We start from the raw sequence: 144,179 nt of genomic DNA, 5'->3' as shown, positions 1-144,179 counted from the left end.
GACTTTACAGAGCCAGTTATCACTTGCAGGAATTTCTTAAATAAATGGAATTCATTTGCTTTATGCAGCATTTCAGAACTTTACAAGTCAGAGTATTTCTTCACAAGAGACTGTTGACTGAACTTTGGGAGTTAAAGCTTAGGTAGCAGTTCACTTATGGACGGCTCTCCCCTGTTCAAAACAGACTTCTTAGATGTCGAAAGCAACGGGGAGAGAGGTGTCAAGTGAATTCCAACCAGAAATGTAATGACTTTGACAAAACTATTAAAAGCTTCCACTGTTCACCAAAACTGATTTGAAAAGTGGCTTGCACTTGAAATTCACTACAGTCACACATTTGTTAATTCTGAGAACTACCATCCCTGGATACAACACAAGAAGTTAAAATTACTTCCTTTGTATTCATCACATGTAATGCATACATCAGGACATTCTAGGCTGTTTAAAACCACAGAATATATTTGTGTTCTGCAGGAATTATTTCAGATCATGCATAGAAGTATTCAAAAGTTGCATGTCAGACTTAACTTCTTGTGCTTACATTGGTGCCAAACTGAAGATTACCATGAGAAAAATAATTTTTTAAACAGACCTTCTTGTAAACTGAGGTTTTAAAATTTTCAGTCCTCAGCAGCTTACAAAAAGAATTCCATTTCTGTTAACTGATGAAGTGGGGAAAGAACTGAATATCGTAATAAAAACTTCACTATATTGGCCCAATGTTGTAAAAGCAAGCCACGGATGTTAACAGCAGTGTCCTATTTTTCATGCAAGTTGTGTGAGATATAAAATTTGAGCAACACCATAGTAAACATTTTTACTTTATACAAAAAAAGTGAATCTGCTTGAAAAGTACATGCAAGTGCACTGGCTAGAGTTTAAATAAATTTAAATTCATAAAAATTTAAATGTTTACTTTTTAAAGGCCAGTATAATCAATATTTATCTGTATGAATTATAATCAGAAGTAACTCATCAACATAATTTCCAACCCACAATTCCCTAATTTTAGGATTGTCCTCAAAAAAAAAAAAAAAAAAGAAAGAAAAAGGAAAGTAAAAAGCTACTTACAGCACAGTAAAATTTCCTCAAAAGTAACTGTAATCTCTGGTATAAATATTCCAATCCCACGGACTGTCTTTCATACTGTCATACATTCCAACATTTGCAAGAAGTTGTGGGGATCCCCTTCTCCCTGGCCAATTTAATCTGTTTTTAAAAGAAACACTTATTATCCCATAACAGTTTTGAAATCTGTTTTTATTTTTCTGTTCTGCCAGAACAAATTTACTGTCGGATGGTCCAGGGGCTTGGTCCCAGGGGGGAGGAAGGGGAAGGTGTTCTTGTACCTGATTATAATCCCCAATGTTTATACACAAGCTCCAGTGCACATTAATAACTTTGCACCCAACTTTTCAGTAGGCTGTTATTGTTCGCAAGCTCCAGGCTAATTCTTCCTACATGATACTCCGTTCAATGAAGTTTGAAGTTTTGTCTGCAGTTTTAACATTTGGGGGAAAAAAAAGGGGACACACATACGTAGTAATACGGTAGACATCTCTACTGTGCTATAAAATTGATACCTCCATCTGTCATAGTGCATGCAATATATTCATGAAAGAAAATACTCGGTGCTCTCTTCTCTTCACAGTATTTAAACTTCTATTGTAAAGCAGCTTAAAACTATGCCACAAGACTACACCGTCCATCTTAACCACAGGCAACCTGTTTAGCAAGTCAGGCACTGGAACTTTAATGTTTTTTTTCCCCCACATTCAAGTGAGACTGTCACAGAAACAGTAGACTTGGTCTGCTTTAATTTGCACCAGAAGATGGTAAGGAAACATTTAGAGCCATATATTATGTGGATTAAATACAACTTATTTTGCAAAATACAGCATATTTTTTTCTGTTTGCAAATCAAACCAACTGTCTTTACATGAGCAGATTTACACAGTTGCCGTACACAGATAAGAGTTCATAAATAAAAATTCTACTCCGTATACCATGCCTAGCAATTTTCAAGTCAAGGTAACCTCCGATGCATATAAATAGTGTGGCTGGTACAGTCTTCACCAAAGATGCGTCTCACGAATCTCTGCAATGATCTGACTGGCTCGCTGAAGGGCCTGCGCACGTAAAGACAGAAAGGCCAGAGTTATTGAGTTTTTCTGAAGAGATTTCTCAGAGATGACAGCAGCAGTATAGTAAATGTGATGTTAAAAAGGAAGCTAAGGCTAATAATTTTAATTATGAGTGTTAACAACCTGCAATGACATTGATTGACAACCCTGAACCCTTCCATCTGCAAATGATTATGCAAGTAGAAAATACTACAAAGCAAAAGGTAATAGTAAAACTTAGCATAGGTGTCATTAAATCATTTCTCTAGAGACATTAATTAATTGAAAACTGAACTCCCGGTTAGAAGCAAAAAGACCTCACTGTCATAATTTTGAGCAACTTTTACATACTCAGTGTTCCAAATAACACCTATGATTGTCTTAATATTTTGTATTTATAAAGAAATTCTCAAGGGAGGCAAACTTTTTCACCACAGTTTTAATGCTTTAAATCTTCCTCAAAATAAAAGGGAAACTGCACCTATTTTATATCACTTTTAGCATTCTGATGCTAAACTGAACTGCTGAACACGAAGTTAAACAAAAGCAAATCACTAAAACTAAATGTATAATTGAAAATAACACCAGATTACAACTTCTGCTTTACGCCTGAAATATAGTTTAGGTCACTTCTTCCCAACTAGTCAATATACATAATCCTTTCTGGTCACATATTGCTTTAAATTCCTCTAGCAGAGAAAAGTAATACACTGGCATACTCTTAAAAACCAGCAAAACAAAACAAAAAGGCAAGTCTTCAAAAAATCTCACATTTATATGGTTTCAATTTCATTAATTACTCCCATGAGTTCCTGATCTTTTTAATACCTTTAGCATGTCAGCTGCCTCTTTTCTGCGCTGTGCCATGTCCTCAGATTCCGTCAGAAGGTCATCCAACAACAAGGATTTATACAGCTGGCCCACCAGCTCACTCTGAAGAGTGTCTTTCACGTGGTTCACCAGAAAATGCATCACCGCCTTTGGCACACTGCAAGCACATTAAGATTGTTTCTTCAAAAAGAATTACTCAAAATCAGGTCTGTTCTAGATTGAAGAACGCACAGTGAGAGCAAGTGGCTACACACAAACTTGGCTCAAACTACCAGGAATTTACCACTACCATAAATATCATAAGTATCTTGTGCAATTTAGGAGCTGTTGAATTTCTCCCAAATAGGATAGCTGCATTGTAAAGAACATGATTATATATAATGTAAAGAAATAAGAATAAATTACTTTGTTCACTAGAGATCAGTCTGAGTCTCCACTGTGTTAGGCATGGCAAAAAGCTAAGTATTTTGACCTTAGAATCAATCTTACAGTGTGTATGAGAAAGGAAAGAGGCAAAGAAAGAATTCATATATCCGATCTTAACTCAGTGGATGAACTGAAAACAGGATCACTGTTCAAACACTGGGACATAGTATCTCTGGTATCAGAGAGCAGAATGTGAAGGCAATTTAAAACCACAAAGTATAAGTGTGAAAAATACACTCATCTGGAATGCAGGCAGACAGCAACCAGTGAGAATCAAGAACAATCCATCAGAAAGACACTACAGAATCTGTAGAGCAATATTTTTCAGCTCTATGTCAGGCTAAAGCACCTGAAAGAAACCGGTGTCTTAGCTCTGATTTCCAGGGCACTAAGCTTCTTGAAATTCCAGGTACTGAATGTAGCTGAAGCTGGTTTTCTTTGGGACTTAGGATATGTGTAGCAGTACTCTTCTGAAAAAGCGTGTGGAAAAAAACCAAACCATACGAGTGCACCTCAGGTTATTTCATCAGAGTGACAGTAATCAACAACAAAATCACTGATCATTGTTCCCAACTGGGAAATGAAACCTTTCAGTTTAGACAAGCTTGTTGCTGCAATTCTTAGCAGTGGTATTTTGCAACTAGAGTGGGCTGGGAGTTGATGTGTAATCCACCATTACTCATTAAGTACTGACAACATCGCTCTCCTCACATGCCCACAGCCCTAAATAGAAATAATTTTTATGGGCAGATCAAGAGTTTTTGTTCTTTCTCAGTGTGCTGAGAATTGCATTGCATTGCAAGGTCTACCAAAAGAAGAGCTTAAGAAAGCAGCCTGGAATACTCAGGAATCCTAGTCACCTGGCTAAGAGTAAAAGCAGCCCAAAATTCAGGATCAAAGCTGTGTGGGTACAGATACCATCCAAACCACCCAAGTAAGAGACTGAATTAGTTCTGCAAGTATTATACAGCGTGGACATAAGTACCATCTTTCCTAAAAATATTTCTGAATTAGGCGAAGATGTCCAAACACAAATTTATAATGTTTGAGATAGCATTTTTTTTTTCATTATGTATGCGTATTTACTGCAAAAAATGTGAATGGTTTATTTAGAGTATGCCAGAAGGTAACACTACTAGTACTAACACTGCAGTAAAATTAAGGTAAACAAAGCAATTCCTTGCCGTGAAATACTAAAAATTATACCGAGGAGAATATTAGTTCACTAGATAGAATAAAACTTATATGACTTCACTAATCTGTTCTAAACTCTGGTTTCCAGACTCCTGTATTTCCCATATATATATATTAATATTTATAAATATATATAAAAAGTTAAGTCTTTCCACACAGACTTAAACAAAGAGAAGCTTTACATCATTCTTCATTTTAAAAAGTATGCCAGTTTTAAAACAAGGCTTTAAAGGCATTTTCCACAGTTGCATACTGCAAAAATACCACTTCTACAATCTTTGGATCCTTATAGTTAAGTATTAGAAAACTTAGGCACAGTAGTTCCTATTTGATCTCCCTCTCTGAAATAAGAGGATGGCAAAGCTGAGTTCCATCAGGGCTACACAGCACCCAGAGTTCATCCCAGTTATGTGCTGCAAATCATCCATCTGAATTGTACTATACTCTGGAAAAGCAGGCATCTCCTAAATAATTAATTAAACCTTTAATTTTACTTAACACAGAACTCAAACCATTTGTGAAAACAAGTGCTTCTTCAGGCTTCTTAATTCTGTGAAAGGGTAAGTTTTACTGCTGCTGTCCCTTCTAAAGGAAAAAAAACATGTTTTCTCTTTGGTTACAAACATAAGAACATGATAAAGCAACAAGATTATATATGTGACTCCTGAGATATCACAACATTTGTATGGCTTAACATTTCTGGAAAGTTTTGCTTTACCTGTCCTGAATGTTCTTCCTGACAATAAGGAAGTAAGATTTAATAAGTCGTTCAATCACTTCACAATCTCGTTGCTCACGGGCAGAAAGCTTGCGAGCGACAGGTACAGGCTATGTAAAAAGATAAAAAACTCATTTTACCAATTCTGCTCATTTGCCTAGGTAAATAAAACTCAAATAGTGCAATCTACAATAAACTATTGCTCTGATAGTTTGATAGGTGTAACCTGTGTTGCCACAGATTTCTAATTCTTCATAAATAAATGTCAAAATCCAGATCTGCAAAACAAAAGTCAGAAGGCACCACTACTAATTTTTTTTATAAGCTCACTAAAGGAACAAAGCTCTCCACAATACTTAAAGGATCTTAATCTATTTTTACCATAAGTGGCTTTTATTTTTAATGATTCTTTTCCTGTAATATTAAAATGCCAACTTCAGCAAAAAAGCAGGCATTTGAGTTATCAGCTGAGATTTGTTTCTGTAGAAAGAGCGATCTAGATGAGAAGTCTATTTGCACAAGAATTTGTGAAAGGAAGCCAGTTATCTCAAATCATAGGCTGAAACTGGAAGGGGGCAGAAATGAAGGACTGGGCAAGCAAGGAAGGAGAAGAAGAGACTGAGAAGAGCTCCCTGTCCCTGTAGTGGTAATTATTTACAAAGATATGAACTACAAAGAGGAAGTATTTGTCCTTCATGACTCACCACATCTAATAGGTTTACAGCATGTCCTTTTTGAGGACTAGCAGGTAGGGCTGCAGCTGGCTTGGATTTTTCCTCTGCTGATACCTCTTCCACTTTGGAGGGTTTCAGCATTCCTCTCCAGTTGCCCGTTCCAGGCTCCTGAGGCATATCTCCCGCTCCAGGAGCAGCCTGCACAAACAGCACAACGGAGAAACATGGGAGAGTTAGGACGTGGGCACTGCAAAGCAGTGTCTGATCGAATCTTCTATTGCTGAGCTATAGGTAAGACTCACGATTAATGTGATTTTCATATGTATATTGCCACCATTCTATTATTCACATTCCCCAACTTTGTCCTCCATTTGCTGATTACAGCCGACACAAAGTAGCAGTAAAACAAAAGCTTTTACAATTCAGATTCTTGCTAATAATGGTATGAAAATGCCTCATAGATAATCTTCCCAGCATTTTAAGGGTCTACAAATCACTTCCGAAATATGGAATGGGCTTCCTACGTCATTTGGCTTTTACCACTTTTACCATACAACCTTGGAGCAACACAACCTATACTATCAGGATCACTCTGAAAGTACATTTTGAAGATCACCACAGTTCTTGGAAGACTTGAATTTAAATTATTTGGTATTTTATTTGAAAATAAATAGAAGTTTCTTACAATAACAGCTAAAATATATGCACATTTATGTTTCCAGGTACCAAAGCTATGAATGTATTTGTGCTGCCAAACTTCAACACACAGATGGCATTTCTTTGCACTAAATGAAAATAAATAAATAATTAAATAGACAGACAGATAAATAAATAAATAAATAAATATCCACCCTCTGGAAATGAAGATCAGAGTTTCTGGGGAGTTCCAGACAAAGAATGACTCACTCATCCCCTGAGGAAAGGACATAATACCCAACATTGGGAATCACTGGACAGAAGAAATATTAGTAGATGGTATCCACCACATGTCAAATTAGTATTAAAAAAAGACTGTTTATTTTGATGTGGAACAGTGGTAATTTTCATTTTGTACCTTTCCATAAGCCTAGTATCTGCTCTATTTACTACTATGCTTTAAAATCTATTGCTGTTTGAACTACTACAACTTGTCTTGCTTCAGATATAGGAAAATAAGCTAAATTCATCTATTTATCTATTGTGTTTAAAATTGAACCACCACAGGCTGATCTTGAGTGTAAAAAAGAGTGAGAAACAAAGCACAACAAACAGAATATCAATAGTTGCATACCAGGAGGAAATCCAGCTAAACTGTGCACATCAGAAATTTTATTACAATTGCACAACTGTTCAGAGGTGCTGTAAAAAAATACACGATAAGAATCCAAATCAACCTCTACTAATAAGAGAGAGCTATTGATGAGGAAAGCTCCATTACATTATTTCTAATTGCAACACAGCTATTCAAAATGGAAAAACTCCCTATGCCGCTCTCATTCAGTATTGCTGTGGAGCTTGCTCCATCCCCAAAGTAGCTTCAGAAACCAAGCTACATTCTTTCACAAGAAACGGTGTTAAGTATGTGTCACCTCATAAAGGGTTTTGTGGGAAATACAAATTAAGCCAAATTGGGCAGCTTCCTTCAACTTCTTAAATCGCAACAGTATCCAAGCAGGAGCTCTTGATTTCTTACTAGATGTCTGCATTGTGTAGAACCTCTAAAACTGTGATGAAAATAGTTAAAATTCTACTGCTGACTAGATTTTGACTTTAACTACTTTGTTCAGGACAGAAATGGCAGCTTTGCACTAGAAGCTGAATGTGCATATGCAGTGAAGCAGAAAGCCTGAGTCCTCTTGGTACTCCTAATACACAAACTTGTGACTGCCCATCTTTTATGACTCCAAGTGAAAGCAATTAGCAAAGAAAAAGTCTTTACATTAATGAGCTGTTATTTTAACATGAGAGACAGCACACCTAATGCATAAAAAACAACCACCGCAGAACACATTTCACAAATATAAGTAAACCAGGGACTGAATGATTACGTGGAACAACAAAAAGGAGGTTCAGTTTGAACAAAGCCTATAAAGATTCCCTGCGGGAAGCAGGAAACTCACATTTTTAGCTTATCTTCTGTCCTCCTTCTTTAACTGTCAACACATTAAGAACATGCAGTTTAACAACCATGCTGAACACTTTTGATTACAATACTGTTGCACCAAACAATCTATTGACTACAGTCTGAGGGAAATTATGCTGCATACTTGCACAATATATTACAACCAAGAGTTGAAACAGAAAGCAGTGACTTTGCCCCCTACTGACACAACTTTACCTGCCACTGCAGATATCAAAATCAGTAATGCTAGGTAATCTACACTCTGTAGGGCATAACGTGTCAGTGACAGAGCACTAAATACAAACTGCTTTCCGTACTATCTGCGGTGCACCACAACAGAGATGTGCATGCAGTGCTTACACAGGAAAAAAAAAATAATGAAGACAGACCTTGCCATCAGCCTCAGCAGAAGCAGCAGTAACAGCCTCCTGGGAAGCAGGTGGCAATGCACCTGGAGCTTTAGTAGACTAAGGAAGGTGAAAAATGCAGGGAGGGAAAAAAAAAAAATTCAACTGAAGACCACAAAATCTACACTTTTACCTACTAGCATCTTTCAAAATCCCGAAAAGAAGATATTTTGAATCAAAGCAGTGATATAAGCAGAAAAAAAAAAACAAACAAAAAAACATCTCCAAGACAGTTAAGAGATTTTGGGCTTATCTGGCTGAAATTTCATTTCAGCTCCTATAGTGATGATATAAATATGAAGGCAATAAAAAGAAGGATCAAAGAGCACTGAAAGCAATCTCTAGATAGCTACCTAAAATTCCCAGTTCACCATCAGGTGACTTCTACTGATTAAAGGCAGTAATATTAGATCCATTCTGGGACTTTGTCTTACTTTTTAAGCTAACAAACTTACTGAACTGATTTCTATCAGCTGTAGTAACTCCTGCTACAACCTGTGAGGAGCTTAAAATATGTTCAGTATATTTGGATTCTAAATACTTCTCATAATATTAAATACCTAACTGTCTAAAATTCCAGCTGATTGTCAGACCATTCATTTCTACCACGAGGCAATGTTTTCCATGACACTTGGTTCTTCCACTCATGAACTTAATTGTCATTGAACTAATCCCAAAACCTGGTAAAAATACACGAGCTCCAGAGACAGAATGCATAATGGCATTATGGTGATCAACTGAAAACATCACCTCCACCATCTTCTCCCAAAGAAAGCAAGACTGCAATAAACTGCAGCTTTAAGAGTAACTTAAAAAAACAACAACCAACCACCCAGTCACTATGCTGGCACTCTGAATATTTTAAATCACTTGTTTATCTTTTGAAATCAGTGTGTCTCAGCCATATATTTATGTATGCAAGTTATGACTACATCTTCAACACCTGCAGGCATTTTAAGCCTTACCTCAGATGACATTCAAGTAATAAGTGTAATATTAATGTAAATTTATAGGCAAGTCTTCAGAAATCCCAGATTTAAAATCTGCTAAAAAATGCATCTTTGGAAGAAGAAAATAACATTCCACTTCTGTCTTATGAAACTGAAAGAAAAATGTCAATACCCAAGACACTTACTAGGGCAACATATCAAAGTTTCCAATACTCAGATTGGATCAAAGTAGAATACATTAAACTTAAAATTAATAAATAAAATTCAACATTTACTTACCTTGTCTCGTGGCACAGCAGAAGGCAATTCCCGGGCTAGCCTGTTACGCCTTTGTTCCTTGAAAAACAATCCAGCAAGACCTCAATTATGTATTACTCTGTGTAAACACATCTGCAAGATTCATCTTTTACAGATGACTTTCATTTTAGAGACAACACTAGTAAGTTGATCTCATCCAGAGTCATTTATTCATATTATGATCCTATGAAAGCCTCAATTATTTGGATAAAACTGCTCTCATTACCTGGTCAAATGTAAATTCTCCATATAAAAACTTCTGCAAAACATTTTTCAACACATTCCATAATCAAAGCTAGATCCTTTAAAAACCAAGATTAAAGATACACAGGTTAGCTTAGCACAGATACCCTACAGCCCTCATTAACCTTTAAATCTTCAACGTAATCTAAAAGGATTTGATCCTGCAGCCAGCAGGTTTAACTATGATTAGCCCAAAAGAAAGAAGGAGGCAGAATTCACTTTATAACAAAATAATTTGAAGCAATCAGGACAAAGGTCTGATTTTTCTTGATATTAAGAACTGATTGTCCACTGAATAAGGATAAGATGTTTTACGTGCTTTGCTTCTTCAAAAATTTCAATGTCCTGTTCAGGAAAATGTTGGAAAAGAACTAGTTTAAGTAACACACAGTAACACAATAATCTCATACGTTCAACTTCACAAAGTCCTAATTTTTGTACTCATGAGAGTTTGCATACACATTGTTTCTGAACTAGATTCAAGAGCAGTCTACCAAGGCAAATTAAATTGCATATCCAGTCAATAGAAAATTCTGTACAGAAGAAAGTAAATGCTTAGAACTAAAGAACTAAACTGATAACATAAGCATCTCAATAAAGAACACTGCTATGAAAGAATGTGTTGGATAAGCAGGGGAACACAAGATTAATAACGAGCTCTTAGATGGATGAAGTACTACAACAAAATCAGATTGCAAGAAAGAACTGAGCAGACCAGTTGTAGAACAACTGCTTCTATAGAATGATGATGGCAACAAGTATTATCAATCAAATCTGGGCTTAAAAAAAAAAAAAAAACAGACTACTGAAATTGGAAAAGGCTTATGGAAGACTGATGGAGAAAATTGTCTTAGGGAAGCGTGGTAACACTGATATTCACGAACAATGCCAAAAGGAAACAGAAATTAGAACCTAAATAGAGAAAACAATACTTGTACTATCCTTTGATGAATACGAGGAACATTATAGCTATTGATTCATACTGTCAGAGACAAAATGCAGTTACTTCAACATGAAAGAGCATTTCACAACTATTTTAAGTTTTTCTTCTATAAATTTCATCTAATAGAAAATACTCAATTAGGTACCCATTTTACTTTCCAGACAGAAATACAGACAGAATTGTTTTCAGTGAAATACCAACCACTGTTCCCGAATTTAATATGGAATATAAATCTAACAAATCAACAGATCACAAGAGAATACACCATATTTGTAATATATCACATTTTTATACTTCAAAATGTAGAAGTGTGTTTCAGTGAAAGCAACTGAAGCATTTGTTCTTTTACCAATCACTTAGGCTCCCACTTAAGGGAGTCAAAAGACTTTTTTAACATAATGTATTTTCTTACCTCTATGTTGTTATTCATTAAACCACAGGCATCAGCAAAGTCTGGATGCTTGGTATTGATATAAGCTAACTCAATAGCCACTAGATTATGAACCTGCAACGCAATGTCATTCATAGTTCAAAAATTCAGTGAGCAAATCTAATACTAGCGACAAGCAATGACCTACAATGCTAGAAAGCACAAGCTCACTGTCCACAGCAAAAGACTATTCTTACTGCCCCAAAGACATTGAAGTTCAAATCCAGAAGGCAAGAAGGGAATTCATTCATTGCAATACATGCAGACCTTAAGCCATTTTAGATGTTACAACGTTTGAACCAGTAAGAGATGGGTCACTATTGGGGACAGTGAGCATACAGAACAATTTTTGCTTTTCACATCAAACATATGCAAACATATGTTTCCTCCCCAATAAGCAGACTAAAGCAGACTTTTGCATTAAAACATATTTACTCAAAGCTAGAAGTTGAATTTTTAGTTCTCAGTAAAGGGCATTACATGCAAAATCAACATTTGGCATTGATTTTATCTGCAAAACACAGAGCAAGGACTATAATTTAATTTTCATCATTGCATCCCGAACTCTACAGTAAATGCACAGTTTCTGTTACAAGGGAGGGAAATATATCTGAAAGACTAGGAGATATTAAATTGAAACACGTAAGCTGAAGAAGGCTCCCCCCATCCCTTTGCTCCTTTGTTTTTTATCTATCTACTAGTGTATAAGTTTCAAACCACCTAGATATTAAGTATCTAGCTACTTAACAAATACAAGTTAAGATTCCTTTAATAATTTGGGTCCCTGTCATTACAGATAAAACAGAAGCATCAAGAAAGAATCCAGAAAACACACACTTTTTCCAACAAAATTATAGTAGATGGGAAATTACCATTTCATTTGTGACAGGAAGTCTTCTACGCAGAAGACAAGTTACTACTTCAACTATGGCATCATGCAATTTAGGAAATCTCAATAACTCCTAAAAACAAAACAAAAAATTACTGATGAGACTTCCAGAATCTTTTAGGGAAGTGAAGGACAAAAAAAAGCCCAATAGTTACAACTATAACTCTGAAACATGCTTTCTTACCTGTGTACTGTAATTACTACAATGCTGGATAATCCTCTGCATTTCTTCATGAACCAGCTCCACACAGCGCAAGCTGGGCTCTTCTAAACGTTTGATTTGCCTTTTTACCAGCAATTCAAATGAAACTTCAGGAACAAACAAGGCAGGACGGGGACCCTAGTACAAAAGGAGGGGAAAAGCTGCTGAACTGTGTATTAAAACAATAAGCATTTTTGAGAAGTAGCATCTGACGAAGCCCAGAATAAATCAGGTCACAGTGCTCCCACCCAAAAGAACACTCAGAATAGGTCTTGGGGGTAAAATAAGTTACAAGAATATTTAAATATAAAATCTATAAAACAAAGTTATTACTTGTAAGACAAACTCTGTGATAAATAACAATTAACCAGTATCTTTATAGAATCTTGATGATTTAACCTACTAATGTCACTCTATGCTTACAACTATGAACAATTTTTTCGCATTTTTTGATCCAAGTTTAAATTAAATCTATTATAAGGCAAAGCCATTATCTTCCTAACTTTCGAGAGAAAAGTTACCACCATTTCTTTGACAGTCCTGGCTGTAGAGGTCTTACTGCAAAGTAGATGGGTTTGCTGTTCAGTATAATCATAACACAGTGGCAATGATTTATAGTGTTTGAGATAATTTCATTTATGACCATACAGACCAATGCTTAGCTATACATAACACATTTTTTTACGCTAAATATCTTTTTTTTTAATTAAATGACCTGGAGAGCACTTACTGACTGTGCAGAAACCTGAGTGTCTGTACACACCCAACAGAACACAGTACAAAAGCAGACTGATGTGTTTGACATCCAAAGTCAAGCTCCAAGGAGTGAACATTCTACATACTGCAAAATTTAAAAGTGAACTTACTCTGTTAATTCTTAGCAATACCAGCTCCCATATTGACAAGAAACCAAGTCTGTCATGTAAACACTGAACCACTGAAGAGCTGCGTCCCTCAGATAGAATTGAAATATCTGAAAGTGGCCCAGCCCATACATTTCAGTCTGAGTCTTCATAACTAAAGTTAAGTGTTTAATGTGAAATAAATGCAGAGGCAATCTTCCATCACCATTTCTGTAATACCTAATAGCTTCAGCATAGGGTTGCCAAAGCTGGGCCTGAGCTTTAGTTCAGCCTGTAAATAACAGTAATGAGATGTAAGCATTTACCTTAAACTCATTCAATTTAAGATAACGGTTGCAAATTTGGATATTGTTATTTTTCCACTTAAACTACCAAAAGCAGGATTCAGCCTCTTCATATTAATTCATTCAGATGAGATCATTAATCCATGGCACTCAATGAGCAAAAATTATTGACACTTTATCTTTAAATCAAATATATAGCAACTATACTTAGAAATAGTGGAGAACACTCACAGTAGCATTTCTAATGGCAGTCAGAATGTCAATTGTGTTAAGGCCACCCAGTGGGTCAACAGATTCTAAAGTTCTTCCAAAGGTCTCATGAAAAATGTAACAGATTCTGGCTCCACCGCATCTGAAAGAATAAAATAACAACTGAAGTAGCAAACAAGAAAAAAGCTCTCATTGTAAATATTTCTTAAAGTTGCTTGGATTCAAACATTTCTGAGTATGTTACACTCCAGTGTAGTACTATGGCCAGTGAAAGCCAGCAAGAGCCACTGGGTCGATCTAACTGCTCAGTCAATATTCTAGAAAAACATTTGGTACTTACAGTTCGGAAGTCTCTATGTATTTTGCTGTTCCTTCAATCGTGTTACAATATTCTGTGGCAAATTTGGTTATAAGCTGCAATAAAGTAGCACTTTTATCCTCAACAGGTTCCCCATAGCTGTTCAGGAGAGATTGGTACTGAGCAGCTAAAACATTGATTCTGGTTTTCAGTTCTGGCAAGCAATCCCTGATATGATGCATCAGTAGTCTAAAAACAGAAAACAGTCCCTCATTAGAAGGGAGGAAAAGTTTCAGCTTTATCATATCCATCAAAACAGACAGACAGTAATCAGCAAAGTAAAACATTTACTCTGGAAAATTACAGTAAATGCAGAAACTGAAGTTGGAACCAGAGTCTTCCTTAATGTATCACTGTACAGTGCCAATAGAGAAAGGAAGGATAAAAGTAATGTTTACACATATTTCTAACACACAAATGTATATCTTAAAGTATCTTTAAAACCATACATTTTATTTTACATAATATGTGATACCTGTTCAGTGTTCTAGCAAGATACTTGGTTCCGTTTCGATTGGCTAGGGAAGGATACTTCTTTTGAAGAAAACCATACTCATCACGAATGGAATCAGCTACACTCTTCTTATTATTAATATCCAACTGACTCCTGAAGTTAAAAAGCAGAGTTACACACTATTAAAAAGATGCAAAGTAAAAACAATTTACACTCCTCCTTCTCTAGATAGGACATCTGACTGGTTTTTGCTTTACACACATAACTCATCTTGCTTACACAATAAAGGGTTTTACTTGTACCATGCAACATAGTCAACAAATCAGTGTGGGCAGCAGAGGTACACAGACTAAGCAACACTTTTATCAAAACTACATGAGATTTGACCTACCTAATGCAAAAAAATTGAGCGAACAGTACTATAGCCATATGCAGTTATCACTAATATATGCAAGATCTGTACTGGATCAGTACTAATGGGAGCAGCTTGACCAGGAGCATCCCTCAGGCTAAAAAACAACAGTGGGAAGAAGTGACACTACAGCTCTTTTAAATAATTGTTCTTACTCCTTTCTAAATTAGCAGTTGGTTGAGTGGAAGAACAGACAGGCTTTTGAAAAGTGAGCAACAATCTTCTTGCTTGCTTATTCAAAAGTTTATTTCAACATCAAGTAACCTTATTCTTAAAACCATATTCATAGTTTAAAAAGACAAAAGCATTACTTCATATTAACACAGTTTTAAAAATAGCTTCAATGTGCTCACAGACCTGTTCACTACTCCAATGATGCCAAGTTTGACTGGAATCACTCTTCCCATAAGCACATCCATAGCATCAGTGCCAGCATCCATGAGATCCAGCTTTGTGATAACAGCAAGGGTTCTCCGACCTACCAAAAGGAAAACACACATGGATGTTTTGTCTTGATCAGGGTAGCTAAAACTCATCCTTCACATCCTCAGACAGTGCATGAAGTATAATGCTGCAAACCAGCAAAGACGAGCACAAGACCATGTGGTATCAGTCCATCTAGAGCCCCTTATTAACAGGATTATAAGAAAGCATTTGGCAGGTAGTGCTCCCCACAAAGATTTGGTTAAAAAAAAAGGTTTAGGCACCATGCACTTTGAAGTTATAGTCATTACTGATTACAACAAAGATTTTTACACACTACACAAGGTTGAAGGCCTTACTAAGCACTTATGGAGAAGACTAAGGCAGGCAATTCACAAGTGTGAGTGGACTGAACATATTTCTAGCATATATGTAGGACCAGATATAATGGTAAACTGTTTAGAACTGTATTTGAAATACCACTGCCCATTGGAGAAGCTGCTAAAAGAGGCAACGGACTCACTCCGAGTATAGTGGATCAAATACACAGCTGAAAGCCCCAAAGGACTGAACAGCTTGAAATCCATCCACTGAAGAAGCTTTAGGGGATTTAACTTCGTTAACTAAACATATTTGTATTGAATATGTGACTCAATGTTTTCTGAATTAAAATTAAGCTTATCAGATGCTGTGGAGGAAAAAGTAACCTGAATTCATTAAGTAGGTAAATATTGCACATCTAAACAGGTAGGCTAACACACACAGGATTTGTCTGGGACCACAGTATCTCCTGGGCTCTTGGGTCTGAAAAATACACAGCAATAACTTTTCTTTAAAATGTAACAACACTTTTTGAGCCTAAAAATAAGTATTTCAAGTTCTCATTACATACCATTATTCCTACAGAACCAGCAGCATGAGCTGCCTTTCCAGACCTTTAAGCTTTAGAATTTTGAGAAGTGATCCAAAAGTCACAGCTGATCATTTTTACAGAGGTACATTAAAAGGAAAGGGTCTGCTGCCTTGAACCAGGACAATTTGACTGAGAAGACTGCCAGAAGGGGCTCTCCCTCAAGGTTACATGGCTGTAGAACCATAAAGGCTTAGGCAGACAGGGCAAAGTAGAATACAGAGTTTGAAAACAATCAAGAAATGTTATACTTTATGAGAAAAAAAAAAATTGAGGGTACAGCATACCAACACACTTTAGCCTAATTTCAGTATACCTGTTTGCCAAGTATACTCTTCCATATTCTTTCAAATCACACAGTATCATTTATTAGTCAATAGCACTTCCCACAAACAAGCAGCAGGCACCCAGTAGTTTCAGATCGGTTTCAAAGTCAGTACGTAAATATAAAATTAAAATAATCTTTTAAAATATAATTCAAATCAGTTTTGTCACATAAATGCAGGCCACCAAAATGGATACTGACAGTAAATATTAATTTTATTCTTACTAAAAACCACTAAGTTAACAGCCAGTCAGTCAATTACTAGTTGTAGGATGGCATATTTTCACTAGTAAAAGAAACTACATTGGACAATAAAGCATGAACTCATCCTAACAGACCACTGTAAACTACTAAAATTCTCAAAACCGCCAACATTCTGTAATGCTGTTTTGCTGCTCAGGAAGCACAAGTGGCTCCTATGACTACTAAAATAGTTCTTTGGCCTGTTTGTAAGTCAGAAATCTATTGGATATGAATTCATCACAGCATTCTCTGAGTTGCAGAGACTGCAGCAGGAAGTCTTAAGCAAATATAATAATTGTATTTTCTAGGAAATGCAATGACTTTTTTTTTTTACTTTTTGCTCAAACAACTTTAGTTTTATCTTAGGATTTAATTTTAAAAAGAAGCTGGACGACAGGATCTAGTCTTTCCTGCTGCTTACCATCTGGATCCACCTCCCGTGCAATTTTAAGCGCTTCTGAAGTGGCCATATCTGTGTTAGCAGCTGTGACTGCCAAAATAATTGAATTTGGGTTGCTGATGAATTGAAGGATTAGCTCTCTTATTTGAAGTTCAATGTCCTTAGGCTGATCACCAACAGGCACCTAGAGAAAAAACAACAAAAAACTGTTCGAAATTGTGTAACCATGCTTGTATGAGACCACTCATTGAAAGTTCACACCCTATACCACAGTATAAGATAAAAGTTTTCCAGCCCTCTACTTTCCCCTTCACAAACAAACAGGAAAGGAAAGGAAAGGAAGATCTTGAAAGATACAAAAATAAAAAACACTCTTATAGAAATAAGAATCAACTATTTGATACTGCTGTCAAGATGACTTAGTATCCAAAAACCACCTGCACAACTGGCAGAATGGGGTATGTATGTGTGCCCAGGCAGGGAAATAAGTCATCTTGTCATCTTTGTGCCACAGAAAATGATTTGGTATGAATCCTGAACAAACAGGACCTGAACATTTCTTCTAGTGTATCCTCTTTTTAAATAACTTCTTACACAAAATATGCAGAGTAACTTCCAGAGAAACAATGTGGAAAACATTTTCAAATTTGTCAACTGCCCATCTCTCTGTAGGTACAACTTTGAAACTCCGTGTGCTCTTTTCTACTCAGAAGAACCTGCAGCCTGCATGCTTCAGATCCCTCAGTCGTATATACACAGAGGAAGAACTTAAGCAAATCTACCTCTTACAACAGCAAAGAGCACCAGAAACCCAAATCTTACACCAGAAGATGGTGACATCTCAAATTTATATAACCAACTACCTAACCGGAGGAAAGCTGTTTATCTAAAAATACAGAATAATGCCAAAGAATTAACATACACACCTTGTTTCAAAATACACTGTTCACAGTGAGTCAGGAGAGATACATTCTGCATCTTACCTTTGTCATTCCAGGTAAATCCACAAGAGTCAGATTTACGACATTAGATGAAAAGATCTTAAGGTGAATAGGTTCAGGACTGATCCCCTAGAAATATATTAATAATAAAAATTAATCACTGTACTGGATTATTTAAGTGTACCCTTTAGAAAGCCAGAAACTGTATTTTCACATAAGAAAAACTCTTCTTCCATCATACACCTTGTAACTATGTGGTGAGGACAAAAAGCCAGCCACATCTGCCAACAAATCCTTTGGCTTTGGAAGCAGCCCTGTTCTCCTCCTCAATATAATCCATAAAAGCTTTTCTACTTCAGTGATTACAGAGATATGTAAGAATAGAACACTCAATTTTATAGTTACACATAAAGCCATGTATGTGGAAAAAATGGAAGCAAGTTTAACCTGAAGGTTATTTTCTGCACCATTATTACAGAAACTTTGAAGTAAAGTAACAGTAATTCTCCGCAGTGTCTTTTAGCTGAAATCATTTATCTCATGAACACTGTGAAAAAATCCCAAGATAGCAAGCAGCATTACTGTGTTCTTCATTAGAATAGTTCAATGCTTTTCACTTCTAGCTGCCAAAAGTGTTCAAGAGAGGTTTAAGCAACAAGAGAATCTATAGTAAGACAAAGATGGACAGTGCAACAGTTACCTTATTATTTCCTGAAATCCTTTCTGTTTCATTTTCTATCTCCTGACGAATCTCATCAAAATCTGTATAGATCTGAAGTACGGAAGAAAAAAAATGTTTAAAAATCAAAGAGAGCATCCACTTACCTAATTGCAAAACAATGCTTTCTTCTCCAAGAGAAGGTTAGCCCTTAAGCTAGTGCCACAATCATCAGTGCTAAAAATTACAGAAGTTGGAATCCTGGTATTTAATCTGTTGATTAATACCGTGAGATTACAGTTATTAGCACTTACTACCCCATCGATGTCAGACAAGGCGTAGAACAGCGTTTACCTAAAGTGAATTTCAAACACTTAATTCTATTTTCTGAAAAAAAATACCAATCCTTTGAAGTTAATAAACATGTAGCCTGAACCTCTTCTCATTTTGAAGAGGATGAGCAAGGACAGAGTTTCATTTCAAAATTTTTCCACTATTGTCTGAACTATCCTCCAATCGAAAATAAGCTAGTACAGACCTAACCTTGCCCAGGTTCCTGCTGCCTTCCTCTCTACATTACATTCCATTTCTAGCACTGCCTAGAAGGTGAAAAAATCAGTTTAAAGTGACAAACACTGTTCAAGGCCAGCCTGGACAGGGCTTTGAGCAACCAGATGTAGTGGAAGGTATCCCTGCCTATGGCAGGGGGGTTGGCACTAGACGACCTTTCATGCCCCTTCTAACTCAAACCATTCTATGAGTCTATGAAAGAATTCATCCACCAACAAAAAGCTGACTTTCTTCAAGCAAGGAATTAAGTTTTGACTCTCTTACTGAAGTTCTAGTTCATCTCAGTTTCTGCTTCTCCCCCCATGATGTGCATTAGGCTCTTCCTTCCTTTTCATAGCTTTCTAATAAATGTCTGAAGTAGCAAGTTCTTCACCGGCCTGAAACAACTTGTGATTATATACTTCCTTGTTTTTGCAATACCCATTCTAATTTCCCAATGTTCAAAAAAGAAAAATCAACAAAATAACACAAAAAAGATCAAGACAAATAACTTGGCAGAATCAATGACCCACACAGCAGTCAGCCATTGATAAACTTTCTGTCTTGAGTTTAAAAGAATGTTTTCAGAAGTTTGGTACTCATAAAAAACAAACTAGAAAATCCTCAATACTCTGGCATATAGTACAGGAGGTAGAATAATCTCCTTTTTGGGAAAGTCAACAGAAGAGATATAGAATTAAGTATAGATACGATAGCATATTTATGATGCTGCTACTCCATTATCTGAGTAAACATACCTTATTTTTCGTGTGAAGAAATTTACCCCACTCTTCAGCATCTATCTCTGAAAACAAATAATTGATACATGAGGAAAAGGAAGCAGATGTTTCAATGATGTTTTTCTGAGAGCATGTTTGTTGAAAGCTACGTGGGTTTCTTTTTTCAAGCAGCAAGAGAAAAATTAGTCTGCTTTCCACAGTTAGATGTTAAATAGCTCAGTACAAATATGCTGATAATTCTGCTTATTTAAACACTGCATCTCATTACTCTTTTTAAGCTGTCTCTCTTACACAAGGTCCACCTTCCTAATTGTGACAAAGCCAATCAGCTATCCTACCATTTCTCAGAAATGGTCTAGTCCACTAAATATTGGCTTGCAACAGAAAACAAAAGAATTATTAGCAATAGCTTTTAAAAAAACTAAGAAAAAATTACCAGCTTTTAGCATCTTTTCTTTTACCATGCAAGTGAGATCAAATTACCGCTGAAAGAAAAAGTTAGAAAAACCTGTAGAACCCAAACCAAGCAAACTGAAAATACATAAGAATTCTGCATAACAATGACATCTTAGGAGAAAATGTCTCTTCCCAAATCTGTCAAGGACCAAACATCTTAACTCCTGTCAGTCACCACTGACATCCGGATTTACTTGGGGACTATTCAAGCACAGTCCCAGAAAAACAGCAAAAGAGGTTTTATCAACTCCTGCTTGGTTGCGCAGGGAGCAGTTTGAGTCATACTGTGAGATACTGACACTTCCACAATGGGGTTTTCCAGGTATTAGTGATAACTTCAATTTTTTTGTTGGTGGTGGTTATTTCCACTCTGCTCCTTGATACAGCAATCTGCTCTAGAAGATTGCCTACAAGAAATCTGGCCATTTGGTAAACACACTGCTTACCTACAATGAAGTCATCTTTCAAAACATTTTTTCCACTCCAGTTGAATTTCAAGACACTGATCAATAGAGATTTTTTTAGAGGATTTGGGAATTAAAAGTGCAGGAAATTCTATGAAGCAGCAATGGCACAGAAGAAAAGCAAAAATCATCTCATTCTAATGCAACAAGGTCAGAAAACTAAAAATCAACCAGATCACAAGAACTCAGCAAAATAATCTATCACCACAGTAGCCAAAGTGCAAAAATAAAAGTGTAATCAACAACAAAGTGGCATGAAATGTATGTGGTTTAGTGTATGTAAGCATGCACTTTATGCATAGGGAGTAAAAGCAAGTGGATAACGGCAACCTTTAGAAAGGTGTCTTGGATTTTTCCATGTAGCAGGGTCTGCAGTTAAAGAGAAACAGCATTGAATGATGTTTAAAATTTTTAATCATATTTAATAAAGCATTTTATTAATTTTCAGTACCAGGCTGTATTACAAAGATCACAAATGCATGCAGACAGATGTGCACGCTGTTCTACTACTGATGAGAACATGTAACATATTAACAATATGCACAGAAATAAGATCTTAACTAACACTGACAAATGATTCATAATAATCAGATATTCTATATGACAAAGTTTACTTGATGATGACATTATTATTGCTGTTCATCTAATGCCAACAGCTCACAATATTTTTATCTGAGCACAGAAAACAGCACCATTAGGTTCTGTAAAGCTGAACTTCTTTGGTGAAATATGTTTCTCATCATTTATTCATGGCAAGAATGTGGGAGTACAGAAACGTTTTTAATGTCACTGGAAGTAATATTACTGTATGGGAAAAAAAAATCTGAATTTTTGCATCAATCTTTCTACTGCTCAATTAAAAAAACAATTATGGCAGTTCTGAGACAGATTTTAGAAGAGACAACATTAGCTATCACACTTCTCAACTTTTTAATTTTCCGAAAACATTTATGAAAATCCCATTACAAAATAAAAAAACACTTTTTATTGAAGAGTTGATGAGTTTACGACTCTGTATTTGTCTTGCATGTGATGCCAGTGGAGCACCACAGAAGCGCAAGAACCAAACCAAACTGGTGAAGACATTTTTGGCACATGCCTGTTTGGCACAAAATACAAGTAGCACAGCAACTGTCAGTTCATCGGTTCGGAAAGCCTAGTAGATCTGGGGAGTTATTTCCATGTCTTGCTCAGATGGGTAAGTTAAAGGTTTATCATCAATAGAAATACGCTGATTTACACAGACTGGATCCATTAAGAAAATAAAATTAAAAAACAAACTACTTTTATCAGTACTGTTCTGCAGGCACATGAGCTATGAAGAAACCATTGTTAGGAGGAAGCTTTTGCTTGTCTTGGTTGGTAAACAGGTAAAATTACATACCAGTCTCCAAAATAAGTGCAAAATGAAAGGGCTTATTAATTGCAGGTTATTAAACAGGCTTAGTCTATTTCCAGTTCAGAGAAAATAAAGCAAAATGCACATACAAGAAACAACTATGGTTATGTTCAAGACTGTATTGATCATCCTCGCTTAAAAATTGCATCTAAGAAACTGAAGACAGGCATAAAGCCAGGAAGAAAAAGATACAGCAAGAAATGCCACCACTACATTTGAATTATATGGATCAAGCACTCTCCTGTAATGTCCCTCCTAGGGAGATGACGTTCACCTAGGACACACTCTTTTAGTCTTAAATTACTGGTTTTGTGGTGGCACACGAATTTGCAGCTGGGTATCAGGCTTAGTTATTGGTATAAATAAATGTTTTGGTTTATTATAATCTATTAACATTTAAAAATACATATAAAAATATGCATTCTAGTCAGAGGCAATTTAACTAGTTAACATCTGCAGATCAAAGGAGACTGAACATTTTTGAAGTTCTAACAAGCCATAAGTTTTCTTTCCTATATACAACACAAAATTGAAGCCACGATAAATGACTTAGGCTTAACCTCAGCCTTGATGCAACCAAAAAAAAAAAAAAAAGAAGAGAAGAAAAAAAAGTTAAAGAATAAATGCAGTTTCCTAAGGTGTACAGAAAAACTCCACTGGTCCAAGTATAAGCTTTTAGAATTTTAATTTTATACAGTGGGGAAACTCTTGCCCCATTCTTCTGAGGAAGTCTGTCCTGATATCCATTTAATATTTGAGAAAAACTTCCCAACAGTTTAAAGTAAATGCAAGGGAGTTTGTAGGAAAGGAGGAAGGACTTGCATTACTCCAAATGCAAGGATGCTTGAGGCAAGGAAAAATACCTTAATTAGTCCACATTCAACAACTTGATGTTCTGGTTTATATGTAGAACATTTTATCACTAGTTTCACTGGTAAATCTGTCTTCCCTGGTTATGTCGCTTCCTGGAAGCTTTTTGGGCAAAACTTTTAAGGTGAATTAATCACCCAATTACACACAAGATTGAATGCTAGATACAACTGTGCAGAAATGATACTTTGGTCATTATAAAATTAAGTATTACAGATTATATGAACTTACTAAAACAGCAGCTATTAAGAACAAACAGATCTTACCTTTCAAAACAAAAATCTCCTGAATAAAACAACAACCTCTTTGTTTTTCTAGCTTTTCATATCTTGGAGTGAGACTGGAAAACTTTAATTAATATACTGGAAAAACTAGACATGATTATAGCATCTTTCTCAGGACTGTCCTCACCAAATTGTTACCTGTTACCTCCTGTACTGCAATGTTCCTCTCAGAAGCTCAAACACAGTACAATGCTACCTGACTTCAGTTATTCATGTATCTCTTCTCCCTCCCTAAAGCAGTAGAAATGTTCTTCACACACAATAAGAGCATCAAGAAGCTGCTCAGAGTCATAAAAGTCTCATGACCACAGAGGATTTCTTGCAGCATGGCAATGAGAACTTCCCAAACACTAAAAAGGACAAAAATCAGAAAAGCATGAATAATCTTAGCTATTTGCCTAGCTTTTCAGTTCCTTTATCTTCAGAAGTCTTGGACCCAGCAGACTTCCATCTGAACTCTCTTATTCCCCCCCATAACCTCATCCTTTCCTCTATCTCTAAATAAAAATGAAAATCAACTTGTGAAAAAAACACGTGCACATCTTCCAAACCCTTCTGTATGTTGTACTATATTTTCCATCCTTGACAGTAACTAACAGTAAGCTCTTTTGAGTGAAAGCTCTTTCTCTGGCGCTTCGACAAAGCTAAATACAATGAATAAGACCACAGTTCGAGAGCTAGAGGTAAGAGATTCGCATTTGAAGTAGAGAGCTAAAAGCTGACAAAACAGTGTTGATTTAGCAAGCAACAGATCTTTATTAATTATTCCTGTGTAATATATCAATTTATCTGTTCAGAATGTTAACAATGTTCAGCTTCCTACCTTGGACAAAAAAAGAACCTATCAACATTTGCTAATTGACCATTCATACATTCCATTCTTTTTTCCATTTCCTAACAAAAGGATAAGCTACTAGAATAGGTCCTAGCTACAAATCCAATTTAATAATTCATGAGACCAGGCCCAGCTCTCCCATAAACACTGCTTCTCTTGCAATTTGATAAGAGAACATCACATGCGTGGTATCACCACAAACACACCCTATGTGCTGAATCACTAGAGGCTAACCATAAACAGCAAAAGCATAATTAGACAAAACCACACACATCCCTGTAGAATATATGTATCAGTCTGAAATATGTTATAAAAACACGGCGCTTCGTATTTAAACTGAAAATTCAGCTCTCTGCTGTTTTACTACTATCTTCATTTATTGCCACGACCACCATACAAGGGTATCACATAGCTCATCAGTGACTGTGGAACAGCAGAGATACCTTAGGTGTTAGGATGGATAAAGGTGAGAAATCACAAAACAAAGAGGCAGTTGCATAAAAGTATCTGTGCACAGAGTCCATTAGCAGCACATTCAGAAAGCAGCATGCTGAGACTGATACTCTCTTGTCTAATATTCAATTTGTAAAGAAGAAACCCCTCATCTGGAGAAAATCCTTTTCTGCAAGACTATGGATAAATTTCCTTCTGGGAAATCCCAAACACATGTTCAACCCTACCTTAACATCCACCTCATAACAAAAATATGACCTGTAGCAGTATAGTGACTTATTACAATGTCAGACAGCACAGCCAGGATAAGAGGTTGCCATATTTTTTCTTTCCAAGCTACCTAATCCCATCTTCTCTGATGCAGCATCACAGTCTGTACATATGCTAAACCAGGTCAGTGACAAAATCATTTAGATCACAACTTGCCTGAATTCTGGAGGGAGAAGAGAGACTCTTCAAATACAACTCTAAGTCATAAAGGTTTGTCTGTTCTTATCAAACAAGCCCATGTCTCTCTCAAAAGAACACCAAGAAAAGATTATAACATACATTTTACATATTGATTTTTTTTCCCCCAAAGATCTAACTGGGCCTCATAAATATTAATTTAGCCCAACATTATGAAATTTAGCCCATTGTGAAATATTATCATTACCCCACTTAAAATTTAAAATCTGAATCTCCAGATCAAATGCAACCTACAACAGAAAGGTTCTGCTTTGACTCAGGATAATTACAAAATCTTTTATACCTGTGCAGTTGCAGAGCAGAACAAAATCATATTTTATCCTATGACTCAAAATCATAGCATTCCGAAAAGTACTCAAAACTATACACTGCACAACGCAAGTAACATAAAACCACATTTAAAGAGATCAAACATGCCATTTCTAAAAGGCTGCCCAGAGACTCTCTGAACTCTCTACCCCTGGAGGTTTCAAGACCCAACTGGATGAAGCCCTGAGCAACCTGGTCTTTAGTTCAGAGTTGGCCATTTTTTTGAGGAGGAGGTTGAACTAGAAACCACCATTTCCAACCTGAATGGTCCTACAATCTCTCACAATCCAGCACACCGTGGATTGCATGCTGAAAGCTCTTAATTGTTATGAACCTGAATTGAGTTATCTGCTTGCAGCAATAATGAGAATTGGAGCTTAAGCCTTTTAAACTGCACGTTACTAGTAACTGTTCTTCAGAAACCAAAGGCTATAAATATTACAAATGTCGTAAAGAACTTCTGATACCTTGACTTAGTATTGCTATAAATAAATTCTAAAAACAATGAACACAATGAGAATTAATAGTTATAGCCCCAAGTTTATCACATAATCAAAAGCCTGTGTACTTTTTACTGTCTACATCAAAAAGCTAAGATTTATCTTACGATCAGAGGGTGGATATGCTCTCCTGCTGCTCTTTCATAAGATCAAGAGCACTAGTTAGTAAAGAATGAGCATTTAAACTCCCAAGGGACAACTGAGATTATTTTCTGCATCTGCTGAAGGATCACGTAGAAACGCTACAGAAAACACAAGCTCCAAACCAGACAGCTTCAGAATATCTAAAGTGTTGTTCATGATGCTTTTGGAATCTCTCAGTGCAGCCCAGTAAGGTAGCACCTATAAGCTACAGAACGTGCTCATTAAATTTTGTTTGTACCTCCTAGAAGTTTGTCTTCACTTCCTCTTCTTCCACTCTATCCAGAACTATCTATTTCCTAACCTCCTAAAAAGTCACGTACTCATCCTCCCAAGGTAAAACCTTACTCATAGAGCAAAAGAGAAGGGGAAGAAAAACAAACACACACAAAAACACATGTTCTCTACACTCTAGACAATCATAACTGTAACTGAAATGCTGTCTTTGGCCTGCTCTTCTCAAAAGTGTTTCTTTCCTAAGAAGAAACAGGAGAGCTTAAAACATTGAAGATATTTTGAATATCCAAAAGATTTTGACTTTGTGACATTTGCTAAATGGACAAAACAGATGTGACAACAGCTGCATTTTCTTCCAAGTAAATTTTAAAAAGCACACTCTAGCTTTAAGGTTACAACAACTGATTTTTCAGTCAAATGAACAATAAAGATTAAAAGGCTTTTTCCTACTAGGCAAAACACACTCTTGGATCACACTTACCATTTTCATCTCCAGCTGTTTTCCGACCATCCTCTGGGGAAACATGCACCAGCTGCAGAATAAGGGGTCTCCGGGTGACAACTCCAGTACCTCGTGGGAGCAGATCCCTCCCCACAAGACTTTCCAACACAGAACTCTTTCCACTGCTCTGAAAATTAGAATACAGCTACATTATTTTCTTAAACATCAAAATGCTGTAAATATTTTAGTTTTAGCTTGCTTTCATCACTCATGCAAACAGTGCTCTATTCTGCCCTCTGCTATACAGTGCCTGAAGGAGCATCTGATAAGACTCAGTGCTTTTAACACAGCAGTATTATACTGCATAGGCACTAAAGGACACAAGTCTGCTATAAACCAGTAATAGTCTGAACCTGCCTGATGTACTTAAAAGCCATGGAACACTTGAAAGCCATGTAGATAGATGTATTTTCTATCTTAAGGCTAAATTAAACACGATAGGTTTCAGAAAAATTAATATCCTATTTAATATTTTCTAATATTAATATTCTTAATAGTAATCTCCCCAGAAACAGTTTTGGAAAGAAAAAAAAAATTCTTTCTTTATAATGCTCAGAAGGAAATTCTATGTCTTCTACTGTGTCATTTTCTAATGTCTTGCAGTAACACTTCAACCTGCAGACTAAGGAATTTAACCTGCTGTTAGTATTCACATGTAATCATGTGAATACTAACAGGAGCATTGTACAAAAAGATATTAACTATGTAAACTTGAGTACATTTAGCTATTACAGTCTAATATTCTTTTCAGTTTGTTTTCTTTTGGTATAACATATCAGCTTCCTAAGTGCAGACATTGTTTTATACTCTAAAGGCTGTGAAATTACAAATTTGCTTTGAGAACCTACATTTAAAATGTTTTGCTGTAGCACTTGCGTATAAAATGCAGAATTGGTCTACGTGGTCCAATAAGCAGCTGTGAACACATGGGTTTTCAGAGTGATTCAAGACTACTATCATGTTAAAACTAACAATAAACAATAGACACAGATATGTCAGCATAATATTTTGAAAGACTGATCTATAAGATTTTGTCTTTTTAATAGAACTATATTAAACTCTTTCAGTTTTCTGCATCTGGAAAGTCAACATGGGCACGGTATGGGCATGGGCCACTCTGACAATCATTGCTGTCAGCTAGGAAATGTTTCTATATTAATGCTACTACCAAATAGTCCTCTTAAAATAAAAACCAAACAAAACAACAAAAAATAAACCAACCAACAAAAAAAAACACAGATGTTTCTGAAAGCAAGAATGTGCATTACTGCTATACAACCTCAATTCAGCTTACCAGTTCTGAAAGAACAGATTTGAGACTTCAAGTAAATCATAAAACAAGTCCTTAACTTGGCATGACATGAAATAAAAGCAGTGCTGAATACCTTTTAAATATCATACATTTAATGACATCTTGGCTGATTTTTCTAAAAATGAAAAATAGAGAACAAGCAACACAGCACCATCAGACAGCACGTTTCTACTAGTGCAGTAAGTCAAGACGGGAACATACTACATGAGAGCATTAGAACCTATTAAAATATGACGTATGCAGAAGCACAAAAAAAAATGTTGAAATACAAGGTCAAACCCCTAGAAAGCTTGAACAACAACAAATGATATCTTTCTTTTAACAGTTTACTGTATAACTATGGTATATGGCACAGAAAAATGCTGTTTTATCAACAATATCATTTGTCTCAATAGGTACATAACAAAACAATGCACGGTGCCTATTTTTCAAAGTAAATCTAATTAAATTTGACAGCAGTGAGGTAAACTGTCTAGTAAGAGTAGGGAGAAGGACAGGGTCACAGGAAACAAATAAAACCTTATTAAGATTTTTTTGCTTCAGAAGACTCCCCTAGAAAGCCATTAATAATTTTCTTCTTCAACTGACCTTCTCCAACTTTGGGCACCTTCCATGCAAGGAGTTTATGACAGGACATTGGGCACTGAAATCTTACCAAAGAGTAACTGAAGAACAATCTCACCAATGCACAAAATAGCTCTGGAAGCCTCCCTGAGAGAGCTCCTATTGTAGCATACTGTAGAACTGATATTACAGAAAGTGAAAAAAACAAATTTCAGAGCAACAAACCACAAACTATTTCTTAACCAACTTCATAATGTAAAACAAGTGGAATGCCTGCTCAGAAAGATGAGACATGCTAAAAGTTAATCAGCTGCATTGGAGCGGGGGAAGAAAAAAAATTGACGACAAAAAAAGAAACACCAGGGTTCCATTTCTTAAAAACATCTTGAACACCTTTTGAGCAAGATTTCTCACACATGGGTAGAATGATCACTCAGTCTCAAAGGGCTGGAGGTGACACTTAGATGAAGTAGCTTCTCCTGAACACATAACCAAGCAAAGAAGGGATCACAATAAATAGCTGAAGCCCTTATGAATAACCTCATAAAACAGGAAACCAAAATCCAAGAGACAAGTTGCTGTACACTACTACTCATGGTCTGGTCTTTCCAAAAGAGTGATATTGCAGGAAGCTGAGACAGGCACACAGCAAGCTACGTATGGAAATAAACCACTATGTCTTACACCACTCCCACAGTTATCTTTGGGTGTAGAAGGAACGATCTGGATCCTTTGCAAATGTGAAGGCACACATCAGATGAGACTACTACAGTGCTCCACACATCAGGAAATTCATTTCAAATTGCATTACATTCCCTTATTAAAGCAATCTGTTCTTGGAACATAATGCAGTATCTAATGACGCACTCCTTAATCTGAGCCCCACACACATCCATTAAAGAATTGTCTGGGCACGTGGTGGGAAAGAAGTAAACACAAAGCTGATCTTTTTCTGCCAGTGGGAGTAAGTGAGGGCTATAGGTCTGTTCAAAACACAAATTCAGTTCAGCCAGTCCTCCATACAACAGGTGTAGACAGAGAATAATACTGATGACCAAAGGTAGCACAGAACTTTTAGGGATAAGTCTGCAGCAGCACCAGGCTTGTTTTATCATCTCATTGAAATACTCGTCATGACTTTAAGCACAGACTAAAATCCATAAACTCATTTCATGATGGGTCCAGAAAAGCATTAATGAATTCTAACCTTTTCCTTTGGACCATAACTTGAAATATCTGTAAGTTGTGGTATCTAGAGGAACTTTATACAGATTGACCAGAAAAAAAAAAAAAAAAAAAAAGCGGCAAATATAGATCTTGCTGTCTCTTTAACCACTGTGTCAAACTTCCAGTGCTGAGTGTTTAACACTGTGCTCTGCTAACCACCGTCAGTCTTGCAGATAATCACCTGAGTTTGATGGATGGTAAAACCATTTTTCCCAGAAGTACTAAGATAAGAAGAGATGATACATACAGGGACTTAAATATTTTGTTTCAATACACACTGACAGTGTATATGATAAATTTTATCAGGTTTCTCACTGCCTCCTTAAGTTACATTTTCATCATTTTCAACATCATTTTCAGATTTATTTAAAACCATCAAGGAAGAAGGGTAGAATAACAGGGAAATGGTTGTGCACATACTGCCACAAATTAAAAAGCTGAAATCTGTAAAAACTGTGATCCACTCCAAAAAGCCAGCATCTTGACAGCGTAACAGTCCTAATGATCTTCTTGCTTCTGCCTCCCTATCTTTCTTTCCTTCTTTATTTGTCCCTGCATATTTCAAGTGTGTGCATTTCTTAAGTATCAAAAGGTATTTGCTCCAATCCATTACACTAATTCTTATGAGAAAATTTGGTTTGTAACCTGCTGTATTGCTAACCACATTTTTCAGGAATTCAGAAGCAGAAGACATCGGTGCATAACTTTATAATTGTCCAGCTTCATTAACAGCAAGAGATGTCACTTTCAAAAACATTTCATGGCTGTTGACAAGCCAAATGGAAGAGACTCTGTATTGAAAAATGTGATGTAACACTATGATCAACAATTCATGTTAATCCCATTTACTTCACTGCCTTTCTTATTCTTTTTTCCAAGTCCTCACTAGCTTTCCTAATTTTAGAAGACTTGCACCCTACACCCAACAGTGTGCAAAGATGCCTTCTCCATATCCAAGAGAGAACCCTAGACCAACCCTCTTCCACTACTGATAGTTACACTGCTCTTTGGGCCCTGTCTACAAGTACAAAGGCCTAGAAGACCCTGCTAGTGAAGACCAAGACAAAGATTGTAGCAAGTGCCTCAGTCTATCCCTTATTTAGTTACTAACTCTCCTGTCCCAGTCAGCAGCAAGGCAGTATTTCCTTTGTTTCTCTTTTCTTCTTGAATCGCTGGAAGTTCTTTTTGTTGACTTTGATGTTCCTCACCAGTTTCTACTCTAGCAAAAAGTTTGCTTTCTTAATACCATCTCTGCATATGCAGGGAGTATTTTTATATCCGTGAGCAAGCTTGTCCTCACTTCTACCTCCTGCACAATTCTGCTGCATTGATGCTTGGCCATGAGTTCCCTCCACACTGTTCTCCCCACACATCTACTTGTTTTCCTGAGCATTTGTATGGACTACGGTTTTTGTGCTCCAAGTAGGCTGTCCTTAAAGGCATGCCAGGTCTCTTGAGCTTCACTGCCCTGTAACACATCAGATCACATCAATTAGTTCATTAAATAAGCCTCAGCCTGCTGGTGTTCTTAGGAAGTCTGTCCAGCAAGAAAGCAGTAAACACAAGACTCACCCAGAGTCTCACTGCTGCACACAAACCACAGAATTTTTCACAGTCATTTACTCAGATTGTTGATTGCTGCATATTTCAAGTACTATTAAAATGATAATTGTATTGCCTGCAACAAATTTCAAGTCATCTTACAAGAATCTGCTGTCTTCTATCTTTATACTTCATACTTGCTTTGTGGAGCCAATGTAAAATAAATCATCTGTGGAAAAAAACTCCATAAGGAAACATGTCCAATAAACTACTGGGGGACTTCCAACATGAAAATTGGTTGAAAGTGGTGTAAAATTTGTTCATTGCTTTTGATAGGACAAACTGATGTTTTTATTATTTGATCCAATAGCAGAAGAACTGCAAGAAGCTCCTGCAACACAATGCAGATTTACTGCAGGACACCACAAGAAAGTAAAAAGGCAGAGACATCAGTATCCCCTATGACTTTTTCAGTGGCACAACCATAACAAATATTTGAGAATAATAATAACGAACTGCGAAGTAGGAGAGATTTATCAGTGTGGCATAATAATTCCTGAAGAATTCTCTTAAGAAAAGCAATCTATCTACTTTGACACCCAAAGCAGAATGGTGATGATTTTGCCATTTCTGTCATGTAAGAATTACAAAAGTCTTGCTGGCTAAATCATGCTCTTAGCAATACATACATATATGATTTACTAAATTTTAGATCTATTGTTGGGAAATATAAGTTAGCACATTTTTGCTGGGATCTCATCCACAGGAATATTACACAGATAGGTGCTTTGAAAAGCAGCTCTCTGCTATGCTGGAAGAGTTCAGCATGCTATAACTAAAGAGCAGCAAGATTTTTTTTTTCTTTCCTTGTTTGGAAAGTATGACTTATTCTGAACTAAAATGTCAACACACAAGCAGTTCCACAAGGGAACTGCTTTGGTTGGAACAGCTATTGAGGCAAAATTTTCCTATGTGAACTAGGGACACACAAAGCAAGGCTGATCCTAATCTGCCAAAAAATTTCAAAATGTATTTACTAATCAGAAGATAATTTTAAACTTATAAGCAGGCCTGATGAATTGTTGTAAGACATTCTTTGAAACAAAATTATAATTCTAGAAAGACTCTGAAGAGCCACAGGCTGATCTCGAGAAGGCAGTGAAACAAGCATAATGCACTTCTGGTTGATGCAAAATCCATTTTCTCTGTGAAAGATATTGTCTGGGTTACAAGACTGTTTTTCCTGCAGGCTGCTCCCCATTCACTTGAGAGCTTTCCTGAATCAGTCAGGAAAAAACTGGAATCCACAGGAACTCCCTCTATAAAAGACAGCTTACGTACAAGTAGTAAGGAAAGCCAGAATTTGTTAAAATTCTTCAGAAATCCTGTATTTATACCATATCTACATGTAGATACATGCCAAACAACAGCAAATAGATAAAAGATTTGCAGATGTATTATTTCACAATACATCAGTTCCCAAAGTCCTCCAGTAATTCACTCAAGAAAAAAAAAACTTCATGTAATTAGAAACAATGAGTACAGAACTTCTATAAGTTAGGTCATGGAATTGTGGTATTTGAAGATCCAAATTTCAGAGCTTTTTGACTGACCTTTGACAGCATTGCTTATACTTTTATATTGATTACTTTTTCGGTAAAATGAATCAAAACAAAGTCAAATTGTATTTTCGAATTTTAAAAATGAAAATGAACAAGATTAAGAGGACCCTGACAGCAAGCACACAAAATGGGGGGGTGGGGGGCGAGACACATAAACCCATTTCTTTCACATCCTTCTACAACTATGTATTCTCTTCACTCTTCCAAAATAATTGGGTATTTGCAAACAATAAAATCAGTATCTTAATTTAAAATATGATTAATATTGTTTTCATTATCAACAATATGTAGAGATTAAAGGCAGAATCACAGTTATTAGACCAATAAATTTATTTTAATTCACATAAAGTCTACACATAGACACAGTGAAAATGCCATCCTTCCAATCATATAAGCCTCCAGGACCTAAAAATTATCCCTATTCAGAAACTGAGAGGGCCCATCAGAGAAAAGAAATGCAGAACGCCAAATGTTTGCTCTGTATAACCCCAGCAGAAACACTGTATTATGTCTGGTAAATGTAAACAGCTAATTAATGTCAGTTTTACTTTGCTGCTTGCCTGAAACAGACACCAGAACAGTTAAATCATGATTTAACAGGAGGAAGGGATGGCAAAAAGGAAAACAGTTATGCCCAAAACCAGATACAATGAATGCCAGATATCAAAACAAACAAAAAACCACACCAGGAAGTTTGCAAAATATTTGGGAGAAAAACCAAGCTCTCCCCAGCCAGCAGATCCAGCACTGGAGCTATGCTCTAGTTACATCCCGTTTTACAAATGTAGATATAAACATCTTTTGGCATCTGCTTGAAATCCCCAGCAAGATTCCTGGTCCGAAGAAATAAACCAAACACACACATACAAACTGAAGAGAGGAAGGAGGAAGATACTCCCATGTTGAGCTTGGTATGGGTTTTTTTCCTGGTTGCTTGGTACAAGCTGGAGTTTCTACCACCAAAAACTGGCTTTTTGCCAACACAATGTAGGATACATTGAATAAACTGAATAAGGTGAAATGGCTTACATTTCTGTTCCACTGACCTTCCTTGACAGAGAAAGGTCACAGAAGCTCTGTAGAGCACCCAAAGTTTAAGACCACAGTGCCAGACTCTCTCAAACCAAATAAAGCAGCCACTGGATTCTTCTCCTCAACCCAGAAGCCAGGACCGTACATTAACTTCCCATTTCTGTCATCTTCTTAGCAGCCAAATTACCATCCTAACCGTTTAGCCTAACAGGACATAGTTATACATATTCAAATACTCATGCTGTTATCTCAGGTCAAGAAACCTTCCTCCCTGGCAACAACAATTGGTTTAGCATTGAAATATCAAACATGATACTGAATCCAAACAGAAAAAAAAAAAATGTCATGCTCATCTGTGAGCTAATCACAGAGGCTAACAAAACAGTTCTTTTGGATGGAAACATCCAACAAAACAGTCTGTGTTAAATATTGTAAACTGCATCTCCCCATTTAAAGTCCCAAAAGGGCACTAACTGAAGACTGAGCAAATATACACCTGGAAGGTCATTTAAAAATCTCAATGTGAATTTCATTAGTTGTTAGATCAATTTCACCATGATGTCTCTACTAGAATCAAGGAAGGGGACGTGGGAAATAGAAAATACCCAAAGCTAAATTAAGGATTAATAGCAGTTCCTAGTTCTACATACTCTAGAAAAGAAATAACTTGATGTACAGAAGTAGAAATAAATGAGAACTAAAGAAATACACAAGCACAAAACAAAAAAAGGGTAGAGAAGAGATACAGAAGACAAGTGGAAAAAATAAACAGCAAAAACTACTTTAAACGGCTTTTTTTTTCTCCTTGTTGCAAATGTAAAAGTCATTTAAGAACAGCAACAGGTAAACTGGAAGGGGAAAAAAGCATAAATCAATTAACAGAGAGTTACAGAATTCTTAACTGGTAGCATTTGTTTCCTACAAAGAAAAATGGAGGTGCAAAATTCAAAATTGTTTGTGGAAAGTATTAAAAGACAACTGCATATGCCCGTAGGCTACAAAAAACAAAACAAAACAAAACTGTGAACAAACTTAAAAGGCCACACAGCAGTTAACCAAAAATATCTGAAAACATCAGATCTCAGGTGATATTTGAGACATCTACAAATAAATAACAAAATTTTATTTAAATTCTTTTAAGACTAATTGCATAAAATAACGATCTGCAGAATTATCATGTCAGTAAAGACAGTTATTTCTTCCAACAACCACGACTAAAAAAAAACAACAACCAACCAAAAAAAAACCCCACAACAACAAAACAAAAAAAAAAACACCCAAGCTTGCAAACATCTTGCTATATATTTTCCTGGTGTCCCTAAAGGACTTTTTTTTCTGACATGCTAAGAAATATCATACTTATTCAAGTGTTTTTATGAATATACCGAATACAGTACTGTATGGATATTAATACTGATGGGTAGGGTACTGAAGTCAAATGAAAGTCAATACTGTCTCAATTCAGTACCTACTGTATACATGAAAAGTTAAGTAGGACAAAGTCGTTTAAAAGGATGATAATTTTAAAAGTGCCACTTCAATGCATTTCATAAAGTGAAATAGAAACTTTATTAATTTTACATAGAAAAATGCCACACCTCTGCCCTGAACTTTCTGTTGCAGAACTAAACAAACAAACAAAAAAAAAAGCAGCAAACAACAACAGGGAAAAAAAAAATATTCAAGTATTTTTAAAAAATTTTACAAAGTGGCTGATATAAAGTCAATTAATCTTACGTGATTTATATTGGTAAAACACAGTGACAGCTAGTTGCCTCACAACCACTTGGCCACTGTAGTTGGCTTTGAGCACACCTATTCCATGCTTCGGCAATGTGCAAGTTTAACATACAGCTCACATGTTTTAAGTCATATAATGAAATATCTGGCTGCAAAGTAGTTAGCATTACTGTTTTAGGTAGGCAGGCTATCGCCAAACAACATCACATGTTCAATAAACACTGTTAATTTCACAGAAACAGAGAGATGCATTGACTTCCAGTTTTAGCTGTGTTTAACGTTTTGTTTTCAGTTGCCTTGCAGTTGCCTTGCAGTTCTGGTCACACACGTTTTGCTGCCACAAGTTTTGCTGAACAGATGTGAAGGGGTCTGAGCTACCTTCGGGCCCAGCAGCAGCACTATCGGGCTGAGGCGCACACGTTGTAACTGTCACAGCCAACACTGGCTGGTTGTGCCTCTCACCTTCGCTCCCCATCATCACCCATCAGCTACGACAACGAGGTCGAAACGGCAGAAGAACTTGCAGCGAGGCAAAAACGACCCCCGCCCGCGAGGTGCTGTTCCGCTACCGCATCCCTCCTTTTATTTGTTCAGCCTTCACTTCACGGCAGCTGTCACGGAAGGGAAGCCACCGACTGGCGATGGCGGTCACGCTGAGGCACCGGGCCGGTAAACGGCCCCCTGGTCCGGGGGACCGACGCGGGGCCACGGGAAAGGGAGGGACGGGCCGTCCCGGCCGCCCTCGAGAGCTCCTCGGCCATTCAAACCGCAGGAGCCCAGGGAGGGAATGAAGGCGGGGGGGGAACGCGGGCAGCCAAGGGCGTCCCCCCTTGCCCTTGGAGGAGGCGTCCGCGGGTCAGCAGCACCCGAGGCACGATGGACGCCTCGACTTTGCCCTCAGGGAGGTGAGGGCCGGCACCGCCCGTTCCCCCGCCTGGCCTGGCCTGCCCGCCGCCCCGCCCCGCCTCACCTGCGTGCCCACCACCACGATCTGCGGCAGCTGGATGATGTCGGCCCCCACCGTGTTGAACACATCCTGCAGCTTGTTAATGACGGGGATCAGCGCCTCCATAGCGGCGCGGGGAGGGCAACGGCCGGGGAAGGCGTTGGCGATGAATGGGCGCGACGGGCAACGGCTCCCGTCAGCCGCCCCCTGCGCCTGCCGCCATTGGAGCCGGCCCCCGCGCACGGCGCGGCTCCCAGCAGGCTGTGCGCGCCCGCCGGGCGCTGCGCGGCCGCGATCGCCGGGGGGCATCATGGGAGTTGTAGTGCAGGGGGAAAGCCTGAGAGCGCCCTCTGGGCCGGCGCCGGGGAGGGTGAGCTGTTGCCTGGCGAGCGGCCAGGGGCCGAAGGCATTTGGAGATCATAGAATCATAGAGTCATTTTGGGTGGAAAAGACCATTAAGATCATCAAGTCCAAACATAACCTAAATCTAACACTAAACCATGTCCCTAAGAACCTCGTCTAAACACCTTTTAAACACCTCCATGGATGGTGACTCAACCACTTCCCTGGGCAGCCTGTTCCAGTGCTTGACAACCTTTTCCATGAAGAAATTTTTCCTAGTGTCTAACCTGAACCTTCCCTGGTGCAACTTGAGACCATTGCCTCTTGTCATGTCACTTGCTACTTGGGAGAAGAGACCAACACCCTCCGTGCTACAAGAGCAACAGCTACAACACAGTTGCAGACAGCGATAAGATCTCTCCTCAGCTTCCTTTTCTCCAGGCTAAACAGCCCCAGTTCCCTCAGCTGCTTCTCATCAGATTTGTGCTCCAGACCCCTCACCAGCTTCATTGCCCTTCTCTGAACTCCCTCCAGCACCTCAATGTCTTTTCTGTGGTGAGGGGCCCAAAACTGAATACAGGATTCAAGACGTGGCCTCACCACTGCCAAGTACACTTCCGTATTCCTGCTGGCCACACTATTCCTGATACCAGCCAGAATGCTCTTGGCATTTTTGGCCACCTGGGCACACTGCTGGCTCATGTTCAGCTGGCTGTCAATCAACACCCCCACATCCCCAGATCAGACAGCATAGTCTCTGTAGTCTTGTATTACAAGCCATTCCCAGGCTTTATTCTCTTTTTTGGTGCGATGAAGCTGATCCCCTCTGGGCATAACCAGTAGCAGTCCAGCTGGCAAGTTGAGGTGCCACAGGCAGCCCATGTGGGGCAGGCAGGCTCATGGCTGCCTGAGGGCAGCTGCTGTAGGTAGTTGGCAGCCAGCAGAATGAAGTGGCCACATTTATTCAAGGCACTATGTCTTGAAAACCCTTGAAAAGCAGGAAACAACCGTGTGTCCTCACTGCCCTCACTGCTGCTTCACCAGGTGTGGTGGTGCTGTTGCCTGAATAAAGCGAGGAAAGGTGCTAAATGGCAAATTGCTGGACCTTGTCAGCCTCTGGTGTCACAAAGCCAACAGAGCAGGCAAATAAAACTGCTGGGGGCAGCAAGGAAGCATTAGGGAGGTCTTTTTGAGGATGGAAAAGAATCATAGAAGATCTGGTCCTACAAATGGTACAGCAAAAAGAACCTTCTCCCATTTCTGTTTACATATTGAGAATTACAGTGCACACATTTAAAACAGCTATTTATTCTGTTTGCTTTTTTGTGGATATTTTTGTTTTCACTGCAAATCTCTGAATGTGAAATGTTTATATACTCAGATGCACAATTGTAGATTTGGTTGAGGAGTCTGGCAGGGTTTGGGAACTGGGAAACTAAGGGAGACCTAATACTCAGCTGCATTATACAAGAAGATAGAGTGAAGCTAGAGAATGACTTGTGATGTGAGATCATAACAAATAGGCTGTCTGATCTCTAAATGTTTTTCCCTTGAGTGCATTTTCTCAAAGATAAATTATGAATACGCTAGCACAGAACTGAATTCTTGCTATATCCTTTCTTGTAAGCCAACAACGTAAAAATGCTTCAGAAAGTTTCAAGTTCTGGAGGATATTAGATTTTACATTCTTATTTTATACAAGTTAACCTCTTCCCATCTTCATGTCTTGAAACCCTCAGATGTTGAAGAAAAGAGCATACAAAGGAAATATGTTCTTACCTATATATCTTTACAACAAAGTTTCTTGTTCTTACCTAGGAAATTTCACACTGCTTGTCAGAGGACTAATATTTCGTGATGAAAGCATAAAGATGGCTAAGCAAATTCTAACACTCAAACATTTATGTATTCAGCACATAGAGAAGCAGGTAATACATGTAAAACTTTGTGAAAAAGGTCCTGAATGACTTATTGATGAGGAGGCATGATTTTCCAGTAGTTTCATCCATTGGCTTTCAGTGTGCTGGCGCCGATTGCTCTCAGAGATCATCAATACCAGGATGCCATTTGGCATCTGCCTCTCCGGCTTCCAGGACAATGATGAAAGTTCCTTGCATTGTACACCTGACACAGCAAAAAGTCTTTCCAAAGGGTTTGCCATTCCCTGTGTAGCACGGAGTCTTGTCTCCTCTCCTTCCTTGAGTCCCTGGAAGAAAAAGAAATTTTAAAAAAGGCATCCATATAGAAGCTGCTGGCACCTAAAGTAGGTAGATAACACTAGCTTATTTCTCTGTGTGATTCTCTTCTCTTGCTGCTTTAATTTTGCCATATGACCTCATGGACACCACTGTGAAATACAGCAAGTGCAACCTGTTTTCTGTTTTAATTTAGACCAGAAGTGGGACAGCTTGGAAAGAATGTAGAACTGGAAAAGGGGTCAGAGAGGGACAGCAAGGATGATGAAAGGTGTGGAATAGCTTCAATTTCAAGACCAACTAAGCAATCTAGGAGACTTCACTCTACAAAAGAAATGGTGAAGGGCAGGGAGGGTTAGAGGTCTTTGTAATCATTAGCAGCCTGGAGCAGGTAGAAGAGCATCAGTTTTGTTTACTCTCCATTCCAATAAAAGTACTTCAAGAGCATCTAAAGAAACTAGAAGGAGCCAGGTCAGAACAAAGACAGTATCCCTTCATGAGTGGGTTGTTCTGTTCGTTGCCAAAGGATGTTGTAGACCGTAAAAGTTTAAATTGATTCAGGAGGTGTTTAAGTGTAAGGAAGAGAAATGTATGGCACGTAAATAAATAGGTATGTAGGAATCAAATCTAGTTCTGAATGTTTCTGGGATGACAATGTTTGGAAACTGGGACAGTCTCATGCAGAAGCACCATGAGTACTTGCCCCTTAGTCTGTGCCATTATGGCTATTCTTAGAATTTAATCAGTCTAATATTTCAAGAAGTATACAGAGAAAATATCGGTTGCTGAACTGAGTTGAGATAATGTAGCCTGCCCAGCAGAGATGTTGAAAGGCCTGTCAAGGGCTGGATATATCCAAATGGAGGAGCACAGTGCAGAGGGAGGAAGTGAATTAATGAAAGAAAGCAGGAAAAAAGTACTAAAGAAGATATAAGACTAAGAAACATCAGAATGCAAAGTTGAACTCATTGTACATTTCTGGCTAAACAGTGAGAGCCAGAAATGCCTCTGCTATGGAGTGTCATGTCCTGCACCAACTTACAAACTTCAGCGCTTACCTCAGCTCAGTTGAGGATAGTGCCAAAGCAGTGAACATTTTAACAAGCAGTGGTCAACTGTAGCTTTAACTTTCCATGGCCAACCTATGTTCTACTGAGCAAGAAAAATCAAAGATCTGATAAAAAGCAGTAGTAGTCAGACTGGTTATTTATCAAATGTTAATTGACATGAGGAAACAGGAGCTGCCACACTGAATCTGACCTTATATCTATCTACCTCAGAATCTCATCTCTAAGACCATCCAGCATCAGCCCTCAGGGGAAAACATAAAAATAGAGTAATAAGATCTTCTGATTCCAAAATTTGTGTTAAATAATGTTGATATTGCTGTAAGATCTGAGTAGACAGTTCAATATTTCTTCCATTTAATGTTACTTGAAACAAGATTGCTTTATTTGCCATATAATGGGGCTTTTTTGTCCCATCACACAAAATTCTTGGCCCCAATGACATCCTGTGACAGTAAATTTCATGATCTAATTATGCATAGTGCAAAAACCCCAATTTGGTGTCAGTTTTAAATTTGTCATCTTCTAATTTCATTATAAGCTGCCTTGGTTTTATGTTTGAAGTCAAGAGAACAAAATCTCCAGTCTTTCTTCTCCATGATATGAATTTCTTTATAGTTTTGCATCATCTGCTTCTGTTTTTGCTCGGATAGCTGGAGCCTCTTTATGTTGACATACTGACAGTAGTGGACAACTCATTTGCCATTTAGTTCATGCCAGACAAGGAAACCACAAACTAGCACCTCAGTAAAGCATATTTCCTTGCCATTTTAATTGTTTGCAGAAAGAAACATGATTACTGTACTAAAATGTATCAAGTATGTAACATAACATTTGAGCTGCATACATAGTCATACTACTTTGTGCTCCACAAAAATCATTAGCAAAATACTTCTCTAAGTTATTCCTTGCTAGCGTCGCCCTTTGGAATCATGCAATACAGTGGTTACACGGGTCTGGCAGAGCCTGATTTTTATGTGAAGCCAAACTGGTGTTCTTGTGTTCTCCAGGGCAACCTCATCACAGAAGTAACACATTCTCATAGCACTTAACACCAGACGTCTACACAGTGAACACCATTAGAAGCTGAGATAAATAAATTCCTGAAATCCTTTGATGAAATGACCCTTCGTTTGGATGTTCTACAGAGATTTCCCAAGCTGATGGATTGCTAAACCTTGCTCTTTTTTTCCAGAAGCAGCAGAAATCAGAGGTTTCAAATCCATAGTGCAGGGATTCTGCTGAACTGCCAAAGCAAGCTCTCCTACGCCCTTCAGCTGGCTGTAAGAAGGTCACAGTGCTGATAGGAATCCCCGAGTTACGTGTTCCCTGGGCTGAGACCTCATCTCTGGCAAAACAAAATAATCCTGGTGCAGGGATGCAACTTTGCTGGAGAGTATGATGAACTAAATAACTGAGAGTTCCTTATATTTTCTCACTCTGTCCACAGGGAAGTTTTTTATCTAAATTCATTGAATGTTGGAGGTGTTACACAATTTTTCATAATCATGCTTGCAAAATTGAAAGCAGGTTTAAAGTCAAGGAAGAGGCAGAGCACAGAGGGGAAGAGCCACAGAGCGAACAACAGTCAAAGTTCATCAATCAGTAACAAAGCCTGAGCACACTGGTGTTTGAGAAACATCAGCGTTTCTCACAAGGCTAATAGAGGTAAAAGCTTTGGCTGGAGGTGAAAATAATCTCTGTATCGTTCTGAACTGCAGTACAACAGTGCTCTACCCAGCAAGTGGGGTGGTCAGACTTATTGGAACAACAAACACAACAGGAATGGTTGCTTCAGTGAATGATTTTCACCACTCCAGTGTTTTGCAGTCCAGTTTTAAGGTGAAGACTTTTTGCTTTAAAAGACCTGGGTTTTGGGAATAAAGGCAATAATCTCCTGTCTGCTATCAAGAAAGGAACTTTTTTATTGGAAAACTAAATGCACACTTAGCATTCAGCTGAGGTAATATAGCTACACAGGAAAATGTATTGGGATTGGACTAGATGACCTTTCGAGGTCCCTTCCAATCCCTAACATTCTGCGATTCTGTGAAAATAAAAAAAACTTACCCCAACCAAAATGTGCTGATATTCAGGAGGAGTTGAGCTTGTATCTCCTACTTCTGGATCTAGTACTTTAAATAAGGCTATCTCCTGTGGTCTTTTTAAGATAAAATGGTATGCCAAGAGGAATGTTTTTAAATTTTTTATTTTGATAATACATGTTTTCTTGTGCATTTCTCTGAAGCAGGGACCCTTACCTAGAGTTTGGAAAAATGAGTTGGGCAGAGTATGCTAAAATATGTTCAAAAGAAGAGAACACAAAACATCCAGCCTTTAGAACAAAAGCTCACTAAGTCAGAGATGTAAGTTGAGTGTCCAGCAGACCCAAAAGAAGGTTCATTCCCAGGTGTTCCCCACACAAGTGCTGCAACTGCCTGGCTCTGACACAGGGGTGGGAAGGGGCAGAAGAGAACGTGAGGCTACAAGAGGCCAAACAAAAAGAGTGTAATCCTGGGTTCCGTTCTCAAGACAATTTCTGTTTCTTGAACCATGGGCTATTTTAATATTGCAAATGCATAAATCAAACCCAGAAACCTCTAGAATCTTCAAGTAGGGTGGTATTCAGTAAAACTAACGTGAAGAACTTTTGGGATGTAGAAATCCATCTGCAGCCCACTAAGTCTTACCCTAGATTCTTAGCTAGGGCTCTGTTCCGTGAGGAGACGCTTCTGACAGCAGAGATTTCCTTCATTTAGCAAACAAAAATATATTGAAATTTGGTGGTTGAAATTCTTAATGAATTCTCTTGATAAGATCGTGGTGGTTGAAGGCTACTTGAAGGCTGACTAGAGAATCATTACAGCAAACAAACAAAAACAGACTACAGAGAGTGTAGCTAACAACTGGAAAACTTACCTGTGTATGTGATGGATTCTTCATAACTTAAGACTTTAAACTAGGGTAATTTGAAAGATATGCTGTAATACAAATAAATAAATTAGTTTGAGATAGAGAGCACTTAGCACATCCTGCTCATGACACCAGAGTATTATGTTTTTGAGACATAGACAAAAATTAGCACCACAGACACAGGGCAGACCTCAAGCAAATAAACTCAGCTGGGCGTATCCTGATTTACCACATGAACCGGATGTGATGAGGCTTAATATCGTCACAGCTGTCTAGTGGTCAGGGCCAAGGAGGCAGAACATGAGCAGCTCCATGACAAAACAGTCACAATCATAAGGGTCCATCCACTTGCTCATTAGACACACCACAGGAACCTCCAGAGCAATTTCTTTACAGCAAACAAGCTCCAAATTTTGTGTTTACCAAAGGCAGGCATGCCATTTCTCTCATGTCAGGAAGCTCACACAATGTCAGGAACAATTCTGTGATAATGAGGCAGAATTAGTCAGGCTCTTAGGGAGAGCCAGAGGAGATGCCACCTACCACTTACTTACCAACCCTGTATTTAGATGGGCACCTAGGCAATTTGCTAGAAATATCTCAGTGCTGATTAAACCTGCTGATAGGAAGGAATTAAGTAGGAGCTGTGATGATGGATTTCCTGTGGTTTGAGTTTCATAATTGTGTTTTCTAATTAAAGCACATTTTAAGGTAAATTCTGTTATTTTTGTTTCCATGTAGAAGGCATTGCATTGTGTTTAATGAGGAAAATAGTGGTTTTGGAACAGATTTAATCACAGGGAAAACAAAACAGAAAAATTAGTGGAAAAAATTATGTAAACAGGGAGGGAAGCATTACTTTCTTTGCTTCATTAGTACTTATTTCAAATACTAATCTGCTTATGGTGTTCACAAAGAGAAGAAAAAGTAGAAACTAAAGAAAATTCTTGTACGCAACAAGAACTAACAAATAATACAGTAAATTTTCCTCTCTGTATTTCTCTATATATATCTTTTCTGCATCACTGCCCATTCTGTTCCTGCAGAAGACCAAGAATGAATAAAATACAAACATAACAGGTTTACTGTGCACAAATGATGGAAACTGGAGGCAACTGAATATGGTTCTGTCTGTTGAAGGACACTTAGAAAAGGAGTAGCTGCAGTTTAAGTGGCACTCCCATAAACTGAACATGTGCTTAGCTAGCAGATGAATTTAAGGAACAGAAGTTGCCTGTGCCGAAGTTTATGATCCGTCTAATTACCTGATCATTTTGCAGCACCGCTTGCATTCAGTGAGCAAGAGATGGTGCTGAACAGCTGCTCAATGTTTTGTTTCATCCTTTTGTTCAGAGCAGCGCTTGAGTTATACTATGGGGCTGCACTGAACACATCCCTTCCTTTCTCCACTTTTCCATGGGGGTGGCAATGAAGAAACCCATCAACTACACTCCTAGCATCGTAGTCACATGGGAGAACATTATTTTCATTATAGAAATATTAATATGAACTGTGAAGGACTGCATCTTTTCTCTTCCCAGTCTAAGGTGTCACAGCATTATATACTCTCCTTTACTCAGGATCTATCTTCAGTTCTTGTGAATAACCAGCACTTCAGCAAATTAGCTACCAGTGTTTCAGAACAGACAGTCACACATAATTGGAAACACAGTTTAAAGATTTCATTAGCAAAGTACACAGTAGGTGGACGAAAAGTCAACCAGCAATACTTATTTAATGATGCTTTTATTTTACAGGATACAAATTCTTTTCAGTACTCAACAGGAATTAAAGTGCTTAATTTGTACAATTCTCCACCCACCTTATGACCCAATATACATATATTACAGAAAATATATACAATATCTTCAAAGTTTTTTACATTCATGTATTTCTTGACCATAAAAATGACCACTTACATTTGCACAACTTACAACGGCATTTATATTTCACCTTTTAAGTATTCTTCACGTTATTGCAAAACCAGAACATATTTATACCTCTTCCAAATATTGATATTTTTTAAAAAAGTATTTTCGCAATTAAAATTGTTTCCATAATGAAGGAAAATTAACATGTATAGCCTATAACTCTGATGTCAAACATTACAGCTGATCCAGTTCCCACTAAAATTAAGTGTATTAACTAACCTTGAGGGCTTCAGAATACAAAACATGCTAATAGAAAAAAACCCAATACTTCAATTGCAAACTGTTCCCTATAGGCAACAAAATTAACATCTTTCTTAAAAATCGTAGGGCACATACATCTGAAAATGCTTTGACACAGTTCCCCCTTTTCTAAATGTTTTCATCATAAATAGTTAATGAATCTACAAGGATGAACTATAAACTGAAGTAGGTTGGTGTTATACAGTGGAAAACATGTTTTATTCAAAGAAATTTGCTTGAAGATTTTAGTAGAGAAAAACTACGTTCTACCTTCACTTGTGCTAGGAAGAGGAAGGGGTGAAAGCAAAATGCCATAGTTGACGTCTGGGAAGAAATTTAATCCCAAGGTTTTAAAGAAACCAGATTGAATGGATTACTGAATTTATCATGTTGGGTCTTTTTTTTTGTGTGTAATTAGGCTGAAATAGTAAACATGCCACAAAAGTATATCTGCTTCTCTCATTTTTTTCCTCTGAAAAGCATACTCAACACAGTCAATATACATTATATATCTTGAATGCAGCACAGTGCATTTATTGATTGTAAAATACTGCTTGAAAACAGGTCACCTGAATAATAGTCTCAGATACATAAATGCACATATATACATATACACACACATACATATGCATATGTGTATATTTACACACATATACAATCATTAAGTTAATTTTACGTTCTGTTAAAGGAAAAGAATTTAGAAAACAATCTGACTAGCAGATTAAAACTCCTATCCAAGTAACATCACTACAGTCCCAGGGGCCAGAATCAGGCAGGTAAATTTCTCATACCAAGAGGGCAAGAGACTGGAGACAAAAAACTCCATACATTTCATTTCAGATTTCAAATAACAGTACACCACAGACTAAGATTGATGCCTATTTCACCAATGGATTTATCTGCAGGATAGTCAGTTCTGTCATAAAATTATTTCTTTAGTCATTTATTCTGGGATATGTATTTCAAGCTGTTTACATTCTCCTCTGTATCAATTATCTCCAACTGAAACCCATCTGAAGTTTGATGAGCGCTATGATTCCAGGTGAGACATAGTAAGTAAGCAGCTCTCAAACTGGTGAAATCTTGATTTTCTGCAAGTGTCTTTATATCATGTAAGGCAGATTGTACATTAATTTAAATCACTGAGGGTATAATAGCTCCAGCAGGTCTCTGCTAGTTTATACCAGCTAAAGATCTGTAAATAGATTTATGGAGAAAACTCCTTTTTTATTGCTTAGAATTATTTCTACATGGAATGTTTATTTCTTTCCTGAAAGCCTCTCCTTCAGTATTAATAACAACTGCCCTCTGTTCATTTTATTTATTCTTGTTTTGAAATGAAAAGCTGACCAGCTTTTATACTTAGCCAAGTGGTTATGTAGGTTAAAAAAGCAAAACAAAAACCAACCAACAAGCAAAACACAAACAAGAAAACAACAAAACCCAAAGAACCTGTCAAGTGTTTCCAAATCTTTCCCACAAATTTACATGTAACATATATATATATATGTGTATATATATATATGTGTTGTTTGTTTTTCCTGACTCCACTCAGAACTCCTTAGAGCATACTTCTATAACCTCATCTAAAATCTATGCAGATGGTAGTGTATTTATTCTACATTTAATCAGTGCCTTGGCTTCATCCGTAATTTAACAATATGAAGAACAAAACCCCTCTTTTCTATCAGAGGGATTTAGAATCTTTGAGGTGATTTATAAAGCACTTTGAGACGGTTTTGCATAAAAAGGTGCCACTATTTATTACATACATTTAAAATGGTTCAATATTCTACTCCCAATAAAGGCGAATGTTTTGTATTCTCAATATCTATTTTGCACATAAAAATAAAATACATTTTGGAATAAACCAAACTACTCAGTGTAAAGGGATTTGAAAGTACTAGATGCTTTGGATTTTACAGCAGCTCTTCAACCAAGCAGGAGTACCTGACACCAGAAAGCCATTTTTAGAGGATCTGGAAGAATGGTGCAAACATGCAGATGTCACAATACACTATTTTTCCATGACAGGGGAAACATAATAAGTAATTTTAAAAGTACATATTCATGATAAAATTAAACCATTGGTCTGGTTGAACACAGATAACAAAGCACAAAACATTTGATTTGATTTAAATTGCACAGAAGACTGATCATTTTTAAAGTGAGAAACAAGCATTTCTTGAGCACAAGAATTGCAAACCTTAAATAATTCAGCAGAGCCATTCACATACATTCATGTATTATGAATGAATGCTCAGTTATAGTTTATACCTTACACACACAGTTTTATGCTAATATATGTTTAATGCCATTAAAAAAAAATAATTTAACAGCTGAAATGGGAACAGCCTATCCCTTATTATAATTATGGTTTTAATTTGACTGCTTTGGTCATGATACTTGAGCCACAGCAGTTACTACTTTGAATTTGTTCCTCTGTGGCCATAATTTACAATCTAAAGTTTTAGATGCCATAAGGGGGGCTTGTCTGTGGAGAGTGGAGTAAAACAGGGTGGTTAAATCTAGAAGCAACTTCTCCATCTTCTGATCTCCTTTAATGTTGATGGTATGTACTTTTCCTACAATATACACACAAGAACCATACATTTCAGTTCCAAGACATTCTGACTCAGAAGAGAACAATTCTAACCAAACAAATGATTACGGGAACATGAAATAGGTTGTACTAGGGTAAATAAAATATCCCCCACTATATAAACTTTAATGGCTGAGAACAAACATGAGGCTAACATCTAAATAAACAACTCCCAATGCTAACTCCATCTCAAAGTTTTTATGCCCAAATGTAGGGCTTCGTCTGGGAGATGCTGAAATCACTCAAGCTGCTTCAGACACTCAATACCACTATAAACAATAAAGCAGCTGAGAAATTGCTGCTTCTAACCATTTCCCTAATAATTTAGCTGGAATAGGTCTTCCTACTTGGCTCAGAATTAAATTTGCAGGAGCATAGAAAACAGAATGTACTACATGACTGCAGTCATACCATTGTATTATTTTCAGAGCAGCTCAGTCAGTCTTATCTGGAGACTCCTTTAATTTAAGGCAACTTCTCCCCTTAAACTCAACCACTTGACCATGGGAGACAATGTTTCTATACATTAGGATGTTGTAAAATGACCTGCTCCAGATCCCATGATCACACTTGAGACTCTTTTAGAAGATACCCACTTTCAGGAGATGACCATGTCAGAAAGTTAGCCATGGAGAGTTCTTCTTGCTTACCTGAATGTTTCTCCATCCCTCACCAAGGCATACACAGGACAACACATACTAGCTAGGGAGACCCAGGCAACAATTTGATGGTACTCACCAATGTGAATCCATATGGACTTGAGCTGCCTATAAATAAATACAGCTGACAGTAGAAATAACTTTAAATCTCTTCGAGAATTACAGAAGAGCTTGCATATCAGATAAAAATAATTCTAGGGTTACATGCAGAATGACCTGGACACGTGGAGCACCCGAGGAATAATTCAGAACAGACACGCACAAAGTCAACTGTAGAGTTAGTACTCTACAATACCATGTCCTGATAATTATTAGTTTAAAGCTTTGAAGCCTAAAGGCCATGGTAGATTTTGGATTTGTGCAGATGAGAGCAAAGTCCAGTCCATTAACATGAAGTTGCGTGACATTATTTTTACCGAAGAATGATACACTAAAAACAGAGGTTACTTTAACAATCCTTTGTTAAATGCTAAAGTTTTTTTTTTCCCCTATTATGTCACAAAAAGAGTAAAGTGGGAGTTTGATTAATACTTTGTCTGGAAATCTCATTATAAAAAAGCGACACTTTAAATCTGCCCCAATGTTACTAATAAAACTGGACTTGAACCTGAGCTCTTCAGCTTGATGTGATTTAAAATACAGATTGCAGTTATATTGAGAAGTAAGACTCCTGAATGTTCTTATAACAAGTTGATTGCACAAGCTACGTATTTTCCTTCCTTTGAGGGGTCAGGAAAGGAAAGATGGCAGTGATTTTAATTGTCTACTTGATAGTCGATCGCTACCTCTGAATTTATCATATTTCATCCAAGGATGTTACAATAAAAAATTTAGGGAGGTCATTTGCCATTTTTTATAAAAAGCCTAATAGCAATAGAAGTTTATAATGGACTTAATACTGTAAAGCTAACAAGTCTTCACTCCCACAGCAGAATGTAAATAATGTCAGTTAATGCAACTTGAGATTTGCAGGCTCAGACCTCATACTAGATTCGTATAAAGCAGGCTCCAATTTACAACAATAATCCTTGAAGACTGTTGTAATAAATAAGTATTACAGAATCTAATCTTCTGCAAAAATTAAAAGTTTTAAGTTCAAAATGTTGTTTTGTTCCAATAACCGTAATAGCAAAAATACAGGTTCCCAAAAGGTTACTAGAATCTGCTGCTTTTCCAGACCACATACTGCATTTTAGTAATGAACTACTGCACTCTTTAAAGAGAATGGTGACGGGATACCTAAGAAAGGCAACTAGTCTTTTAAGCACAACTGGAACATATTTGTCCATTGCATGCCACTTACATTACTGCTATGTTTTTAATGCATAAAAATATCAAGATTATTAAATGTCTGCTATTAAAACAAATCACTGAACAGTATTTGTTAATTTAGGACTGTATTTAATTTCAAATAGAAAACATGCTTTTTAAATAAATTATTCACTAATAGGAACCCAGTATCACGAAATCAAAGCAAAAATCAAGTATTGTACATTTTTAATACTGTACATATATTATATATTGTTTTCTCATCTTTTAGGTATTCATCTAGATTGAAAAATCATTAGATTGTTTCCTTGATAAATTGAAACTTTAAAAGCCAATATACCTGTGAAAGCAATTTGCATTAATTAAAAAGAGACAAGTGAATACAACATATGTACAGATCTGTGGAATTCCATCTATAAACTACATACATTAAACCAAACTGTCCCCGGATATTTAACTACGGATCTATTTTGGCAATGTGGAGGTATATCTTTTATCCTGTTGCAAGTCCTAACATGTAAGTAGGAAGCTTCAATATTCGCATTCTTAATGAAAGTAGCAAACGTTAACCAAAGAGCAACTGGATTTTCAAAAAAATTTGCATCACAACAAACAAACAGTACAGTAAAGTTAGTACGTATTTTAATAGCATTCACATTTTTTAAAAAGTCTCTGAAATGGACCTGTACATCACTTATTGACAGAACATAAATATAAGAAAAAGACCCCTAAAAAGACCAGAATTTTTCCCAAACATAAAGTGCTAAGATGTGTACGGTAGTAAGAAGTTTCTTTTTTTTTTTTTTTTCTTTTTTTTTCTTCCTTGATTCAGCAAAGAAAGGTTAACACAAAGGTCAACCACAAATTCAACTGAAATCTCTTAAAAATACTATGTGTGTTCTTGAGCTTCAGCATTCAGATATTTTAGAAGATTCAGGTCGCTCTTCTAAATTCACTTGCAGTTCATTTTGACATTCTGGCGTCTCACCTTTGACAGCTAAATGGATAACTTTTAGCCATTTCTGTTTTAGTTCCTCATTGTCCGCAGCAAAACTGTGCACAGACTTAGACTGGGTCAGTTTGAAGCTGTGCGGGAGGTCGGCACTTCTTGGAGTGTCATCTACTGTGTAGCCCAGAAGTGGAATTGTAGCCAGAGCTTTAACATCCTAAGAAGGAGAAGTTCTTGATTAAGAACAGCCAACTAATCTGCCCACTAACTCTTGTTTACTATACGGGCTGGCAAAACCACTTGGGTCCTTCTTCCATTCCCAAGCTATTTGACTTCACTTCCTCAGATGTCAGGGACAATAATTACTAAAATCTTTTCCATTTTCTCTATACATACCTGTGGAGCACCATACATGTAGAGCACAAGAGCTTCTTGTTTAGGTATAACACACCACGCTTTCTGCCAGGGCTTTGATTTTTCCATGTACTGAAGAAAGCTACATATGACACTATTTCCAGAGACTTCTGCAGATTCAATCTAGGAGACAGTATAAAGAATAAAAAGGAAAATAAACTTTATTTAAAAGAGACTCAAAACACATAGAACAGAAAAGCTGAAATACATCACCATTCATGTATAATCTTAGATTACATTTGCAAAACAGCTTGAGCAAATACCCAAATAAGTTAAGGACTGGATTTATGGAGAATATTTATATAATGCATACATATAATCACAACATATACTCCATCATCATATATGTAATCAATTCCTTCTTTCGTCACTAATTTTGGATTATACACTTCTAGATCACTCTCAATCTCATTTCACCACCACAGCTAGCCTTTCTCTGTATCTTAGTATCAACAACAATATCTTATTTATAAGATAACATCATGTTAGCACGCAAGCGCTACTAACTAGCCAATATGATAACGACTTTATTTTGGTAGTCGAAATATTATTACAGGATCAGATGCAAACACATTTCTAAGAATAATAGAATGTAAGCACTAATCCTAGAGAAAAAATAGGTGAATTGCTTAAAATCTGAAGACAGAGTGACATGCTACATGGGATAAATAGCGATCCTGAGAAGAACAGAAAGAACACAAAATGATTATGTGTTAATATTTACTTGCATCCATATTTTTTCCTGCCCCAGTGGTGATGCTGTCTGGATGCTGCAACATGGTACCAACTACTCCGTTGTCATGAGATTCAGCATATAGACAGATATTTCCAAGAGACGCTGTAGCTCCTTCATCTACCTTAAAAAAGCCATCATGCCAAGAAACAACAGTCTCTTGACTGTAAGGTAAGCTAGTGGAGTCCTATACTCCTTACTCTTTCTCATTTAAGAGACTGTAGTCAAGTGTATTCAAGGCAACATGGATTATGAACTACATATGGAATTACAATCTGCATCTTATTTTTGCATTCTTTTTCTGTTGGTCTTCAGCTCAAGGGTCACCCCCTTCTCTGCTACATCCCAAGATAAATATGTCTCGACAAAGTTAGGATGATATTTCTCTAATGTATGTCAGGCATTTTAAAAGAGCCTATAAAGGGGGATTTAAGAAACATGATGGTTAATTGGAATTGTAAGATGCCTATTTCTCCCCTTAATCATTAGAGAAACATAGGTCTTTTTTGTCTGACTGAGACCTTGACTTTTTAGATGCCAAAGGCTGAGAGCAACTTTAAGTCATAAAGGTCTGTTGTATACACTGATCAAAACAGTAACTACACAGACTCTGAACAGCAAAATTCTCCCCCATTCCCCCTCTCCTCTGTCCCCAGTTTTTCAGTTTGGGTTCATGTTTTCAAGAATCATTGTAGTAGCAGTGGTTTTTGTTGCTATGATAGCTTAAGTGCAGAAGAAGAAAACTGAAGATTTATAAGGAAAGTTAATGTTTTATCACATGAGCTGATATAACCAGAAAGAAGAAAACAAGCTAAGTTTCATAATTTCCCCTTTAAAAAAAAAGTTGTCAGAAACATAGTAGTATTGTAAGAGATGAATGGTGAAAACAAAAAAAATCTATTGGATAGGATGAATTTAGTCTATGTACTATTTCTCGAACAGAAAGCAATCCTGCAAGAATGCTACTGTTTTTCACCTACTGAAATAGTTCGCAACTCTGCACATAGTGTTTTTAAATTACATACCTCTAAGATGCCTTTCTTCTTCTTTTCTTCACTGTCTGTACAACCAATTATAACATGATAGCAGTCCTTACAGACTTTGTTCAATTTATTACCATCGTATTCGAGATGTGCCTTATAATCGGAACATTTCCAGCAAACCACCTTACAAACAAAAAAAATAAGAAAATATGTGACATTTAAGGATTTACAAAACTTTATGGAAACAGAATTTAATTTAACATTAATATTATTATAACTAATTAGTATTATTTGTTTAGTTATGCAAAAACAAGATAGCTAATTGCTTTGTGGTGATTGTTATGTCAACAGTAACTTAATTGAAATGAACAGTTTTTCCAAATTTGTGCCACTGCTTCTTAACTAGAAGTGCTTTTTACCATTTACCTGGTGGCAACTTTGTATAAAATCACATTAGGCTTTCACTTATATCTGTAGGTTAAAGAACAGAACCAGAACCATGCCACAGGAAGAAAATCCTTCAGTTTCTTTAGATGCCACTCTGAAAAGGTACACTTAGCATTTGGTTTTCTACATAACCTCAGAAATGTAGAGCTGAGATGCACTTTTAATGATTAAAAAATTAATAAAATTAGAAATGGTTACTTTTTTAACCTAAGAAATATTAAATTTACAGTTTCAGAATCTGCTGATGAGTACATAGCATAAACCACTGTCACACTGGTTTTTGTCTTTTCACAAAACATATACAGAAAACTGAAATGCAAGAAGATCTGAGAGAAGTTCTTTCATTACAAATATTTTTCCACAGAAATGTTCTCTCAGGGGAAAGAGAGAGCCTGCACGAAAAGCATGAGTGCTGTTATTTCAAGAAAGAAAGGTAGACAAATGGACGTGAACCACTCAAACACCTGATCAAATTTTTATTGTGGGCCAGGGCTCTGCAGTATTAATCTAGATCACTACCTTCAACTAGTATCTCTCTAGAATACTAGTTAAATATTTCCAATTAGTTCTTGCTAGAAAGACACTATCACTGATCCAAATTAATTCCCATGAAAATATGTTTAAAATCAAAGTAGAAGGAGATGTGAACTATAATAAAGGGAAGTACTTAGGACTCTGAACAAAAGGGAGAAAAAAAGGAAGCGTATGATCTTTAGATTAATGAAGGAGTTTTAAGACAGAATGATCTAGAAAAAAAAGAATAAAAAACAGATAACAACTGTATAATGAATAATTCAGAGCTTCTGAAAACATCTCTAGTGTCTTGCAAAGCACAAAACCAGCATTATGAATGCAGTAAGTCTTCACGCCACGTGAAAACATTAGAAAGAAATCATGCAAGATAACCTGCAAGACAAATATTAAACCTGGGCTTGCACTACCATCTGCTGGAGAAAAGCATAGCTGCTGGATGGCAACTAAAGCACTCTGAAGTCATTCCACTACAGGATGTTTCAAAAAGATGGATCCAGTTTCAAAGCAGTATATATCACAACGGCAACATGTTACAATTACACAAAAATTTACAAACAAATAATTTGAAACATTATGTCCCACCCTTTCAAGTGGTAAGTGTTTCATTCATGGGTGGTTCATGGTTGCAGAGATATCCAGTGATTTTAAATTTTCAAATTGGGTCCATCTTTTTGATACATCCTGTATTTCATGGTTGCTTTAAAGTGGCATATGTTACCATAGCATCATACATGGAAAGCAGCAGTAATACTTTCTCCCCATCCCAACCTTCAGTCTTTCCCTGATGCTTTGTGCATGTTACATGCTGAACCCAGCTGAGAACAGCCCCAAGGTAATCCAAAGAAAAACTGCAGGGCTTCACATGTTTCTCTGGACAAGGAGAGAGGAGATTGCAGACCGGTAAGCAGAGGCAGCCAGTGCTACCAGGTATAACATTGGCTTATGCCAGCTTAATATGGTCTTAGAATCATAGAATAGAATGAATCACAGAATTATTTTTGTTGGTAGAGACCCTCAAGATCATTAACCTAACACTGGCACTAAACCATGTCCCTAAAAACCTCATCTGTATGTCTTACAAACATTCCCATGGATGGTGACTCCACCACTTCCCTGAGCAGCCTGTTCCAGTGCCTGACAACACTTTCCTTGAAGATATTTTTCATAATATCCAATCTAAACCTCCCCTGGCACAACTTGAAGCTGTTCCCTCTTGTCCTATCGCTTATTGCCTGGAGAAGAGACCAACACCCTCCATGCTACAACCTGCTTTCAGGTAGTTGTAGACAGCAATAAGGTCTCCCCTCAGCCTCCTTTTCTCCAGGCTAAACAGCCCCAGTTCCCCCATCTGCTCCTCATCAGACTTGTGCTCCAGACCCCTCACCAGCTTCATTGCCCTTCTCTGAACTCTCTCCAGCACCTCAATGTCTTTTCTTGTAGTGAGGGGAAACTCTTGTAGTGAGTCTTGAAACTGTTGAGATCAGTGGAGGCCACTCAGAAATAAGTGTATTGTATATCCAGGGGCTTGGGACATTTTACACAAACACACATCTTCCACCGCTCCAAATTACTTCCACATTTCCCATGCCAACTGAAGCAGACAGAGGAACCTTTGTGGTAGGCTATACACAGCTTCTCCTTTCAGCCACAAGCACAGCAACAAACTCTACAGCATAACAAGCAGCCCCCAGAACTCAAGCAGATGCTCAGACCCATTCCCAAGCCTGCTCCCCAGCTACAGCAGCTGAGGTTCTGCACTTACGTGTCCACACGCTCGGCAGTGGTGCCGTCTCCTTGTCAGTGCATTAAAGGGCTCCTTGCATTTCATGCACATGGTTACTTCGTTGTCTCGTATCCACCTCGGTGCCCTCTTCCCAAGCTCAGCATTCTGCCAGGGGGCAGGGAAAGGATGGAAAGAAAAAAAAAAAAAAAAGCCAGTATAAAAAAGTTGTGCAGCACTTTAAATAGAGAAAATAGTTATTCTCTTCCTCTGCAAAGGAAATGGCAAAACGCAGCTCAAAATGCGTTTTGAAATCTATACAAGAAGTAACAAAGAACCCAGTCAAAAAATCATTGTGCATCACTGAAAGGGTACTCTGTTATACACATCAAGAAAAAATGAGGCTTTTTTAATAAGATTTGGCATTATAAAGAAAAACAATTACCAGCAAGACGATTGCTTTGTAATTCCTCTACTATAAGAATGGTGAACTTGAAAACAAAGTTTCTGCCAAGCTTCTTCCAGTTATTGAAGAAAAACATGGATACTAGGAGGGTTACAAAGGAATAGCAGCAACTTACAGAAACCTCAACAGGCATGTCTTCATATTCTTTAGCAATAGCATTTCTGAAAGTTTCATTCCTCTGCTGAAAAGCTTCTATGGTATTCTGAAGCGCCTAAGGAAACAGTGGAGAAATTCCTCAAAGATGTTACATTTCTAATGGACTCTGCATTCTGACCAATTATTGATTAGCTGAGGGAAGCTACAGACAGGGAATATGAATATTACTTTTTTGATTGCTTCAGTGGAAAAGTGTTTATAAAGTAAAGAATATAGATGAATTTACCTTTATCCATTCTTCCTTATCTTGTTCAGAACTAAAAGAAATATTTGACACATTAGTCCAAAACTATTTCACGAAACATTATCTTGCTATCAAGAACTTACTTCAGAAGTTTGGCTTTTGCAAGAATTCTCAGGAGTTTAAACAACACTAATTGTTAACAATCCAACTTAAAAAAATCCAAACAAAACAAACAAAAAAACCCACCCAAACAAACAAAACCCCCCACGAAAACAAAACAGAAATCAAAAGCTTGACTTCAGGCTTCACAAGTTTGCAACCACTAGTCAGTGAATTCAAGTTGCAAGATAAATGTAAATGCATTTAAAAGTAGTAATAGTATTTGCATTGTTAGACTTTTTTTTTTTTTCTTCCTTTGAGAACAGGATAGGGAGGAAAAGAGGACAACACAAAATTTAGGTACAGGTGTGGTTTTTCTTCTCTTATTTCATGCACTACTAAGTTCACATATAACACACGTTTCTCCTGCGTATCTCTTAAGTCTTCCTCCCATCCCAACAGAAGTAATTTCCTTAATCCTTTTTGTTGTTGTTGTTTCTGCTGTTTAAACTTGTCTACAGTGTCAACAAGAGTATCCAATTAAACACAAGGCAAAAACGTGTTTTAATATTATAAACCAAACAACGGAAATTTCCCTTTTATGCATTAGAGCAGATATAGATGACTGAACAGTAAGTACAGATGAATATAGAGACAAGACGGAGATGAGAGAGGAAGCATATTCAACTCTGGACTTGTATAACAGCCTTGTCTTTAAAATATACCAGCAAGACTTTGACATTTCAATATTTGAAAAGCATCTTATATCACAAGTAACAGCACTATTAGAAACTAGTGGCTCATACTAGTAATGAAAACAGTTTGTCTGCAAATTTTTAGTCGGAAAAATGAGAATTAACACCACAGTATATCTGACTCTTCAAAAGTGCCCTCCTCCTTGCACAATACAGGAAAAAACCTTCTGTAACCATGCAGTATGAGCCATGCAATTTTTTTTTTTTTTATGGATTGCTCTGAGGATGTGAAAGAGAGCTTTTACAGCTTCTCAATAAAAATGACTCCTCACATGTTGTTCTGCAGTATCAGTACAACTTTTAAGCAAGCAGAATCCTAAACAAATGCTTCCCCTTCCCACTTACCATCTGCATATGAGGCAGAACAAGCCTGTCTAAAAAGCCAAAATAATTCTCTACCTGCTTACATTAAAAAACAAAAGGTGAGCTATTAAATTTTGTACCAGATCATCAGTCTCTCAAATAAATAATCTATCATCTGTTGAAAAGGTACTCAAATAGTATTCTGAAAAATAAATAGAAGCCTACTACTAAAGAAAAACCCAAGGATAAACTAAACATTTCAACACTGTTAATACAAGTTCATGAATTAAGAACATCAAGGTATAAGGTACATACAATACTCATACATTAATCAAGATTATTCTAATATAATTGAATAAGATCTTTTTTGGTACTTATTCCTTCATAATTTTGTACAGACTTACTGCATTCTAAAAATGTTCACAAACCAAAACAAAACATGAAAACAAGTTCTTCTCACACCTAAAATAAACTAATGCAATAAACTTTCAATTACCAGTAATACGTAAAAGCTACCAAAATAAACTTACTTTGTTGTATCATTTTTCTTCCAGGTAAAGGTACTTCATAAACAGTACAACAAGATGCCATCTTTCACTACTGAAATGGGTATATGGCATAACAAGTTGCCAGATACTTAGCAAGACATCATACAGCAATTTACTGTAGATGTGACTGATAACCAAAAACATGCCCCAGAAGTCTTGCAGAACTTAGTGGAAAGCTTTTTTTCTGTCATTTTGAAAGTATTCAAATTCAGTGATAGTGTAGGTAAATTTCTATATGCTCTTACCTTTCTATATTCACTGCAGTTACTCTCCTTAAATATTACAAGGTGGGTTTTTCCCTATAAAGGAAAGTAGCTTGCAAGACAATTTGCTAGCAAGCTCTGGTTTGTTCCCAAATAGATGGTGTCAATGCAGAACTCTATCCACCATGGACATCCTCCTGCCTATTTAATCCTTGCCTCTCTGCAATAAAATCCTGACCACAAAGAATAGGACCTGTAAGCAGGTCCAAAAGGAGAGGTTGGAGCACCCTACTTTATTTGAAGTGGGGCAGCCTAGACAGGGAAGGTTTATTCTTGGCAATGCAAAAAGCAGCAATGGTAAGGCAACCCAGCAAGAGAGGGATACAAGGGCTAATAAAAGCAGAAAAGTCCCAGTCAGAAGAGTGCAATTGGAGGAAAAGTACCCAAGAACTAAAAGGAGAATTCATCTTCCAGGGTGAGGTTGATACCTGGGACTGGAGGAAAACAAGTAGACTGGAAAAAGACGTGAGGTACAGTGGAAAGCAGGTGCCCATCTACCAGTGCAGAAAACTACGTTCTGTGGGTGTGGAGGGTTTTGTTGTGTGGACGTGCCCTGAGGTGAAACAGACCCATTTGTACCAAGATGGCTCAGGTACCAGAGGCAGCAGTACTGCCCAGATATTAACACACTCAGTGTTCCAAAGTGCTTAAATTGGACAGATTGCTTAGGTATGCTGCTTTCAATTTTCCAGCCAGCTCATTCACAGCTGTCTTGGGTATTTCTGCAAAGTAAGGCAATGCATTATACATTGTAGATGTGTCTTCTACTCCAAGAGATCCTTGGACTGACAATTTATGATTTTTAGCAGCCTAGGCTATTTTCAAAGCACTGACATTGAGGTGAAGCCCACTGTATCTTTCTCCAAATCTACCAGTCTGCTCTTTTGTGTGTATATTTAATCCTCAAAAAAAAAATCAGATAAAAAGACTTTGCTTACCTGGCCTGCAACTCCAGTGTTCGCTCTTTTCCAGACACTTGAAAAGTGTGTGGATATTCTTCATTATGAGTTTCTATAATCTTCATGCCATCTATGCCAAGTCTGTTTCGAACTGAGAACTTTGATCCTACCAGGCTGAATTTGGGGACGCAGTAGAGTAACATATTGTTAAACTGAGAAAATAAACACATGGCTTTGCGTTAACAAAACCACAGATACAGAGATCTGAGACAAAATCACAAAGCTGGACCCAGTGGGTAAAAAAGCAGGTTCTTTCCTGATCAGCTGATATATGAGAAGACCACAGCTCTCATGGAAGACAACTCATTTTTTTGTTTAGAAATAAGATTAAAGGACAGTTTCAATGGACATAAGAATAATTGCTCTGTATATGCAGCAGTCTTCATAGCATTTATCAACTATATTCAGACTGGATATTTTATACCACTGTAAACCTTTCATTAGAAAAGCCTGTTCTTATGCTCCAAATCTGCAAAACCTACTCCGAACTACAGAATAAGAACTCTTTTTTTCAGTGTATACATTTATATTTACCCTGTACCAAAAACATTTGGTTTTGTAGAAGTTACAACTAAAGTTATTTGAAGACATTATTTATCTTTTCTCCAAGATAAAAGAACATTTATGTCTTACAGTTTTTATTTACTGAAACCCTGAATATCACAGAGGGGGGAAAAAAAATACACGAGCATGACAAAGTTATATTCCTTCATTAAAGATTAGAACTTTCAATAATGTTTAAATGTCTAAAGCCCCAGCCTAGAAGCACAACTATTATATCAGATCTATAGTGTTTAATTTTCCTCACATTTTTCTCAAAATTAATTATTAAAAAGAGAAACTCAAGTTAAATCCTGTTTCATAGAAACCCTATCTAACCTATTGCCTAGTCTATATCACAAAAACAGCATATTTGAACTCATCACCTCTCATGAAGCACACATCATTTTAATCAGCTGTCTAGCCCCATTTGAGGTCCTACTATTCAACAGTTTCTCCTTTTGCATGAAGCACAGATAAGCAAGAGTTGTGCCTCAACCACCTGTTACCGGTCTTTATTAACCAAAGACATGCAATGCCAGAGGCCCAGGAGCAAAAATGTATTATCAGTTTTTAATGCATGGGAAGCAATGAACCAAAAATCTCTTCCAAGGGGGCTGTAAGGAAGCAGGGCTGTAGTTTGTTAGTTCTAAGACAGGACACGGGCAACTGACAGGAGAATGACATGCCATGATAACAAGCTCCCACAGGACCACGAGACTTACTGGGAGCCCAACACACACTATCAGTCAGGTCTAAAATCCTAAGCCTTTGCATTTCAGTTTCATGAGAATGTTGAAGTTCTCATGCTCTAGGATCCGCATTTGTAATCAGCAGCCACTCACTCGAAACTGAGTTGCTGTATATTACTTCCATTTATTTTAAAAATATATTCTGTTCTAAATGGTGCTTTCCTATGCTCTAATATCACTAGTGGAGAGGCACTGACATCAACTGGAAGAGGATTTGCCTCTCTCTTTGGTAGTTCAAGTCTAGAAAGGTACACAGCTACTTCTGTAAACACTGTACTTACTAGGAAAAGATACCGTTCTTGAGCAGATGTATTGCGGGCAGCAAGTTTAAGGATCTGTCCTTCTTTTATCAGTTCATTTGAAGGGTTCACGATGTCTTCCTCTTCTCCCAGCATCTCATAGATCTCTAACAATTTCTTTAGATTCTCCTTCACAGTGCAAATATAGTTATAAGACTTATCAATCAAAAGCACAGATCTTTAAGCATGTTTAAGTGAAGCAATGGGTGGTTCTATAATTCTAGAGAATGTTAGCTTTGAAAAACATGTATATACCTGGTATTTATGGTCAGACACACATAATGATTAACTTAGTTGATACAGTAACAAGTACTTCTAGAAATGTAATTTAAAAAATGCAGTTATACACAGAGCCTGCATTATTTCTTGTCCAAAATACCTCACATACTTAATGAAGCACCTATCATGCCAGCCCAAGATGGTAGAGAAACTGTAACTCTGCTTTACAAACATTATCCTTCCACTGACAGAAACAGATGAAACAGGAGTCCAGCATAGCGCCATCTGTTTTTTAGGGTAGATTTGCAATTCACACTCCTAGCTTCACCAAATACTCAAACATAATATATTAAAAAATAAACAGGAAAACAAGGATCATTTACCATTTTTCTTATCGCACTATTAGAGTGACTTGCTGCAGTAGATATAATTTCCAGGGATTCTAGACGGAGGAAAAAGAAAAAAAGTAAAAACAAAAAGCTGCATTTTTATAAATTTCTATATTACATAGAAAAAAAAATGAAATATTTAAAAAATATTTCTGGCCAGTAATTTCGATCAATCCACAAAAGTATCTTGAACTGTTCTTGTGTAAATATAGAAAGGAATAAGATTAAAAATAGGTGGTTGTTCTTCCCTGAGGGAGCTTAAAAATACAATATTGAGTCTAACTCCACTTTTTTACAAATAAGAGACATATATTCCAAATGTGCTTAAAGCAAACTAAAATGCTGACGAGAGAGAGAAAAGAGAGAGACAGAGAAAAGAGAGAAAAGCCACCACAAGGCCTGAACACCCACAAAGCAAACAAATAAAAGTCTGTGCACTGTTGCGAAACTAAAGAAAAACTAAAACAGAAGGAGAATACTAGAGACTTTATATTTTTTTAACTTCAGCCACTATTCAAACAGGTTTTGTTTTTCAAAGAATCTTATAATTCCACTGAAGAAATTCTATCATTTTCAGGGGGACTTTGCTTCTTCACTTTATTTTTCCTGAAAATATCTTTATAGTATCCTCTTACAACTATCTTATTTCAGCTATTTCAACGACTAGAAGATATTTACTTTCAGCATCTTTCCGGTCTAGGGAATCCTGAGGCAATTTCCTTAGGTAGTCCTTTAGAAGCATCTCATAGCGTGGAATGCGTTGTACTGGTTCTAGCATGTGATGTTGCAATGTCAAATTTCCACACACTTTTTCCTTCTACAAAATTGTAAACATATTTCAATGTAGCAGGCAAAAATGTTATTAGGATATAGTAAAATAAAAGTTATGACTGATGAAACATAAATAATGTATTTTGGAAAATGTATGACAGACCTAAAGAAAATAGAACTACTTTAGCAAACCAAATAATTAGAAATTCTTTCATAAATATAATTGTAAAACTTTGCTAAGTATCCAGTAGTAAGTATTCAATTAATACATAAAAGTCCTACCCCACAAAATCTCCCAAACTCCAGTGTATTTTAAATTTGGTTTGTAATAACTCAGACAAGAAAATTGGTACAGAATGACAACAGTTTGTGAACTTGTGTTAGAGAAAGTCACTCAAATGGGCTGCAAAGGCATATTTTACCTATCTGAGGAGGGATCACTTTCCTTGTGTTTCATTTAAAATGTAAACCCCCTCAGCAATGTTTTAAGATGCATATTCATTTCCATAATCGTAGATGTAATTGAAAGATTACATTAAAATGCACATAGTTGTCTTCCCTGGCTTAGAAGCACAAGACCCTATAGAGCAGTAAAATTTAAGCAGAAAGACCTCATCCTATTTCCAGCTGCTCACTCTGCTGTAGGAAGACACATACCTGACAATTCACAGAGAAACCTACAGGGAGCACTCAAGGTTATAAAATGCACCTTTGAAGAGACAGATGCATTGCTTAACTATTAACTTTTGTGGCTCAGCATTTAGGATTACGTACTTACTTCCAAAGCGTAGTGCTGTGTTTAACATCACTAGTGTGAACCAACACGATACTTAATGGATTCAGTGCAAGGAACTATAGGTGCACTGAGAGGTCACTTTGTCCTAAAAGAGTATTTGCTTTTAGTATCTACAACAAAATGTATTATTTTGGTCTTCTTATGTTATAACTTTTATACTTTGGTCATCTATTTTGCAATGGAAAGTCTGGATTTGTGTGGGTATTTGTGCACATAAGGAAAATAAACAATATGATGTGGACAAAAACCAAGAACCCTTAATTCTAAGGTATTTGTTATTTAATTTTCTCTTTAATCCTTTTCTCACTCACAAGCCTACAAATGTTTATATACTCTTGTATTACTTGGAGGTCTACATTACTCTCCTCATTACCTGAATATCTTGAATAATGAATTTGAATTGAGGTGACCGTTCAGTCCACGTTTTCACCAATTCCATTGCGTTATCAAAATTTTTCACGTACTCTCCATACATCTTGAGGAAAGGAGCCAACTTTTGCACAATATCTCCAATTCTGGGAGTGGTAGTCCTGCAAAGGAAGAGGGTGGAATCTCAGAGCAAACAGGAAAGAATAAAAGTCACACAAGGTTATAAAATGGATTCAAGTGTTTAATAGAGAGTCCTTCTGTTTGGGACCGCCTCATATAGAGTTCTAACGTAACCATTAAAACTGACCAGAATTAACATAGAGTGTTTGTATCCCCTTGGATAATGTATAAGCATTATAGGTCATGTAGACAGTAAAGAAAGAAAAGCTATCTATAATGAAAAACCGGCAAGGTTTTGTTTACAAAACACGGCCTAATTTATTTTATTTGCATGTCCTTAAAACTACATTATCTTCTTTTGACGATACTTTACCCTCTTAATATCTAACCTCCGACCTGTAGTTTTGTTTGAGGACTAAATCCATACTGTACAGCTTTCCTTCTGCACCTCATACAAATAGATGTATTTACAACTTTTAAAAATCTAAGAAAACCTATGAAGTAGAGAGAATCCCTTGGATTCCAGTCTTTCATGAGAACTTTCCCAATTACTAACAGCATCTTCCAATAAAACAGAGTAGTAAAGAAGCTGATGGAGAGGCATAAAGAAGCTGAACTCTTGACGCACACAATGAAAAGGGAATGGTACACATGCATATCCAAGAACCACAACAGGAAACATGTTTCACATTTCATTTTCAAGGACAGACTCAGAAATTCAGTACCTCCGAATTTCTGAAAGTCTGAAATCAATGTTGTGGTAGTGGTTTAAAGCAAAATTCAGTACTTCTGGATTTCTGGAAGTCTGAAATTAATGTTGTGGAAGTGATCTAAAGTGAAGCAATCTACTGCAATTACTTCAGCCATCTACTCCAGCACACCGCTTTTCCAAAAGAAAAGCTGTGCAGAAGGAAAAAGTTATTTGAATAGTGAATAGTGCCAGGAGTGGCAAGGGCTGGTCAAGCTCCTTCTGGGGGGTGCAGAAGGTACTTACGTAAAACCTGCCAGAGGTCTGAGCTACTGCTGGGCCTGGCAACCAAAGAAGGGGACAAGATGGGCTGGGAAGTTGGTGTCTGAAATCATCACGGCTCCCCACCCTTAATTAGCTTAATGTATTTGTTCAACCACTTTACATGCAAGCAGACACACTTCCAAGGGCAAGCTAGCAGTTTAAAAGAAAACCCCACTCCTTTGATTCACTGAATGCCATCTCCCTGGGTTGGAATTTTATTGCAATGCAGCAGCACAATTTTTAACTGAAAATACACCACAAATCATGCCAGTTCCAGCAGAATCAAAATAAATGTGAATACATTTCTAAAGATCACCAGAAAAAAAAGGCATTAAGGTTTTCTGATAATTGTAACAGATAAGTAATTTTAAAATTTTACAATTAAAAAAGCTTAAAGCAGAAAATACTGTGGCAATCCTTTTATCTAAAGAATCTGCCACCAAAAGAAGTATACTTAACTGTTTCACAACTATTACTAGATCAACATTAAAAGAAAATGTAAAAACTTTTATAAACCAAGAAACAGGTACAGTTTGCTATGCCTGCTCCTTGGATACCTATGGCTGCTCATTTACAGAGTGCTGTAATTTCACTGTCTCTGAAGATTCAAAAATTTCAAAACTACTTTTCATGCAAGGTCCTCATATGTCCAAAGACTCTGAGGCTGTAAAGACACAAATTCATCTTCATTTCAGGTAAGGAAGACAAGGTCCACATTGTACAAAGAGCTCTGGAAGAACAGAAGGACAGGGAAATCTCAGAAAGCAGAACCTTCTGCAAATAGTATCCTCCCTTGATGGACTTCTAAATATAAATTAGTCCATCTCTTATTCAAAATCTATGCACCATGAGCCAAAATATTAAATTCTACTAAATGCCATCAGGTCCAGGACACTTACTGTTCTCCTGGATAGACAGGTCAGAAAGGGAGCCATTACTATGGACCCAAATCAGCATGGTGTTATTGCCAAACAAAGACAGCATCGTTACGTGGGTCAGGAACTAGGACTTCTCATTGTAATGTACGTACAGAAACACTTGATATTTCTGTATCATTAGACCACGATGGCATTCACGTTTGCATTCCACAAACATTAAATAGCTGACTTAAACATGATTTATAACATCTCAGTTAAAATTGTCATGTCTGCAAGAAAACTAAGGAAAGGTCTGTAAAATCACAGCAAAAATGACTATAGAACAACTGTTTTCTCTTCCAATATACAAGCTAACAGACATCCAACAAAACTGAAAGTTGCAGTTTCAAAACAAATAATGCCGAGGTCAGCTCTAATTGCCATAGATTCTACAACTTTGTGTTGAAAGAATGAAATAATTTATTCACCAACACCACCCCTCAGAGGTTGTCACACTGTATTCTTATATTCTTCCCCATGTATCTGCTATTGGTCACCCTCAGGTACAAAAGACAGAGTTAGACAGGTATTTTGTTTAATGTGGGAACACTGTTATGCTCTGTTATGCTCTTTTCATGGGAAATATATTGCAACAAGGCTGTTTCCAGCGTCTTCAAACCATATGTTGTAGAAGAGATTCAGCTCCAGCTGTTGCCCAACTCATTCAAGTCAGACATTTTCATTTCTACCCAATATGCTTAGTTTCACACTCTCCTTTTTCTAAGAGAGAAGAATCTGCTTCTGATTGTCTTGGCCAGTTGCAAGGCTATGTATTTTTACCTTAAGTTTTCAAAACAAACCACAACTCAGGGAAAGTGTCAGGAAGTTTCATCCAGCTCTTTTTCAATAGAAGGACACGAACCTACTAACAGAACGTAAGTATTTTCTATGTCCAATTAAGGGAACTGCTGAGGAAAAGAAACTCTCCATCTGGCAGAAGCTGCTGTGCCAGACAATTTCAGAGACTGGTGATGGAGACCGAAAACTATCCCAGATTTTTCTTTCAGGAATGATCAGAAATTGTTCCCTTCAACTACAACCCTTCTAACTCCTCCAAAAAGCATAATGTTTTAAGGACGTCTAAACAGGTGGTTGTCTCAGGTTCAGTGCAGAGGTCATTTCCAAACAATGTGGGAAAGATAACATCCTTATGCTGCAACTAGTTTTGCACTAAAAGTGAAAGCTCATCTGCAAAAGCGCTTTCCAACCCTTGCAGCTATGTAATTATATACACATTAATGTGCAAATCTGCTAGTCTTTAAGGTAGCACAACCCATCTTCTGTGCTCTGTAAAGTTTCTAGCACAAAGTTTGAAGAGCGCATCACAAATTTCATTTCAAATACATACAGCACTGACATAGTGTAGTGTTAACTGCTTTTTAAACATCGTTGGACTAAGTCAAACTCCACCTCTTATCCAGGCATTCCTATTTCTTAACAGATTTTTTCAGCTAATCAGAAGAAAAAGTTGGATTTACCCTACATAGTCATTCTGCAAGGAACACAAGTTAAGGTATAAGTTTTGCTTCATTCCATGATGCTTAGGTTTTATTTACTTTCTTGCTTTACAGACTACACAGGGCTACCACATGTTTGTGCATATTAACTATTCTATTTTAAAGAAGCATCATTTTAAAGAGGAATTGTCTTGCAGAGTCAGGAGGATCTCTAAAGCACCACTCTGCAGTCTGAGAATTTTTCATACATATCACAAGAATACACTATTTCTTATGGTTTTAGTGTGATTTTTTACAATTAAGGTTTTATATGAAAGTGAACCGGAAATGATATCTGAACAAACATTAGAATTCCTCACAATAAACCCCAGATAACATGGAATACAGCAACCAAACACGTGCTGAGGTGAAGCAAGTGAATGAAGAAATTTTTTTAATTATTTTTTTTAAATTAGATGTCCCCTTTTTCCAAATAAGACAGGGAAACAGCAACGGTTTGGGACTTCTTTTTTTTTCCCCACAATTACATGAGAGAGAAATATTTTAATATCTCCAGAATAGTATACAGCAAGGCAGGAGAAAGATACTGCAATAGTACAGAACATGATCATTAAAGAGTATATTTACACCTCAGCTATCCTCCTTACTTGCTCCAAATAGAGGTTCCTACCCTACCTTATTACAGAAAGCAATAATGTCAAAGGGTATTGCACTACAAGGGTAGCATAAAACACATACGTTATTTATCTCAGTTTTGTATCATGTGCAATGAATTCATCAGGTAGCAGAATTTCAGTCCAAACCTCTAATTCAGTAAGGCATTTAATCATGAATAATCTCACTGGCTTCAGTGAGGTACACGTTCCCTATTTTGAGCAAATGACGCAAGTCCTCTACTGAGTCAGATCCCGAAGAAGAGTGGAAGAGCAGATGTTCTCCTACCCACAGTACTTCCTGGGCCTGGAGCACTTAATTATGAAGGTACCTTCCCTACCTCAACTGTGTGACAGAATTTATATAGACATGGTTTTAGGAGTATAGTATATTAACCAGTGAATTGCCTCTTACCATTCTTGCATTCTTTTCTCAAGTTCTGGAAGTAAGAATTTACTGTGGAAAGCATTTATTGATGAAATGTTAGAAAAGATTTTGTTGATCACTTCAGCTGGAAATGAACCTCTGTTGGCTTCCTCCAGGAGTCTGGAATAGAATACCTGCAATACAGAAAAACAGCCCTAAACCTCTTAGTTCGTTATCTTTAACCAATGGAAGACCATGTATTTAACTGAGACAAGATTAATATTTAAATAATATAGACAGGTAATGACAAACTCATTTCCCTCACCAGAAGTTAGAAGTTTGTCCTCCCCTCACACCCTACACTTTCTTGTAAGTCAGGAAAGTGCTGCAGGTGGAACAGGCAGAAGTAAAGCCAAACCAAAGTATTGCTATTTTGGATGGACACCAAGCATCCTGTCCATCTTAACAGCTAGATCATCTCAGCTTTCCCAGTCCTCCAGTCATTTTTTCCACTCTTGCTTTCTTTTCAATTAGCATGATGTCTGATCACCATTAGCCCAACCGTTCTCTTTGTATGCTGTATCCCCTTATCCTTTTGAAAATAAAGTAGCTAGCAGACTATAAGCAGTCCCAACATATCATTTAAAGCACAAAAGGGTCCCAGTTCAGAGTGGGCTTTCTGTAGCCTCTTTAAAAACATATATTCCTTCCTCACCAGTGGGGTTTTACCTGACTAGATGCAGCTACTAAATGTGTGCAGCCGTTAATGTGCACATCACATAGAACAGTCCTTACAGCGAGCTGTGGCCCCCCTATCTCCCTCTCCCACACTTGAACAGGCTGCCTCTCCCTAGAAAGGGCTCCAGAAGTTTGGGAAAGAAGAGTTTGAAGACAGGAACTTGGGTAATCCCAAGTGAGACAGCAAAAGTGTCCTAAAAAGGAAAAAAAAAAAGCCATACACTTTCACCTGTATGTTAAAATACGCTCACTTGCTGCATCCCTGAGAATACAGTTAGTTAATTTTGACAAGTTACTTTGAAGACTATAAAAGCTACATAACTTTTTAACCAAGTTTGGAAACAATCCCTTCCTAGTCTTCTGCTTTCATCTCATTAGCAGCACTTGGGCAGCTGTGCTTGAAACTCATTTTTCAGAACTCTGTCCAGTTAATATTTAGGCATAGGAGTAATGCACTTATGATCACGTCAAGCAAAATAATTGTACATTACTCATCAAAAACAAACTATGAAGAAAACATTTTCCTTTTTTATTTTTAAACTTCTCTAAATCAAAGTGGTGTTTGTTTTTGTTTGTTTGTTTGGGGGGTTGCAATACTTAGTCTTTTAAAACACATATCACACCCATCCCAATGGGAGCCAGCTAGGTAAATCTACTTTTATGAGGCTGATTACTTAGGTCTCCAAGCAGTCTGAACAATTATTATTATTAGTTGAGGCTTTTTACTTTCCTCAACTCTGTGTACAAGACTTATGCATTAAGACCTGAGAAATTTAAACAGTGATATCTGAGAAAAACATCATGGAGTAAAGCAATCCATAGCTACAGGTATTCAGGCAAAATGGATTTAGGTGTTAACTGAAAAAGTAAGAAAGTCTTAAAAAGGAAAATACTCAAGAACTACACACTTTCACATTTAAGAAATATCAGTTTTAGTCTACAGAGCAAAAGGATTAAAAGCTTTCCTCAAATAAGAGTAATTTTTGTTCATTTCAATAGGATTATTATAAACATATGGTGAGGAAAACAGGGCATATACAGTTTAGAATGGGCATCTTCCTAGGTTGTTTGCTACTAAAGCAAAATTCTGTTCAGGTAATTTTCTAGTGGGCAGGAAATTTCAGTATTATAAAATTACACCCTTCTTGTCTGCGTCACCAGAAGCCAAGAAATGAGTGAGCATAAAATTGTCCATCCTCTTTGGTAGAAAGGCTGCTAGAATGAGGTCTGCACTACTACTGCTTATGGTAACATTTACACAGACAGAATCTATTGCATGGATACCTACAAAATTCTGTCACTTTTAAAAATCTAGTTTTTGTAAAAGAGAAACACAGGCAAAGTTATATGGAAAGAGCAAATGACTGACTGGAAAAGTCGGCAAAGTGAGGAAAAACATACCACCTCTTTAATGTAATTCATATACATGGTCATACATAGTCATTCAAGTGAATTCAAGGCAAGAAAGAAATAAATTCAAGGAAAATGTACCCCATCGAGGAGGTCAAGTCGGCTAACGTAGGCTTTTTCTGTTTGCAGAAGTTCACTGGCAATTTTGTGACGTTTCTGTTCATCTGTCTCCTGGGGGAAAATAAGAAGAGCTCTTAGGATACTAGAGGAAACATAACTGAATTCTAAAAGAAACACCTTACTGTCCAAAAAGCACCTGAAATCCAAACCTTGCATTTAGTAATAGACACACCGTTTTGAAAACCACAAACTTTCCAGCAGTTCAATCAACAAATACAAAAGTCAGAGGAGGATAAAAATCCAACTGCTTAGTAAAACTCAAAGCCTGAACCATTTAGTATTTCTCAGTTTGTACAGGGATGTTTGCCAAAGCACCAACTCCTTACTTAACAACATCCTGCTAATCAAGTACCACTGACCTTTCAGAGCTGGAAGAACTGATTTGCAGAATAAGAGGGAACAGATGGGATTAGTTGGTGTTCGCCCCCGCCCCCGTTTGAAAGCTACTTGAACTGCATGTTCTTTGCACAACAGAATTACTGAAAAATACTGTACAAAATGTTGTATATTCATCAGTACACTCTTTGCTGATTAATTGTTGACTGCAATTAGAGAACTTAAAAGATTTTCATACCAAAAAAAAAAAATTTTATTAAAAGGTTCATTTTTGAGTAAAACCTGCATTCCAATTTCAATATTAAACTAAATGCCAGAATACAAAATTATGAGTTGCTACATGAAGTTACTTCAAAACAAACAATGAAAGCACAGCTTCCTGAAATATTAAAACATTAGGGAAATGCCTCATGCTTCTAAGTGTCACATACAAAGTAAAACTTCCATTACAAGATTTTTTTCTTCCAGATTTAGTGCTAGCGCTGAAAAGTGTTCACATCTAACGTCATCTGAGTCTTTCCTAAGTAAATGACAGCCTTGTCACAGTGCTTAGGGGAAACCGGTAATTTTCTAGACAAACCATAGAAAGCCTTTATAAAAAAAAAAAAAAAAAATAAAGTAGGAGAGCTCGAAAGAGTTATTTCTGATTTCAAACTGCACACTGCTTTCCACAAGAGTATGGTAAACATTTGTGAGTACATTTATAAAGATAGTTTAGAGAATACTGAATACTAAAGTACAGTCTTTTCATTTAAAGGACTTCAGTGGCTTTTTTCCCCTTTTCAGTACTCAACAAGTATTCCAAATTTGAACACATTTCAATTCTAATCTGCACTGTTAACAGTCGCACTGCTACACTGCAAGCCTCCTCTCTAAATACAGGCTTTCAATAGTAACTTCAAAGCTGTTCATTAAATCTGTTTAAATCAGCATAGCAACCACAGTAACCTACAGAACGGCATTTTAAGTGCTGTCAAGAGACATTTCAGGGAGCTGGAGGATTAGCTGTTACAGCTACAGCATGATGTTTAGTGCAGCCATTTACAAGGGATCTCTCATGCGAACTTGAGGCACAAAACCATGGAAGCTTCTGGTTCCTCAACAATTTTTTTTTCTCCCCAAAACCCCATTTGTTCCCTGAAGCACTGATATCTGACCAATTGGCACTTTTCAGAAGAGAACATGAACTAATTAAGAGAGGGAAAAATCAAACATAACAGACTCAAAAATATCACTCAAAATTCAGAAAAAGCATTTAATCCTCACTCTTAAATCAGGGCAAATCTCTCTTACTCTCCCACCGCACTCTGACCCCAGCTTTCCCATCCTCTCAGTATCAATCTTGCACATCTTCCTAATTCTTGAACCTCAGACTCTATATCTATCACACTACCCGACTCAGGAATCTTCTGCGTGGGGAAAAATACACACCACAGATGAGTTCTCTTTTAATCACAGTAGCCTGTTCTCATTTCAGTATAAGAACACCCACCTACAGGGTTAGACCAGCGCAAGAATAACACAAAACTGTATTGCTGCTTTTCTTTTAGGGAAGTCCTCAGTTTCCCACCTCACCGTCTCAGTATTTGTCCACATGTGACATGAACTCCCAGCTGTATTTTCTGCTACTAGCTCCATCCTCCTCCCTATTCCTTTGCCCACACTTCAGTGCTCTGTCTAGCATCCCATCTAAAGAAAAGCACTTTGTTTCCACGAGGTGACTCCAGCTTCCTTCCTGGTGGGAACAACAGGTCACTGGGGCTATTTGTTAGTAGTGGATCCATCTCCCGTGGCACTTTTCTTGATGGAAGTGGCAGCCACTTGTCCTGAGCACGTGGGATGGACTGGGTCCAGGCGCACAGGTGGATGCACGGGTCCTGGCTTTGGATACCACACGGCGACATACACTTGGTGGAAAGACTCACCACTGAGCAGAGCCAGCGCTGCAGCTGGTGTATATGTGTCCATATACATATATATATTTATTTCTTACTTTCAGGGGATTCATTTGCAGCCAACCCAGCTCTGTTGTGGCACACACCACACTGAACTGAAGCTCTGCCCCCAGCTGCCCACCCACCCAACCCTCCTGGAAGCAGGCATGCAGGGACCGGCCAAGCCAAGGGCTCTGGGCAGGCAGACCCCAAGAAAGGGCTCAGCTCCTGCAGACCCAAATGTGGCTATTCCAAGTAGCAGGGAGCAAATCTCACAACATAATTTAGAAATAAATCCTGAATAATGTTTTGTGACAATAACAGAGCTTTTCATTATTAGAGCTGTTCAACAAAACAGCCCTGAAAAACCTCATAGAGAAAACGGAGGGAAATTCTTGAAAAAAAAACCCAAACTTTAAAACCCATGGAAAACATGAAGATAGAACTTAGCTTCTGAGAGCTTCAGTGCTTCCCCTAAAGAAATACTGTATCAAATCTGTAAAGAGCTACTGTATCAAATCTAATCATTAACAGTAAAAAGGAATTTTAATTCCCTTTTAAGTCACAAGTCAAGCTTTCTTTTCACAGGATATAACCATAAATGCACACATCTCTTTTCACAAGTAGAATAATAAAATAATAGAAATGAGAGGTGCGGACACATTCTTTTTTCAGGAAAAGTTTCATATTTCCCTTTTATGATTTCTTTATGCTTTTAGTAATTCAGTATTTATATTGGGTTTCTTACCGTTAACAAAAAGCACTGAGACAAAAAATTACTACAAGGTATACCTGAATACGAACCCTATCGCTTCAAGCACAACTTTGATAATTTCAGGGAACTTTTCAAACTTCTGTGACAATCCATAGCACATGGCAACTCAACATATTAAAACAATCAGGAATGGTTAGTGTGATAAACAATGTTCACATTAGAGGTGCAGGATTTCCATGGATGATGCAACTACCAGAAGTGTGAGGTAACATTATGTCCCTGATGTCTGCTTCAAAGCAGAAAGCAGCCACATTAAAGATATTTAGGCAGCTTATTCAAGCACTTGAGCAATTCAAAAGAATAAACATCTAGTCCTTTCCAAATAAAAGGCAAAAATTGAATTAGACATAACTATCCTTTCTGTGGCTGCAACTGAACTGAATTCTTGGTTCTACTTGTCTTGCACAAAGTAAACTTTGAAAACCCCAAATTCAGAGAATTTTTAATTACATAAAGCTATAAGCATATAAAATTTGACAAGGTGCCTAACTATTCAAAATATTATAACTTTTTATTTCTTTCCATGAAATAGTTCATATGCTAAACGTGGGTATATAAACAAGAAACAACTTTATTGCTTAGCAAAGACAAGATATGAAGGTAACTTAGGTCAGTTGATACCATCGTGTCTAATGACCCAAAAAAGATTTTTGTTGTTGTTGTTGCATCATTTATTAACTGAGGTATTTAAAAATTAATAATCTCAATCAGACCATACTTTCTGTTCTACCCAAACATTTGCCAAAAAGTTCATCAGTAAGGACTGCAAACTCCATCTCTATATAGGATGCTTACAGTAAATATTTCACCTGGGCTTAGTTATGTATTCTTCAGTACAAAGTAACACATCCTTAGAATCATTACATCATTATGGATGCTTAAGAAACTAAAAAAAGTAATCTTTACCTAAATAGTTCTTGAACTCTCAAGTCAAGATGATGTATGGAAAAAGCTGCTGAGAATATGAACTCTTTGCATCTGTGTTCATATTTCCTAAAATTGTTCTTCCATTGTCCTAAATTTGCAAAAATTACACTAATTTAAATGACACTTAACATAAAACTAAATCAAAATACAGCCATAACTTATTACCCAAACCAAACAGGAGTCATCTTCCATCTAGAAAACTATACCTACCAACTTAATAGGGATGCTGTATATGATTCAACCCTATGTCGTGTAGCCCTTGCCCCAACACAGACAGGGTAAGATATGTAGAATAAGAAAAAATACCATCCAATCTATGTTGTGTTTGTTTGTAATGCTGGGTTTGGTCTAAAGGAACAGAGTGGGGTTTTCTTTTCTAAAACCATTCATGCCATAGCTGCTTCATGATCCAAAGCTTTCTTCTGTAAGTATTTGCAATATAAGTGTAAATTTCCATGAGAATTTAAGATTCCCTTCAATCTGTTGAGTCCTCATGGTTTCTGAAATCAAAGAATGGAATAAATTTTGCAAGACCTGCAATTAAAATCCTAAATGCTACCATTGCTTTCTGGCATACTAACTCCATGCAACAGTCCATTGCAGGAATGATGGGTGAGTTTCTTGCACAGCAAACAAGAAAAGCAGTAAAGATCATGGTATCCCTAAAGAGGCAATTGTTCTCAGCAGAACTTATACATTTATATTGGGTGCTGAAGATACACAGCTTTGTTCACAAAATACTGTTGCTAAAGATGAGCATAAAACTATAGAACCAGGAAGAAGCTGGTAGAACCCCTCAAACATTGTAAAAGATAACATTTATTGCCATGAAATTAACTTAGCAAGGAATCTTCACTCTATTTAAATCAAAACTCCTCCTTACATTCATCAATGTATGATCTGGCCAGGAAGGCCAATGGCATCCTGGGGTGTATTACAAGGGGGGTGGTTAGTAGATTGAGAGAGGTTCTCCTTCCCCTCTATTCTGCCCTGGTGAGACCACATCTGGAATATTGTGTCTAGTTCTGGGCCCCTCAGTTCCAGAAGGACAGAGAACTGCTGGAGAGAGTCCAGTGCAGGGCAACAAAGATGATGAAGGGAGTGGAGCATCTCCCATATGAGGAAAGGCTGAGGGAGCTGGGGCTCTTTAGCTTGGAGAAGAGGAGACTGAGGGGTGACCTCATTCATGTTTACAGATGCATAAAGGGTGTCACGAGGATGGAGCCAGGCTCTTCCCAGTGACAACCAATGACAGGACAAGGGGTAATGGGTACAAACTGGAACACAAAAGGTTCCACTTAAATTTGAGAAGAAACTTCTTCTCAGTGAGGGTGACAGAGCACTGGAACAGGCTGCTCAGGGAGGTTGTGGAGTCTCCTACTCTGGAGGCATTCAAGACCTGCCTGGATGCCTTCCTGTGTAACCTCATCTAGGTGTTCCTGCTCCGGCAGGGGGATTGGACTAGATGATCTTTAGAGGTCCCTTCCAATCCCTAACATTCTGTGATTCTGTGATCTCCACCAGGTTTTGCATCTGAACACCAGATCCCTCAACGTTGTCATTAAAAGGAGACATCAAGTAAGGACTTTAATAAAGATGCACAATTGACTCTTCTCCATCTGTGGCATGCATGCAGTCTATATCCTTATTTCCTACCAGTCTCACAACAAATACTGAAGCATTTGTCTTCTTGTCTTCAGTCGGCTCTAGCAGCAGATTTCTCACAAGATGTTATTCAGGAAGTTAATTGATTGGGATGTTCTCATACTGTTCAGCCTCCACATTTTAGGCAAACCAAATTTTATGACAGAAGTTGCTTCTGCTGCAAGGCAGGAAACTTTTCACTTTAAATTGTCTTTTTTATTTGTGATATTTGTAGTTTCTGACGTTCAAACTAAAGGAAATAAGGGAATAAAGTATACTCTGCTCTGGTCATCTGGTGAAAATGTTCCTTAACCCTGCAAAATTTAGTAAGTTTTGTCTAAACTTTTCCAGGACCTACATGCATCTGACTTTAGTCAGATCTACAGTGCTAAGGAACAAAAAAAATTAAATGGCAAGAGCAACTTTATTTCAAAATAAGTTTTCTTTTTTAAGTCTAAAAAGCAACTTTTTCTCTGGTTTTGCACCATTCCCTAGTTTAATTTACCCTTTCCAGCAGTGCACTTTGTTTATTTCTGCTGTACATGTATGCATTTACAATGCAATAGCACTACTTTCTTATCTTCCCTGAATTAGGAAATATGGCATGCAGGAGCAAAGAAAAGACTTTGCATTAGTATCTATCTATCTATCTATCTATATATATATATCAGATGCATAATTTAAAGTTTGTCTATGACTCACATACATCTGCTTCTATTGCTTTTACCCAACTGCACCTACACTTGTTTAATTAAAAAGAGCGGAAAAGTGCTGTTAGTCTGCACAGTGCAACTTCAGCTGGACTGCATCCCAGTTTTAAGATTCTTTACTGACTGAGTGCTTAGCAAAACCACAGACTGTCTAAATGCTTTTGCTTCTTCCCAGTGGCTGCTTGGACACAGTTGCAGCTTAAAGCTCTACCAGACCTCTCCTGTTCCTCACCACCCTCCTCCTACTCCAGACAGCATTGCAACAGCTACTTAGACCTACACAAGGGTGATTTAAATCTATTGGTTGCATTAACCCAAACTAAATCAGGGCTTGACTTTGTCAAGCATGGTCCTTAGGATCAGTCTGTGGTAGACATGCTTCTTAAATTCACTAGACTGAAGGGGACATTCTTGTATCGCAAGCAAGCTGGTGTCTAGGAAGTTCTGTGATCCAGCTCAGCTTTACAGATTGAGTTCTCCACTGATGCCAACTTAAGAGTCATCCTGCATAGGCTTGTTTTAGGTTACCCTTTATATTTTTTTGCCCTTCTAGCACCAGCAAACCATAAATCTAGTAACAGTCACATTACATCTCACAATTTGACTCCTGGTCAGTATAGGGCAGATCGCATGTGTTGGTCACCCAGCAGCTCAAAGAGAGATTTTTATGAGTTTGCTGCCATTAACATTTGCCCAGTTCCTTCCTGGACTTTACAAACAGGACTGCCTCTCATTTCTGCTTTTTCCTGAAAATGCTGCCAGCACCTTCTGTGTGACTTGGATTCAAACTTAACATCATTGCCCACTGAGTGTTCAGCACTTTATTGGCACAGTGAGGGGAAACAGGCATCACTAAACAGGAGACAGAAATATAATGAGAGGTGTGGCAGGTTAAAGGTGCCTTGGACCGAGACCAAGCTTATGTTCAGATAAGAATCGTAATGTTCATTCACCACTGGCAAAAACAACCCCCAAAACAGACAAGAAATTCCCCACGCAACAGCACCTTCCCAGCATTACCTAGGATATTTTATCCTGTAATGCACAATTTGAGACCCATCTTCCCCGTACACAGAATTTACCCTCAAGCGCATGTGTATGTGACCCCTGGCTCGCTAAACTCAAGCGCTTGGAAATGTCTATGGGTAGCTAATGCAGGCGTACTCCTGCAGGCAGTGAAGAGCTTTATCTTAGAATCATAGACTCACAGAATGCCCTGGGCTGAAAGGACCCAAAAGGATCGAGTTCAACTCCTGTCCTTGCATAGGACACCCCAAAATTCACATCATGTGTCTGAGGGCTTGTCCAGTCTCTTCTTGAACACTGTCAGGCTTGGGGCTGTGACACCTGCCTGGGGAGCCTGTTCCAGTGTTCCACCACCCTCTGGGTGAAGAACCTTTTCCTAACATCCAACCCAAACCTCCTGTGGCACATCTTCCTGCCATTCCCTCGGGTTCTGTCACTGATCACCAGAGAGAAGAGATCAGCGCCTGCTCCTCCTCTTCCCCTTGTGAGGAAGCTGTAGCCGCCATGAGGTCTCCCCTCAGAATCCTCCAGGCTGAACAAACCAAGTGACTTTACATGCTCCTCACGTGGCTTCCGCTCCAAAACCTTCACGAACTTTGTGGCTCTGTTCTGGACACTTGGTGCTCAGTTGTTTGGCTCTGTGGTGAAGAGGAAGGCTAGAAGGGTCCAGCCCAGCTCTCCCACCACAGCTTGCACAGCACGGCTGGACCAGAACTGTTAAAGATGTTCTCTGACTTACCAGTGCTTTAATATGAGAAGGCGAACTGCATAATTAAGCTTTTAGAAGTGGAAATATGCACAATTTTTCAGCAATTAATTTTCCCAAGACAGACTTTCTTCCACCCACTTATTTCACTTAATTATTTAAAACCTGACTTAAGAGGAAGCTCAAGTGGTATAAGTTCTCCTTGCTACCAAGGCATATATTTATTATACTCTGAACCTGGTGTCTATCTGATAGCTAGCAGACTGTCACTGCCTTTCCAGCTTGGATTTGGTAATGACATCCAAGTTAACGATTCACACAACAGTTCTGCATGAAGTCCTGTCATTGCAGTTTACGACACGTGGAATTTTATTTTATATGCACCACTAACACGTGCCCCTTGTAGTCTGGCACAGCTGAAGCTTAGTGCTAAATATGTACATGTATTTCAGCTTCGTTTTTGTTTTGTTTTGTTTTTTTTAACTCTCAGATGCCTAAGGGAGGAAGATAAAAGGAAAGATAAGAGTAAACCTTTTTTTTCCTTTTTTAATTTTCTTCTATACTCTGAGAACACATTTGAAACATCAATAGTCTTTTGGATATTGATCCAAATGCTCTAGGATTTCTGACATTTTTCCAGGCTAACAGTACAAAATTTCCAACACCAAAAAAAATTTTGCCAAAGCAATTTTTTTCCTTGCTGTTTTCAGAACTGGGTCACCGAACTGTCACAGGATAGTCAAATTCCCACCTCTCTTTTTGTAGTTACTGATGTTTTTAACATCGCCTTTTTTAAAAGTAAATAGTAACAGATTTTCAACTGCAGAGGAAAAAAATAAACAAAATATTTTCAACTTTCTGCCCTGCTCTGGGAAGCTTATTTTTGTAAATAAAAACCTAGAGAAAACACAAAATAGTAATACAGCAAGAAAGAAACAACTTCTCTCTTTACCTTTGTTTCTACAGGTTGTTCTTGCTTACTGACTTCCTCATTTGGTTCTTCCTTCACGTTAGTATTAATTGTTAGAGTTTCATTTTCAGATGGCAGCAGTGTATCCCTGCTTGGAGTCCTGTAGCAGCTGTTAAGCATCTGTCCTTCACAAGCTGTCACACTTTGCAGTGACTCTCTGGAGATACTTTCTCTTTCCCCATTTATCAAGCTGCTGTCAATGGCATGATCCGGAACCAGGGTGGAGACAGTGGAGCCGCGATCAGGTAATCTGTCCTCATCTTCCGTCTGGTCTTGTGCTACTACTCCGTTGGCTGTGTGCAGCTGTGCAACCTGAGTTTTGTCGGTATTACTGTTTCCCTGTTTTTGTAGTGGGTGCTGGGAGGGGAGTTTTGGCTGAGGTGATGGTGTTAACCCATATCTTCCTTGAGATTTAGTAATGTGGAGAACAGAGGAATCTTTCTTCAAATCGCTAGGATTTAACAGCCAAAAAACACCAAACAAAATATACATGAGAGAAAAGTTAAGCATGGCATTATAGAAAATCCCTGGTATGGAGAGGAGGAGAGTTGAACCATATAACTGATTTCCTCAAAAACTTTTTTTTTTTCTATGTTAATTATTAGGAAGTCCAGGCCTTCAAGACTTGAACTGCATTATTCAATCAAAACACACATCTCTTACTGGAAACTCAGCATGCCATCCATATTGATTCATGACATCCTCATCTCTCTTGAATCTCCTTTGTAAAATAGAAGGCAGTGTGATCAGCTAGAGTAACAGACAAGGGAACTGAGGCACTAACACATGCAGTAACTTGCCAAAGGCATCCCAGGAGATTACTGGCAGAAATTGAGAAAGACTCAGGGTCTCCCAAGTCCCAGTCCAATGCTTAAACTAACAAGAAGCCTGTTCCCCAATTGCCCTTTAATTATATAAAAATGCACAAAAAAACATCCAAGAACATTTACCATCCCTTTCCTTAGTTCAGCATACTGCAGGAAAAGCTTTAAATCCTTAGCCCATTTCTTCCCCCAGATAGTTTATTTAGCAGTGTCCTTTCATCATGCTGCATCTTTTCTGAAGTTTTTATTTTTTCTCCAAATTGTATCTCTCCTTTAAACATACATTATACCTGTTTTATTTTAGAGATTTTGATTTTTAGACTAATATAAATGGTAGCCTACTCTGTAAATGTGCCTGGCTTCACTATAGTTTAGAATTTAAAAAAAATATAATTGAAACAAAAAAAAAATCTATACATTTTTGTCTGAAGTACATTTAACAAGGCATATTCAACTTGGAAAAGGATACCATGACTATCCTCTAACATATTGTTCCTAGTATGGACCATTTATCTTCTGGAAAGATGAAGACTGCTTATAAACTGTATGTTTACTCCTTATTTATAGGACAGTTTACACAACTACTGTAAACATATTCTGCAATTTCATACACATAGCTCAAAAAATATCTTACACTACCTTCATCTTCTCCCATCATATAACAAAGAAATTTAAATCAGTTTTCCTTTAGTTGTGTAAAGATTGTCTTTTCTTAAAAATAAGTTTAACTCAAAGACAGAATTAATTTACATTTTTCAATTGCATGCACACAGCAAAGAGGTTTAATTAACTTTTTGCCATCCCTACATGTTTGTGGGCTGTACAGACTAATGAAAATATGTTATCATAATTGACAATCACAGTTTGCAGTTCATGAACATCCTACCTAGTCATTTGAAGACCAATAATTACAAGTGAAGTTTACTTTCATGGAAGACACATTTTGTGAGCTGAGCTCATTTCAAAACGAGGAATTGCTCCCACAGCCACTGTAGGATATGCCAGAACTCAGCATGCTAATTATGAAAGTTTCTCATAAGCAGAGATCATAGAGTTGAGGAAAATTTAATCATTGGACAGATTATTTGCTGTACTTAATGAATTATGTCAGCCAAAAAGCAACTCGGCTTCTCCTAGTCCCCAAAACAAAACATCTCTTTTAAAAAAATCTACAAATAAGAAAGCTTTCCTTGCTTACTTTATAACTTCCCCTACAAGGCAGCAGAGATATCTAGGAGGAAGAAATGTAGGGCTCATTGGTGTAGGGTACAAAAAAACTGAGGAGTTTCCTTTCAGAAAGGATAAAATTACTTTTCAAAGGATACTGCAATGTTAAAAATATTTAGATGATGCTTTGGAGGAAGACTGGGAAACAGAGTGATAACAGGACTGGAGACCTGTGCTAAAAGAATTCACAGGACCTTCAGTGCTGCAGTAATTTCTTTTTCTCATATTTTGGCAGCTGTCATGACAGCAGTGCAATTAAGTCTTGGTCTAATGACAGAAGTTTCTTGCAGATGAAGTTCCGAAATTATTTCTTTTCCACTAGTCATACTTTTGCAATGCTTAGCTGCTTCTGTATAAAGAATTAAATATCCCCCATCTTGAGGGGAAATTCTTTCAATTAAAGTCTTAATACTCTGGCTTCTCAGAAGGACGTGCTCTGTTGTACATCATGCATTCATTTTGTTCCCATGAGAGCTCTGCCTTCAGAACATCAGTATCCCAAGGAAACACAAGAAAGCCACATCCAAAGCTTGCAACGCTCAGTTGTCACTAGACTCTTTCTTGAGCTGCTCCTCCGCCACAGGCTTTCTGGAGGGTTGCTCTCTTTACACAGAGCAGATATTTTCAGAACTTCTGTTTCAGACCTTATAATGCTTGTCAGATACATCTAATTAAAGACACACAGCTAACACTATTTTGTGAAAGCAGAGCTTGCTGTGGCTTCTGTTTCTCAAAGTTTCAGATGTTTCCTGTAAAAGGCAGCATCAAAATTCAAAAACATCAAGATATTCCACCAAAATCACAAAGTACTACAAAGCAGTTTAGCAAATGTATGCCGTATCAATACAAATAAGTCACACAGCTGGCCCTCTTCACATGAATGATACGAAGAGGTTAAGTCAGTATAAAAGGAAAACCAAGACTTCAGGTTTTTCTATTTGCTTATAAAAATAAATATTTTTTCTGCAAGAACAAAAGAATTTAAGATTGTCACCAATGTTTCATTGGAAAATCAGTGCTTTTTTCAAATTGCTGATATTTTCCACAATGTTTTAAAAATGCTACAAGTTTGTTTGTTTGTTTTGTAAAATAAAAATCAAGACTAGTAACTTATGAAAAAGCATACCTTGTACGTTTGGCTTGCACCATTTCAAAACACATTCAGTTTTGCCATCAAATCCTCAGGCAGGGATGGGTTTGAGCACTACCTCAGTATCAACTTTCTTCCTCACAGGTTTAAGCTCCAATAACCCACACACAGAGTTACAAACCAATTCAAATTCTGTTACATACCTGCCTCCCTCAAACCGATTGATGAGATCTGAGACTTTACTGGACTTCTCCTTTGTGACACTAGGAACAGGGGTGGGTGTCTCTTCCTCCATTCTTGGTTTTTGATTTGATAAAGCTTTATGCCTAGAGGTTTGGTATGTAACAGCTGACAGCTTCTGCAGATGAACTGGCTTTGGAGGCACTGCAAACAACAACAAGAAGCAATTGCTCAGGAACTGTTTCTTTGAAGGGTTAGAACATATGAGATTTTTTAATAAGAACTTACTACAGTAATGAAGAAGAGCTGCTCTTGGCTTTATTTAACCTTTAAGTTACTTTATCAATACAGGGACTTCATATATATTTTTATGAACTATCTGGTGTCAGGGATCTTGCTATATTTTTTGTATAAAAGCTGAATCATGTGCCACTTCAACAAGCTAGAAAATTGGAGGACTTTCCTTTTTTTTTAATATATTGTACTGTAGTAAGCATCTTTGGCCTTCATAAATGCAGTTTTTATAATAAAAAAGAAGTAAGCATCATCAGAGGATCTAGCTGTGCTGTAGAGCTCAAGACAGAGATTTAAATTGCTGCCCCAAAACTCTGTTGCTCTCATTCTTTACATTCTCCCTTGTGACTTCGATAATTATAGACAGTGGAAAAGCTGTTTGCCATCAGTTTTGAGCTTCCTTTACTCACTGAACCTTTTTCTATTTATCCTGCTGAAAACGTGACCCCTGAAAATATTTTTATTCTTCTTGATTTTTCCTCATTCCTAGTCCTTCTAATCAGATTGTTAATGATCAGCCACTGTTTAATGCAGCAGTGGCTACAACACAAAGGACGAGGTGACACATAAAGCAAATAAAGTCACATGTGCTGCGGATCTTTCAATTAAATTTTATCTCTTTAAGTGACTATGCAGCATTTGTGGCCAACAAAAATGCTTCACAGACAGGGCTCAAATGTGTCCCACTTATCAGGGCAACTCACCTACAGCTGCATCAAAAAGAGAGACTTAATGGAATGGTCCTTTATTCCCAAGAACAGGACTCTGTTCATTTCCACACACACTCCCAAAACATATTGTGAGGAGAAGCAAAAGCATTTGATATGAAATTGAAAAATAAAGGACTATATCTGTCCTTTATTAAAAGGCAGGCAGAAATCAGCAGGAGTAGGCAATGCAGTTCCAATGGAACCGGTAGCCCCACAGGCTCAGCTTTTGCTCCACAGGCACCAGCCCTCCAGCAACTGCACAGACCTGCCAGGGAACAAACACGAGGGGAAGGAGGACAGGAACTGGCGTTAGGAATCATGTGCAACTCTTGTGGTAGAAAATAAAATACGTACTAGTATAGGATATATACAATAGATAGATGTGAATAAGCCATGCTCCTTGCATCGCTGACTCTAGAACAGCTGACTGGCTTGCCCTGGAAAACCTGTGCACCACAGGAATTAGCTTAAATCCTATCAAGTGACATTTGAAAGTGTTGTTGAAAAAAATTCTTGCAAATATGCTATCATAGACTATGATAGATTTGAAAGCACACTTGATTAGGATGACTCTCCATCTCTACTGTACATTAAATTTATAGAAGGCAAAATTTATCTGTGCTTCCAATAATCCAATTGCACTTAGGAGGGACTGTAGAGATAGCTGCAGTCTGAAATTGCCATGAGGGACTCTATGAAGAAATGAATGCACCACAAAAAGCTTAAGACTTCAATCATATCAACTACAACAGATGACAAATGAAGTCAGAGGGACAAGGAAGAGAATTACTGTAAATCAGATGCTTTTAGTGTGTATATGTTTGGTCCTTCCAAGCTTAATGTTATGTATATTAACACAAGCAAAAAAGCAAGTTTGGAGAAGGATGGAGTGCAGAAAGGATGACTTAAAATACTGCAATTTTCAAATAGTTACAGTGCAATGCTGAAACAAGCAGGAAATTGAATTGTGTAACTGCTGGAGTACGTGTGATAAATGAAGCCTCTCCAGAGAAGCTGCGTACACTTGCTCAGCTGCAGTGCGGTGGAACAGCTTTCCCTGCATTCCCTCTTACTGAGTTCAGTGAAGGTCTGGCAGAATTAGGCCAACGAGCATCAGATAATTGTCCAAGCACTGAATAGCTTGCTGTGCTGACAAAGGCAACGGGACAGCTGAAAAATGTGATACAAGCAGGCTGGGAAAAAGCAGGACACATAATTGAGCTTGGGCACTGCCAGTCCCTTGGGGAGGAGAGAGAAGGAAAATGGACATCAGGTGGATTTACTGACCGCACTACACTAGTTGGTAGAAACACTTCTTGTTCTTGCAATGGATTTTGTATAACCTGCGGACCTGTGTATTCTCTTATTTAACAGGCTTGTACATCTCTTAAATTCTTTTGTACATCTCATAAATTGTTAATATCCTCACAAGGATATATTAAAACTACTAAACTTGAGGGAATTAATATCTACTCATAGCGCAGAAGGAATTAGTTGGAAGCTATTTTTATACTGGATCCACTGGGACAAAAATCAAATTCTAGGACATTCTGTGGAGGTGTCGCACACTTTTGCAGCTATTGCTGAAAAAGCCCCAGCTTAGCAACATTTCAGTAGGGCAAGCATGAGGAACCTCTGGTCAAACTGGACAACCCTGAAAAATACTGAAAATCCCTGTAATGCCTTCAGAGGAGAGAACCATAAACTAGCCAGCCATGCCACTTCGCTAATGCAAAATATTTTCTTCTCTACTACCTACTACCATCTAACAGACAGCTTTTCCCCTAACCAACTGCTGCTGCAGCTACTGTAAGTTTTAGAAATAGAGCAATGGGAAAAGGACAGTCACAAGATCAATGAAAAGAATCAGTAATGTAAGACAAAAAAAGCCCACAAACCTTCCTGTAAGGTCAACCTTGTTAACAGGGATTATGGAAAACAAATTCCATTAATTATCCCCTCAATGTACTTCTGAAGTGTTTTGTTTTAATCAGATTATTTTTCAATGTGCACACAGCAAGGATCTTAAAGAAAAGAAGGGAGAGAAAAGACTGGCCCATTGTAATGCCCCACATAATACAGAGCTCTGTTTGAGTCTATAAATACTCTTGTCTCTATACTGTACAATTTTGAGCTCATTAGGAAATATGAACTGCGTATTCTGCCCAAAGAAAACCACACAGTACACACAGGTAGCTGCTACTATACAACACTAGCCAAAATAGCTCATCAAGATTTAAGATGCAGTGCCTAGTTTTACATTCAACTTTGTACATATACATGATGAAATGGGAGACAATGCCACAAATGGCTCAAAAGGAACAATCATCTTTGCTGACTCTAAAGAATATTAGCAAAGATTGTTTATTGCTTCTCTTGGAAAGTAATTTGTTCAATCTCCTTCTACACCTTCAGCTCCTGCTGGTTAAAAATGTTGCTATGCTTTGATTCAACGAAAATAGAGAGTGAAAAGTTCCTGCAGTAAGCAACTGCAGCTCTCCTGGCTGAGTCATCCTTCATCACCTCCTTGCATGCTCCATCACTTTCAGGAAGGTCAAATGAGCACAGCTGGATAGATACCAAAGATTTACACTCACAAGAACAGTAAAAAACAGCTAGTATGCTAGACTCAGCACAAAGAGAGGGAAAAGTCATCTCGTCTTTCGAATGTACACTTCCACATTTTTTTTAATCACATCAGAACAAATATCTTCCAATAATACATTAAGAAAGAAGACCAAAAGTAATCATGTGCTTTGTCCTCTCTTTTGTCTTCTTCCTGAAGATAATGTTTGGGATGTAGCAGTTTTGGTGATAAAAGAGACGTTGCTACAGGTTTCTTAAAGCACCACTGAGACTGGAGAAGTGTAGCTAGAAGCAGCTCTCAGTTTTAGTTCAAATCACCTTTAATTGTAGGAGTTTTATTTGCCAGAGAAGCAGAGTATACATCCCAGGCCTTTAAGAGGTCTTTCAGCTTTTCTGGGCCCAGGCCACAGAACACCTTCAAAGCCATAGACTATATTATAATTAACTGAGAAAGGAGGACAGGACTGATGCTACACAGTAGACAGTCAGCTAAAACTAACCGCTGAAGTCTACATGTTGAATGCTGTGTGACCATATTATTTCACAGTAGCACAAATCAGTGGAAAATAATCTCCCGAACAAAAATTCCTCTTCAACCTCAGCAGGAGATTCAGAAGTACTCCTAAGCATTCATTAGATAAATTTAAATGGGCAACTGATGCACAGGCTTGAACTGACAAGACACTCCACTGCTTTTAAAAAGTATTAACACTTCAACATATTTTCTACACTGCCTGGCTCAGAGAACAGTTTCAGTGCCCATTTAGTTACGGGGCATCATATAAAGCTCATACAAGAACTTCAAAGAGCAGGGAATAGAAGAAACTAGAAAAAATTGCCAATTTGCACGTCACATTCTGCTATTGCTGTGGTCACATTGCTGCCCAAATATTTGTAGTTAAGGGCAAATTTCAATTTATCTACCAATTTGCTTCATGCATCATATTTGCCTTGAAACTCACTAGTGTATTTTGCTGTTTCCACTGACTACCTCCAGTCTTGATTAGTCCACTATACCAAAGAATGCAGAGCATTGATGAAAAGGCAAAACACCATGTTTCACAGCTGGTGCAGACTGCAACTGCTTTTCTCCACAGTCCTGATTTCTTTGCTCAACTCCCTCATCGGCCTTCAGCCAGTTTCAGGCTTTGTTCCAAATGTGCAAAGACTTTCATGAATCAAACTGTACTCAACACAGAAATCTGACATACCGATTGCTAAATTGTTGATGGAAGGAATTATTGATGAACAAAAATTGTTCTTTTTCTACCAGTGTATCAGACAGCTGGTTTGTTTTCTCCTTGAGATGACAAGGGGAAAAAAATGCAAATGAAAGAATTTTATATTGGATTCTGGGAATAAATTTATTCACTTGATCTAGCTGCCCCAAGTGATCTGTTTCCAAATATCTAAACTACTTCTCAGAGACCAAGTACAGACAAAAGAGGTTCAGAGTCCAGGGTTCACTTCAAGTGCAAGTTTTTGGACATTTTTCTTCTATGTTCAAGCTAAATTTACTACAAATAGCTGTACCCCACTTGTAATGCAACCTCAAAGTCATCTTTTTATCTCTCATTTTAATGATATACGTTTTGGTAGGTTAGATGAAGGGTGTTTTGCAGTTAGTTCATCGACAATCAAATACACTGGCATTACAATTCAGGTCTGTGATCTTGTTTCCTTTCACTATGAAAGGCCACTTAGTATTTGCATGACTAGAACAACAATTTGGAAAAAACACTTCCTGCTACTATAAACCAAAAATGTTTCTGTACTCGTGCATGGAAAGCTGTTCCAAAAAAAAAAAAAAAAAAAGAAAAAGCATCCACATTTAAACCAATTTAACTAGAGCAATTTAGTTTGCTTAGATTGTTTGGACTCTCAAATGCAAATGTCATTAATTCTATTTTGTTTTGCTCCAATTCAATAAAAATCCAAAAAGATAAACTCTATAACTTTGCTATGATGCATTTATTTAATAGAAACAAATGGAGAAAGACATAAGCCCATGAACAAAGCAGGCACAAAACACTATTTACAACAGTATTGTTGTATATAATCTACACAGCTGCATTTCTCAGACTACAACGCTATTCCTAGCTACGCCACATTTTGGAGCAAGCAGTTTTGACAGGAACAGAAGTCATGACTGGCAAAGAGCAACAACAGCTGCATAACTACTTGAATGAATGGGATCCAGTAATGGCCAACTTCTAACCTATCTTACAGCTAAAATTTATAATAAGTGGCCTGGATTTGTTTTTGAAAGGCTTAAAATCTTTTTATTGATTGCCCATTTCTGTTTATCCATTAACAGGTGTCCAAAATATTATTCTTAGGAAGAATACCTGTTATCTTGTTAACTGAGCTTTAAAGAACACATTTCAGAGACCTAGGAACTGGCACAGAAAGACTACTCAGTGATTTATGTTTACATATGACTGATATGAGCATCTCAGTTTAGCAAACAATACTGGTAAAAGTTCTATAAAAGCAAACAATACAAAAAATTACAGCCTTATTTTGCTCTCTATCACCCGAAGTAATCACAACTTTCTTGACACATCAATAAATTTCTTCCCTCCTCAGGACTGATGCAAAATTCAAGATGTATTTTCCCATTAATTGATACATAGATTGCTAAATCCACTACATGATGACTCTATGTGGCTCTAGTTTCTATGCATGATTTAGATGTGATCTAGTATTCTATGAGTAATTCTAGTTTCTGTCACAGCAGCATTGTGTCTCAGAATCCAATTCACTGAGCAGGATCATGATATCAGTCTTCTAAACTTACTTTTTTTTTTTTTTTTTATAACGTGTGACATGAATGAAGTTCCTATTGCATGTCACTCCTAAAAGATGTCCATCCAGATTCGCTCTGAAACTGAGATTTCCAGAACACAGTAACTCTCTATTGTGATCAACCTCTGCAGAATCAATATTGCTGAGAAGACCACATAATATGATGGTTTGAGGTCTAGATACAGAAAGTTGACACATAGGTTGACCTATTTAGCTTCTAAAAGTGAAGATACTATTTATGGACAGGAAGAAGGGAAATCTTCTCTGGAGACATTATTGGTCAGCTTTTACTGCAGAACCACAAAGTTCCCTCCTTTCCACATACTCCTGCAGGAGGGTTCCTCTTGAACTCTGGTTGAACCCCAAAGGCCCTGAATAAATATCTTCCCCACCACCTCCGCCTTGAAGCCAGCCTGCCAAACCCTCCAATTCAAAAACAGTATCACAACCTTTCAGCTCAAATACAGTTATCTTTTGAAAAATAAGCCCTGTCAATAGTTTAATACAAACAAGGTGCTTATACGTGTTCTCCCACCTCTACCTATTAGCTACTTCTTGGGCAGAGACCAAATTTAACTCTTGCTACCTGGCAGTAAGTGCACAGCGAATTACTAGATGCTTGAGATAAAAAGTGTAACTATGTGCTTGTATCATATTACATTAGCAAGTCCAACTTCCCTTCTGAGAACCTTTTTCAGAAAGGAAATGATTATAAGAAATTATTATAAGAAATTACCAATTCATAAAGCATTTACAAAACTACTGTATTTCCATAGCATGCTTTCAAGGTGCTCTATTTCTCTTAAAGTTGGAGAAGAGTAACTTCCTTAACCAAAATACTTGAGACTGCTTACCTTGTGGCTTTGGATTTGAAGCTGGACGTGGGGACTGTCTGACTGGCACACTTCCATTTATTCCCTGAGCCGCTTCATTGTGTACATTCTGCTCAACTAGCCTGGTTGTTACACTTGCTGTACAAGATCTAGTGAATATTAAGGACTTTGGACAGATGCTGCTGCCTGAAAAGCAAACAGGTACAAAAAAACAAACATGTTAGAAACCAGATTAAATATGTAAGGTAGAATGTTTATAAATACATTTATTTAGTGCTAACATTTCTCTAGAGAAAAACAGGATACTTGTCTTCCTTTTGAAGAATATCTCATCCTAAAGACACGCTTTGCCTTTCACTGAAATTTATTATGTTGCTTAAACCTTGAAGACTTGGATATAAAAAAAGATCTCCACCATGCCTAGCCTAGGCTCTCCTACAGAGAGATTACAGTCTCTAACAGACTTCTTCCTATCTGAATTGTCAATGGGTTTCTTCAACACAACTATAGAAAAAAACAGCATTTTAGTTCAGTGATTCTACTTCTGTATTCAAAGTGTTCACAAAATGCTATACATTCAAAATGTTTCCTATTATTATTATTGAAGGTAGCATCCAAATATTATCGATATATCCATACATCCATATCCATATTATTATTATTGAAGGTAGCATCCAAAAATTAGATAAACATATTGCAACTTCTCTGTAAGAAAGGTCTCCTATTGTAAATATTAAAAAAAAAGCAAAGTACAAACCAGCTGATACTGCTATTACATTTCTTCCTAGCAGAATGGAATTTAGTCTAATTAAGAGGATCAATATACTGGTATTTTTAGGAAAACTGGAAGCAAATATAACACAAATAATATTCAAACAATGGCATGTGTAATAAAAACACTTATTTGAATATGCTCACACAAGCCTGAACCGTAGTCTTTTGTTGTGGGGTTTGGAAATAAGCAGTTCCGTAAACACAATCAAAAACTTGAAATACTATGGAAAGACCTTGAGATCTCACTTAGGTCAATATTAATTCTTCTCTGAATCAAAAAAATTCTACAACTTTTTTTTGTGGGGAGAAATAAGGCCAAGAGAAAAACCCACTTATTTATTGCAGTGTTGTCATGTCTATTTTCATTTTTAACAAAATTATTAGAGTAGAGTTTGAACACTTAAATTTACTGGTTTTATTATTTGCCTTTATTGTTTGCTTGTACTTGTAGAAACACAAACATTGAGTGGAGCTTTGTTTACATGTTTCCAGAAAAGCAAATCCAAATCCCAGTCAATCATTTCACAAGGCAATTTCTGATGGATTTTGAACAACAACTTGTCTGCAGGGTCTAGACCCTCTGATCTAATTCATCTTCCTATCCCACAGCAAAATCCATCATATCAAGCCATTCCTAGCAACAGCCAAGCCTGCTCTTAGACAAGAAGTGGAAAGAGATGCCATATCTATTGTTCACGATTCCAACAATATTTTCAAGTATTTACGTTTTATTTCTTAGAAACTTTTTTTTTCCATTTCCAATACAGAAGTTGCCCTACAACAAGAAACTGTCTCAACAAACATGGAAACTTGCAGAGGTCCACACAGAGATCAACAATCCAGCCCTATCCGAAGATCCAGTACTTGGATCACAATGCATGCAGGACATCTGTGGCTGCAACACAGCATCTTTCCCACTTCTATTTCTTTCAAATAGCAAGACATCTCCTGAGAACATAAAGGTGGATGCTCGCAGAACAATGCAGAGAATTTAATGAGGCCCATCACATATGGAAGCTTCTCAGATGTTTGTGATCTCAGTCAGAAATTCCTTAGCTCTGTTTCCCTGGGTACTACAGCAGTGGGAGCTCCATCCCACACCATTCCTCAATCCCTAAGGAGATACCTTAAGTGACATTTCTGTCTCTCCTATGGAGGTGGGAGCACTGGAAGCTCTTAGACAGACCAAAGAGATGGTACAGGGTGTCATACCAGCGAGTCTTTCTTGTCTCTAAAGAGCCAACAGGCTGAATTCCCTTTTATACAGAATCCTATACCATACTGTCACAGTTTACACTTCAGTTGGGGTATCCCCAATTCAAAAACAAATTTGAGAAAGTAACTCCTGACAGGACCAGTACAATCCACAAGTCAGGTTGGCAACTGAACATAATTTATAATACTACGTTCAGATCAGTCTTATAACTTCGCAATGAAGGTGAAAACATGAAGTCTTAGAGCTTTCTGAAAACTATTTTGCCTGCAGATTTGACAGCTAATACACTTAAAAATCTCAAATTCCCCCAACTGCGGCTAAGTAAGGGTCATTGCTGCTGTCAACTCTTCAGCCCAGCGCTGGAAATTTCTCTCAAAACTGTACCTTGTTTATTAAAAGGGTTCCCTAAGAAAACAAGGTACTGCTTAGGTCAGAATAGGAACTTGTTTTACACCCACAACTTTATCAAGGCACTTATTCCTGTTTTAGGTTATCACTCTTGATCACTTTAAGCCAAGGCAAATACAGAGCTGCTGCTCAACAGAGCAGCTCTGTGGTTTGTCACTCCTCCTGCCTCTCTGTCACCGTCCACTCCAGCTTCTGCTTCTGGCTGCTCCTTCCCCTGTGCTACCACCAGTGCTTGTTCAACCACACAGTGAGATGAGTGGCAGAAACGATGCAGTTGAAAGCTGCAGTATATTTTAGATTGGTTTGACCTCATGGTCACCCCGGCACTACTGCTGGCACAAGGGGACAGCCAGGAATATGGCTGGAAGGGGACAGACAGCTCCTCTCGGCAGCAGCCCTTGCTGAGATCGGTCTGAAGCAATCGTTTAAATGTAACCCCAGTCCCTCAAGTAGATATTTAGACTTTGATTCTACTTGGTTTACACATGCAAACAAAGAGCCTTCATACGAAGTCCAGAAAAAAACAGGAACAGCTGAAAACAAAACTGTAACGCAAAAAACATGAGGTTGCCTTAAGAACTGATTTTGTTGACAGCATCACATGCCCCCCCTCCCCACCAGATTAGCAAATGTTAGTTGCATTCAGCGGGCAAAAGGCATTTTGTAAAGCTTGTCCACTGTAATACAAAACTGTAACACCAGCAACAGGAAAGATCACTTCTCCATAGTAGGATCTTTTGCAACTGCTTACAGAAAACCAAAACTCCAAGAGAACTTGTGACACAAGACACCTAACAACTGAGCACACAGGGTGTGCAGGGAAACAGAATGTATTCAAATTTATTGTTGTCGTACAAGCTGTTACACAAATTATTCACCCTGTCTGGAAGCCATATTTGCTGGAGATGGACATCCATTTAACCTATATTTCAAACTAGTAATTCTGTTAATCATGTCATATCCTCAAGCTATGTGTTTTAAAGAGTAATACAGCCACCTCAGGATGAACAGTGTTCTTCATATGTAAAGCTGGAATGGAAAAAGGTAAATGAACTCTAGCCACACCATACCTCATACAAAATTAGGTAGTCAAATTCTCTGGATAAAAAGCATTCTTTAACATCCCTGGAGATCTAAGTCCTGGTTTCTAGTCAGTGGAAGGTATTACTTTCCAGGTGATGCAGGCAAGAAAATGATGGCAAAAATACAGGAATTTTTACCACAGACCTCTATCTAGTAAAAAAGACCGGTAGGTATATTATAGCAAAATCCCAAATCACATAATTTGCAACACACTATAAAAATTCCAAACACTTGGTCCCTAGTCATCATTATGCACTTCAGTAGGGCTGCTCAATTCTGTCTATTTTAGCACTCAGTAACACAGTCTACCTGTTAGAAATACAGGTGTTGCTCTCTAAGCACAACTTAAAATACCATTAGATATGCAAAAAGCCAGACATGCTGCAAAACCCTGCAGTTTTTACTGGGCTGAATTAGACTCCCATTGTGATTATTTCTGACCTGATTAAAGAAAGACTTGCATGTTAATGCTATTTCTATGCATTATAGTAGAGATTTTACTCAAACTCAGAAATGCAACCAGCAACAAAATGCTTCCAGCCACTTACTCTGTTCACTAGTACATGATTAATACCACTTATTATAATCAACGATTATTAGATACACTGAAAAGGAGAGAAAGGTGGGGAAAGATTAAAAAAAAATAAAACGGGGGTAGGCAAAAGCGTAAGCAAGAAAGAGGAGGTAACAAATAACTAGCAGAAAAGAGAAACAAACACTGCACATTTGATAAGCACTTAATTATTTTGCTTATAATCTGCAAGGAAATTAGAAGCTAGAATACTTGCAGATGTGCTTGCATCCGCAAGAATGTCTGAAGGTAGGTGACGCTATTTTTTCAGAGCATTTTAATTAGAAATAACTTGGAGCCATGAACATTTAGACAAACAATCAGCCAGCTTGAAATGCCAGTAACACAGAAAATATGGCTAATTTATATTCACAAAAGGTAAAACTAATGTTTTAGTATTGGATAGGTCCTCCATCAGATGTCTTATGTTATATTTATTTGCAGTCTCGCTTATAGTACATAGAATATTTACACTGTCACAGCACTGTCTAATTTTTACTGCCATTGTGATCCCACTCTTATCATACATTCTGTATTACAGAAATGCAGCATTTCTGGGTATAACCAAAGTCTACTGGGAAAGGGTTACTCTCTTGTGACTGCAAGGAGGCAAAATTTAAGTCTCAAAATTACGTCTCTTAAAATTACATAGCCATTATGGCAGGTAGTATATATAGCTATGGCCATGACGTTCTACTGCTAGATCTTTTTACGGAAGATCAACGCAAAGCTTCACCCTTCCTCACCCTGGACATATGTGGAGGTTCAGCTACCAGTCTATCTACGAAAACATTGGTTAAGCCACAGTAACCAACCACACAATCTCCTGGTCTTTTCAGAAGAGCATTAAGGAGCACTGAAACTACACAGACTAATTCAACCCATCCACTCACCAAACACCACAGGAGCTGCAGCAAGACTAGGACGAGAGTAATCAGCTTCTTGAGCAGAAACGAGAAGGCAGCCAGCAGCCTCTCACCCGAGCACTTACAACAACAGATTTCTCAAGGCTTGAGCAGGAAATCTAGTAAATCAGGTCATGGATTTTGCTGACAACTGTGTCCAAACCTCCCCGCAAAACTAAGTATCTAGTAACTTGGTACCTACCCTTCACAGGTTTGTCCTGTTTGTGAGAGGAACGGACATGTTGCTAAGAGGCTTATGCTGCTGATGCATATTCAAACACATTTTAAAAATAATGTAACTAAGCCCAAACTATATGGAAAATCAGGAGCATGAAGGAGAAGAGTAGCAAGTCTGGAGGTCCAAGTATCCTCCTCCAAACTCTATTAAATGCTGCCCCTCTCAAGCTAATTACACATTTGTGTTTTGATATATCTTCACCTCCCCCATCACAGTGGTGACAGAGTTGTGAATGCTCTGCAGTTGCAGAACAGCACAGAAACTTCATACTGATATTCTGCTCTGCGCACATGAGCTCTAAAGGTTAAACATCAGGCCAGTCTTTACTGCGGTGAGCCACTGCTGAAATACTGCAAACAGTTGATAACCCAATGCTGCAAAAAGAGAAAAAAATAACTTCTGCTGAAGTCAGGACGGCTGTCTCACTAAAGATATTAATTTTCTTTCTGCCGGAAGGTGCTGGCCAAAAAAATAAAAGACAAATATCAGAAGGTTTAGAATGATCTTTGAAGAGTGGAATCTTGGCAAAGGACACATATCAGGTTCTATTAAAGGATTAGTTCACATACATACACCAGCAAAATTTTAAAATCTAGGGTGTTTTTCTTGCAAAGCTATTCTCCAGACACAGGCAAAAATATTCTAAGTTCAACAGATGAAGGTAGACCACTTTGTTGGTATAATGAAGATGTAATGCATATAAAGCAATTATTCCTCACTGCATGGAAACATCCTGAGGACTACCAAACAAATATTAACCTCCCTTTCATAGCATTTATTGCCTGGAATAAATAAATCAAGTAAATACGATAGGTATAAATTGTATATAGAAAAAAAGTGTATTGATATTGCTTTTTTAGTTCAATGACTCTTCTGAATGCACTCACAACATTTGATGGTGAGGGTAAGCAGATGAAACAACGTTGAACTTAAAACTAGTAGGCCAAACACTTCCTACACAATACTTGCTAAGAACTAGAAAATATTTGACTTCTTGGTAGATATGCTGCCTTACACAGTAACATAGAGCAGAGGTTTCCAAATCACGGTATGTATAACATCAAGTGAGAGCCAATTACAAAAGCACAGGGAGTAGTAATACAGAAGGGGAACCAAAACAAGCAAGTTTAACCATGGACAACACACAAAAGATACTCTGAGAAACAACTGTGAAATTATTTCAAAAGTCATTTCTAATGAGCTAAGGTGGGTTGTGCACAGTGTCGGTGATAGAACCCAATTCAAAGTAGATACATACTCATGTCTGCTTGGTTTAAGATGAGACATTACTGCAGTGGTTTGATTTGTGGGTATTCCTGAGACCCAAGTATTCAGTGTTCCCCCTTCTATGTTTTGTCAAGCTTTATAGTTCTCCTGGGCAAAAGAAACTGTGAATCTTTCCCACAGTAACTTTCATTTTTAAGCTAAAATAGAGCTTATAGTAATCGCTACTAAATACCTACAGTACACCAAATTACCAGCTATGGATGTCACCACATTTAATCAGGTTACCTGCTTCAAGTGTAATGTCCAAGCTTTACCAGGAAGCACTGAAATATTAACAAAGTAAGATTTAACATCAATAACCTCCTATCTCAGTCTCAGTCCACTGTATATCATGCAAAGTAGAGGACTAAATGGTGAATTGCATATTCACTACAAATGTCCTGCCAACCCTGGCTACAGCAGGCAGACTCAGTGTGCCTTTGTCTGCTGTCCTGTCTGGCTGTGATCTTTGTTCTTTTGGCTCTAATCTAATAGTCATTTCTATGCAGGCAGACCTGCGCATCTGCTGTGAGTCTCAGTAAAATGAGTAAGTCAGAAATTAATGGAATTATTTTTTCAACATTTGTCTAAATTTTGGATTAAGACAATAATTTAACATGCACTGCTGGTGCTGTTCCAACAAAACAAAATTCCAATGAAACAAAAAGCACTGTAAAGGACTTCGAATGGCTTTTTGCCCAGACTGAGCCCAAAAAACTATTTCCTTAAAAGTAATTATAGTTTCTCCATGCAACGTGCATTTATTACAGTCCTTTCCTCATCAGAGAGGGCACATTCGGGAATATGGAGATGCAAAGTGAGGGAAGGAAAGTCAAAAAACACCTTCAATATGTGGAGTCTTTAAAACTCAAAGGTAATTTGATAGAAGTCCAAGTGGCATATACTATGAATGTTAACTAGTCACGTAAAATAAAACAGAAAAATAAACAGTGAACAAGTTTTAAAACTCTATTAAAAAGGACAGTTTTGAGGCTTCTGAGAACAAGTCCCCTGCAGTCATCATCTTCTACAACTCTCCTTTGTTACACCACTTTGCTACAGTCTAGCAGTGCCACTGCTCACTAGTAGTCCAATTTTTGGAGGCAACTGGTGGTGAAATCAATAATGAGGCACCTTAGGGACAGAGAAACTGGGGGGTTGCTGATGAACACAGGCTCATAAGACAGGTTGTAAAGGCTGCAAGTCACGGAGATAACATGACAGCCTTAGTACTTGCCATTGCTACTGTGGTTTTCTACTCCCACGTCTTCCCCCATCACAGGGTGGGGAGGCAGCAAACCTTTGGGCCTTGCGCAGCTGCCCCAGCTGGCAGGACCTCCAGAAACCTGCCACAGGAGAGCAGGGGCATTGGAGGGAGCAGGCAGAACTACCCAGCTCGGCAGCTGATGCACACCGGCATCTCCCTTGACTGGAAAACACTGATTTAGAAGAGGTTGCCAATGCACAGCTTGCAGTTTGAAAGCAGTAGCTTACGACTGAGGTCCTCTGCCAAAAACACAGCATCTCTCCCACTAAGGTTCTTATGAGTCACCTACAGTCATATACACTGGGACAATAGCTTTGCTGATAGTGGTCATTCATCAACTGTTTAATGAATAACAGAGGTTTCTAATGCGCACAGAAGCAAGCAACATTCAAGCCATGCCTCCAGAAAGGTGTATGATTGAAGAGAGAGCTCCAAGCAAGAGAAGTTCTGTTTACAGGAACCAAAAACTGCTCTTTCACATATTCTACTTAGTTCCTGTATTACAAAATATTCTCTCAAATTCTTGTTTTCACTTTGGTATTTGAAGATGTATTATCAAGCCTAAAATCAAAAGACAAAAAATGCAATATGTTCTTTTACTTGTAGAGACTTTTCATAGCCTGTTTTTCAAGAAATAACATCAATCTCTCTCTCAGCAGCTTTGGAAAATATTTTTTCTTTCTTTTTATTCAACCTATCTACAAGTCTTTAGAGTGACCACAGTTCCTGACCCTACAAGCCATGTATTAATACCATGAACTTTACAGAGGTAGGAACCACAAGATTATCAGAAAAAAAAAACAAAAACAAAAACAAAACCCACAAACAAATAAAAAACCCCTACAAAAATGAAACCCACCACACCCCCCAAGATACCATGTACATTAAATAGCAGCAGTTTCATCACTCCACGCTAAGTTGATGCTGTCACCAAAGTGAGCCACCCTGCTGTTACTGCCTCATTTCTACACCAGGTAACTTCAGGTAATTCCTCCCTCTGTGGCAGCACAACCTTTTGCCAGTGCCATAACACATGATGGCTTCTCACGTGGCTGTATTTCACAAAGTCCCAGGAGCACCCTGACTGCGTACATCAACCTCTTCCACAGTTGTGATCATGGGAAGAATGACAAGCTCTATATTCAAGGGTCACTTCCTCCCCTCCCCGCCCCAGCAGCTCTTTACAGCTTCCTGCACACTTGATGAAGCAAGGGGTTGAGTAAGGTTGTGCAGCTTTTTTTAATTCCTACTGCATTAATAATGAACCCTAGCATGAGGAAAGATGAACAGGAAGCACCTCCACTGAGTTTGCCCCAAACAATTTTTTTCCTTTTACAGTCTTCTGTGTAGAGCTGTGTAAGCAGTGCCCCCTCAACAATCATTTTAATTAACACTGAATTTTTTTCACTGAATTTTCAGTTGACACAGGCTTATTTTGCACACATGGCAACCCTAATTTTTTAAATGTGCTGAGCTCCTGCTTAACAAATGAGACACCTCATTTGTGCAAGCAGACTCACTGATCACAGAAGAACCACTTGTCTGTGTTTCTTTCACTTTATTTGTCGAGACTTAAGATGATTTACTTTCCTCCTGTTATCATATATAAGATAAAGAGTATGACACCATGCTGGGCAGCACAATCTAACTTCATATTAAGGAGAGCACCTGCACTACTGCAGTCATGTGAAGGAAAAAATGCAGTTGATTGTATCCCATACAAACCAGTGGAATGATTGAAGAGGATATATTAACATATGCTTACTAGGCAAGTGCAGTGATATCTGGGACGATGCAAAAAAGACCTTCCATTCTATAATTAATAAACGGTTACAAAATAATATGCTTAGATATTTGACAAATACTAACAGGTTGGGGTTTTTTTTTAATAAGAAGATAAATTTGAACTAACTACAAATATCACCATTTTGCTCAGCATGCACTGCTTCAGAATACTTCTCCAACAAGTCAGTCACTGACATTTTCATCTTCTACTCGGCCCAGTTGTCTGTGCAATTATTTCATGTTCATCTCAACTCAGAGCTATTTTAGAAAACCTCCGTATGCTTTGAGACATGAAACCAGATACTTCTGCTGATAAAAACACTGTTAAGAGAAAGCATTTTTAGAAGCAGGATGCTAAAAAGCCCAAACCAAAACAAACAAAAAACCCCAAAAGACAACGAACCAGACAAAACCAAAGCAGGGGAGGAAGAAATAATTTAACTATGGAAAGTTGAAACTTCAACTGATCTATTATTTCAGAAGATTTGAGCAGATGCTGAATAAATACACAAGCTGATAGCATTCAAGTAATTTAAAGATATAAATACCTAACATAATATATCCAAGATGCAGAAGAGCCGAACATCCAAACAGAAGTAAATTATTCAACGCAAGCCAACAAAATTACCACTGATCGATGGAAACTGCTTCCCACTTCCAACTGCTGAGGCAGTCCGTGTGTCCAGCCAGCATCTGACAAGCCAAAGCCCATCCAGCAGCCAGCTGTCACGGACACAAGTTCTTCCACCCACTCACCTCCCTCCTCCTACCACTTTCTGTGCATCAGTGCTGGCACATGTTTAGCCCCAGAGGCAGTCTGGGAAAGCTATGCCATCAGAAGCGTAACCTCTCCCAAAAAAATAAAGCAGCCAGTTTCATGCATTCATTCACCTTAGGTGCACCGGAGCTTGGGCAAAGATGCAAGACAAGATTCCCTTTCCAGAAGCAAGAAGCCACTAGATAATGTTAATTCTGTTGAATCATAACTCAACGGGGTCAGAGCAAACAGTAGGAAAGGAAAAGAAAAAAATAAATTAAAAAAATCTATTATCTAAAAGTGTGCAGCTTGAGTTTTAAAGTAATATGCCCTAATCAAAGAACAGGCTGCAGAGTATTAACTGTACAACATCACAACAGGCTACCAGGTGCTACTCCCTGTCATTTGAAAGACTACAAGTAAATATAAAATTACCCACTTAATAAAGAACAAAGTGCGGGTGGAGAGGGAAGCGCGGCTGCTTGTCCCTTCCAGCAGCACCAGGGGTGCAGCTGTGCAGAGCTCCAGCTGCTGGGGGCCCAGTGCCTGTCATCCCCCCCTCCCGCCCCAGCCCGGGGCAGGCGGCTCGCCGTCAGGCTCCCCAAACACTTAATCCTTCCTGCCAAGTAATTAACAATCATCATCTATGAAACACAGAAAAACAAGAAGCTCCCTGGGAATGCTCCCTGCATCAAACCAGAAATATAAAGAACCCAAAGCTGGACACTTCACAAGAATTCAAGTGCTTCCTGCTTTTGACCTGTTTGGAAAAAAAAAAGAGTAAGAATAGCCACAAAAAAAGCCTGGTTTAAGTACATTTAGGGCCTTCCTGTGAAGTTATTGAAGAAGGACCTTCCTTGTCCAGTCCCTTTAAGGCCTCCCATAATTATGTCAGCTTTTACATTGTCTTCTGTCCATAAGGAAGAAGAGAGTGCTCATCACTTCACACTAACTCATCGGTTCATAACCATCCTTACAGAAGGAAGTCAAAGAGGAAAAAAAATTCCTTAGCCCTAAATTTCCAGGTGTGACCATCGTTTGCACCATCCATAGAACTCACTCCAGATTAACAGACATGCACATCAGTACAGTTGCCTCTTGAACATTATACAAATTGAAACAGCCCTAATTTTATACTATGAACTGGTTGAGACATACAAATTCAGAACAACTCTATTGTTTAGTCCTCTCTCTCCTCCCTTTACCACATCTCGATTTAAAACAGGCTTTTTGTTAAAAGAAAAAAAAAAACCCACAACTATATGATGAATTGAAAATGCCTTTTCATAAAGCTTAAGTTGCAAAAAGTAAAATAAGTTTTCATGCAGACTTGGATGAATATTTACCATACTGTTCCAAAAAGCTTAACGGTCATATGAATGTTTATCTTTGAGTGTGCAAATGGATAGGAAATGCTTTAAAAAAATGTCATGCAAGGTAAAAAAACAAAAACCCAAACAAACAAACAAAAACACAAACAAAACCAAAAAACCCCCAAACATTAAGCCCAACAACATTTCATAAAGAGAAACAATTCTGTAATAGGTCAAGTTTTGCCCAACACATCTGAAGGATGTGCAACCTTTCGCTTTGCAAACATTTTGAAAATGAAAACATTTGAAGGCCTTAGAACGGACCAAAAAAGGCTGCTCGAACCCCAACAGCAGCTACCCCAGACAGAGCGAGACAGCCCCCCACCAAGAAGAGAAAGTTTTATCCCCTCCATCCCTCCACATCCCCGTAGCTCCAGCTGCTTATTTCTCACCCGCTCTGACACCCGTTGGGTCTCTGTCCAGACCAGCGTAACCCCTGCAGCCAAGCGGACGCTGGTTTTACCACAGGAGTTCTGTGCTGTGTGAGTGAGCTGGACTGGTTTGTGAAGGAGACCAAAAGTCTGGGAAAGTCCCAGGGAGGGACTGGGCAGCCTTTTGGCAGCAACTGCCCACTGGATCACTTCAGCTGTTCACACAACTGCAGCCCAACAAAAAAATGTTGCTGACTCCTATGCAATATTTACTGTTTTCCTTAGAGCCTCAGTTTTTGGCATCAGAAGAAAGAGTATTAAAACATTCATTTAAAAACAAAAAGCTGATGGTTGGCATGTTGGGAAAGAAGGTTTTCCAAAACACAGAGAAAAAAAAAAAATCTATGAAATTACTCTTAAAAATATAATGTTTGTTTAAGGCTAAACATTTAATTTCTTTTATAATACAAGGTTTGGCAATACTCCAATCCCTCCGCACCTTACTTGACCTTACCCAGTTGTTGCTCCTTCTTTCTTTTTCTTTGGTGACAGATCATGGTTGCAAGGGGCTTTTAACAAGCAAGAGTAATCACAATGTGTTAAATATTTTATGGCAATCTAAAGGAAAGATTGTTTTCCCCAGCTACCTAACCTTCTCAAGATCAATCATTGCCTGTCGAATTGTAAGGAACATACAGGCACTGCTAAATTTCAAAACTCATTGTTAAAGGAATTTAATCCTTTTGTTTTATGAAAATCATAAACTGGGGAGGGAGGGAGGGAGGGAGGGAGGGAGGGAGGGAGGGAGGGAGGGAGGGAGGGAGGGAGGGAGGGAGGGAGGAGAAAAGATGGGGAAAAGGAGTATTCCATAATTATTTTGAATTTTTAGTAAAGACTCAAATTCCCTTGGTTTTATAAGCATTGATGTAAACCATTAGACTGTTTGTATAGCACCTACCATGTAAAAGAGTAACATAAAACTCGGGGTGCTGCAGTCACTATGCAAAGCATAGTTATGGTACTAATGGAAACACTTAACTCTCTGCTGACCTCTGAGTCACAGTATCATTGAACTTTTCAAAATGAGATTGCTTGAAATCAGTTTTTTGGTGATGCTTTCATCCTATAGTGAATGCTACCATTAAAAAAAAAAAAAAAATATGTAAAGTTCCAGTCTTCAAAAGCATGAAAGCCCTAGAAAAGGTGCATTCTCCATATTTTCCATACTTGTTATGGGTCTTTAGTACTTGGAAAAACTGCTTTGCTCAGGCACATTGTAATACCAATGAATAAACTGTCATATGAATGTATACATTCCTATAGGCACTGTCCCTTCAGGTGTGCTACTCCCCTCTCACCCAGTCCCAGCAGTCAGTACTGAAATGATTTCTTTCCATTTTGGACTGGAGGCAGCGAGTGCTTCAAACAAGCGACTCGCTGATTCTCTCAGATACTATTTAAGAGTGTCCAGGGATATTTGCCCACTCAATTTCAAACCCACACAGACTGGAACTACTTGCTGTCAGCTTTTCTATGCATACTGTCTACATCTACAGGTCCCTCACACCATTCTGAGAGGGTCACCTTAGGAGGTCTCTATGCTGTTCCATAGGCTGGTAGAAGCTCATCCTTTCTTACCCTTCAAGCCAGGTATTTTCACTCCTGCATTAACTGCTTTTATACAAATTCTAAGTGGAGTCTGGGAAACACTGCCTGGAAAATATCTTGATAGTATAACCTATGTCACCCTTAAAGCACATAAGTATATTTGTGCTTCATACATTTGATGACAGAAAAAGAAACATTTTAAAAAAATTTTAAAAATCACAGCTTCACCGATAACATTTGACATTCAGACTGCCACTGTTAGATGCAAACATAGTGTAAGCTGAAATAACCCAAAATAAACCAAAGGGCTAAAGGGAAAATGAGTTGTAATACCGAAAATAGTATGGCACCACACTGAGCTTCCTGAAAATCCGGATGGGTTTAATGTTGCGTTTACAGGAAAAGACTATGCATTACAGATCCTAGAAAACAGCTCTCAGGAGCTAGATCACTTCCAAAACGTTTTCTACATCCACATGTAGACTTTTCTCAGGATATGGCAAAATGACAGAGTGGGAGGAAAGGTGCGATTCCCATCCTTTTGGTTGATTATCAAAAGCTAGAGGGAGAAGGGCAATTTCAAACTTGATCATAAAACAGGTAAGGAGCCAACAGAATGATTTTAAACCAAGTGTTCTTTGTACCCAAGAAAAAGCAGATGCTCACAAGTCCTGAAATCAGGAGAGCTGGGGTAGGGCTATTTACATGCATCTACTTCAAGCTTCTCCAGCAAATCTCTCAAGCTCAGCCAGTGACTCCCTTCCTCTGTTTAGTCTCAGAGGGCTTTCCAGAGGGAAAGCAGCATTCTGAGCCCAATCCTTCCACAAATCCATTTCATCTTTCTCTCTGTGGAAAACTTAATTCAGAATATTTACTGTCTTAGAGTAAGCTGTTATGGCTGGGTAAGCATTTTAATTTAACTTGCCCTAAACTGAACTTTTCTCAGGACTGAAAAATGCCCTCACATAAAGCAAACCAGTAATTTCAATAGTATTCATAAAAAAAATCCATTACAAGCATATTTACAATGAAAAAATCCAACCCTTTCATGGGATGGTGCAATAAAAGAAATCATTAATTCTGGAAGCCAATTGCGTACATTAAATGTAGCATAAGCATCAGTTAAATGGATTATTGCAATATTGTATGTGAAAAGCTGAGCATAAGTCAAAAGTGCACACTTACTTCCTAGAACAATGATAGATGTAATTCTTAGAGCAAGTTCTTACTTATAGAAGTGACCTATAGAAACTTCGCAGCTATAAACAGAGCTCAATGCATCTGGCAAATAAGCGGAAACAACACCCACTTATAAACATCACAAAACTGATTTGCTTTTAAGAAAGTCTCAAGCTGGTGATAGCAGCAGCAAAACGAGCCAAAAGCAGCAGAGTCCTCAGTGTGGCAGATGTGTTAGGCAAGCAGTTCAAGAGACCTCAAGCTCATTTACTGAGAATAGGAGGAAAAAGCCACCGGAGCATTCCAGCCGTATTGCATCACAAGGCAGCTGAATGTCCACCGCTTCTTTTGCTTCAAACTAGAAAAGTTTAACTCTTGGTGCCTCTGGGGACACAAATACACCCCCCCAAGCCTTGAAGAGATGAAGGTTTAACAGAAGCATCCTGTTCAGCCTTACCTGGTTCAGAAGACATTGTTTATAAGTATAATCCAGTACCACCGCCCAAGGAACTGATTTCACAACTGTAATAACCCTACGACAGGCTCACATATATCCTATTTACAAGAACTATAAGCGGCCAGCAAGGACTTCTTGCCAGATGTTCAGTATATGCCGACAGTTTACATGCTGGGTCTTTCAATTATGCTATGCTCCTCCTCTTTGTAGGCAAGCCTGTTTTAAGAGGAAAAACGTAAGCATGCAAAGCAGTCCGCTTAGAGAAGAGAGTGAAGTCTGTTCACTATTAAAGAGGAAAAACAAAGAAATCAGCTTATGTAACCTACAAACTGCTGGAGAAAGGAGGAGAAGGAGGAGGGACTACTCTAAGTTGTTTGTCTAATGCCTCAGCTACTACAAAAGTTTTGTCACTATTAATTGCATTGATACTGCTTTAATTTCAAAGAGCAAAGTTAAGGGACAAGTTCGTACATTTCCCTGGTTGGTACTTTGTTTTCCCTTTATATTGCACAATGCTGATTTCTAATAATCTTTTTCATTGCATAATCCATATTTAAATTTATGCCTGTATTGAAGTAAACAGAACACACAAAATACTGGAGCAGTGACCAAAAAAAACGTCTGCACTAAAGAATTGTTATGAAAACATTAGCTTATTTGGCACAGATTAAAATTTACTAGAATAATTTAAAATCATTTTTTTTAATGGCAAAAACTAGATACAGTGCTCCCAGAAAAAATACAAATATATTAGAAGGAATTCTCACCTGTGAAAATGGACATTTTTAAAAAGTGAAAGGATTATCTGAAAAGAAAAGTTACTACAAGTAACTTTTTTTTTTTCCTTTTTCCTTTTTCCTATTGTTCACACATCAGCTCTCAAACCATGTGATTGCTGCCTGGCACACTTTCATCCCAGCAGGAGAAAGAAACCAGGATTTAAAATCCAGCCCTGTCAGTTTGGATAACATGAATCAGAATATCGCAGCCAGCTTCTCATTTGCTGCAGCTGAGGTCATCTTTGACCACTGTCTTGGTCCAAACCACAGCTCCCTACAGCCCCTTCCACCACTGGCCACTTGTAGTCCTCACATTCAAGGCAATGTGGAAGCACATGGCCGCAGAGCTGCTTTGAAGGACAAGTACCAAGGGTATCAGGGAATACACTTGCAAAACAATCCATTGTTATGAATATCTGTTTTTCACTGAGGAGACAGCTCTCTGGAATAGGGCAGCTAATTATTTCCTTTCTATTACAGATGTTGAACAGAGGGGGTATTGCCAAAGCCAGTAAAAACAACTATTTTCCTTCAGTTATTTCAAAACTTTGGTGTGTTTTTCTTCTTGAGATGAGCAGATGCAAGTTCCACACATACAGATTTGAAATTTAAATGGAACCTACTTTCAGCACTCGGACCAAGATTTGCACATTTTTTTTTGTTTAGAGCATTTATTTTAAAACTGCTGGGCTAGGAAGTTGCAATTCCCCATCCTTGGTACTCCTAGCAAGAAATAGCAGGCTTCTTAAAGACACATACAAATTTTATTCACTTCAGTCATCAATGCATCATTAAAACAACAGTAACTGAATTTCATAACCAGACGAAGGTAACTCTAACACATAGGCTACATTTGTATTTTAAAGTTCACCTCCAAGAGTTCAAAGCTTGCCCTCTCACTCGAGCTTCCACATGAAGTACATCTACAACAGAACTCTGTCTTCAGAAAAACCTTTGTAGAGAAGACACACTTTCTGCTCAGTTTCCTATAGTTGAAACAAACCCTTTTCCCCACCAGCCTGGTTTGTCCACCTGCCAGTGAGGCTTTGTCAGTCTTTCTTCATCCTGATGTACTCTTCCTAACCAGGACAAAACACTGACAATGCCTATCATACAAGTACATGACAGATGTTAAAGTCAGATGGGATCAGCAATAAAGTTTTCAATTTTCACACAAGCAGTATAGTAGGTTGGAATACTGCAAGGCAAACGGCTACAAAATAATATAAGAAGCAATTAGTTCCAATAAGCAGCTCCATAAATGCTCATTACTGACCATCATAAGGGAAGAGGATGGGTCACCCAAGGAGAAGTAGGGGCCAGATGGGAAATCAAGTCTCTGTTTTGTGGAAATGTATATAGAAACTGTTACAAACTGTAAAGCGATGTGTGTGGGAGGGATGACATTTGAGCTACCAGACTCTGCTCTCCTTCTGTCCCTGCTGCAGGGGACAATGCAGAGAACAGGCAAGGGATCAGAGCTCTTATCAGCCCCAAGAGGTCCACCTTGGGCCATGCAGGCAACCAAGGAGCAACATTATAGCAGTTGCAAAGAAGTTTCCAAAACCCAGTTTCAAAACACACACTTAACTCTTCACTCCTCCTTTTTAAAAACAGATAAAAGATTAGTTGTTTCTTCTCCATTTGATTAGTTTGCAGATAAGCAGATTTGGGAGAGATCAGAATTCATACATTTGGGACATCTCATTAACTTATTCCTGTGGTTTCACATGAGTTTTATACCCAACATTGCTTACTTTAAGAAATATGCAAAGTACAAACCGCACAACGCAGTTATCAGCAAGTATTAGACGAAAACTCATCAACAAGAGGTGCAGCTATGACTTACCTGTCACCAGAACGTGCCTGTGAACTTGAAAGCAAAGTTAATTAAAAAAAAGGTTTACTAAGTTTCTCTAAAAAGCAGATGAAGAGGCATGGAGAACAACTAATTAATTAAAATGTTCTCATTAGTGGGTAATTAAAAATCATACTACTAAAACAAGTGAACAAGATGGCTAGTCAAACTGCATGTTCTTAGTCCAGAGACTTGCACAGCAGACTAGTTCTATGAAACTAAGTTACCCTAAATCAAAATTATTGGTTCATTATATGACTTCATCACTCCAATAATTAAAAGTTTTTACAAATGTCTTGCAATAAGTATACAACACTTACTTTGTTCTCCACTGCTGTGCACTTTTCAAACTAAACATCACAAGCTTTCTCTCAGTATTTTCCCTATTTTGCAGATAAGGGGACTCAAATTAGGTACCTGACTTACTTGAATATGCTTAATGTGACAAAAAAGGACTTCAGAAGGAAGTCACGTGAGTACAAGTGTTCTTAGGAAAGCCAAACTAAGTATTACAGAGCTCCACAGGCAGTATGCCACACTGACACACCCCCATAAAAACAAATTAGCTCATGTGATGGTGAATCACAGCCCAGCATTCCGAATGGCTGTATTCAGCTGGCTCCTCATTACTGCAGTCTCAACTTCAAGTACAAAGTGTTTGAAGAAGTTTGCTAAGGATGCTGCACTGAATGTGGTATGAGTACTTCTGAAATTCTCTGTACGAAAAGCACCTCCCAACTTTTTTTTTTTTTTTCCCTGTGAGAGATCTTTAGACATCTCAATATGTCCAAGAGAAAGAAAAAAACACAACTAAAAAGGCACCTTTCACAGGCCTCCCATAAAGTAGCTGTGGTTGACTCACACTTATCTACCCCTCTCTCTTCTCCTTTACATCCCAGTACTTCAAAAGCACCACAGTTTGGTCCTGGGCAAAAATGAAAGCATGCTTTGTCCTTGTATTTGGTTTGCATGGCCAGGTTTTGGTATCAGGGGGGCTACAGGGGCAGTTTCTGTGAGAAGCTGCTAGGAGCTTCCCCCATGTCCAACAGAGCCAATGCCAGTCGACTCCAAGACAGTCCTGCCACTGAGCTCATGAGTGATGGTGGTAGTGCCTCTGGGATAACAGAGTTAAGAAGGGGAAATCTACTGCACAACAGCAATAGCAGCCAGAGGAAGGCGTGAGAATATGTGAGAGAAACAGCCCTGCAGAAGCCAATGACGTTGAACAAGGAGGGGCAGGAGGTGCTCCAGCTGCCAGAGCAGAGATTCCCCTGCAGCCCATGGAGGTCCACAGTAGAGCAGATCTCTACCTGTAGCCCACGGAGGACCCACGCCAGAGCAGGTGGATGCCCAAAGGCAGTTGTGACCCCATGGGAAGCCCATGATGGAACAGGGTCCTGGCAAGATCTGTGGCCCCATGGAAGGGATCTATGCTGGAGCAGTTCATGAAGAACTGCAGACTGTGGGAAGGACCCACATTGGAGAAGTTTGTGGAGAACTGGGACCCCACACTGGAGCAGAGGAATGGTGTGAGGAGTCCTCCCTCTGAGGAGGAAGGAACAACAAGAGACAACATGTGATGCACTGACTGCAACCCTCATTCCCCATCCTCCTGTGCCACTGGTGCAGAGGAGGTAGGGAAATTGGGAGTGAAGTTAGGCCTGGGAGGGAAGGGTGGCAGGAAGGCGTTTAGTTTTATTTCTCATTGCCACCAATCAAATCAGAGTAGGGTAAACCAATTTCCCCAGGTCAAGTCTGTTCTGCCCATGATGGTAATTGGTGAATGAGCTCTCCCTGTCCTTACCTCAACCCACAAGCCTTTCATTATATTTTCTCTCCCATGTCCAGCTGAGGAGGGGAGTGATAGAGCAGCTTTGGTGGACATCTGGAGTCCAGCCAGGGCCAACCCACCACAGTCCTTATCTCCAGAAAGTTTCTGAGGTACTACTAAAAGCCTGTCTCAAAAGCCTGGCAGTAGCCTGCAGAGGGGTTCAACTTGCCTGACAGCTATTTCTAGGGCAATGGGATTAGCTATTGAGACACCAAACACCCTTGTCGCAAAGTGACCACCTACTTCTGCCAGACTTTCCATGTGCTGCACTCCTCATGATTCTTGGGATAGTCTAAAACCAGTAACAAGTGATTTTATGCAGAAGTCTGAATGGATATAAACCAAACCTTAAAAAAAATAAAAAAGGCACACAACTCACTAAATACTGTAGTTTTGAAGAGATACTTCCGCAACAACACACACAATAAAAAAAAGTCTGAAAATTCACTTGGGGTGCAGGCACACAAATCAAAGGACACCTTGGGATCTGCAGATATGTACACTGGTCTCGGTTAAAATTTGGGAGAAAGCTGCACTGCTCCAAGCATGCTAAAAGGGAAGGTGGTCATCCCTCCTAGCTGCACCTTCTTGCTGTACTGAAGTGATGACTATCCTCTACTTTTTGAGCACTGTGAAAGAGCTCAAAGCAAGGCCTACCACTGGTGCTTTGTTGTTTCTTTTGATGGTAAGGGGGTATACAATGGGCATTCCTGAGTCTAATCACCATGGGTGGATAGTAAAACTGCAAAGCCAAAATGTGGCAAAGTAAATGGCTTAAAAATTCAAGCAGCCAAGTACCAAGAGCTACAAACAAGAGAAACCGCCACATGGATGTGCAGGAGTTTACCATCTTTGCCAAAGAAAAGGACATGAAGCCCAAAAGAATGTGATTAGTGTTGCATTTCAGCTTAGTGTTTCTGCTTCCAAGATTAACAGATCCCACTTCCATCATTCCTCCTTGCAGCTAATATCACGTTCCTTCCTTAAAAGAATGTCCAGCCCATGATAAGCCAATGCAACCTAGCAGGCAAAGCAAACTGTGTTGTTCCAGGTGAGGAAGCTGAATCAGTGTTTTGTACAATGTGACAAACTCCAGGAGGTGTGTGGTGGGGACCATAGTGCTGCATAGTTCAGCAAAGAGAGAAGAAACATGATGGCCCTTCCCAGTGCCAAGCTGTCATGTTAACGCAACTCCAGCATCTCACCCAAAGATAGCAGTGTGGGTCAGCCCAAGGACTGCAGAGGTTAATGATGACTGAATGCAGTAGCTGTGAAGCGTTGACAAGGACCCTTGAATGGGTACATGAAGGATTAAATTCACACATAGTTGCCCAATATCCTTGGGAGAGACAAGGCGAGAAAATCTGTGTGCAGCCCAAGAGCTGTGTTTTACCAAGCTAGTGGCTGGCTGCTGGCAAAGGAACATCTGGCTCTTCCTCTCCTTGCATTGAGTCTTCCATTGCAACATAGCAAGCCAGTTCAGCTCACTCATCTGCCAGAAACTTACTCATTTTCTTTTGGATTGTTCTGTTAATTTAGCAAGCTGAGATGGCCCATGGGGTCAGATGAGTATCAGTGTCAACAGAAGGAGAAAGTGGGAGAGAAGAACAGAGAGTGAGAACAAAATCCTTCCAGGAAACAGTTAATTCATTGTCTTATTAAGCCGCATCCTTAAAGCTCTGCCACACAGTTGTGTGAGGAAGAAGAAACAGTTGTTTGATAACTCAAGATTTGCAGGTATACAATGAGCAAGCAGACATGGAAAAAAAATTCCAGATTAAGCAAATGACCATGTAGCCACCAGGAAGAGGAAGGAGGAGGAAAAGTCCACACAGAAGTGGGCTGTGAGGGAGAGAGTTTAGGACTGCTGCAACAAGGAAAAGTAACAATAGCACCTTCAAAAGATGGATATGAAGCCTCCAGCAAGGTGAGAAGGGCAACAAAGATGATTAAGGGAGTGGAGCACCTCCCTTATGAAGAAAGGCTGAGGGAGCTGGGTCTCTTTAGTTTGGAGAAGAGGAGACTGAGGGGTGACCTTATTAATGTTTATAAATATATAAAGGGTGAGTGCCACGAGGATGGAGCCAGGCTCTTCTCGGTGGCAAACAATTATAGGACAAGAGGTAATGGGATCAAGCTGGAACACAAGAGGTTCCACTTAAATTTGAGAAAAAACTTCTTCTCAGTAAGGGTGACAGAGCACTGGAACAGGCTGCCCAGAGAGGTTGTGGAGTCTCCTTCTCTGGAGACATTCAAAACCCGCCTGGACATGTTCCTGTGAGACCTCACCTAGGTGTTCCTGCTCCAGCAGGGGGATTGGACTAGATGATCTTTTGAGGTCCCTTCCAATCCCAAACATACTGTGATACTGTGAAATGCTATGGTGGGAGAGTCTGGATCTGAAGCCCAAAACAGAAACAAGCTTGTTGTAAGGACACTTTTCCTCCCAGTTCTGAAACCAATGACTATTTCAATATTCCCTCCCCTAGAAGCTCTCCTGGTTCTCGTGCAAGGAACTGGGTTTAAGATAAGCAATCTCAAAGCAGGTGTGATGGACAATTACCATGCCATAATTAGAAAGTAAATAGCAGTATTTTTCCATCTTTTTTTTTTTTCTTCCAGCTCAGCTGTATCATGTGTCCCAAAGGGAAAGCCTGTGTCAAAGCCTGCACAAAAACCCAAAGGACATGCAATATAATTTCTTAGGAGAAAAGCCTGCTGTCTTGTCCTACATTTGTACAGCATGTGTTATTGTAGCATCTTAGTGTCTGCAATTGGTTGAAGCACAAAAGTAATACAAGGAACTACAAAATTTGACAAACAAATAATCAAATGGTTGTAATTCTACAAAATCAAAGAACTATATTAAAGATCATTGAGTGTCATGTCACTGATATCTGTTCTATTAAGAGTGCTTTTGCTATGGCAACTGTATGTTTTACACTAATCATATAAAGCTGTTTTTCTGTAGCTTAAAGTACTTTCCATACTTAAAAAAAAAAAAAAAAAAACAAACCAAACAGGAATCTGTAATTCATTTTTTAATTAATCTTCTCTAGCAAAGAAAGATCAGCAATTGTTAAAGGATTTTGATTTTAGATGTGGGAAGTGGTCAAAGGCTTTGCCTTATCAACTGGGTTTGATTTGCCAATTCTTCTGCTTAAAAAAAAAAAAAAATAGGCTTAACAGTTCACTATTTCTTAAACCTCATTTTTATCTACCTATCTGTGTATTACAAAATTGAGAGAAAGATTCAAGCTATGATTTAGGGAAATTACTGTTCATAGTGTTATCTGTTCAATTACACTAACACACAATTAGCAAATAAATACAAAGAGAATACACTCTGTCCCTGCAGCTCTGCCTTTTCTCATATTGCCTTCACTGCTTTCTCCTTGACATGCCTTCTCCCCTGAGAAGGCTGCTTCTTCAGGCCTCCTGCCTTCACTGCAGCTGCTGCCCCTTCTTCAGGGACAGTATTACCTCTGATGGTGACATTCCCACTTGCCACCATGCTCTCCTGCCAGCCGTACATGGTTAGAGCAGCAGAGCTGGATGGTGCAAAGCCAGGAGAGCAGCTCTGGTGCCCCACCAGTTTGGGACCATGTTGTAGTTGCTACCACAGAAACCCATACCTTTCTTTAAAGAAGAGTAGAAAAAAGGGAAGAGGAAAAAGTTTGTGACCTACCCCGATAGTGTTGTGCCACCATTCACCTCCACAGACTAAATGTATCACTCATTTAACATCTTTGCGGCACAGACCGTCGTTTTCCAGTTAATTTAGCTTTTGGTCACACACACAAAACACACACGCACACCCCAAAAAGACCAAAAAAACCCCACAACCTGAAACAGAAAGACAACCACACAGGGCTTTCCTTAGGTTCAGCAGTAGAGTTAAAGGCTGAATCCACAACTTAAATATTACCCTGCCACATTAGGAATCCAAACAGTAAAAGACTCATAAGTGAAACAGGTCAGAATGCAGTGACAGCGATTTTGCTTCCATATAAAAAAAAAAAAAAAAAAAATTTGGGGCAGTGATAAATACAAATAAAATACATATTTATTCTTTGTTTGAGTTAATAAAAGCATGGAAGATTCACAAGAAACATCAATACATTCATAGAGTAGATAAGAGTGTATGAACCATGGGTTCAGGAAAAAAAAAAAAATAAAAAATCATTAAATCAAATGTTCTGTGTCTGAAAACAAGAAGTAGCAAATGTTTGGGTAACCTACAGCAGAAGGCAGCAAACGCACAATTATCTTTGCCCCAATCTCCACAGCTTCCAGCATCAGTTTTCAGGGATCAGCCATGTCAGCAGATGCATTTGTGCAACTGTATTTTACCAGTTGTTGAAAGACATATTCACCATGAATTTGCTTAATCTCTTCCTGATTCCTATTTATACTTCCACACAATATGTGACAGTATAGGCATTTTCAATCTATTCTACCTTAACTCTGACTTTCTGGCAAAAAGATACTCGACAGCACAACACATTGTGTTCCCTTTCCACCTTTCTCTGTCCTCCCTGTCACATTACAGAAAGCATCAGACTAACTTTCTCCAGAACACACCAGTTCCTGAAATTACAGAACCACAGAATAGTTTACATGGGAAGGAACCTTTAAAGATCATTCAGTTCAGCCTCCCTGCTGTGAGCAGGGACAACTTTCAGTAGACCAAGGTCTCAAGACAGAAAACTCTACTATCTGATCATGACTACTTCCTTCTGCCTCAAATATATAAACAGCCTTAGTCTCCTGGTTTTGTCCTGCTAAGGCCAGTTTAACCTAATACTCATAGGACAGCCAACAAATTGGGACTTTCTTTACAGAGCTTTTTCCCCCTGCCATTAATACATAGTCCTGCTTTTTTCCAGTCCATCTAGTCTTGTGTCTCTCAAGCATTCAGTGAAAAGTGATAAAAAGGAACTCCCCAAAAAAATTATTTCAAAAACAGAAAGTAACAATATAGATGGTGGTGACAAATAAGAAAAAGCAGAAGTGTGTTTCAACTTTTGGTGCAATAAGGGTGCAAGATCAGAGACAGTTGCGTATGTTTTACATAGTGAAGTTGAGCTAATAGTTAAACACAGCCTTTAAAGAGACCACATCGGCACTAATGAAACTATAATTTCCTTTAAATTATTGCTATCCACACCCCAGACCTCATCAGGCAGACAGTAATAGCTTTTCACCATTTATTTTAACATGGAAGCAATCAATAGGCTTTTCCTTCCAGTTCTTTTAGTGCTATCTATGAACACTAAAAAGCTAGAATCAGAGAACATGCCAGCTACAAAACAGAGTCAAATTTCATTGTTGTCTTTCTTACAGAAAGAGATTCTAAAATGCCACCTGGTTTTGCGATAAACTGGATTAAAGCAGTTTCAGTGATCTACAAAGAAAATCTTAATCCATCAAAACATGATTAATACACTACAGTATCAAAGAACTAAGTAGATAATGTTGGATTGAGCGGCTTTTCTGTCTCGTCATGACTATGTCCTGTGCATTGTTTTGCACTGAAAAGGTCTAATACCAGATTGCAGTACCATCACACTTCAAAAGCTCTGTGGATCATTCACAGAAGCTGAGAATGTCCCATAGAAGACACATACACAAAAAAAAAGCCCTCAGCTCCCACCTGAAGTTTTACTACTACGTTAAGCAGCATGCAAAAACGCATTCTGCAGTCTTCAGAATTTTTCAACAGTACAAAATATTTGGAATATTCTCGTTCAAACCAGCGAAACATCAGCAGTAAGACAAGTAACATAAGCAGTAAGACAAGTCTGGAAAACTTAAGTCAAATGTTTAGAAAGACAATATTTTACAATCAATAAGATCAGCTTCATAAACACATACAAAAATACACAGACAGTAATTATCCTGTTATGGCAGAAATTAGGCCACAGCTTGCAGAACAAGTGGTAAAATGGGGAAAAATTGGTGGACAGGGTGCTTTGACTACAGTGTTCTAGACTAAGTTTTTAAAAAGAGCTTTTACCCAAAATAATAGATGCTAGCAGACAACAGAAGGGTGCAGCATTGCTGACTTTACTAAGGGCAAACAGTGCTCACACTGCTAACTGTGACTATTTCATCGTGTTAGCATTTAAGGGCTGTGTTCCAATTCTTAGGTAAAGCTCTAATTCCACCACTAAGTCTTCCATTTTATTTTTGCCTATAGCAGCTATCTAAGAATTTGTTTGTAGCAGCTTCCACAGTTAAAACTGACACATAGAAATGTTGACAAGCCAAGGGACAAAAGCACTTGCTAGTTGCATTACAGTGGGTGGTCAAGTCCTGACAGCAACATAGGGCTCCAAGCAATGGTGTGAACAAGAGCTACTGAAGAGAACAGACATCAAAATTAGTCATGGAAGCTTCCTTGGCACATCAAGATGTCAGAGAACTATTATAGCTGTAAAGAAAAGCAGCACAGGATCTTTAAAGAATAGCAACAGGTAATCTTATATAACCTGTGAACTCTCTTGATATTTTAGGGAACTTAACAAGTATACAATACTTGACCATGTTTAATGGAAGTAAAAATAGCATCAAATTATTTATTCTAAGGTAATAAACCTCAGTCTCGATGCAACTCCTGCAAACATGATATGGGAAGCCATCAGGATATCTTGAATTACAGAAAAGACGCTTTGTGCTCCCACTCATCCTCCTGAGCACCAGTGACCTCCTTAATAAAGGGAGTACAAAACAAAACAAAAAAAACAACACCACACACACAAAAAAACCAAATGTCATGTAGGAAATGGGACTGGGCTGCAGGAGCATAAGAGATGCCGGGACTGAGGAAAACCTAAAAGGAACAAAAATTCCAAGTGAGAAGTTCAGGTCATGCCCTGCAGAAATAACTCATTACAGAATCAACTTGTTCTTTCAAGTAATTTTACAAGCTCTTGAGCTAATTTTCCCTCTGCTACTCAAACAGCAGCTATGTTCAACACTACTCCAGGGAATATGCCACACCACCCATGGCAATACTTAATGCCTGCAAAACAAAACCCTTAACTGTAGAAGAGACTCGAATTCAAGTATTTTGAAGCCTCAATACCCAATTCATGAGTCTTTGCTAAAAAGGCTTGCATGGTACTTTGTTTCAATCAGAGCTATCAAATATAAACTGGATACTCAGAACTATGACCACAACTACTTATTTAGACACCCCCAAAGCGTCACTACAAGTTGCAACATTTTAAAACCAGGGTTAGCTGCATCTATATGAACTTCATGAAAGTAAAGCGCTTCTTCGGCATCAAAGTACAGTCCAAAGGATGCACAGGCCAGCAGATATCTACAGATCATCAAGAGCAAGCATAAAAACTGCAGTGAATGATCCTCCAAAGATCAGCAGTTGGAAAAGCACTTCTACTACTACTGGCCATCTGGCTGGACTAGAAGACTCTTCTTCCCTCTGATTCAGAATTTGGCCCCTTTGGGTTCCCTTTCCTCTGAAGCACTGGAGACTGGCTATGGCTGTTGAGTCCAGGTAAGCATCTTGCTGGTAGCAGAGTTTTTTTCTGAAGTGTCTGCTAACAGGAATCTCATGATGCTGGCAATGACTTAAATCTTTCTTGCTCAGTTTCTGAAGCACAACGTAGCATTGGCTTTTGGTCACTATAAAGTTTTGTTTAAAGTTCATTCATTTCCTATAGCCAGTAACAGCTTGTGGTTCTCAGTGTGCCAGAAGAAAAGTCATCTGAAGATCTAAACGAGATGTAAGTTACATGGCTGCCTGTCACTGAGGGGGGGCAGGGAAAAAAATCCCACAAAAAATCCTCAGTGACCAAATGGCTCCTTCCAGTCCTGAGCTCCACATTCCCAAATGTACTCAAGTACTCACTTTGCTCAGATATTCATCAAAAAGTAAACATTTCCCATGTATCTTTCAGTCCAAGAAGTATTTTTATACTTAAAATGAACAGCTAATTATCGCATTTAGTAAGAGCAACTGGATGAACTGGAAAACATACAAACAAAACAAAACACCAACCCACCTCAAAAATAATTTCACTTCAAGATATTCTGCTGCTGGCATGCAGCGATTTATCCCCACCCTTTTCTTCTCCCAACTGTGAACAAGTTTTCTCTGGAAGGAATGTTGTCTACAACTATTTGGAGAACAGCTCTGTGTCTTCAGGTTCTTCAGCTAGACACCTCAACAAGGAAGGACAAAAGTACTCCTCTACTAAATGCAAGCCTCTCTGGAAAGACTAACAAAACATGTCACAAGTCACAGACACCTCATTAATCTGCACATTGCCATTCTCTCACAGTTACTTACTCATCATCTCACTTCACCAGTTTCTTACAGTGATCAACAATTCTGATGTTTTCTAAGATCGGGTACAGCAATTTCAAGCATTGTGAAAAAAAAAGCGTCAATGGCTGCATTTTGTCCCCACCCATACAAAGCATAAAAGACGCAAGCGATTTTACATGACTAAGGCCCAACAAACAGCCCAACAGCAGCAGTGCCTGTGTCAGCAGGTTTATCCTCCCACATCCAGCATCCCGAGGACTCCATTATTTCATGGGAGCTGCAAAGAGAACAGTTTGTAAACAGGCAAAAGGACTTTCCAAAACAGTTGGCCCTTCAGAGAGAGCGGCAGGCTTTAACCTTGAAATAGCCATGCTGCTACAAGGAGAAAGTACAGAGCCTGGGATTTTTTGTTCATTTTAATGGTCAGAATACATGAGTAAATGGCAGGAAAAAAAGTGTATTGAGAACTAAGCATGTTTAAAAGGTCCACCAAGTAGCAGCCTGAATACAATGTATAAATAAATCCAAGTCATACCAAACAGCATTCCAGAGTCATGTGTCAAGTGGAAAGCAGAAAGACTTGTCTGTTTGAAGAAAACAATTGTGATCGTTTATATGCAAGCCAGTTTCCTATATATTGACTCAGGATTTTACCATTTAATGACAAGTGCCCTGAAGCAAAATTATTATGAGCCCACTGTATACTAGATTGTGTTTCTAGGCACTATTTAGTTGAGAGTTCATTCAAAATGTCCTTTTATTGTGAGATGATGTACCTAAATTGAGCTTATCCTCTACAAAAAAAAAAAAAAAAAACAAACCCAAACACCAGGCAAACAAAACACCCAAAAAATCCCCTACTCAGTATGACCCATCACCTCTACTGCCCCCAAAGCCTGTATTTTAGAGTAAATCTCCTTCAAGAGATCATGTAACAGATTACACTGACCCTCATTTGTTTGCATTAAGTATAAACATCAGAGCCACTTGTAATAATCTACCAAAGATTAAAAAAATCTTTTTAAAAAAATCATTAATTTCAAACAGACATTTAACAGTTCCTCTGTTACACAGAAATGGGATGTCTACTATGAAAGGCCAGATGCTCAAATGGATTAGAGAGTGTCTAGTCTTTAAGTCCTGCATCTGCAAATCAACACTGACCCAGTGACCCAAAGTAAAATTTAATAAGAAAAAAAAAGTATTCAACAGCCACATATAGAGCATTCAGAGCAGGAAATAAAAACAAATGTTTGCTCAAGACTATGTGGACATTTACACAGTGCTTGTCAGAGAATATGATAATAGCTGGAGAGTGGTAAAAGTAAAGTCCCCTATTTCTCCTTGAAACAGGTTTATCAAAGGCAGTGGAAAAACAAGCTTCTCAGCCCACCAGGAGAAATCACCTCTGGAAGGGTTATATACAAGCCATTACCTTTATGTCGATATCACTGTTGCTCTCTGTGAAGACTTGCCAACGAGACAGTAATTCACATCCACATTGACAGTGAATCCTGTAGGTAACAGCTACTGTACTGGAAACTGGAAACAGACCGGAGAACTGAAACCCATCCCACGCCAGACACAAGATAACCTTGGGGTGGTTGCCCTTCCCTCCAGCTAGGTTCAGCGTAGCATCTGAAGGGTGAAAGTCTAATCTCTTTTCCAGCAATAAAGCCAATCTGCCTCCTGCGCTCTTTTTAACAGCACAATTACAGACTTGCAACTTGCATGTGTGAACAAGTCCACTGCAGCCCATTAAAAGCAAGTTTTGCACGCCCTTCAATGGCAATGCAATACTTACATTCTGGGGAAGGAAGGGGTTAAAAAAAGTCCTTTTAATTACAAGATGATATATCTTCCATTGAGAGTACTTGCCCAGTTCTACCAACGTGCAAGTGTGACATGATGTCTCAAAGGACTTAAGACACATATATACCCAGCTCCTATATGCACAAGAAAAGCTCATACACTATAAACAGTTAAAGTATTCAAAGAAATAAAAACCCCCTCAACCTCCCACATGCACACTTTTGTTAGGCACCAAGACTTGGAAAGCATCGTGTAGGTTAAAAATTTATCCTAGTCAAATATGTTGCAATCGTGACTTATTAACCCCATTGGTAACTTTCCTCCCAAACTCTAATGTACTGACATTTTCCTTGCATCAAAGCAGGGGGCAGATAAGTGGAAGTTTTAATTAAAAGCTTTTAATAGTGTCCTCCCCTGTATCAAATAAAAATGGCAGTCCTGACAACAACAGGGATGCAGTATAAGAGCTTTATTTGAAAAGGGAAAGCCCATACATCACTAAAAATATCTGCTGAAGTAATGTTTGGTCTGTCTGGGATACAAATTAATTTTAATGCCTCTTGTTTAAGTCAGTAATTTGAACTGCACACAAATGTTCATCATGCATTTACTATTAAAAAATTTAACGTTCCTAGCTCCTACAATATAACAAAAAATGTCTTCTATAGGGCACGAAAGCCTTATAAGCATATATTTCTGATTTTATTTTCCCCTTTAAAATCCTGACATCAAAACAGCCATGACATTTGCAGAGCATCCTGAAAACTCATGTCAGGTCTCCATACAATTAAGCTCCATAAGAGAAAGAGTCTAAAATGTTTGGTCAGTTGGTGAGTTGGAAAGAGGGTCAGAGGGTGGGAATAGAGAGTAGAAGAGCTGCTCCTGCATTCTGTCTCCCTTACGGTGCTTCCTCTGAGCAAACTGCATAAAACACCCTGAACATCCATTGTATCGGCAGCTCCGTTTGAACATTTCCCCTCGTCTCGCTCTTCATGCCAGTATGAAAACCAAACACGTACTACATCCAAAAAAATCACTTACACAAAAAGCAATCAGCATGAAAAGGCATGTAAATCAAACAGATTTGGCAGCGAACAGCATTTCACAAAGACAAGAGATATGAATTGCTCCATTTGTGTCAGTTTGGGCAGTTATTGTTCTGACTTACTACTTTAACGACCCCAAATTAAACTGCTTGAACTGAAACAGACAAAGATCTTTAAAATACAATTCTCCCTCCCCACCCTCTTAACAATAAGCATTATTTCTGTGCTGCTACCATCCTTAAATCATAAAGCCACTGCACCAATTAAAAATTACCTGCAAACATAATGAATTTAGTACTGACCTTGCAAAAAGCTTACTCCTCTTGGCTAGAAATCGTTAATAATTTTGGTAAAACCCTTTTATGTGCTTCTCCAGCTAGCTAATTCCAGCCTTCCATTAACGCACTCCATTGCAGATAATTGCCGACAGCACACGCTCCCCTGCTTTTTGCTGGTTCCCAACCCAGCAAGGATAATCACATTCCAGCGGGGAGCGAACAGATGGCAGCCTCCATGGTAACCAGTCCTCCCCAGCTAGTGGTAGCACTGGGAGACTCCCGGGGACTGGGCAACAAGCGCTCTTTGTGCTTCAGCCTTGCAAAGCCTTAGGGAAGGAAGGGAGAGCCAGCTCCTAGCGTGCACTGGGCATGCCTAGCAGGTGCTTTGCCTCTCCGAGCAGGCAAAACACCTTAACAAAAGCTCGCAAACAGGTTTAACCTTGACATTGCCCATTCCTGCGTTGTGCAAGGGGGCGGGGTGAGATAAAACACACTGCGATGGAGGTGAAGCTAGCAAGAGTTTTCATTTACTATTAAAGCAGAGGCTTCAGAGAAATTAGCTGAGTGTTCTTCCCCCACAACAAAATTATTTTCTGAAGGCACGCTCGTTTCCGCTGAATGGGTTTGATTTCAGAATGATGGGAGTATTTGCTGCCTGATCTCTGTCTCCGATACCTTGAAATTGCTCCCTTCAAGAATTATATCATCTCCCAGCCTGAGTTTTACTCGACAAGAACTGCACAGACCCTTGGTTTTGGTCTTAGGGCTTCTGCCAGGCTGATCTGCTCCTGCATCTGCCAAGACCAACGCTGAGTCAGCAGCAGGCAAAACCACTGTGTCTCTCTGCTGCACAACCAGCCTGCCGGGGGAGGCGTGTCTGGAAAAGCCTTTTTTCGCATCAAAGCTGTGCCTGAAACCACTGGTCTCACCCGGCCAGATCCTGCGCAGCTACACACCTACGCTGACTGCGCGCACCAGCTCAGCGAAATTCCCACTGATGTTATCTGGAAGGGAAAGGGAAGTGGCTTTTCAAGACCAACTGATAACGATCTTGTCTGTAAAATAAAAAGAGCCTTGAAAGAATGTATTAAGGTTTTAAATACTGATGAGTTGCACAGCACCATGTCTCAAAACACTTAAGGCTCGAATCACTGGATGTGGAAAAGCATGGCGGTGCCGTAGTTCATGGACTGACTGTTGATGCATTCAAACTTTATCTCCCTCACTCAAAACCATGCAGCGCTTATGACTAACAGTGTGTAAAAAAAAAAGTGGGTAATTTTACTTAAAGCTGAGCCAAACTTGGACTTCAAGTTCCTACATGCTAACTCAGGTCTGCTGAATTATTCTTTTGAGGAAGAGAAAACGGTTTCTTTTCTCCCTTAATGGCACCTTTGATCATATAGCTGGTCCTTCAGTGTAGTGTTTGTTCCTGTAAGAGACTGAAAAACCCTATGCAGGAACCTACCACCACAAAAACACATGACTTTTCCTCTGGGTCGTTCCAGGCATGGAGCTCAGTAATTTCCCCCCCTCCAAATTTTCAGTTTCCCTCATTCTCACTACATAAGGAAGTTTGTTTTGTTTCACAGTGAGTGCAGTGATGTTTTTCTTAACATTAGTAAGAGACAACACTACTGAACTGCTAGTGCATTAACACTGGAAGCCCCTCAGGTCACTGCTCACAAGGCTTGAGCACCCAATAAGTGGTGGGAGAGTCCCCACCACGGAAAACATGGCAGCTGAAGAGGACCCAGACTTCGGAGGGGACTCCCATGGGCACTGTGGGTACTGGCGACAGGCATGGGACCAAACCCAGGTCTGCCAACTTCCTTTCCAGGACTCGCAGATCATTCTAACTCATGACGCTAATTTCAGCCCATTTTCTTCCTCTAAATAAGCCATCTTCACATCACCAAAAGTTTCTCAAGAAACTGTGGACACCAAACCTAATCATCTGTTGGCAAAAAGGGTAAAATAATGTAAGGAAGGAAGCCAATAATATAAACTTTTCAGCATTTAAGCATTATGAAACACACTGATGGCATTTCTTGTTTTGCCTCTTACAAATAAAGACCATGACTCAGAAATTACTTTTAATATACTAATTGATTTTATATCTTTATGCATTTCTGGAAAAAAAAAAAAAACAACTGTAGCAATTACAACTCTTGGTAAATACACTGACTTCAAAATTACAGGGATTCAAGTTCAGTTTCAGTCTTTTTTCCTTCATGAAAGAGACCTCCTACAAAGTAATTTTCTAGATTTATGTTAATTATAACTTTATATTTAAAAAATTATGTTGTTTACTGAAATATCATAAGCAATTTTGGCATTGGAAAACCTGTTCCAGACATCAACAAAGACCCTTAAACCATCTATTTTTGAACAAGTACTAGCTATACTCATTAGAGGAGGATCGCTAGTAGAATAAAGTGCAACAGCAGTCAAAATTCATTTCAGCTTCTTACTTGAATTTTCTCTAATTCTTAAGTCTGATTTTGCACAGATACAGTGCAAAAATTTGAATAAACTACATAGGGTAGCCATCACACAAAGAAAAGGGCAATGGGATGCACTACAAATTTTAGCAAAAGCAATAGGCAAGTTACATGGAGCAACACTAAACAAATACCCTATAACAAATGTTTTATTCAAGCTACTTGAAAAGGAGAGAGGAAAATAGCACAACCAAAATGGTTTTGAAGAGGGCTGGAGAAGGGAAAGAAAACTTAGCCAACTCCCCTTATTCTTTGGCACACTCTAAACCAGATAGGACTTCTATAATAAATTGTTTTTAACTGGAAGTTATTAATGAAAAATAAACAACATATTGATATCTTGTCTCCCGAATTGATTCCCTTAAAGAGGTTGTCTTTTATAATACTGATATAATGTGCTTCAGCTTATCTGAGTCCCAGTTGCTATCTGATAGACCAAGACTTTGGTATTCTATGCAAGTTGATGGGGATTCAGACTGGACTTTAGAAATGTATCTTTTTCAAACTGGATATTTTTGTGCATGTGTGATGACCACTTAAAAAATATTCACCCAAAAGAAGTTACGTGAGATTAGAATAAGTCATATTGACAGAAGATAGTCTCCATTCTCTGCATGAGATTTGGCAGCTTTATTTATAAAAGCAAACCATAGCATCCCAGTAACTGACCCAAGGCCTCATGCATACATAATTTTCAATTTTGCCCATGTCTCATACCTGTTTTAAGATGTTTACTAAAACATCATAATTCCTGATAGCTGTACTAATTGTGTGCTACCGCCAGAGATAAAGCAATACAATAGACCATTGATCTCCTCTATTATACTATCACCTTTGTTTCTAAAAAGAAAGCAGCTTCAATATAATATGTATTTCTTTTAACCTGGTACCACTTGGTATTGAGAAAGTTCATTTAAGGATAATAGGAAGTCTACATTTTTAAGAGTATAAAAAAAATATTTTGTAAGCAATTGTAAGGGCTGAAACTTGCAAAATTTCCTCTTGTCTACAATTCCAAGATTTAACATTTTTGTGATAAGCACAGAACAGGTAAGGCTTCCACACTGGTCCTTTAAGATCCATCTGTATAGCAGAGATGCTCTTCCAGTCTTACCTCAATTAGTTGCTAAATCAAAAAACATGCTACTTTGCAGAAGAAAAGCAATGAATTAAAGCCTTGCAAACAGCAAGTGATTCCTCAGCAGCATCTCCATTGATATAAAGCAAATGGAGACCTCACTCCTGGGTGAGTTGCATTCCCCTTACTTCCCAAGTGTTTTCAGGCCCCATGGTTTTGCATTGCCACATTTGCATTTGCACAACGCCACAAGAAGCAAGACTATAGAGTTTCTTCTTTTTTCACCTCGTGCCCTTCTAGGCTGGGGGCACGTGTATGCTGTGTGTGGGAGAAGGGGCAGCAAATGTTTTGCTCTTGTTCTTAAAGCCACTGTTTAAGTGATGTCAACATTTTGGGCAATAAACCTCTCCCTTCCACACTGTTACTGTTTACAAAAGCAGGATTCACAACAGGAAGATGCACCGTCTCCTTCTCACCATTTCAATGACATGGACCGTCGCCATCCACTGTAGCAATTAGTCTTCTATTATTACAACAGCTTTTTTTTTTTTGGCAACTATCATTAAAGGATAATAAAGAAACCAAAGAAACATTGAGAGATGTCATACTAGGCCATCTTTGTGACCTATTTGGTGTACAGGCCTGAAAGTTATCCTTCCTTCATAGGCAGTTCTCCAGAATAACTTTCAAGTTAAGAAATTAAATTATTTACGGAAGTAGAATAAACAGGACTTCTACTGTTATGTCTCCAAAGTTAATTATTTTTCAGATGAGAAGCAGCACCAGCCCAATATACTGAAACCATTATTCCATAAACTGGAATTACTTTAGTTTCTAGATACTTCATGGCACTCCTCCCACTGAGCTGTATCAGTAGCATTGCCAAGTTAGTAACGCCTGTCAAAAAGCACATTGTTTTTTCTTTCAAGCAACATCAAAGCATACCTAGAGTTATTCAGGCACAGTAAAAAAAAAAAAAAAAAAAAAAAAAAAAAAAAAAAAAATCCATTCATCCAAAGGCCCTAGATTAGACCTCCTTTTCCTAGTGAAGAAAATCCTCTTGGCAATTGCTGATCACAAAGAAACAGTTAACACTATTTCTTTGGTAAACACTGAATTATTTTTATGTCAATAGTAAAGGTAGTGCACAGAAGAGTTGTTAAGAATATACAATAGCACAGCCTCCCTGAAGAGGATACTTCAGCTCAGGCCTTGTACATACAAGGCATAAGACAGCTAATATTGGTGGTACCTGCCCAGAAGCAAGAGGTCTGGAGCTGTTTTTGCAAGATGTGCATGAGCAGAGTGAAAGGGAGAGCCAACATCTAGGGACTTACACTCCAAAAGCAGAATAAACTGACACACTAATGCTTTTCAATCTATCTGCATTCAAAACAAAAGCAAGAGGTATGACAAAAGCAGAGCTGGATTTTAGCTGAAAACTCAGTTTGTCAAGGTAGGACAATTCAGTTCAGCGTCTGGAAGCATCCGACAATAGGGCACAGCAACCACCAGACATGCCTGATTATTTCTGCAATTGCACAGAGCGTTTCCATGGAAAAGCAGCAGCCTCCTAGGTTTGACATTCAGCATCTGACAGCTGAGCCAGTCAGAGCTCAGACACACAGGGCTCCAAGAGAGATCACAGACAGCTCTTTGGACATGGTTCTGAGCAATGCAAGAGTAAAACCAGCACTAGGGAAGAGCCTAACCTCAGGGGCCCTGCCCTGTGCTCTTTATTTACCAGTTAAGATCCCAATGAAAGCAGAATAGACAGAGTAGCACACAGGTGGGAACCGTGGCCATGGGGCTTTCCTTTCTCTTTAGGCTTTACTAAAGAGTTTCTAAGAAGGGATGGGAACTACAGGACTGCTCTTCTACCCTAGCTTGGACAACTCCCAACAGAACTTGTAAATAAAAGATGGAAATAATGTCTCTGGAAAAAAAGTAGCCTGTACATTCCCTTCCCTATAAGGTATCCTTCAATAAAAATCATGAACAGTAGAAGAGTAAGGAAATTTAGAGATATCACGCTACCATAAAATAATTCAAAATGTTATGGGTATTCAGTGTGCTAGTCTCTTCCATGCAGATACAGGAAGTTCTCATACTTCAAACTTAAGAACTAGAGTTTTTTAACTCCAGAACTTTAATTTATGCTTCACAGAGGTAATCTCAGGTACAGCAAGGGCAGTGGCATTTGAGCTGTAGTAAATATTGCATCTGCATTCTTGTGCATTAGCCCATCGCAGGTGGCTAACCTATTAGTGGCAAAGAACCCAGAAAAATTCTTAAAATGCATTTTAGCAGACCCACTTACATAATTCAAACTGATTTGATTTAAATTCCTCTTCAAGCTCAACAGGCACCACTTTGCCACAGATTTCTAAGATCTAGAAACACCTCTGTTACATCCAACACAAACACTTTTCTGAGCAGTCTGTACCAGTTTTTCTGACTGAGCAACAGATTAATTTTAAAAAACATCTTGTTTTTCCCTAGCCTGAAGTTCCTTGAGCAGGTTGACAAATCAGCCAGCAGTACAATGCCTAAAGAAACCAGGTTTGCGTATTTGATCAGGCAACAGAGAATGCCTCATTCATGCCCACAGCTCCACTGCCAGACAAAAGGAAGACCAGTATCGCAGGATTTACTGATAGCTGCTGAGACCACACCAACAAAACCTAAACATTCCACCTGCCTCCCATGCCAGCTCACACAACTGAGCTAGTTTTTTTACAACCCAAATTTACACTACCACATAGGCCAACAATAACCATTTGTTCAATTGGAGTCACCCAAAAAGAGTCCTGTTTTTACTTTTTATATCCATCAATGGCTCAAAGTTCTCTTTGCAGTCTACCTCCTCCCACAACGACAAGCAACCAGTTCTACAGCTGCAAAAAAATGAAGGTTTTGGCAAAGACTATTTAGAAAAGTGTGATGAGTGCTGGGGGTCTTGGCCATAGTTGGGGCTTCCAGGTGGACCCATGACAGATGCATGTCTTTAAACACACCTAGCACAAACCCACAGGTTCTTTTTCAGATTATTTTCAAGGTAAGTAATAGGCCCAATATAGCCTATCACTGTACCACATTTTGATTGTGGTAAGAATATAACGAAGGCTGGTATTATTATTAGCAACATACAAAGAGGGAGCCATATCTTTCAATAATTTTGTTCTTCTGCTACAAGGGATGGGGGGAGGATATTAGCACATGGGTCACTCCAATATCTTGAAAGATCTAGACTTTTTCATAGTTTGTCTTTAATTGTAGGAGTACTTACTACACATAAGCATAAAGAAAACAAAAACAAAACAAAACAACATACAAACAGCATAAAACAAGCCATACCTACAAAGAAATACTTCTACATTTTTCTGAAAAAAATAAGTATGACTAACATATATACATACAAAGTGGAACTAACAAACTGATCTTGCTTGGAAAAAAACCTTTGAAAACACTTTTGAAGTTTTGATAGTCTTTGCTACAGCTTTGTTGAGCTCATAGAGTCAAAACCATCCAGTACAAACAAGGATTAATATTTAAACAGCATTTCTATGTCCCTCAAGTAATACAGTATAGTGCTAATGTATATATATACACTGCAGTGAAACACTCTCCATCCAGTCTGCCCATACTTACATTTTAAACAGCTAGAATATAGGCACAGTAGTAGATGTCAGTATTATCTAAACTTCGCTTTCAAGAAAAGAGCACATTTGACAATGTACTGCTAGCTAATGATGTGGGTGGGCTGTGGTGACATGCATCACTTCCCTCTCATACAGTCTTAAAGATCATTACTATTCTCAGACTGCATGTGACAGAAAAATAGGAAGGAGAGGTTAGGAAAGTGTCAGAAAATAAGTACAAATTTGAACACAAGTCCATTGTGTGCTGTGAGGAAGGTCACAAGATTCAACTTCTATTGTGGAGTTAGATGCCTTGGATCAACACAGTGCTGCTCATCCAAGCAATGAGAATTCAGTTCAGTGCAACTGCCTTTGGACACTGACAGATGACTTCTTCCTCAGTGACAGCAAGAAACATGCTTTCTTGTTGATATTAGCAGACAAACTAGATCTAGACTATAGAACGCACTCCTGCATAGACAAGGTTGATCACAGGCTACCAGAGAACTTACTTTACTCCTGCTGTTTTCTAATTCTTTAAAAGAGATCTACAAGTATAGCAGCTACAGACCAGTATGTGAAAACTATGTATATCTTTGTTTTCAAATATTTTCAAGACTCTCCCACAGGTCATAAATACACTTCAGAAACAGCAAACTATTAAAAAAAAAAAAAAAACAAACAACAACACACCACACAGGACAAAAGAGTTCTACTTACAGCTACCCATGCCTTATACAGGAATATCATTACCGCGAGCAGAAATCCTTACATTCCAATGGTTTTGTGTAAGTAACTCTACCCATCTAGGAGACAGTCTTTAAACTGGGCATAAAATGATCACTATCAACTCACTATATAAAAATAGGAAGTTCTGAATTTCAAAACTTAGTGACATAGCTCAGGAAATAAGCAACAAGAAATATTTCAACACAAACTACAGTGGATTGTGCAAGTGGACACTTAAGTCAAAGAAAATGCTTTTTAAGAAGAAATAAAATCCTTACAGGTCAAGATTCACTTGACTCAGTGTCATCAATAAGGAGAACTCTATAACTCTGCTCTACTCCACATTACATAAACTATGTTCCCATCACATCTTAAAGACATTTTAAGAACCTCCGCTTCCTAAGAAAATAATGGGAAGCTTTGGCAAAGCAGAATGGATGTCACTCAATGTAGAAGAGTGGTTCCATGTTTTGGTTTGTGAAGAACTAGAAACACATTATTAAATTCAGTGAAAGGATTTGTGTAAGTTGCTTCCACTTGTAGTCTTAGTACTCTTTTCATAGTATTAAACTGTCTAGTAGCGAGCTATTTATCTTCCAGTACTAAGAAACTTAGGAACATGATAGTTGTATCATTTGCATTTGGTGCTCTTCCATTTTTGGTTCTCACTTTGTGGTCTTTAAACTCAACTTCAGCAGAAGGTCTCAAAGCCTTCTACTGCTACATGTTCGAGTCATGCAAAATTTAGCATAAAAACGTGTAAGCAGTGACTGCCAAAACCTTCCAAGTCTTTTCTGTGTTGACTATTACATTACTGAAGTGGTACTAGAGAATTTTCAGGCAGAATAAAAGATCTGACATTTTCCATCACACCACAATAATGAACACTTATGACAAAATCCCATGGCGTAAAGCAGAGGTGATGCCAGCTGCTTTCTTTAGAAAGTTTTCTAGACAGCCAGATATGCACCTGTCACATTACCTTCTCCACATGGTTTCTTTAGAAGTCCATTAAATACTCCACTGCTCATTTTAAAAACATTACATACATGGGGGAAACAAACAAACAAACCAACCAACCCAAACACCACAACCTACTTCAGATTTCTAAAGAAAGGAGGTTTAAGCTGTGTCATAAAAACCACTGTGCGTAACTATAACAATTGCCTCTTGCAGACAGTCTTCTTCCTTTGAAGTTGTAATATTTGAATTCCTTTACAAACACAACTTATAGGCATCAGTTGCAGAAAATTACTTGAAAAAAACAGGTAGTATCATTATCATTCAATATATTAGAAGTCCCAACTCCTGGCAATAGAGCAACAGTTATAGCAAATCTGGGGTGCCACTTGAAATTTTCCCACCCCTCATATTGGGAAAAGTTTGAAATCATAGAAAAGTGACAAAAGTAGGTAAATAAAAAGATGAAATATTTTACAGTGCTTTTGGAAGTTTGCCATTTTATTTTTGGTTTTGTGGGGATTTTTTTTTTGTTCTTTTATTTTAAGAAACTACTGAAGACTGTGTTGACTTTGATAACAGTAAGACACAACCATAATGCAAAGCAGAAAAAAAATCTGAAAACCTGAAATTGATTTTTTTAAAAAAGGAGGCACTATAACAAAAAGTGGAGCATGTATCTACTGCATTAGTGCTTCATTAAGTATGAAAATTTAGATTTCAGAAAATACTACTACTAGGACACTACATAAAATCTAATGCTCAGGCCTGAAACATAATTGCTATGCCTAGTCCCATCCTGTGGAGACGGCTGTGAGAAAAACCACACCATCGAATGTGTGCACTACCTTTACCTCAGCCTAACAGAAGAGAAAGAAAAACACAGTGCAGCCAGACAGTTCAGCTACTGAATTCCAGACTTGTTTTTTAATGGTTCCTCACCAGAAAGCCATCTGATGCTACTAGAAAATGAGAAAACTCATTTTCTTCTAACTACCAGCTGGGCTACAGACCCTTGGCTTTCCCAGAGACAATGGAGTTCAAACATCACTGTCTCTAATACTGTCCACTATCTCACCCAGAAACCCTTCTCACCCTTTCCTTCATGCCCTGCAGCTAGTGTTTGAAAGCCCAGTATGAATTTTCATTATATTATTGATCGTCTTACTTCTACCAACCTCCTGTAACTTCAACAGCAGACACACTACATACACTCTTTTCCCAGCAATTTCAGGTTATAGAAGGAAGTGATAGCTGAACACAAGTGAATGAAACAAAAACTCAGCTTTTCATTTTGCAGAGTTACATTTGATTTCAGCACTATAACCATGAGGAATAATTGCTGTCATCAACAGGAAAACACCTGCATCCGACAGTCTACAGAGAGCACTTACTCATCTGGACCACAATTGCCCAGGATACTGTAGCAGTATATCATTTATTACACTGTCATTTATTTAAACTTCTATTATTTCATTTAAGCTTACTTTAAGACTTTTATGACAAGTAATTAAGGCTGCACTGTAAGGCAAGCATTTCTTCAGTCTCTTCAAATAGTCTTTTTCTGTTGCTTCAGTAAATTATAATCAAATTTTAAGGCAAGCCTATGCTATGACGGGACACAGTATAGCAAAATCTGTAGTCTAACAGGTTTCAAATTCAGTTATTAATCAGTCACTCTATTCCACAACAAGTAAAGACTTTAATAAGTTGTGACATTCCTACCTGGAAGCTACAAAACAGAGCACCCCAAAATAGATTTTTTTTTTTTTACTCAGTCCTACATTATGCAAAACAAATAATCTCAAAAACGCATCCATTCCTCAACTCGGAGGAAATTTAGCACCCCCAAATTTAAGACACTCAGTTGTCAAACCAAAGGCCTCTATATCTGTGATTTATCAAAAGTGATGCTGAAAATGGATATAAATACTTCAACTGACTCAACAAAACACAGAAGAGATTGAAGACTCCCAAACTGCCCATGAGTGTGTTCCTCTAAACACAATATACAGCCTGTACATTTGTCACCTCCCCCTAAAGCAGCAGCTGACAGCTAGAAACATCCATGTAGCTCACTGAACGGAGGGAGAGACTGCTCTACATTTTATTCTAAAAAGGAAAACTCAATCATTTTGTTACCACCATGAGCTCAGGAAATACTAAAGTAGCAGCTAAAAGACTAGTCACAGTTAGACTATGAGGAAACTGCAAACCACAAGAAGCCTTGCTGCCTTCTTTAGCAATCTCTCAGGAGATCTGAGGGATTACATTGGCTAGATTTGGGAGAAGAAAGATCTGAGAAATTCTCTTGGGATCCACAGGAAGCCTAAATAAGTACAGTACTTGATGGCACACATTCTCGCTTTTTTCCCTGCCCCCTGTGACAGCATGTATCTTCACTAAATATTGAAACTAAAGTCTGCCAAGGGCCTGTATTTTAGGAAGACTACCAACCTCAAGCCCAAAATAATCAAAAATGTTATGTGTGTTCAGAGGAATTTTTCCATGTTCACACCACAGTCTCTCCCATTTCCAGAGGAACAACAAAACAAAAGCTGTATTTCATTATATTCAATAAACTATTGTTTTTCTTCAATAAATAACCAAGATGAGAGAACATTCCCTTTTTAGATTTTTAGATTTAGATTTAAAAAAAATTGGTTTTAAATGAGGAAGCGTTTAGGTGATCGATCCACTTTCATTTGGGTCCCTCTCCCTTTCCTGCAGATTCTGAACAGCTGCCCTGCATTTTGCCAAGTCCATGGCCACATACACCCACGACTCTGACTCATCATTTGAGAGTGCCAACATTGCTACTTATTTGTTAGCTGCTTCCTAATCTTTTTATGGTTTAGGACATCCTCATTGTGACTTTGAAATCAGTTGCACGTGGAAAGTCATACTGCAGACTGAAGAGCTCTGTGGTATACACTCAAACATTTAAAAAAACTAAAAATTAAAAAAAGCCTTTACAAACCACAAAAGAAAACAGGTCAGCTTTGCCTTATCCAAGGATTTCTTTTATCTTTTCTGTATAGGACTCCAACATATTTATTGTATTGCAGTATGTCCTGGGCATTGGTCAGAATAGATCGTTGAGCCTTTCTATCAACTACCTTGACTGATCAGAGATGGAGGGAGGGTAGAAATGATGAATTTTTACCTCTTGCAGAAGTGAAATTATTTGTCTATATGATGATATAAGACTATCACAGGGCAACCAATTCAAGTACCAAGCAACTAAATACCTAGCTATAACAGGCTTGTTTTTGCTGCTCTCATTTGAGGAACCCACTTTTGCAAGATTTGGATCACAGAACACATTATCATCTTCTCTGGCATTTTATTATGTACCTGGGCACCTAGAAAGGAACATTAAAAAGAACCATTCAAGAATAAATTATATATTAAGTCTATAGTTCCTTCAGGACAGATGACCACGATAACTAAAAGACCAAGGAAGATGTCTCAAGATATTTTATCACATATTATTTGATATATTCAATAAGTCTACTGAATAGCTTCTTTACAAAATGAAGATGTGGAAGGCAAATAAAATCATCCACGGGAGGAAACTTCTTGCCACTAATATGCTGAACAAGAGGAGGCATGAATCACGACCACAACACTCTGCATGGTTTCTATTGCTATCCAAGACAAGAGAGTTTGTACTCCTTTCTTTTCCATAGAGGCAAAACAACTACTTTATTTGCCTTACTTGGAAGAAGAGACGATGACAAAGACTATTTCAGCAAGGTCTTCTTCAGTGTGGCCTCTGCCATTCTGTGATTCTATAATACATATCCTTACTGTCTTACTGCTGTAAGACAGCCACAGCCCTAAGTGTTAGTGCATATTATTGAAGGAAGTAAGGAAAAAAAAAAAAAAAAGGAAACCGTGTGTGTATATATATGTTTATATATGCTTTATATATATATATATGTATGTATATATATATATATATTTTTATACATATTTCCAGCTAAGCAGTCAGGCACCTGTACTCTTACAGGAACATCTGCAGACCATAACAGGCAGGTTGTCAGACCCCATCTCATTCAAGCCACTCTCCCCTCTACCCTGGGTCATACAGTAATTTAGTTTTGAAGAAGCATCTAAGGTAACCTGGTCCAATGGTCTGGTCAGAGTAGGGCAAACTTAGATCAAGTTGCTCAAGGTCTTGGCAACTGAGCTCCAAGTGCCTCCAAGGATGGAGATCCCACAAGCCCTCTGAGCACCTCTTCCAGTGTTTGACCATCCTGATGACAATTTTTTCTTCACCTGATGTATAGTTAGAATTTCACTTGTTGCAGTTGCATCTGTTGCCTCTTGTGCTAGCATTGTTTAGCTCCAGGAGTCTCTGTCACCTCTGTACCCCCATTAGGTGACAGAAAATAGTAATAAGTTACTCCAGAGATGTCTCTTCTGGACAAACCCAGTTCTTTCAGGCTCTTACATCATGTGTGTCTGCTTCTGATCATCTTAGTCAACTGGATTTGCTCCAGTTCATCAGCACCTTCCTTGTACCAGGGGGCCCAGAACCAGACACAGTACTCCAAATGGGGTTTGACAAGTGCAGAACTCACTGAAATATTAACTTTCCTTGACCGGCTGCAGTTGGTCCTGTTTCACCACACTGCCGACTCAACATTCCTCTTCTTCATCGGATCCCCATGTCCTTTTCTGCGGCATAGAGTGAGCTCTGGATAGCATACAACAGCCAGCCTGTACTATTGCACAGGGATTTTCCAACCCAAATACCAAAACTTTCATTTGTCCATGATGAACTGCATGAGTTCTCTCAATCCATTTTTCCAGCCTGACAAAGTTCTTCTGAAACGCATTCCTACTCTACCTGTATCAACTGCTCCCACTACACTCAGTATAATACCATCCACAAACTTGGTGAAGATGCCCTTCTTTCTATTGTCCAGGTAGTTAATGACAACATGGAACAGTATCAGCCCCAGTATTAACCCAGGGAAAAGGAATTCCTCTCCTTTCCCTGTCTTCCAGGCAATAGCTATAATTTGGCTGGCCTATCAATTGACCAGTGTCCTCCAGAGGACTAGTAAAATTGCTTTGGGAGCCACAGCCATCCCCAGAATCACTATGTGACCATCTTGTCCCTACCCAAAGGGCAACATTCAAAAAATGTATGCGCAGCAGAATAAGGTGGCTCCTCCTCCAAGCTCAAATACCACAATTTAACATTGTGCAAATTGATTGAGTAAAAAGTTCAAAGTACGACAAGAACGTCATCAGTAGCTGTTAGTCATTATCTTTCTTCATCTGCTGAGTTTCAAGTGTTTTAAGTTTTTCCCTGCCCTGAACTGTTTGTGTACAAGAAAGAAAGAAAACATAAATAAGAAAGACCCAAGAACTTTACAAAACTCTTTTTATGGGTTTCTTTCCCAAAGGGTTCTTTGAACAGTTTTAGAGTTGAGCAACCTCACAAAAGGGAAAGAATTTTTACATTTTTGGTGTATGAAGGCATAGCACAACTATTTTTATGAAAATTAACAGACATACTTAATGTCAGATTCATACATTAGGTTTGGGTTCTTTGGATTTTATTGGGTGGAAGTTGGGATAAAAAATAAATTAAAAATAGCAATATCAATTTATCATTATCCATAGAAAATAAGTTTGCAGACAATTTCCACAGATGAAGCACACCAAGACCTTGGACCTTAGCTAAAGTCATAAGCAAATTCCCTGGGCCATCACATGTGTCATCAGTCTGGAAACTAACAATACTCACAGCTGCTAAAACAACTCATAAAACAATGCAGTTCATACCTCAGAAAAAAAATAATTTGGACTGTCTTTCACTTGTCTGGAATTTTTACTTATGTCTAACTATTAATTCTCAAATAGTTTATTTAGGGTAGAGGAAAAATTTACAGCACTCTGGGGCAACAGAGAGATGAAACTTATGACAAGAGATCATAGATTATCAAGACCATACCATAGAAAACAAAGTTAGTTGAATAAACTCTGATTCAGAAAGGTGGCTTCAGCTTCTACAAGATAGATGAGCTTCATTAAAAACTATAATGGAGCACAAGACACATTAATTCTTTTCAAAGAACCACTGTGTCCTCCTCACATTCAAGTGCACAAACAGTTTACAGATACTTGCATTTCTCAGAGATGTTTGGAACCATGAAAAAAGAAAGCTATCCAATACAAAATCTGGGAAACACCATAATCCAACCAGGAATCAATGAAGGAATTACTATATTGTATCCTACACAGAGAACTGAAAACATCAAAAATTCCATGACAGAAGAGAACAAGTCTGATGGTAAGATACTGAATTACTTTAAGAAATCTAAGTTCAAATTCTTCAGCTCTACAATGAACTTTTTGCCATCAACATATTCCTTAATTCTCCATGTAGATGCCTGTGTGGGTAAACAGCATTAAACCCACGGACTATGAGCATACAAGGAGGAAAATATAATTACTTGAGGCTGTGAAGATATGTATAAATCAAGAAAAAAATAACACACAGTTCTAGATGGCACCCACAGTGGCTTTAAGCAGTTACATAAGAGAGGCAATAAAACAAATGTGACCCAGCAATAAAAATAATAATCAGACTTTGTTCCAATATAGGATGGAGGAAACTGCTTTTCCATTACAGGACAAACAAATAACATCAACTACCTGACACAGAAGGGAAAAGGAAAACAACAGGAAAACTTGCCAGCGGGGGAAAGCGGTAGTCAAATGACAAGGATCATTTTAGGGCTGCAGCTGCTTGTCTCTGCCAAGTTCAAAGAGTTAGCTGTTCTAAAAGTATATTCAAAAAAATGCCACTAGGGAGTTTAAGTACTGACCTTGTAAGGAAATATTCCATGAGGAAGAGGGTGAATTTCGAGGATACCAGAGATTTTGTTAAAAGTCATCTTGCAATTTCCCAGCTTCAGCAGCAAAACAGCTATTCCAAAAATGCAATTAATGTTGCTTTTTTCCTGATCACATCCCTACCCACAGAGCTGCCAGTCTCCCATGTGCCCATCTGAATTCAGTTCCACACATCCCACTCCAAAGGGAGCAACTTCTAGACTGAACGTTGCTACTACTATATCATCACAGATCTATTTTTACTGGGTGATGCATGGTGCTTCTGGGAAGGCAGCAGATATAAAATTTCTCTCAGTATTTTAAGGTTATTCATGTACAGGGCTCTCAGAAATGCTTTCTCTTGAGATTTTAGAGAAGAACTGGTGATAAGCATACTTCCAAGTATTTTAGGACTTCGAAGGGCTAAATCTAGTTTAAAACAAAAAAAAAAAAAAAACACAACAACCAACCAAACAAAAACCCAAACAACAACAACAAAAACACACACACAAAAAACCACAAAAAAAAACACACCAAGAAAAAGTAACAAGGTTTTCCCTACATAACAATGCACTTGTACCTAAAGCATGACTTTTTTTTTCAGATTTTTCTTTTTAAACAGAAATATCTTTATGGCATAGCACTGATATCAAAAGTGACGAGAAGGATGATCAAACCACCTTCGTGGTGTTTCTGAGAGTTTAAGGAAGGAGTGATATAAAGGTGCCCAAAACAACAACAAAAAACCAAACACAGAATCACAGAATCGGCTGGGTTGGAAAAGACCTCAGAGATCATCAAGTCCAACCCTTGGTCCATCTCCAGTCCATTTACTAGATCATGGCACTAAGTGCCATGTTCAATCTCAGTTTAAAAACCTCCAGGGACGGCGAGTCCACCACCTCCCTGGGCAGGCCATTCCAATGCCTGACCACTCTCTCTGTAAAGAATTTCTAATATCCAGCCTAAATTTCCCCTGGCAGAGTTTAAGCCCATGCCCCCTTGTCCTATTGCTCACTGCCTGGGAGAAGAGACCAATCCCCACCTGGCTATAACTTCCCTTCAGGTAGTTATAGAGAGTTATGAGGTGACCTCTAAGCCTCCTCCAGACTAAACAATCCCAGCTCCCTCAGCCTCTCCCCATAGGTCGTATGCTCAAGTCCCTTCACCAGTCTTGTTGCTCTTCTCTGGACCAACTCCAGCACTTCAATATCTTTCCTGAACTGAGGGGCCCAGAACTGAACACAATACTCCGGGTGTGGCCTCCCCAATGCAGAGTACAGGGGAAGGATCACTTCCCTTGTCCTGCTGACCACGCTAGTTTTGATACAGGACAGGATACCATTGGCCTTCTTGGCCACCTGGGCCACTGTTGGCTCATGTTGAGCTTCCTGTCAATTAGTACCCCCAGGTCCCTTTCTGTCTGACTGCTCTCCAGCCGCTCTGTGCCCAGCCTGTAGCACTGCAGGGGGTTGTTGTGGCCAAAGTGCAGGACCCGGCACTTGGCCTTATTGAACTTCATCCCATTGGAATGAGGCCATTTTTCCAGTCTATCCAGATCCCTCTGCAGAGCCCTCCTGCCTTCCAACAGGTCGACACTCCCTCCCAACTTGGTGTCATCAGCAAATTTGCTGATGATGGTCTCAATCCCCTCATCTAAATCATCAGTAAAGATGTTAAACAGGACTGGACCCAAAAGCAGTGATTCATTATGTAACATCTACACCTAGGTTTCAAATATATCACATCAGGTGGAAAAAGCATAGCAAAGGAAAAAGCAGGAAGAAACCCAGACCCACAACCATGATGTCATGTCCTTTAACACCCCCAGAACCAGCTGACAGTTATTTTAACCCCACGAGACAATCAGGAAACATTCCAGCCAGAAGTTCTGCTACCCTTTCTTTTGAATCAGAAGCAACTGAATGATCTAAAATTTACCAGTTTTGATGGAACTGGCAGATGTTTAGACAAGGTTTTTAGGGACATGGTTTAGTGCTAGAGTTGGGTTAGGTTATGGTTTGAGTTGATGATCCTGAGGGTCTTTTCCAACAGGAATTATTCTAGGATTCTATATAATAGAAGATTATTATTTTCCAGAAGATTAGATTACTATCTTCAGGTATTGTTATAAAAGCTTAAATATCTATGTAATAGGCATAACAAAAAGTAGAAGCCACTGGAAACCACAAACATTATAACAAAAACAAACAAACAAATACAAAAAAAAAAAAAAGAAGAAGGAGCTACTGCTACCTAACCGTTCATTATTTTGCAGTATTCCCCTCCACCTTTATCACAACATAAGAAAGAAGTCATTGTGTTTCACTGCTGTTTCAGAGCAATCAGCATGGTTGTTAACTTTCAGTGACAGACAAATCTTTAAGGCAGCGTACACTTCCTGCTGAAAAAGCAGCCAACCAGCCATTTACTTTTCTATTTACGGAGCAAACTGGCCCATGTAACAGAAACCTCAAAATCCTACTTTGGCCTCAGGAATCGTATCTAGGGACACAGCAGGAGAGAGAAAAGCTAAAGACAGAACAGAACACCAAAGAGGTTCATCATAAGTACAGAGTGGCTTGACTACATTTAAGGGCAATTTTAAATAAATAAATTTAACAGTCACACTGTACAAAATCAGTTAAAAATGCCTTCTTAACAGAAGATGTGGGGCTTTTTAGCCAATCCTTTCCTCTGGTATGCAACAATTATATTTAAAAGTTCAAATGTCAAGATAAGTAAAAGTTCAAAGGAAGTTTATCAAGCTTAGAGATGTCTATCAGACACTTTTTATATTTTCTGGAGGTACGAAGAATACATATCTGGAATACAGTCAAGATGAAGAAGGAAGTTTCAAAAATAACCACACACACTGACATTGGCTCACCAGTTTCATTTTGACTGTTACAGGGAGATAAAGTATTATTGAATAAAACTTTTAAAATTATTATTATTTCTTTTAAAAACTGGACACGAGTCAAGTTTCACAAAGGAACAAGCCATTCTCTGAGATACCTAGGCAATCACTAGGAACCTCCACTACCATAAACACTGCATTTCATCAGAACTGATTTGCATAGCAGTTACTGTGCTGTATACCACAGCCTTTCTGCTCCACAAACCTCAGCTACAGTGCAGTCTGAGGGGAAAAAAAAAAAAAAAAAAAGGAAAAAAGAGCATGAGCTGTTTCTACCCAATATCAGGATCCCAAAGACAAGCACAAGAATTCACAGGAAGATCACATAGCATTATAGTAGGCAACAGAGTACAGGGCTTGGACTTCATGAACTATGGCAGACAACTCAAAGAAAATTACTTCCAGTCGTCCCAGAAGGTCAGAAAAGAACATCAACTTTTAAGCCAGCCAGTGCCTTTGTACAAAACAACATCTGGCAACCCCTTTCGTTAAGAAAATCAGAAGGAAAGAAGAAAAAAGTAAAATAAATCGTAATTTCAAAAAATGAAAACAAAGAGCCCTTGACAGAGTCACCCTAGTAGACTGACCTTTCTGGAAAGGATGGCACTGGTAGGATCAGAGGACCATCAGCTGCACCAAAGGAGCTGCTTTCATGTCTTCTGCAACAGCCTGGGGAAGGGCTCAGTGTCAGCTGAGGCCAAGTACAGAAACTGAAAGGTGTTGAGCTGTAAGTCTAAAAACCAAACAAGCATGGCACATTTCCCTTTGTGTGTAAATCAGCCAGAAAGACAAGAACATTAGAGCTCCACATGATTCATTTGGGTTCTCATAATAGATAGCGTGCAAGCACATGTAATTGCTACATTCAGTCAAAGCAGAACATATATATGTTCACTTCCAAACGAAAAGTCAAAGGAGAAAACTCGTTCTATACTAAATGGACAACTGGTAGACTGTCTACCCTCCTACTCATCCCGCTTACCCTATCTTGTCACATACACCTTTTCTGTTCTCTTTTATTTGTTCTTCCAGTCCACTGTAGCTCAAAACACTCATTCCCCTTGCTGCATGTCTATGAATATCAGCAGTCTCTTTCACACACACACATACATATTATTTCCCACTTATGACCTCACACACTTCTTGCTCCACAGCCCACTGCTTATGGGAAAAAGGATGGAAGAAATATGGAAAAAAACAACACTTAAGCCTCTTGTGAAGGGCTTGCTGAGAAGATAGCATCACCTCCAATGCAACACAGGACCCTTAATTCACCACCTCCTCAAAACCTGCAATCCGTGTTTGAAAAGAGCTTGCACTTTTCCTTTCCCTCCATTTTGCCTTCTTAAAGCACATTACAGATGCAAAATTTAGTTAACAACTGTGGTGTTTACAGTGATACCTGAGAGTATTGCAGGCCCTGGGGTCATATATCTGACTAATGCCAAAACTAAATATATCTGGATTCTCTCTCAAAGTTAATACAGAAGTAATAGCTGCTTATTACTAAGAATTTTGAAGTCTCCCTTTGATAAAGTTTACAAAGGAAGTGAATATAGGATTGGCAATAGTTGACGTTTTAATTTTTTTTTTTTGAATGTATGCGCTTGATTTGTCCTGGTTACTTCAGAAACATAAGAAGCAGATTAGGAAGATGTGAAGGTTTGGTGTGGCTTTTTTTTTTTTCTTTATGGGTGACAGACAACACTTCATCTAGAAACAATGATAAGTATATCAGTCAGCTATGTTTTTGGCTTTACAAAAACAAAACTGAACTCCTCCCCCTATGCCTGGCTTCTGTAAAATTTACGGAACTGGAATTAGCAATAGAATTTTAATATACTTCCTTCTAAGCAAACATTTTCACTTGAAAATGGTATTTCATACTCACAACATCAGTTCTTTCAACTGTGTTTCCAGAATTCCTATAAAAACTCAAATGCCTTGTTTAAGGCATCATTTTCTTCCCTCTTCAAAGCACACGCAGCCTCGCCGAAGGAGAACGAGGCCCTTCATGGTCCCATCAAGGCAGCAGAGAGGAAGCATCTAAATCTAAATAAGGCCTTTCATCTGTCAAACAGTACAAACAGATAGACCCAATATAGCTCATTCTTTAGTCATACAAAACTTGTGCCTTGAGGTTACACTTTCCCAAACAAGGCCTCAGCTGTACTTCAAGTTAAGTACGGTGAACAGATTTACCAGAGAGAGAAAGGGGAAAAATAAGCCCAAATTGCAACATCCAATTTTGGTGAGGTTCAGTGTACTCAAAGGCTTGACTCCCTACCCTTTTTTCTCTCCTCAGTTGTAGCAGTGTAAAGGACACTGCCTCTGTGGCACTCACCCGGCTGAATTCATAACCCTCTACCTGTGAGCACAGAAGTAATATTTGGAGTAGCCTCCACAGTAAGATCAAGATCCCACCACACCAAGTTTATCACAGAAAACTTAAAGGACTGTAAACATCAGAACACAAACCATCTACAAAGAAAGCCATTGATATATATGTCTAGAACTGATTTCAACATACCAGCAGCTCGACCCCATTAAAGTTTATGTGGGCATCTTGTAAACATCACAGAAAATAAGTTTTAGATGTCCATCAGATTAGGCTGGTAATCTAAAGCCCACTATTAGCACCAGTGGTCTCTCACTGCACCATCTTGCAACTGTTAAGTTAGAGCAGTCCTGGCATAAGTCACTTCATAGAATCAAAGCATCATTTTGGTTGGAAGAGATCTTTAAGATCAAGTCCAGCCACTAACCTAACACTGTCCGCCTCTAAACCATGTCTGTAAGAACCTCATCTACAGCCTTTCTTCAACTTGTCAGGAGAGTCACAAGGAAATGAACAAAACTTGTGTTCAGTTAAGTACAACTGAACAATGCACACGATGATTCAAAGCAGCACAGACAGTAATTCTTCCCAGCTTTCTCCTGTAGCGGACCTTCACCAGGAAATTGCCAGAAGGTCTTTTCCATTGAAACACATGATTTTAAATGGTCATTGTTCTCACTATTGATTGAGGAAGACAATGTCTTGAATATCTGAAGCTTTTTTACACAATACAAAAAAACAGAATTTAAAAAAAAAAATTAACTATCTGAAGCTTTTTTAAATAATAGAAAAAGTGAATTGTTATACATCAAGGCAGGCTTGGAAGTGATAGACTCAGGAATCATGAACACTGCCAGCTCAGGAACTGGCAGAAGGGACATTTTGCTTTACGTGGTGCCGCTCTGGGAGTACTGCCCTATATCATGACCTCACCCGGCATGTTTATGTGCTGCTCTAAGAGTTTCTGAGAACAGCCTTGGTCACTAACAAATCACTCTAATAACCACAACAAGCAGGATAAATAGAAGCAGCAGCATTTGGGTTTTGTACTAGTTTTTCTTTCATCAGTGCACCTATCTTGAATGAAACTAGTTAAAATGATTTGCTAATAGAGAAATTTTTCATAGAGGAATTCTTGAAAGCTTTCTCTTTCATTTACCTTGCTCCAAAAAGAAAAAAGCAATAGCTTACCTCTTCCATGGGAAAATGAACAGCTCTCCATCTTTGGTACTTTCTTCTGTAATTGTGGAACTAAATAGCATAGCAGAGACCTCAGTGACATATTCTTCATCTTAAGACAGATTTAGAATAGCCTTAAAATAAATGCCATGCAAAGACTTTCTAATAGAAATCCTTTCTCCATCTTTGATTCTGGCAAACTCGTTCTGACAGCTACAATAAAGAAGAGGTTACTTCCACAAGCCAACTATTCTGATCACCTCCTAGAAATTGGCATCACAGGAAAAAAGGCAGAAAAACAGTTCATGGGAATACCACAAGTAAAGGACTGGACAAAATGCAAATTCCAGGGTAGTAACATGTCTGGCTACTGCATAGGCATTCCATACAGTTAAGGGAATTACGCAGCAGAAGTCTTTCTCAGCGAGGTTTTTAAATCACTCAAAGAATGTCTAAAGCTTGACTGCCAA

General features: G+C 38.3%; 2 protein-coding genes across 10 annotated transcripts; both read right to left on the bottom strand.

Moving 5' to 3' along the window:
* Positions 1–1,800: 1,800 nt before the first annotated feature.
* DNM1L (dynamin 1 like) lies at positions 1,801–37,350 on the bottom strand. 4 transcript variants are annotated; one of them, XM_082073666.1, is made up of 20 exons: positions 37,126–37,350; positions 27,096–27,243; positions 21,449–21,487; positions 20,217–20,263; positions 18,952–19,023; positions 18,294–18,380; positions 17,332–17,494; positions 15,367–15,487; positions 14,619–14,750; positions 14,126–14,332; positions 13,807–13,927; positions 12,411–12,566; positions 12,210–12,299; positions 11,320–11,412; positions 9,704–9,760; positions 8,457–8,534; positions 5,997–6,164; positions 5,293–5,402; positions 2,952–3,111; positions 1,801–2,129 (listed from the first exon to the last, which is right to left on the bottom strand). In XM_082073666.1, exons 1-20 carry the CDS (start codon positions 37,225–37,227, stop codon positions 2,073–2,075), a joined length of 2,208 nt encoding a protein of 735 aa, XP_081929792.1. In that variant the 5' UTR covers positions 37,228–37,350; the 3' UTR covers positions 1,801–2,072. The 4 variants fall into 4 exon arrangements, with proteins under 4 accessions (XP_081929792.1, XP_081929794.1, XP_081929793.1 ...); XM_082073668.1 differs by lacking the exon at positions 8,457–8,534; XM_082073667.1 differs by lacking the exon at positions 21,449–21,487.
* A 13,589-nt stretch (positions 37,351–50,939) lies between these two features.
* FGD4 (FYVE, RhoGEF and PH domain containing 4) lies at positions 50,940–137,466 on the bottom strand. 6 transcript variants are annotated; one of them, XM_082043203.1, is made up of 17 exons: positions 137,266–137,466; positions 90,363–90,527; positions 83,134–83,314; positions 79,772–80,240; positions 70,723–70,812; positions 68,542–68,687; positions 63,972–64,128; positions 62,710–62,848; positions 62,026–62,084; positions 61,406–61,552; positions 59,812–59,984; positions 56,948–56,978; positions 56,681–56,776; positions 56,142–56,267; positions 53,441–53,581; positions 51,665–51,805; positions 50,940–51,485 (listed from the first exon to the last, which is right to left on the bottom strand). In XM_082043203.1, the coding sequence occupies exons 3-17, from the start codon at positions 83,223–83,225 to the stop codon at positions 51,228–51,230; spliced, it is 2,265 nt and encodes a 754-aa protein (XP_081899329.1). In that variant the 5' UTR covers positions 83,226–83,314; positions 90,363–90,527; positions 137,266–137,466; the 3' UTR covers positions 50,940–51,227. The 6 variants fall into 6 exon arrangements, with proteins under 6 accessions (XP_081899329.1, XP_081899328.1, XP_081899326.1 ...); XM_082043202.1 differs by lacking the exon at positions 137,266–137,466 and adding an exon at positions 129,446–129,576; XM_082043200.1 differs by lacking the exon at positions 137,266–137,466 and adding an exon at positions 129,498–129,574.
* Between the last annotated feature and the right edge of the window lie 6,713 nt (positions 137,467–144,179).

This window comes from Streptopelia decaocto (assembly GCF_964273445.1).
Source record: "Streptopelia decaocto genome assembly, chromosome: 1".
Classification (NCBI taxonomy): Eukaryota; Metazoa; Chordata; class Aves; order Columbiformes; family Columbidae; genus Streptopelia; species Streptopelia decaocto.
The sequence above is the reverse complement of the archived record's forward strand: the minus strand, read 5'-3'. Positions and strand labels throughout refer to the sequence as shown.

What these genes read in the sequence shown, in the direction of transcription:
- DNM1L (XM_082073666.1), bottom strand. Translation starts at nt 37,227, where the DNA reads ATGGAGGCGCTGATCCCCGTCATTAACAAGCTGCAGGATGTGTTCAAC. An exon ending in TCGTGGTGGTGGGCACGCAG is followed by an intron (nt 27,244 to 37,125) that starts GTGAGGCGGGGC and finishes TCTAATTTTCAG; the next exon opens with AGCAGTGGAAAGAGTTCTGT. An exon ending in TACATAGAGACTTCCGAACT is followed by an intron (nt 13,928 to 14,125) that starts GTAAGTACCAAA and finishes TTATTCTTTCAG; the next exon opens with ATGCGGTGGAGCCAGAATCT.
- FGD4 (XM_082043200.1), bottom strand. Translation starts at nt 129,531, where the DNA reads ATGGGTAGAGTTACTTACACAAAACCATTGGAAT. An exon ending in TCATTATTCAAGATATTCAG is followed by an intron (nt 62,849 to 63,971) that starts GTAATGAGGAGA and finishes ACAATTTTGTAG; the next exon opens with AAGGAAAAAGTGTGTGGAAA. An exon ending in ACTGCCGAGCGTGTGGACAC is followed by an intron (nt 53,582 to 56,141) that starts GTAAGTGCAGAA and finishes TTTGTTTGTAAG; the next exon opens with GTGGTTTGCTGGAAATGTTC.